The 144179-nt window shown below is 42.7% G+C and overlaps 1 protein-coding gene and 1 long non-coding RNA gene across 4 annotated transcripts in view; one reads left to right on the forward strand and one right to left on the reverse strand.

Annotated features, from left to right (window-relative positions):
• LOC121830966 (uncharacterized) overlaps positions 1-7829 on the reverse strand; it is a 10896-nt gene extending 3067 nt beyond the window's left edge. Inside the window, exons 1-3 of one of the 2 annotated variants that reach the window (XR_013052909.1) lie at positions 7526-7829; positions 4766-5063; positions 1-3830 (exon numbers count right to left, since the gene is read on the reverse strand). The exon at positions 1-3830 is cut by the window's left edge and continues 3067 nt beyond it. This is a non-coding gene — a long non-coding RNA (uncharacterized LOC121830966). Of the gene's footprint in view, positions 5064-7525 lie in introns of both variants that reach the window. The other variant, XR_013052908.1, reaches the window with a different exon arrangement.
• Positions 7830-14507: 6678 nt separating this feature from the next.
• On the forward strand, positions 14508-92553 carry Ryk (receptor like tyrosine kinase). Of its 2 annotated transcripts, none has more exons than XM_042281513.2 (15): positions 14508-14806; positions 39063-39184; positions 44897-44996; positions 47412-47546; positions 48923-48976; positions 53558-53702; positions 59372-59472; positions 64264-64398; positions 66710-66796; positions 69819-69888; positions 76419-76551; positions 77755-77864; positions 78020-78179; positions 89636-89772; positions 91472-92553. In XM_042281513.2, exons 1-15 carry the CDS (start codon positions 14623-14625, stop codon positions 91581-91583), a joined length of 1785 nt encoding a protein of 594 aa, XP_042137447.2. In that variant the 5' UTR covers positions 14508-14622; the 3' UTR covers positions 91584-92553. The 2 variants fall into 2 exon arrangements, with proteins under 2 accessions (XP_042137447.2, XP_042137446.2); XM_042281512.2 differs by having other exon boundaries at positions 64273-64398.
• Positions 92554-144179: the final 51626 nt, after the last annotated feature.

The following is a 144179-nucleotide window of genomic DNA, read 5'->3' on the forward strand; positions in this document are numbered from 1 at the left end:
GAAATCCACTTCAGCGGGGGCCCAGTTCCTGTGGGAAATCCTTCCGCTAATGTTTAGAGGAAACCGTGGAATGATTCTGACATGAGTGACAAGGACACTCCTGTGATCTCTGCTGTAGCGCAGGTGTCTGGAAAGTGTCATGGCTGGGCACAGGCGTGAGCGTGGTGAGGACCTGTTTGATGGCAACAGCAGTGAATGGCATAAATACAGCGGCCACAGGAAGGCTGGCTGTGGTGCTTGAAGCACGCCAACTTGATTAAGCTCTGGTGCCCAGTTGTTTGGTAAACACCAGTGTAAATAATGCCATGCAAATATATCTTAGACGGAATTAATGTTCAACTCCGTAGACTCTGAGATCGCTTTCCACCGGGTGGGTGGCCCATCTTGTTAGTTGTAGCCCTAACAGCAAAGACTGGTTTCTAGACAACAAAGGAACCTGGGCTGAGTTTCTAGTCCATAAGTTCTGGCCTCAAGGCTTGACCATTAACTCTTCCTTCTATGTCCAATGCCTTTGGCTGCTACAGATTTCAGCCTTGCCTGTCCCACCAGCAGGTGAACTAATTCCTTAAAATCCTTCTCTGTCTCAGTGTCTGTGGCTCTCTGTCTGTCTTTCTCCACACATGTGCATTCATACTATTTTGAGCATGACCATATTCACTAGAGATTAAGAATTAGGGGGATGCCTAGAATGATTGGGACCCCAGGTTTCATTCCTAACACTGCAAAAACAAACAAATTCATAAATACACAAATAAAAAGGAAATCGAACTTAAATGACCAGATGGGAGCAGAGAGCAGAGGAGGGGCATGCCTATCACCCCTCCCCAATCCCAAACCCCTTTCCTGAAGTTGGGGACAACATAGGAAAGAGAAGCGACCAGTGAGGCAGGGAAGCAGACTTACCACAGAGGCGGAAAACAGGAAAGTATCTAGTCAGTACCGTGCCATTTCTGGGTTCTGAGAATCAGAAAGCAAACTCGTGATGAAAGAAGAGCACTCACCTGGATCTGAAGGCCTAGAATGTTCCATTGGTCTGCAGGGAAGTTTCATTTTCAGCAGGTCCCTAATCATTTGCCCCAGGCAGTCATTCTCAGGTGGTGCCAGCCATGAGCAGCAAACTCAAGCATCCAAACTGTATTTTTGTTCTTCTTCTTGCCCTCTGTGCCACCCTGCTTTTTCTCTGGCTCCCATATAGAATCCATACATGAAAGAGGCTTCTCGGTTTTCTTTATGGCCATAAACGCAGGCGCACTCACACCGTGGCTTGTAACACACTGCACTGCAGACGGGCGGGTGCTTCCCAGTGACTTCTGTAATCACATGAAAACAGTGCAGTGGGTGACGGCGTTGGTGGGCATTTTTCAACTTGACACAAACTCAAGTCTTCTGGGAAGAGGAAACCTCAATTGAGGAACTGCCTCCACCAGGTTGGCCTGTGAGCAACTCTGGGGAAGGGGTGCATTTTCTAGATTGACGATTGAAGTTGGAGGGTCCAGCCCACTGTAGGCAGGGCTCCCCCTGGACAGGTGGCGGTCCTGGGTTGTCTAAGAAAACAAGTTGAGCAAGCCAGAGAAGGGCATTTCGTGGCCTCTCCTTTAGTTTCTGCCTCCAGGTTCCTGTTTGAGTTCTTACCCTGAGTCGCCTCAATGATGAACTGTGATGTGGAAGCATAAAATGGAATAAACCCATTCTCTCCCAAGTTGCGTTTGGTCCTGGTGTTTATCATAGCAATAAAAAGAACAAAAAGCTACCTAGGACAGTAGCCTCATTTGTGTGCCTAATGTGCAAACACATCTTCAGATTGAAGTACTAGAAGTGGAAGAGCTGAGCTGGAAAGAATATAGGCCTGTGAAATGGATAGATAATTGTCAAATTATCTGTACAGGAGCCTCCAGTGATTTTTCACTCCATCAATCATGTATGGAAGTACCTGTTTCACCACACTGTGATCAATACCATGCTGTCAAACTGTTAGAAGCTGGTCCACACTGTGACCAATACCATGCTGTTAAACTGCTAGAAAGTGGTCCAGTTTCTATTGGTCACAGTGGGTTTTTGTTTTTTGTTTTTGTTTGTTTGCTTTTTGTTTTTGTTTTTTTTTGGGGGGGTTGGTTTTTTGAGACAGGGTTTCTCTGTATAACAGCCCTAGTTGTCCTGGAACTAGCTCTGTAGACCAGGCTGGCCTTGAACTCACAGAGATCCGCCTGCCTCTACCTCCCCGAGTGCTGGGATTAAAGGCATGCACCACCACCGCCCAGCCCATGGCAACTCTTATTAAGGTAAACATTTAAATGGGGGCTTGCTTACAGTTTCAGAGGTTTAGTTCATTATCGTCATGGCAGGAAGCATGGCAGCATGCAGGCAGACATGGTGCTGGAGAAGGAGCTGAGAGTTCTACACTTCGATCTACAGGCAGCAGGAAAAGATCTGGCTTGAGTTTCTGAGACCTCAAAGCCCACCACCCTAGTGAGGCACTTCCTCCAACAAAGCCACACCTACTCCAACTAAGTCACAACTCCTAATAGTGTCACTCCCTATGAACCTATAGGGATCATTTTTATTCAAAGTACCACACCATTATTGATTAGGGAAGGTTAATTTTTCTTTTCACTATGGTTAAGGAGGCTGGAGAGACTGCTCAGCTTTAAAAATACTGACTGCTGTTCCAGAGGGCCAGGGTTTGATTCCCAGCATCCACATGGTGGCTCACAACCATCTGTAACTCCAGTTCCAGGGGATCTGACACTTCTTCTGTCATCTGTAGGGACTGCATGCAAGTAGTATACAGACAAACATGTGGGCAAAATAGCCATACATGTAAAATAAAAATAAATACATATTTTTAAAAGACCTTTAGAATTAAGCGTTTTAATACATTTCCAAATTATTTGCATTTTCTGTAGATTGTCTGTTTTTTTTTCTTTCCTATTTTTATTGTTGTTGAACTATAGATGTGTGTATGTGTGTACACCAATGTCTGTTTATGTCAGCTGGCAAAAGTTCCTCACATAACACAGTTCTTCGACTGCGGTGAAACTGCAAAGATTTCTGTCTTCTGTTTTTTGCCTTTGTTTATAGTTATTTTGTCATGCAGAAACATTTTATTTCTTATGAATGGATCCCCTCACAAAATTGAGAAATCATGTAAAAGAAAGCAGATGGTATCAAATTAGCAGCAAAACAAGATCAGAGAAAACCACGCCGTAAAACACACCCAGAGAAGGTCCCGCTTTGGAGGTGGGAGTGACTTTGGAACAGCTCCAAGTTCAGGGTCAAGGGACTCAAGGAAGGGGAAGGTGCCCCTGGGTAAACACCAGCGCGTTTAATTCAGAGCATCTGGTTGGAGGATCTTCATTCTGCTCCTCCTGTGCTGAGCAGGCATTAGCAGCAGCATTATCCCCTGGAGAGTGACTACTCCTGAGCTGAGGCCAGGGAGGTGGAGGGATGTCCTGGCAGCAAGTAACCCCAGGATCGAGAAAGCATGGGTAGGAAATGAACCCGTAGAGAGTCTATGTGCTCCCCAGAGCACACCACTAGAACTTGCACCTCCAAGATGCAGTGGCTGGAGGGATAGATGGTAGAGTGGTTAAGAGCACTCATTACTCTTCCAGAGGACCTGGGTTCGAATCCCAGCTACCCATGTGGTAGCTCACAGCTGTCTGTAATTCATTTTCCAGGCTCTTCTGGCTCCACGGCACCAGGCATGAAAATGATGCTCAGACACACATGTAGGCAAACCATCCATCCGGAGAATTTTTTTTTAAATTCACAATACACAAGACCAGGGTGACAAATAACCAGTGGTTAGGGGATCATGGAGGAAACCAACCCTGAAAGAGAGCAGAGAAGACAGACGCCTGGAAGAGTCAGAACGAAGAAAGAAGTTTAAAGTACAGTAACCTATTGCTTTAGAACAGCGAATGTGGACTCTGGAATCAAATGGCCTGCAATCAACGTTCAGCTGTACCGTTTTCTAGGTGTATGGAAAGTACTGGGACCATTTCCCAAATCATGCCTCATTTTTCTCATCTATAAAATGGGATCTAAATAATACCAATCACGTGTGATTATTTTGAAAATTAACTGAGATGATTAGATAAAAACACTTGGTTCAGTAATGAGTCAATAATAAATACTCAATAAACACAGATTTTATTTTTATTAAATCTATAGACAACTTTTGGGAGTTGGTGCTTCCCTGCCATGAGGGCTCCTCTTGTTCTTTCTGCTGCAGCACGTTATAGTAAACAGAGGTGTGCTGGCATTGTGGGGAAAGCTGGGGAAATTAGGCTAGCTGCTTGGCTTTAGAACATCCGATCACCCCTACTAGGAATGCACTCAGCTACAGGAGAGCACTGGGGTGGAGTTCATATCCCCAACTCTGCAGACACTGTCACAACTGAAAAGAACATTCCTTGGGTTTTCTCTCACTTTTTCCTTTTTCTTGTGCCCCCAAATTTCAAATCCATACCCCCCCAAAAAAAAAAAATTCTTAATTTTTCTTTTTGGTTTTTCAAGACAGGGTTTCTCTATGTAGTTTTGGTACCTGTCCTGGAACTCACTCTGTAGTCCAGGCTGGCCTCGAACTCACACAGATCCACCTGGCTCTGCCTCTCAAGTGCCGGGATTAAAGGTGTGCACCACCGCCGCCAGGCCTTTTTTTTTTTTTTTTCTCCGAAAAACTTTTAAACATCATCAAGTCACTGAAAGGACTCTAAAGCAAGCATCTAGTCAGTAGTCTAAAGTCATGTGTGGCTCTTCTTACCTCAGGAACAGTTGCTTGGAATGTGAATGAGCTCAAATCAAGTACAGACCTGCAGGTGGCTTTATTCAGAAGATTCTGTAGGCTTTCTCCCTAAATAAAGGCCTGTGTTCTGATAAACAAACACTTTGAAGAAAAAGCCATCAAAGCAGAGTTCCCAGTGACTCCAGTTTGACAGAAACTTCCTTCTCACATAAGTCTGCCCGGGCGTAAGTAAGTTGATGAGTAAGGAGTCACAGGCCGTTCCCACTGTCCTGCTCCACCTCTGTTCAGGCCCTGTGCCCTGTTGAGGCCGCCACACCTGCATGAAAAGGAGATCACAAGTCAAAGAATCCCCACCTATGAGAATTTAGGTAAAACCCAAGGGAGGCTGGCAGATTGGCATAGCCAAAACTGTCTGAGTGTTGACAAAGAGGAGAATGGATTCAGGGGACAACTTGTACCTGCCAAGCCCACGAATGTCTCTTCCCTTTGGCTCCAACCACATCCCTAACCCAAGGTCCAGATGGTCACCCACTTCCATCTTTTCTAAGATACTCATGATAGGTCATAAACATGGACTCCTTCTGCTGACAGGCCGCCAGGCTTTCAATCTTCTGGCAGACAGTGTTGCTAAAGTCATCTCTAATATTAACTCTTACACAAATACACAGATGTATGCAGAAGGTCAGCGCCTTGATGCTGAAGCGCTGGCTCAGGAGGCACCAGCTTTTGCAGCCACCGCGCATTGTCAAACTGCCCTCTGGAGGATTTGCCTCAGCTGAAACCCAAACCAGCAAGGTATTCAAGTGGCTGTTTCCCCACATCTGTGCCAATAGGATGTGTTAAACGTCTGCTGTACTGGTGAGAAATAATCCCTCACTGCAGTTTTAATATGGCTTCCAACCCAGCCAAGACTCTCTATTCCTTTTCCTATCACAAATAGGCATCTCCAGGCTTTAGCCTAAGGCACTGACTAGGAAGGATTCTCATGTTTTTTCTTTTTCTTGAAAAAAAAAAAAATGGGGCTGGAGAGATGCTCAGTAGTCAAGCGCACTTACTGTTTTTGCCGAGGATCTGGGTTTGATTCCCAGCCCCCACATGGCAGCTTACAACTGTCCATAACTCCAGTTTCAGGGGGATCTGATGCCTTCTTCTGACGTTAGGTACCAGACACCCACATAATTTGCAGACATATATGTGAGAAAATTACTCATACACATACAATAAAAGAAAGGTAAAAATAATTTTTAAAAATAATTTTATTTAACTTTATTTTATGTGCATTGGTGTGAAGGTGGACCTGGACCTGAAGTAACAGACAGTTGTGAGCCACCACGTGGGTGCTGGGATTTGAACCCGGGTCTTCTGGAAGAGCAGCCAGTGCTCTTTTTTTTTTTTTTTTTTCGAGACAGGGTTTCTCTGTGTAGTTTTGGTCCCTGTCCTAGATCTCGCCCTGTTGACCAGGCTGACCTCGAACTCACAGAGATCCACCTGGCTCTGCCTCCAGAGTGCTGGGATTAAAGGCATGCGCCAACACCACCCGGCACAGCCAGTGCTGTTAATCACTAAGCCATCTCTCCAGCCCCCCAAAATAAAATTTAGAATAAAAATTACGTATGTGCCTGTATTTGTGTGAATGTGTGCACACACATGCACCTGAGCACACACACAGGCAGAGGATAGAGGTTGATGCTTGGCATCTTCCCCAACTGCTCAACTGCTTATCTTTTTTTTGTTTTAATCTCTTATTTTATTTTATTTTTATTATTTTATTTTACAATACTATTCAGTTCTACATAACAGCCACAGATTCCCTTGTTCTCCCCCTTCCTGCCCCCTCCCCTTCCCCCCAGCCCACACCCCATTCCCACCTCCTCCAGATCAAGGCCTCCCCCGAGGACTGAGATCGACCTGATAGACTCAGTCCAGGCAGGTCCAGTCCCTTCCTCCCAGACTGAGCCAAGTGTCCCTGCATAAGTTCCAGGTTTCAAACAGCCAACTCATGCAATGAGCCCAGGACCTGGTACCACTGCCTAGATGCCTCCCAAACAGATCAAGCCAATCAACTGTCTCACCTATTCAGAGGGCCTGATCCAGTTGGGGGCCCCTCAGCCTTTGGTTCATAGTTCATGTGTTTCCATTCGTTTGGCTATTTGTCCCTGTGCTTTATGCAACCTTCATTTCAACAATTCTCGCTCATATAAACCTTCCTCTTTCTTGCTAATTAGACTCCTGGTGCTCTACCCGTGGCCTAGCCGTGCATGTCTGCATCCAGATTCCTCAGTCCTTGGATGGGGTTTCTGGCACAACTATTAGGGTGTTTGGCCATCCCATCACCAGAGTAGGTCAGTCCCGGCTGTCTCTCGGCCATTGCCAGCAGTCTTTTGTGGGGGTATCTTTGTGGATTTCTGTGGGCCTCTTTAGCACTTTGCTTCTTCCTTTTCTCGTGTGGTCTTCATTTACCATGGTCTCCTATTCCTTGTTCTCCCTCTCTGTTCTTGATCCAGCTGGGATCTCCCGCTCTCTTTCCCTACCACAAGAGCACTTGCTCAGCTATGTTCATATCAGCATTGTTTGTAATAGCCAAAACCTGGAAACAACCTAGATGCTCTTCAACTGAAGAATGGATAAATAAATTGTGGCACATATACACAATGGAATACTACTCAGCAGAGAAAAACAATGGCATCATGAGGTTTGCAGGCAAATGGATGGATCTAGAAAAAATCATCCTGAGTGAGGTAACCCAGACTCAGAAAGACAAATATGGTATGTACTCACTCATAGGAGGATATTAGATGTGGAACAAGGATGACTGGACTGCTACTCACATCACCAGTGAGGCTACCTGGAAAACAGGACCCCAAGAAAGACATGAGGATCGCCCAATGACAGAGAAATGGCTGAGATCTACGTAAACAACCTGGACGTGAGTGGGAGCAACTGCTTATCTTTTTGAGAGAGGGTCTCTTACTGAACCTGACCTCACTGATTTGGCTGGGATGGTTGGTCAGCAAGCCCCAGAGATCCTCCTGTCTCTAGTCTCCCCTGCTCTGGAACTAGAAGTGTGTACACTATATCTGGCTTTCTTTTCTTCTTTTTTCTTTCTTTTTTTTTTTTTTTTCTTTTTTTTTTGGTTTTTTGAGACAGAGTTTCTCTGTGTAGCTTTGTGCCTTTCCTGGAACTCACTCTGTAGCCCATGCGGGCCTCAAACTCACAGAGATCTGCCTGCCTCTGCCTCCTGAGGCATGCGCCACCATTGCCTGGCTATGACTGCTATGGCTGTTCTAATCACTGCCTGCTTCCGTTTCTGCTTTGTGTAACTCATGCAATCAGTGAGCTGTTTAAAGTGCCATGAAAAAAATGTAACCCATCAAAATGAACAATCTGGATGTTCAAGCTAGACCATCGCTCCCCAGCAGAAATACAGGTGAGCTAGCTGTGTGGCTTTCAAGAGGGTGAAAAAGAAACAAGGGAAATGAATTTTAACAATATAATTTGGCACAAACTATTTAAAATAGTATCACTTCGACACATGACCAGTGTAACCCAGATTAATGACACTTGTACATTCTTCAAGACCTGGTGTATATTTCCATTCGTAGTCTACTTCAGTTCCTACCAGCCACGTGTCAAGCACTCAACTGCCACACGTGCGTGGCTGACATGTTTGGTACCATGGGTGGAGTTCTGGAGAGCTCTATGTGGAGGGGTGGAAGCAGGTGAAAGTTCTTGTTTTGCTTAAAGTTCCAGAGAGCTACTGAGTGGGATATGCAATATTCGGTATACAATACACGATGTTGTCAACAAATGGTTCCCCATATGGAAAAAATAAAATTGTGTCATATGTTGCACATAAACATACTTTCCAGTTGGATGAAGAAACCAAATTTTTTAAAGAGAAAAGAACAAAAGCATTAAAAATACAAAAATTATTAATTGGAAGGTCCTTCTTAAGCAAGACATGAGATACAGAAACCATAATGGAAAAGATGGTCAGTTAACAAAAATAAAAACCCAGACTTTAAGCAAAAGAGTAAGCCAAGTGAAAGGACAAGGGATGTAGAGAAAGAACTGCAAATGAGCTAGACAACCAACCAAAAACCGTGCAAAGGTTACAAATACTTTATTACACTCAGCAGTTTATTTCGTGTGTGTGTGTGTGTGTGTGTGTGTGTGTGTGTGTGTGTGTGTGTGTGTGTGTGTATGTGTGTGTGTGTATGGGCATGCACACACCATGGTGCATGTGTGGAGTCATCCTTTTACCTGTAGATCAGCCCTAGGGATGGTCAGTTCCAGAATCCTAGTCATCAGGCTTGCTTGGCAGGCGCTTCTGCCGACAGAGCCATTTTCACAGCCCCCTGAATGGATACTTTAAAATGCAAATTAAAGTTTATAAAGTCTTCTTGCTATATATATATTGGCTGTGTAAAGGATGTAAGTGTAGATAATGCTCAAGCTAACTTCTGATTGAAGGCAATAAAGATCAAACAATAATGAACCACTTTTCTTTTTCCAGTTACTGTGATAAAACAATGACCAGAAACATCTTGGGGGAAGAAAGGGTTTATTTGGCTTACAGCTTACAGTCCTTCATTGAGGGATGCCAAGGCAGGAACTCAAAGTAAGAACCTAAAGTCAGGAACTAAAGCAGATACCATGGCGGAATGCTGCTTACTGGTTTGCTCAGCTTGCTTTCTTACATACAACCAGGACCACTTATAGGGGAATGGCACCACCCACAGTGGGTGAGGTCCTGCTATATCAACCACCAATCAAGAAAATGCCCTATAGACTTGACCAAAGGACAATCTGATGGAGGCAATTCTTCAAGTGAGGTTCTGTAGCAGGCTTTCTCAGACAACCAGCCCCCAAATCATAACATGGAGACTATTATTAGTTATGAATGCTTGGCCTTATCTTATGCTTGTCCCACTAGCTCTTATAACTTAATTTAACCTGTTTCTCTTCATCTACATTTTGCTTCAGGGCTTTTTACCTTTCTTTCATTCTGTATGTCCTACTTTCCTGTTTTCTCCCTGTCTGTCTATCTGGCAGGTTGCCTGGCTGGCTGGCCCCAGCGTCTCCCTCTCTTTTCCCCTGGTTCTTTCTCAAGCCTAGATTTCTTCTCCTACTTATTCTCTCTGCTCACCAGCCCTGCCTATCCCTCTCCTGCCTAGCTATTGACTGTTCAGCTTTTTATTAGACCAATCAAGTGCCTTAGGCAGGCAAGGTAAAACAAATGCAGCATAAACAAATGTAACACACCTTTACATAGTTAAAGTAATATTCCACAACAAGGTTCCTTCCTAGGTGACTCTAGTTTGTAGAGTTGACAACAACGAACACAATTACCTTTTAAGCTCTCTGGTAGAAATGTACATTGGTAAAGTCTTTTTAAGGACTTGAAGAATATCAAAATCAAAATGTAACTCCCTTTGCCTCAGTGATTTCACTTCATGGAATCCACCCTCTTGATTGTGCACCAGGATGTATATGCAAGAAAGTAAAATGTAGTGCTGGAGCAGGTAAGATCTCTCAGGGTCCAGCCGAATCAGGAGTACCCAGGGGTATCTCTGGGTGCTTTGTCATACAAGACTCCTCAAAATCTCAAGTAACTTTGATGAGTTAAAGAAGCAAACCATGGGGTTAGGAGTGGAGCCTGGTCAATAGAGTGATTGGGGAGCATGCATGAGGTCCAGAGCTTGTTCTCCAGCACACACATAAACCAGGCATGGTGGAATGTGTGTAATCCCAGCCCTCAAGAAGTGAAGGAAGGAGGATCAGAAGTTCAAGGACATCTTCAAGGACCTTGAGGTCAGCCTGGGTTAGCAGTCTTGTCTCAAAACAAAACAAAACAAATAACAACAACAAAACCCCAAAAAACAACCCACCAAAACCAAAAACCCCACCACAATCACGTAAATCATGATTTTATGTACGAAATGGAAATTTTAAAAACCCAGTTGTGGCTCTAATATATATGGCTGTGTTGATGCCTAGAGAAAGGCTGTGGGACAAGCACCAAGCTAGGTGGTAGGGAAGAACAGTGACGGGACATGAGAAGGGGAAGTTCACTTTTTCTGCCATGTACTTCTTTGCTGTCTCGCCTGTCTGCAACTGAGAGAAGTTTACAGCGTGGCATCCTCAGGTGACCCAGCAGATGAGGCTAGTGGAGATGTAAGCGAGTCAGGGACAGGGGTGCTGGCACCCCTGGCTCTGTGAGCTCTGGGCTGCCTGGATATCCATCTTTGTGGGTACTAGCCAGTGGAGACACTGAGGCTAGGCCAGAGCCATGCAAGGAACACCTGTCAACTCTATCTGCCAACCTCTGACCAGCCTGCAGTGTTTCCAAGCACCCATCCTGTGGCATCTCATGCCTAAAGCTGCCCTGCTCTTATAGTAGTGAATACTGAGTGCTCTGGTATTTTATGACTTTTCTTTATTTTGTCTTCTGGAGAAGAATAAGGTCAACCATGGTGACAGGCAAAACCAAGGAGGTTGGGGGTGGGTGTGTAGAGTGTGGTCATGGCTGTGGCTTTCATTTTCCCTGGGGGCGAAGAAGCCTCAGGCTGAGGTCGGAGCTTCCCAGCATCTAGATGTTGAGGCATATTGGGAAATGTCAAAAATTGCCACCCACACCTTGGCAAGGGAGAGAAGAGACTCAGAGGGCTACATAGTGTGGAGACCTTTTCGTGACATTAGGAAGAGTCTGTGATTAGATTCTGAGAGTTCCATAACAGTGTTGTTATTTTATTCTTATTCAGAGATTAGCATGTGAATATAGATGTGAAGGAGGTGAGAAATGAAGCAATATGGATGTCAGAGGGAAGAACATTGATTGTGTCTAAGGTTGGAAGAGGAGCCAGAAAGCCATTGTTGCCGCCATGGTAGATGAAGGAGACGAGGAGGTACCGTCAGAAGGGAAGGGAGAAAGGGCTTGAAAACTGCCTCCTTCACATCTTGCAAGAACTTTGCCCTTTTTTTTTTTTTTTTTTTTTGGTTTTCCTGGAACTCACTCTGTAGCCCAGGCTGGCCTCGAACTCACACAGATCCACCTGCCTCTGCCTCCCAAGTGCTGGGACTAAAGGTGTGTGCCACCATCGCCTGGAAAACTTGGCCTTTTATTTTAGATGAGCTAGGGAAACACAGGGAGACAGAAAGCCAGTGACACATCAGGCTGTTTCACAGGATGACTCTGGCTGGTGTGTTAGGAACACATTGTGAGTGGGGGAGAGAGTGGCAGGCAGGTGCCCTGGGGGTGGTAAGGAGTGTGGGGGTGGGGATGTGGGGGTGGGGAGGCACCTGCAGCAGATCAAAGGAGAGGCAAGAGCTGAGCCTTTCTTAACTGGGTGGCCAATACCAGAATCACCTTTAGGGCTCATGAAAACACAGGTTGATCCCCAATTCCAGTTGCTCCTCCTCTTAGTCTGGGGTGAGGCCCAGGAATTTGCATTTCTATAATTCCCTGGTGATGCAGCTGGTTTGGGAATCACACCCAGGGACCCTTTAAGTCGCCTTCACAGCACTGATGAAAACTTGCAATTAGTAATTGCTCATTGTAAATACTCAAGGAAGCTCTTTGTCATTCCAGTGTCCCTAGGGCCTCACATGAGGCCCAGGAGAAATGGGTGTTGGGCACGGGCTCTTGGCCATGCTTGGGATTATGGAAGGAACTTTTGAAAGATTCCTCATTTGATCTGTCTGATAGTGTTGGTGATGAAACTCACAGAAGTGGTCACTAGAGGGAAGGATTCATTACATCAACAGTAATAATAACAAGCATGGCACTTACCCAGTGTCTGCCTAGGTGCTTTATTTATAGCTTCTCCAACTAAGTCCTTGTAAAAGCCCTGCAATCAGGCCTTAGTGCATCTGTTTTACGAACGAAGAAACCAAGGCTCAGAGAGTTTAATTTTCCCAAGGCTGCACCATTAGTAAATACCAGAACCTAGCCTGGCCTGACTGACAGCTCTGGGCTGCATTATGTTATACTGTCTCAAGATGTCACTGGCCAAAGATGTGCAAGTATGAAAGGCCCGCTAGAAGTCTCAGTTTCCTTTCTTGGAGAGTATTAGCTTGTTGCAAAAATGTAGACACCATATCATCGCCTTAAAGGACACCCCGCCTCCTCCCTTTTGTTTTCTTGAGTAGAGAGCCCTGTTCACACAGCATGTTCCCAGCCTCAGGTCCTTCCTGGTACATCCCTGGCTCTGTACTCGGGAGCAGTGGCCACAGCTGACTTTTGTGTTTTTCATCCTTCACGGATGGCATGCTTTTCTTCAGTTCATGCCCACTTCCTAGTCTCTTCCTGCAGGGCTATGGGCACTGTATTCTGTGCTGGGAAACTGAAGCTTGACAAATTGAGGCCAGCTTGTCTCCAAATGGAATCCATCCCTCTCACTACAGGAGGAGGGGGCAGAAATCATGGTCCAACACTTCCCTCCCTCCTCAGTCTCTCTCCCTGCCCTGGCAGGGGATAAAAATAGCATCTCTCAGGACCTGAGTGTGGATGGGGCAACAGTGAGCTTGAAGCTGGGCAGGGCAGAGAGCAGCTGCTCTCCACAGGCAAGGAGGGAGGCATGTGGTCAGTGCACAGGCCACAAGGATGGGATGACCTGATCTGGAGGAACTGAGGAAGGAAGCCTGAGAGCCAACCTGAGTGATGGCTCTTGGAGTGATCTTGACTGTCATGGTCGAGGGCTCCCTAAAATTCTTTATCAGTGTCTTTGGCGTATATCAGAGATTCTTAACCTGTTTAGGGAGACAAGGGCTTCCTAGAGCAAGCAATGAAATGTAAAAACCACTTTTTTGTGTATGTGGAAGCAACCATGTATACAGACAGCAATTCACAGCCCACACTGTCACATACACTGCATATTTTGGGGGGGGGGGCTGGCATGGGCCACAGGTTAAAACCCCAGATGCATGTTGACTTACAGCGAAGCAGAACTAGAACAAGAAATACAAATAACACACATAAAAACAAGCTTGCTGGGCGTGGTGGCACAGGCCTTTAAACGGAGCACTTGGGAAGAAGAGGCAGGAAGATTCTGTGAGTTCGAGGCCTGCCTGATATACATAGCAAGTTCCAGGCCGGTGAGGGCTACATAGTGAGACCTTGTCTCAAAATAAACCCAAACTCAAGCCAAAACAAAAAGCAAAACCCAAAATACAAAATAAAAACAAGCTTACTAAAGTTTGCCAAGGTTTTTCTGGAAAGTGTGTGGCATACAGATCCCAAGGAACAGACTCATGAATGTAGAGGCTGACCTCTGATGATGGGATTAGGGAAGAGTTCTACTCAAAACAGTATGCTTCTCTTTAGAAAACGCATCCAAGACTTGGGGCTCACCTGGAGAAGAATGAAGGGACCGGAGGCTTCCCTGTAAAGTGGACCAATTAAGCCCAGGCCTCCACAACGTGGGCTGGGGACTGACTGTCTTTACAGAGGGTGCACCCAGACCCTTTCGCCTGGTCGGGTCAATTTTTTGATTAACTTGTTCCTCTTTATCTCATTTCTCTTCTTGGCGCATTTTCACACATGTAAACAACGTATGTTATTTATTTCAACCCCGACTCTCGGCTCCTAACCCAACTTCACGTCCCCGACGCCCCCGCGGGCACGCGCGCTCTAGACCCGGGCGCTCTCGGCCAGGCGGAGCGTGCGTGCGCGCCCTCGCGCGGCCGGGCACGCGCACGCGCGCGCCTCCGCCGGCAGCTCCCTCCCTCCCCCCGCCCTCCCGTTCCCGGGCGGCCGGTCTGAAGCGGCGGCGCAATGAGCTGGCCGGCCGCCCCCGGCTCGGGGCTGTGAGGCGCTCGGGGCCGGGGTGCGCGGCGGCGCGGCGGGCGGCGGACGCTCCTGCTCGGCGGCGGCCATGCGCGCGGGCCGGGGCGGCGTCCCGGGGACCGGCGGCCTGAGGGCCCCGCCGCCGCCGCTGCTGCTGCTGCTGCTGGCGCTGCTGCCCGCCGCCGCCCCGCGGTCCCCGGCCCTGGCCGCCGCTCCCGCGGGGCCCAGCGTGAGCCTCTACCTGAGCGAGGACGAGGTGCGCCGGCTGCTGGGTGAGTGGCGCCGCTCCCGGGGCCTCGTGAGCCCCGCGGTGCTGCCGCTGAGCCGCCCGCGCGCGCAGTCTCCGCAGCCTCCCTGCGCGTGTCACTCTAGGCCGCGGAGCTCCGGAGCCTCGGAGTCGGCGCTCGGGACCCGGGTGGCCACCCTTAGCTTGCTGTGGGTGGCTCACAGGCCACGCTGCTGCGCGCGTGCGTTCTGCTTAGCGCGTGGGGGGGCAAGGTGAGCCGGGCGCCCCGGGTGTGTGGCATCCTGCACACCTTCGGGCCGACCGGACCTGCAGCTCGGAGGTTTGGCTTGGTTGGGTTCGTTGAGTTTGACCTGGTGCTGCAACTCCAGGCCACTCGCCTGCTCTGCAGACCCTGAAGCGAGAGAAGTTGGCTTTGGGTCCCTGGGTGGTTGCGTTTACCTGTTGAGCTCCGTTGTTTGGGGAGTCTGTTTGGGAAAACGATTCTCCCCCTCCGCTTGGAACTTCGTGAATTCTGAAAGTCAGCCCTTCAAGGAAGGGCCTGGCCAGCCATCAAAAGGAAGTCTCTGGTCGCTGAGGATACCCAACTTTCACCTTCTTTTGTGCATTAATGCAGCCCCTTCACCCTCAGGGTGTGGTGTGTCTGAGTGGAGTTTTGGAACGGAAAAGTTCGCCTCCTAAACATCCATTATCTGTCACTTTTATTTTAGTGGGCGCGCATCTCTCTCTCTCTCTCTCTCTCTCTCTCTCTCTCTCTCTCTCTCTCTCTCTCTCGTGTGTTGTGTGTTAGAGGAGTTTCTTTTTTTCTTTTCTTTTCTTTTTTTTTTTTTGAGACAGGCACTCTATGTAGCCCGTGCTGTACTGGAACCCACTATGTAGACGAGGTTGGCCTGAAGCTCAGAGATCCACCCGCCTGTTAGTCTTTTAGTGGAGTTTATTAAGGTAGGTTGAGAGAGCTCAGCATCGGAATGAAATTGCTTTTAGCAGACTCTTTAGACATTGCTCTATGTGTGGGTTGGTACTCTTTAACCAAAGAGGAATTGTGTTTTTGTTATGTCCTGTCTTAACCTTCCTTAGAGTCTAGTTGAATTAACTGAATTTTGTCTAGCAGAATTGAAACTGCATCTCAGTTACTCCTGGAGCATGGAAGAAGGGCTTAGGAAAAATAAGGATTTGTAAAGCAACCCATAGGCATGCTTTTGTAAAGTGTTGTCTTTTCTTGTTGTTGTTGTTAAAAGAACTTACATAACTGTGACTTTGTTGACATGTACTTCCTCTCCTCGTGTCTCAGCCAGGGTGGAAGTAGGGGACAGAGACAGCTAGCTGCAGACATGGACGGAGTTCCACTGCACGTTAGAACTTTGCCACTTTATTTATTTGTTTGTTTGTTTGTGTATACCATGATATGTTGTGGGTTTTTTATTTTTGTGTGTGTGTTGGGTGAGTAGATTGTCCCCCTCCACAGTATGGGTCCCAGGGCTGGAGCTCAGATGATACAGCTTGACAACAAGCACCTTTACCTGTGAGCCATCTTGCTGGGGAGCGATATGGATTTATATATGTTAGTTCTTCTCAAGTTCTTGTTACCCAGTGGGGTAGGTGTCAGGGGAGATGAGAAAAGTGAGGCTTTAAGTAACCCACTTAAGGTAGCAGGGCTTATTTCATACATTACACATATAGTTTATACCCACACAAAACGGTGTTTGCTGGCTGCAGACTAAGTTTAAGGCATGAAGATATTGTGCATATAGAAGTTTGCTCATGGCATGCTGGAAAAGAGACCACTGCTCATTAGTACCCGAAAGGATTCTTTTGTAGCCAGGAACTGATTTTCTTAGGATTTGTAGCTGTATAAGCTGATGCCGAGTACTTGGCGAGTATGTCCAGAAGTGAGCAGTGTGTGGAGGTGAGGAGCTTGCCTCCTTGAACTCTCTCATTCACCCGTGGGTATTTTCTGCCGTGCCAACTGAGTTGACCTGTTACAGTGTGGCCTCTAGATCTTCATGTACCAGAGCTAGGGCCTCTTTCTGTCCCTTCGTGTCTCCCCCAGGTATGATGCCTTCGAAGGATTCTCTGACTGTCTGGGTAGGTGGCAAAAAGTAAGCAGTGGGGTGTATGCGGGGCCTCCTGCACGTGGTGGCTATTATGGTGTGCAAGGCTACTTGGGATAGTGCTTTCCTACCGTCTTCTCAAATGCTTAAAAGGTTGAGTGCCTTCCAGAAGTTTCGTGGACAGTGGATTCAGAATGCCAAGTACAAGCTTAGAAGTCAGTCGTGACAACTTTATATGTTGAGCTGGTTGTGCTTCATAGAAGAGGTTTTAAGGCAGTCACTGCAAGCACATAGCAAAAACCAATCCAATAGCAAAAAAGGGCTGGAACCAGAAACTGCCAGCAACCCGCCTTTGGTCTGTTTACCTGGGCCCCACTCTGAAGTGCTCATAGTTCCCTAAGCTGTTCTGTGTTTATTTTCCCTTGTTTTTCTTTTGAATTTCTAGACCAGTGCGGAATGAGCATTTGTCTTCTGGAATTATCCCTGTACCCTGTATTCTCCAGTGCACTTTTTTTTTTTTAAAACTTTAAATGACTTATTTTTATTTCATGTGCATTGGAGTTTTGCCTATATGAGAGTGTTGGATCCCCTGGAACTGGAGTTATAAACAGTTGTGAGCTGCCATGTGGGTGCTGGGAATTGAACCCAGGCCCTCTAGAAGAGCAGCCAGTGTTCTTAACCACCGAGCCATCTCTCCAGCCCCTCCAGTGCATTTTTAAACCAGCAGTCAGTATTGATATTACTGTGTACAAACACATTGCCCTTTTCTGAGTTAAATAGAAGCTGGTTGCCTCACCCCCACCCCGATTTTGTTTCCCCAGAGCAGATAGTTGGATTTTAAGCTTTTCTGATTAGTCTGCTTTGTGTCTCTGCATATATTCCCTCAGGTACATGCCTAGCGCTTTTGATTTCCCACCCCCACTCCAGGTAGCGTATCAAGACATCTGTTAGTTCCATTGGATTTTTCTTAACGATGCCTTGATTTAGTGTCATCCATACTCTTGCTTCAGACTAGACAGTAGCACTTTGTGTGCCTCTCTGTCCTCTCTCTTGGTCACTTGTCCTCTGTTTCCTTGATTTGCTTTCCTTTGCTGGCTGTGCGTGTGTGTCCTCAGTAGAGTCCTAAGAATGGGGTGCCTGGGAAAGAGCAATTATTTGAGGTCCTCCATGCCTGACAATTTTTCATTTTATCCTGATACTTGTAGATGGTCTGGCTGACTTTAGACTTTTAGATTGAATGTGATTTTTGGTTACAATTTGGGCGGAATCTTCTCTTATAAAAATTTCAGATAAAAGATCCAAAGCCATTTTTAAATACTCCCCCCTCCCCCCCCCCAGGTTTTAGACTTTCAGAGTGTTTTCCTCTGGCATTCTGAAGTTTTTTAAGTAAGCATGTGGAGTTATTTGTTAATCTGGATGCAAAGCCTTCAGATTTTGGGAGTGTCTGCTCACTTTTTAAATAATACCCCACACCTTATTTTTTCCTATACTTTTTCTGAGATGGCCGGCCGTCCTGTGTCTGTTGATTCTCCACGTTGAAGTTGTTTTTCTCATCTTACCTTTTACTTCATCGTATTGAAGCTAGTGGACAGAGAGTTCTCCCTCCCGGTTTTGTCTTTCCACCTTTCGTTTAAAAAAATGTTTGTAATTTTTAGAATCTTTGTTCTCTGCGTCTCATTGTGTCTTCTGAGTGTGTCATCTTCATTTTTCTCTGAGGCGCCTGTTACTTTTTTTTTTTTTTTTAATTTTGGCCTTTATGTTTCAGTTCCTCTGTTTATAGTCATAGATGGGTGATTCTTGGCTTTGTGTAGTGAAGAGTGGGATGCTGGGATTGACGGGAGAGATGTCGACGATTCCCCATGTCTGTTGGAGTGCAGGTGGACTTTGCATTGGAAGCCTGAACGAAACACCAGAATTTGTGTCTAATTAGGGTTCTGCTCAGTGTCGGTGAAGCCTCTAGGAACTTCCTGTCTCTGGAATGCTGGGTGATAAATTAGCTGTCAGGGTTTGGGTTACCTGGTTGGGGGAGGAATGGAAGTTCTCACCCTTCAGGCTGTAGACTTTGACTTCTGCTTATAATTTTCCTGCCCTTTGGCTCGATTTCCTTAGACCTTTGGTCTCCTGCTGAACTTGGGGACCTGCAGCTTGGAGTATTTGCACAGTGGCTCCTTCCTTGTGAGGCCTGAGCTTCTAGGCTGCCTTTGGTACCTCTTAGGTACTTCCAGGGCTGAGCCTCTTAGGGTTCATAGGCGTAGTGATCTCTCCGACCTGCTTTCCATCATGCAAAAGTTTGCTAAAATCTATGATGTTTTCCCCTTCCTGTCCTGGCTTTACTATCTAAGGCGTTGGTCATTCTTAGCTGAGTGATGGCAGCTAAGCCTGGGCCTTACTGAAGATGACATGTGGCGGTTGTTTTGTAAGGACAGTGGTGGTCAGTAGTGGTGGACAGAGTGCTGCTGATGTGTGGTGGGGGTTGCCCGTGTCAAATACGTAGTCCTTCACCCTGTACACAAGCCGGCTGCTGAAACAAAAGTCCGTAAGCGGAAGTGCTTAGAAGCAACAGAAGTGTACTTTTCACAGTTCTGGATGCTGGGAAAGCCAATGTCAACGTGCTGGTGGCTGGGTTTCTGGTGAGGGCTTTCTTTGTGCTTCATAGATATCCTTAGCTTGTTCTCACATAGTGGGGGTGTGAAATGAGCTCTGTGGTCTTCATGACAGGGGCACTAATCCCACTCACGTCCTCCTCCCCTCTCAAGGGCCCTGCTTGCTTATCTGTCTTCCAGTGGGGGTTAGAATTGTAACCTGAATTCTGGGGGATACAAAGGTTTTTTTTACCTTTGCCATGAGCAAACAGGCTTGTAGTGGGTCCTTGGTCTGTGCCCACTGCATGCAGTCCTGGTGGAAGTCTGCCTTCTCTGAAGACTTCCCAAATCTTTGGAGCGTTTAATCTCTGTGTAGTTTCCCCACGTCACTGGGCTCTGCCTCATGCCTCTTAATACTATCCTCCACAGACTGCAGTACTGGCTAGCTGTGTCCACATTTTAACGGTGGGGACCTTGATTCTGAGTGTTGTGGACATTGAGAAGGCCAGGCCTCGACTCAGTCGTGCCTGAACCCGAATCCCTGCTGCTTCTGTCAGCCCTGGAGCAGCTGCAGTGGAGCCAGAACTTAGGCGGTGCTGGTTTGTGGTCCTGGTTACGGTCAGAGCCCTGGGTCTGCCACCACAGCCCTGTGCTCCAGGATTGCTGGAGCAGTGCAGAGGTCTGGGACTAAGATGCCAGTGGGTGGGAAGTCATGGTGACAGCGATGGCTGTGATAGGGAGGTGTGGTCTCTGAGGATGAAGACAGCTTCTGCAAGAATGGACCAGTTAAACATTTCCTCTGGAGGGCTTGCTTCTCCTTTCAAACTAAATAGCTTCTGGGAGCGTCCTGCTTGTTCACACCTCATTTCAAGTCAGTTCACTCTAGTTTTAGACACTTGCTCTTCAGAGCAGTCTAGAGGAAGAAAATTGAAGTCAGTGTATTGTAGAGAAATGACTAAAAGTGATTAGGTTCCTCTCCTTGGGGAGCTGAGGATTTTGTGGGGGGATTTTTCCATGTAGGACTCTAGCTCTCAGATAAAGAGTTCCATTGTGGATTGATACGTTATTGGAGGAGTGATCACTTTTGACTGTGATTGATAGGGCTAAGTGATGGGCAGGGTTACTTTTCTCTGGTTGATGGAAGTTTTTAGTAGGAATAATTACTTTTGAGAGAGGGAAGAGAGGCTTGTAGAGTTTGGGGAAGGGAACCCAGGAAAGAAGTCATTTATGTCTCGTCTCAAGGTTGAGCTGGGCAGGCAGAAGAGAGAAGCACTGAAGGCCAGGGAGAGAGAGTGGCATGGAGTGTGGAGGCAGATGTGTGTGGAAACAGTACTCAGAAGTGGCCGGATGAGACCAGTGAGCACCGAAGAGGCAGAGAAGACAGCTGGGAGGTCAGCAGATGGTGGATTAGGGATTTGAACTGTTTCTTAGGGAAAGGAAAACTATTGGAGTGTTTGGGCAGTACTTCAGAGGTGGAGGCAGGAGGATCAGGACTTCCAGTCCAGCCTTGTATACGTGAGACTCTTTTTTTAAAATTTTATTTATTTTATGTATATGAGTGACCTGTCTTCATGCACACCAGAAGAGGGCATCAGATCTCATTGCAGATGGTTGTGAGCTACCATGTGGTTCCTGGGAATTGAACTCAGAACCTGTGGAAGAGCAGCCAGTGCTCTTAACCGCTGAGCCATCTCTCCAGACCATACGTGAGACTCTTGACTCGTGCCCCCCCTCTCCCCACCAAACAAAACCCATCCAACAAAACAAAACACCCCAAAACAAGTAAAGCAGAATTTAGGAAAGGAGAGTGTAGTCTGTACTGGGTTATAGAAAAGATAAGACACCTGTCAATGTATGTGGGTTGGGGGAGCAGGTGAAGAAGTGGGTGGATTTATTGCAAAGACTTGGGAGGCTTAATGGAAGGAGACCTCGGGGCTAAAGAGAAGGTGTTCTCCAGAGTCCGTGGTTTGGATTTGGGTGTCTGAGCCAAAGGACCCTGGCTTTATGGGAAAGGCAGTTGAGGAGAAGACAAATGTGATGAGCCAAGTATTCTTCTCGGCCAAGCTCCTCTCTTTCCTCCAGAATCTCAGGCCAGATACTTGATTGGGGAAGGATGGCGTCCTCTGTGCTGGTGGCACTGGCATAACCTGCCACAGGGCGGCTTTGGCAGGAGTGCGTTAGCATCCTGAAGTGAACCCTTAACCCGAGGCGTTACATTGGGGTTGGTGGTATTGGCACAGCTTAATCTGAGCCCATGTGTTCTTCATTGGGAGAGCGGGGCTGAGACATTGTGCAATTGTGGGTTTGGATTTCTTTCTCCCCTGCACATATGGAGGAAAATTCTATCCAATTATGGCTAAACTTGTCCCCTGTGAGTCACATCCTGAGTTAATGAGTGAATTCTGAAGGTGCTGCCTAAAATGCTGCTTGGGTTTTAAAGTTCACTTCCAGAGCAAATGGAAGGTGCCTGTCCGTCCGTGTCCCGTCCCATCCGTCCGTGTCCCCCTGCCCCCCCAGCACGTGGAATTGAGAAGTTCCCCAGCATCACTTTGGTTGCTTGCGGCGGTTATGTCACTGTCCTCACAGATCTTGCCAGCCTGAGAGATAAGAATATCCTGCACTTGAGACCAAACCATTCAGTTACTCTGAAATTACAGTGGAAACACGCTTTTTTGTGTTATCCTGGTTGATGTAAGTGTGTTCCGATCTGGTTGTTACCAAACAACGTTCCCTTGTGTAGGACTTGCTAAGATGTTCTTTGCCAAAACAATGTGTGTGTCGGGAAGGGTCAGATAGCTTACTGAACAGTTTATTTTGCTGTTCCCAGCAGTGAATGACAACGTTGAGTGACTGTTATTCTTACATACATTTTAAGCTGGAATACAATGCACACAGCTCTTAACTTGGGAGATACGTATAATCTAGAGAGAACAAGCATGTCTTACACATGCCAGATACTTCACATATGTTCTTCAGCAACGTCAGGTAGCATTGGTTACTATTTATTTATTTATTTGTCTTTCAAGACAGAGAGAGTTTCTCTGTTTAGTCCTTGCTGCCCTGGAACTCACTTTGTAGACCAGGCTGTTCTTAAATTCAGAGATTGCCCTGCCTCTGCCTCCTAAGCGCTGGGATCAAAGGCATGCCCCACCACCGCCTAGCTATTTATCTTTTTTTAAAAGATTTTATTTATTATGTATACAGTGTTCTGCCTGCATGTATGTCTGCACACCAGAAGAGGGCACTCATAGATGGTTGTGAGCCACCATGTAGTTGCTGGGAACTCAGGACCTTTGGAAAAGCAGCCAGTGTTCTTAACCTCTGAGCCATCTCTCCAGCCCCCATTGGTTACTTTTTAAACAGATACAACTGAGATTTTAGAAACACATGCTTTGCTGGCGGTCTCAGGTGGGTGCAGTTATGTAGCTCTGAAGTGCATTCTTTCTACCCTGCTGCTGGGAAGGTTAGCAGTCTGTTCAGGTCCTGCTGAAATCATCTGGGGAGCTGCAAGGACATGCGGATTCCTAGATGTAGGAACTGGTGTAGTGATCTAAATTGCTGATCCTCCTGATTCCCCCTTCCAAGCCCTGGCATTCCAGGTATCCACCACACCTGGTTCCTGTGGTGCTGGAGATCAAGCCAGGGCTTCATGAATGCCAGGTAGGTGCTGTATCAGCTGAGCCAGGTCCTCAGCCTCTGTAGTTGATCTGAGATGGAGCTCAGAAGAGTCAGCCTTATGACTTGAATGCTCTGCTTCATTGACTGTAAGAGGCACAGCTTGGAACACTTGCAGCTGTCTTATAGTTAGTGGGAGTCATCAGTTAACAGGCTGTTTTCCCGCTAGGGATAGACTTCAGATAAAGTGACATGGGCTGTTATCAAGAGGTGATACAGCTGGGGTCTAAACTCAGCTTCTTACTCTTGTGTAGCAAGCGTGTCACCAGCTGAGCATCTCCTCAGCCTGCCTACCTGCTTTTTTTTCTTTTCCTTCTTTTATGTTTTTGCTTTTGTTTGTTTTAGACAGGCAATTGTTCTATAATCCAGACTGACCTTGAACATACGGTCCTCCTGCTTCATTTTCCTAACTGCTGGAATTGTAGGTATGTGCCAGCATGCGTGGCTGCTGAACATTTATGAAGCCCTTTAAATATTCTTGGATTTTGTTCTGGGGTGCAGTTAAATACTTGGAGACAGTTTGAGTCTTCTGGGTGTTGCTAATAAGGCTTGTTGGATGGGTTAAAACCAGTACGAAGTAATCAGGCTCATTAGTCCCTGCCAGTGAGTCAAGACACTTCTGTACTTATCCTCAATGATCCGTGAAGCGTGAGGCCCTCCAGCCTGTCTTCTGGGAATAGATTCAAATTCTAAGTGCCGGGCACTGTTCACTTTTACCCTTTCTTTGCCCTTGAGTGGCTTCCTAATATGCATGCCCCATCAGGACTCATGAGCACTGGAGCTCAACCCTCCAGATCTTGGATTTCTTACTTTGCTTAGCTCTCCTTTCTAGTAATTTGTTCTGTGAGCCATTTCTCTAGAATCTTATCATTCTGGATTTTGATCTTTTAAACATTTTTATCTTTTGGGTTTTTGAGACAAGATCTCACTCTGTAGCGTAGGCTGGCTTCTCAAACTCACAACAGCACTCTTGCCTTAGCCTCTTGAGTACCGGGGTTACAGATGTTGTCACAAGCTTAATTTGCCTTTGTCACCTTCATTTCTTCCTCGTCCGTCCGTCTGTCCGTCCGTCCGTCCGTCCACCTATGCATCCATTTATCTGTGCACGCACATGCCACAGAGTTCGTGTGGACAGCTTTGAGGAGCCAGCTCTCTCTTTCCACTCTGTATGTGGGTTTTGGCCATCAGACTCTGGTGATGGTCACACCTGCTGAGCCATCTCACTTGCCCTCAGCACCCTCCCTTCTCTGTACTGTAACCTTGGAACTCATCTACTTGTGTTCTTTGTTTAGGGAGCACTGTTGCCTTGTGATGAGGGATTTAAATTAGTGAATCAGTTGTGTCCAGTCTTGATTATTTCAGATGAGAGGATCAATCTAGCTCCGATTACTCTAATTAAGTGCCTATTGTCTGTATCTCCCCTAAGGTGAATTCCTCAATGATTTATTAGAGGAAAGAAGTAGTCTGCTACAAGAAGTAAGGTGTAAGGTTTGGATCTGTTTGTGCATGCACACTTGTGAGCAGAGAGTGGGTAGCAAGTGTAGGAGAATTGGGTTGGGAATCCACATGTTTGAGTGTTAATCCCATCCCTTCCTTCACTCTCTATGGGTGGCCATGTGTGGAGGCTAATCTTGATGGTCAGCTTGACATACCTGGAAAGAGGGAACCTCAATTGAAGAATTGCTCCCACCAGAATGACCAGTGGACATACTTGTGGGGCATTTTCTTGATTAATGATGGATGTGGGGAAGCCTAGACCATTGTGGGTAGTGCCATCTCTGGGCAGTCGGTAGTGGCTCATGTCTTTAATCTCAGCACTCAGAAAGCAGAGTCAGGAGAATCTCTGAGGCCAGCCTGGTCTACAGAGTAAGTTCCAGGACAGCCAGAGCTACACAGAGAAATCCTGTCCTGAAAAAACAACAAAAACAAAACCAGAAAGCCATCTAGCATGAGCTAGCGAGTGAGCCAGTAAATGTAGGAGAGTTTCTGTTTCTCCATGGGTTCTGCTCCAGTTTCTGCCTGGACTTCCCCTGTTGATTGATTGTGAGCTGGAGGTGATAAGCTGAAATAAAACCCTCATTCCCCAGCTTGCTTTGATGTTTTATCACAGCAACAGAGAAGCAAACTGGAGCATCATGAAACCAGTGTTCTGAGTATCCCTCTCTGCATATGTAAGATGGGTTGCTCTGCACAGCTGCTATAATGCGTTTGAATAAGCTGCGTGAGCCTCAGAACAATTTATTTTAGTCTCTGGTGGGGATTTCTGTATCTTGGTATTAAAACAAATATCTGAACATTTCAGGCTGCTTTTCTGGTTGGGCCCCACCAAGGAGGGTTGGCTGGCACATCTGTTTGGTTATGAGAAGGACTTGGAATAAGCTGCAGGAGACAGAAAAGGAACCTGTTGATCATCCCAGGAAGGGCCAAAGAATTGCAGTTCCTGAGCTCCCTCCCTCATTTTCAACTGCAAGAGGAAATACTGTATGCAGCCTGTTGTCTTAGGCACAACCCATTGGAGTGGCTACTTTAAAGTTTGCCACTACTTTAACAGACCAAGCCTCAGGTTACTGGACCATTTAGATATTTGGTTGGTTGCCTTCAGTAGCAATATTCACTTACATGTGTAACATGACCTTATTTTAGGAGCGTGGGGTCTATTTTTGGTGGATAAAACAGACGAGGAGCCTGCCCTTGTGCAACTAACTTTTGGCAGAGAGCTATGTGATTTGCCTTTAAAATTTAAAAGTTTTGGAATTGAATTCCTGAGATAGTACTCTGCTGCATATTGCTGGCAGAGAGAAGTGATGCTTGTGAGTTCCCTGTGTTTTATGATAACAGCCTAGATGAACAGGCAAATCGGAGTCACTCCAGCTTCTGAGGTGTGCTCCTCTTAGGAGTGGCTGTGGAAGAAGTTGGACAATGCAAGTTGGACAACGCTCTTGTGAAGCATTGGGTACATCTCTCCATCTCTGTGTTGGTGGTACAAGTGTGAACTACTCAAATCACTTTCTTATTTTAGGTCAGGGAACAATGTAGGCAGACTTTTTTTTCCCACCCGCCAGTTCCCAAATAACTGACATGGAGATTTAATATTAATTATAAATGCTTGGCCAATAGCTCAGGCTTACTACTAACTAGCTCTTACAATTTAAATTAACCCATTTCTATTAATCTACATTCTGTCACGTGGCATTACATCTCTTTCATCTTGCATCTCCTGTTTCCTCCCTGGGACTCTGGCAACTCCTCTGACTCCGCCCTTCTTCTTCCCAGTGTCCTTAGTCTGGTTTTCCCTCCTAACTTTATCCTGTCTAGCCATTGGCCAGTCAGCTTCTTTATTAAACTAATCACAGCATAATTTACACAGTGTACAGAAGGATTATTTCACAAGAGAAAAACACCAAATTATTATGCAGAGTGTCTGTCTTACCAGATGCTGGGGATTCTGGCTTCATAGCAGGGAGATTGTGTTTTATGTTTTAGTGCTGGAGCATGTGGCTTACACTCTGTTGATGTCCTTGAAAAGGATTTGGGAAGTACCTTTCACACTCTTGGCTATTGTACAAATCACATTTAATCACATTTTTAAGGGAAATTGTCTTATGTATTTTTCTTTGATCTATATTTTCATTGGGAGTGAACACTTTTTTTAAATTTAAAATCTTAGTAATTGCTAATGGGGGAAGGTGGCAATGCGTCTATTTGAAATCAAGTGACCTTACTCTTCTTCCAAGTCCACCTAACTTCTTCCAGAGCACTAGCAGTGACAAACTAGAACACAGCTTTTGTGATGGATAGCTTTGAGTTTCTGTGATCAGGTGTCACAGAATTTCCATGGGTTCTGTGGAGACAGGTCTTGGTCTGGAGGAGGTAGCCTGAAATAAAAGGGCTGCAAAGTGAGGGCATAGTAATCTTTTATTGATCCTGGATGCCTTTTTTTTTTTCTTTTAAAGCACCTACCTATTCTTGCCTCGTATTCTCTGTATGCAACTATACATTGTTAGCTCAATTCTGCCAAGATATTTAAGGTTGAGAGAGAAATAAGTGAAGCAAATACTGGATGTGGTGGAGTGGTACATTAAAATTCTCAGTTTCCGTGATTTGTGCTTGAGTAGCGACAAGGCTTGAAGACTGTAATTTTTTAATTGTGAAAAAAAGAAATTCCTTTCCTGCCGTCAAATGTTGGGAGTTCTCTGCTGTGAGCTACCATGTGTGTGTTGGAAACTAAACTCAGAACCTTCTGGAAGAAAAGCCAGTGTGTTTAACCACTGAGCCATCTCTCTAGCCCTGACAATCTCTGCATGTAATTAAATAGTTCTCAATAGATTTTCTTGGCATAAATAGATTTACTAGATTTTGATGAACAAACTTATTTATTTTCCTTTTTTTCTGCTTTTTATTTTTCAACAGAGGGTTTGTGCAGCCTTGGCTGTCCTGGAACTAGCTCTGTAGACTAGGTCAGCTTTGAACTCAGAGATCTGCTTGCCTGTGCCTCCTGAATGCTAGGATTAAATTGTGTGCCACCACCCAGCAAACTTACTTATTTTCAGTTTATTAGTTTACACCACCCAGCATACTATTTTCAGTTTATTAGTTTATATAACTTAGAAACATTTGAAGTTAGAGCTCTTTATTTTTATTTTAAAGTTTTTATTGTTATGTAGGAATTATGGATGATATCATATAATATGTTTTGGCTGACATCTGGAAACTACTGGCGATGTCATAAAGTTAGAGAACTTTTCAGTGAAGGAGGGGACTAACATCATCTGGTCTACCTCTTGTCTTACAGTTGACTTCTAGAAGATGGCTCAGGAATTGAGTGCCAAAGGCCGTTCAGCCACTTAGTCTCAGAGGCAGGAAAGGAAGTCTGTACTGTAATGCTGCTTTAGTTCCTTGCTACAATGTTACTTCTGTTTTCTTATTTTGACTGATGACTGGCATTTAAAAAAAAAACAACAACTTTTCCTTAAAATCCATCTTTGGTGTAGTTTTTATCAATAGCCAGCTATTCATGTACCTGGTGTTGAATGCTGCAAGCACACTAGGTAGAGGAGGTTGCCTGCCATTCGAGCAGCTCTTAGAGTTGCTTTCTGTCAAGGGCTGTGAAGGTGGCACTCTCTGTAAAGGGAGAGTTCTTCACTGAGATGCACTTGCCAATAGAGTGACAACATTGGGGAACCTGTAGTTAACTGTCAGAATCATGTATTTGGAAAAGATTTAATTGGTGGATTATTAGATTTTGGACTAAGCTGGGCAGGTGACCCAGGAATTAAATTTGGGACTTAATACTGTATAGTGAAAAGCATATTTTTCTTGATGGGGCCATGAGAGTTTTGCAGGAATAACTTAAAATTTTCAGCATCAATATGGGTTATTTAAAAATCAAATTATGAACAAGTGTTATCCTTTCTTAGGAGAGAGCAACATTCCTACTTTCCTGTAATTGGCAGCAAGAAAATTGTCTGGTTCATGTAGTTGAACAGTTGAAGTGTTTATCCTAAGTTAGAATGGCAATATTCTGTGTGTTGTGATGACAAAATGCTACCTAGTCAGTTCATGGCTGGTGGCATTTGCCTTGTCTACCTCCACAGGGCCCTTTCTGTTCTGCCTGTTCTGCTTTCCCTGTTTTCTTCCCTCCTCTCTTGGCCTCCCCCCACCCCCTTATATGGTAGAATTTCAGCTCTTGAGTCTCCTCTGAGTCTTCATAGTTCTGCTTATTTTCAAAAATATATCTCTTGTCTGTCTATCTAGTTTGTGTGTGCATGAGTGTGCAGGAATTGGTTCTCTCCACTGTGTGTTTTTTTAGGATCAAACTCAGGTCATCATTGGTGGCAGGTACCTTGACCAGCTGAATGTCTCCACTGACCCCGTTCTATATATTTATATAAGTGGATTCACACACAATGTGATGTTTTATCTGGCTATTTTCATGTAGCATAATGTTATGGAGGATCACATATATCTTTTCATTCTGTTTTTAACACCACAATTAACTCTTCATCTGTTTGTAGACATTTGAGTTGTTTATACATTTTGGCTGTTATGAATAATGGTGCTGAGAACATGCAAGTACCCAGTTGGATACATGTTCAAGTTAGATATATACTTAGACTAGAATAATGAATCATCTGGTAACACTGTTTAACTTTTTGAGCACTGCTAGACTATTTCAGTGACTGTTTTACATTCCTACCAAGACTGCAGCGGTCCTGTTTCTCTACATCTTTGCCAACTCTTGCTGTTTTCTGCTTTTTTGGTTGTGGTTATTCTAAGGAGTATGAAGTACCTCATTTTCGTTTTAACTTCTGTTTCCCTAGTATTGAACAATGTGGAGCATCTTTTCATGTGGTCCTTTGTGTGGCTTCTCTGGAGAAATGGGTGTTCAAGTCCCTCGTCCATTTTTAGGTTGGACTGGTGTTCTGCTCTGTTGGTTTAAATGGCTGCCCTTATGCTAGAACTGTACTATTAATTATCTTTTAAAACTTTTTGGGGTTGTAATCACACCAGTAGTCTTTTGTTGAATTGTGAGGCTTGTTTATCTATCCAGAATTCTTGACCCTTACCAGGTGTGATTTGCAGGTATCATCTTCCATTCTATGTGTTGTCTTCTTTGTAGTAGTGGGTTGTTTGTTTTTGCATAAAACTCAACATTTTTATGAACTTTGGTACATCTTTTTTCTTCCAGTGCTTGTGCTTTGGTACCCTATCTTAAGCAATCCAAGGTTATGAAGATATGCCTCTATGTTTTTTTAAAGAGTTTTATGTCTTTTAATTCTTTCTAAGAGTCTCTATTGTAGCATAAATCTTAAAAGAGTCTTATTAATAAAAGCAAACCTGAAGCCAGGTATTGGGGTGAACGCTGGAAGATCAGAACAAGCCACATTTTCCTCACCACTCGCTAATTCCTCAGCTGATTCTGTTTGCTCAGACTGGAAGCCTCTGAGTCCTCATCCAAATGAATCTCGGCTGAACTGCTGCTAAAAGCCTAAAAGCTTAACCAGCTCTAGTTCCTGGTTCTCACACCTTATATACCTTTCTGCTTTCTGCCATCACTTCCTGGGATTAAAGGCGTGTGTCACCATGCCTGGCTGTTTCCAGTGTGGCTTTGAACTCACAGAGATCCAGATGGATCTCTGCCTCTGGAATGCTAGGATTAAAGGTGTGTGCTACCACTGCCTAGCATTATGGCTGTTCTGTTCTCTGACCCCCAGATAAGTTTATTGGGGTGCACAATATATCAACCACATTCTGTATTTTAATCTTATGTTTAGGTCATTGATCTATTTTGAATTAATTTTTGTATGTGGTATGAGGTAGGGTTCTAGTCTCATTCTTCTGACTGAATAGCCAGTTGTCACCATTATTAGTTGAAGGAAAGTGGTCTTTCTCTGGCGAATGATCTTGGTGCCCTTATCAAAACTTGAGTCTTCAGAATTTTATAACTTTATTTCTGGGCTCAATTCTGTTCTGGTGGTTTAAATGGCTGCCCTTATGCTATAACCATACTATTATTATTATTATTATTATAAAAAACTTAGTCTTATTTCTTTGGTTACATTGCTTCATAAGTGTTTTATCCTTTGGGATGTGGCTACAAATGGAATTGGTTTCTTAATTTTCTTTCGGAATCATTCTTTGAGGAACCAGCTCTTATCATGCATTCTATCTTTCCTTCTGTTGTTTTGCCCCAGGATGGTGACTCAGAATCCTCTTCTCTTTTGTTGTATGATCTTTACTTTATATGACCTTATACCCTTTAGTATTGGAGTCAAAAGACCTCTACGAAGTAATCCCCAAAGACTTTATTCTCTAAATCCAATTTTTCGTATTTACTTTCCTTTATTCCCCCCAAAATATCAGAACCTATTCTGATTTTCTTTCAGCTATTCCTCTTTGCATCATGATGGTCCCGGTTTCTAGGACTCTTTTCTAAAGGCACATGTTGGGGTAACTAACCTTTAGACTCATCCTCTTCTTGTTCTGACCCAGCACTGAGCCTTCCTTCCACTACCTTTCCTGCTTCCTGATCTTATAGCATTCCTGTACTCAGGGCTGGCAATGAAACTGGCTCACTGATGTACTGTGGAATGTATTATTTTCCTGTCTGCCTCAGTACTACTCCTCAGTGTCCATTTGAGCTGGTTGATGCATGCCCCGCCATTCTCCATAGTTATATCTGCCAGCCCGTAGCCCTGAGCTCAGTCTGCATTTAATTACTGTGGTTACAGTTAGAGCATTGATAATTGGTAGCAGTTGGAAAGGGGTATTTTGTATTATATTCATTTGCCTTTCTTCCCCTTTGAGTGTATGATGGGAAAAGAAAGAAAAAGGAGATTAAACCCAGAAATATAAAGTATGTTATTCCCTATAAATTTAATATTTGTCAGAAAATCAGGATAAAATGGTTTAAAATTCTTTTTATTTTTCCTAATTTTATTTCCTGGATGTCAGTGCAAAACATAGTCTTTATTGACCATTTGGAAAATATATGTTCATGAAGAAGAAGAAAATAATAAACATTCATTACCAGCTTTTGGTAAATAATCTTTCTAGCTTGTTTTCTACATCCTTGTTTTTCTTTATGTGGGTGAGCACTTATAAAGGTGAAGAATGCAGGTAGATTGTACTTTATAACCTATATGTGTTTTCTGTCTCTGTGCCTTCTTCTTACCCACTGCTGACCAAATTGTGGCTTGTACATTTTTCTGCCTTAAGAAGTTGATTGTTCATTTCCTTATAACTGATAAGTTTTAAAATTAGAAAAAATATTGCTGTTTCATAGCTATGGGAAAAGATGTGGCACCAGTGTGGAGGTCAGAGGACAGCTCTCTGCTCTCCTCTGTGGGATCTGGGTACTGAATTTAGATGACTAGACTTGTTCAGCAAGTGCCTTTACCCACTAGGCCATCTCATCAGCCCAACATTTTGTTGTTTTTGTTTTTATTTATAAACTCTGCCTTATATAGTCCAGACTAACTAAAAACCTGGTAAGTAGCTGAGATGCCTTGAACTCCTGCTGCCCCCACACCCCAATTGCTGGAATTACTAGTGTGTCACCAGCCTGGCTGCTGATAACTTTATATAACTGTCTTGTGGGTGATTTGAGAGGAGATGATTTTAAAAGTGTACCATCTTGACTTGTGCCTTAGTTATGGCTATACTAATTATAGATGTGCATGTCTTCTGTCCTCTGTATACTAATTTCATACCCCAGTTATACTTAACATTGGGTTCACTATATGTTTAGAAATGCTTTGTGTTAAAAAATATTTATTTATTTTCATTGATACATATGATTGTCCGCATGTATGTATATGCTCCATGTGGGTGCAGTGCCTATGGAGACCAGAAGAGGGCATCGGATCCCCTTAAACATCTGATCCACACCCACAAGGCCCACAGAGAGCTAACTGGAATGGTATAAGCTTTTAAAGCCTCAAAGCCCGCCTCCAGTGACACACCTCCTCTAACTAGGCCACACCTCCCAATCCTTACATTTCTACCAACTGTGGACCAAGCATTCAAATATATGAGACTATAGGGCCATTCTCATTCAAACCACCATAGAAAGTAATTGGATTTTGGTTTTAGAGACTTGCTAAATGCTACATACATATTTCTTAAAATGTTTTGAAACCATTTAATTTTTTTTCTAGTTTATAGTTCATAGAAAACATAAACTCTTTTAGATGAATCTCAGGATATTGTCCTGGCTGTCCTGGCGTGGAACTCATTATGTAGGGTCTACTTGCCTTTGCCTCCTAAATGCTGGAGTTAAAGGCATGCACAACTATGCCCAGCCTTCAAAGAAAAATTAAGGAGAAAGAAAATAATAAAGGGTACATAAAAGTCACTCGTAATCCACTATTTATAACCAGCTACTTAGTGTATTCTGATACTCACTTTCTTTAAAAAAAAGTGGAACATACATAATATGCATATTCATATATCATTCATATATATTTAATTTTGTGGACATTTATTGAACACTTTTAGATGTTAGGCATTTTTGAAAATTTGCTTAATATTGTTTGCATCTTGCCTGTTTTCCTTTAGGGTTAAATTCTGGACAAAACTCAGTTTATTACACTGTATTTGTAGGAGCCCTGCTCATCGTGTCAATCTTTTCAGAGTTTTTTAGTTTAGTCTTCCCTCCCTCCCTCCCTCCCTCCCTCCCTTCCTCCCTCCCTCCCTCCCTCCCTCCCTCTACCATCAGAGTTACTTTGTGTTGCTGGAACCAAAAACCTGATGGAAGCAGGTTGAGGAAGGGCAGGCTGATTTGGCTTTGCATTGCAGAGGGTCCAGTCTGTCCTGACAGGGAAGGCATGGAAGCAGGAGGTGGGCAGTGATTTGTCCACCGACAACAGACAGGAAGCAGAATAGGCAGGCTGGAAGCCAGTGGCCAGTACCTCTAGAGGCCTGCACTTAGTGACCTACTTCTGACAGGTAGGGCACCAGCCCTGAAGGCTCCCTCCACAGCTTTCAAAATAGAAGCATAAGCTGGGGACCTAGCATTTAAAGCATGAATTTGTGGTAACAGACCAGACACAGACCATAACAGGTGTCTAGTATATTGCATGGATGAACAGAGATGGATTATATTGAAAGGCCATAATCCCTGGGATACCACCTCAGATGGTCTTCTACAAAGAAAGACATGTTTAGAATCATTGTTTTCTTACAGATGTGACTGTGGTTTATTAATCATTGCTGTCTTGCTAGGAATTTATATTACTTATAAGTTTATAGTCACAAATTGCTGCCACACCCCGTCTAACATTCAGTGTTATATTTAAAGCACATAAGCATTTCTGTTATAATATCAAACCCACTCCTAAGAAAACTTTCAAGAGTGCTTATTCACTAAAAATAACGGGATTATGGTGAAAAGAAGGCTCAAGGCAGACCACTCAAAACTTCTGCTATTTCAGACCAGAGAGCACTAACAAAAGCATAATTGGTACCTTATGAGGTAAGGTGGGTCGCCCAGGCAAACCACTTATTGTGGCTGAGGCTGCCCGAGAGCAGAGTAAAGCTATTCAAGTGAGAGGATGGAAATTGCAGGCCTGTGGTGGTGAGCTGTGGGGCTGCCTGTCCTAGGAGTGGCAGGGAAGTGCAGCTTGCTCTGCCAGGACCCATGCACAGGCCAGTCTGTGCTCCTCTGGGGAGAGCCCTTGTGCATGTAGTCAGTCACCTTTAATAGCCTTGAAATGGAGCTGAAAGAGCCCTGGCTTGGCGGGAGCGGAGTTGGTTTGAGGGCTGTTGTCACTGAAATAGAGGATTCTCTTCCTGTCTCAGCCCCTTTGTTGTGTGACAGGAACAGAGTTCCTTATTTCCCTGGGAAGATATTTGATGTTGAAATTTGGAAATCGATTAGTTATAGCTGCTAATCTTTTTCCGGAAGTTATTTGCTGGTGCTATCCTATTTTGTGATTAACAGTTTTTTTGAGATTAAAATGAGGTAAAAATCTTTGTTGTCTTTCACTCCTCTCAGAAAATTTAAATAAATAAACTTTACATGAAATGAAACGCATGGGCTTTATATGTTCAGTGGATTGAGCTTTAAGAAATGCAGAGAATGGCCGGCGGCAGTGGGTGGTGCAGGCCTTTAATCCCAGTACTTGGGAGTCAGAGGAAGGTGGATCTCTGTGAGCTTGAGGCCAGCCTGGGCTACAGAGCAAGATCCAGGACAGGCACCAAACCAAAAGTATACAGAAAAGCTCCCCCCCCCCAAAAAAAAAAAAAACAAAAACAAAAAAAGAAAGAAAGAAAGAAGAAATGCAGAGAATGTAGCTCAGTGATAGAGTACCTGCTTATCCTGTGGAAGGCCTTGAGTCCAACCTGTAGCAGCAGCACAGAAACCAAACCACACACACCCAACCCCTACACACCCTGCCTCAGGACCGGAGAGGTGACTCAGTTGTTAAGAGCACTTACAATTCTTGCAGAGTACCCACGCCAGGAGGCTAACAACTGTCTATAACTCTAGATCCAGGAGACTCAACACCCTCTCCTGGATTCTGCAAGCACCTGCACTCGCATGTGCTCATACCCTCACCCCAGCCCCAAGTTAAAATTAAAGTAAATTATGTATATACAGCCTTGTGATCTAGACTCAAGTCAAGGTATTGAACATTGCCATTATCACAGGAAGTTCCCTATAATCTCCCTGTCTCCTATCCTTCTTTCTAGATGACCATGGTTGGGAGTTGTATCACTGTGAATTAGTGTTGTATGTTCTAGAAGTTTTATTTAACTAGACTCAAATAGTTGATCTTCTGTATTCTCATTTGTCAGGTTTCTTTCACTCTAATAAGTCCATCCTTGTTACAAAGTTTGATTTTTATTGTAGAGTAGTATTCAGTTGTTGAATGTTAACAATTGGTATCAAGTTCATTTACATTGTTTCCACTTCTGCTTATTAGGCATAAAGGGCCTATGAACATCTGTACACAAGTGTTTTGTGGATACAGTGTTTTCATTTCCTTTGCATAATTACCTCAATTGGAATTGATGGTCACAGAGCAGGTGTGTGTTTAATTTATAAGCAACCGTTAGCTTTTCAAAGCAGTTGAGCGATTTTTTTCATGCTTGCCAGCCAGCCTTGCCAGAATCAATTGTAGTTATTCTCTTGAGTGCTAATGGTTTTCATTGTACTTCTAACCTTTGTTTTTCTGAAGACTAATGGTGTGTTTTAGCACCTCTTCACATTTTCATGGCTCCGTGTCTCTTACTATGAAATGCACCAATCTCCTTTCTATTCGTATAGTGTGGTTGAGAGCAAAATTTATTTAGGGCTTGAGAAGAGGCTTGGGCCTCTTCAAGCTCATTCCTTGTGGTTTCTTTGCACAGCTCTATCTAAAACATAGAATATCTTGGAAGAAGGCTAACCAGCATTTAAAGGGGCAGCAGATCTTTTCCCATAAGTGGAGTTTTCTCCTAAAAGCACTTGTCTAGCACAAATTCTCCACTACTTGTTTTTCATAGTGTTTAGTAGATTTTCATCGTGTTCTATAACTATAATGACTATAATGTCCTGTCATTGGCAAGGACTCCTAGTATGAAATTGGCTAGGAGTGGGGACATCCTTACCTTGTAAATGATTTTAAGAATTTAAGAATTTACCATTGAGCATGCTAGCTATTATGCTTTGTAAATGCTCTTTACCAGACCAAGAAAATGTCTGTTCATTCATTATTTGTTGACTATTTTTTATTCTGAGATCTTTTAATCTTTTATCTTTTAATCTGAGATCCCGTCAATGTTTTATTTCAAAACAGGGTCTCATGTTGCCCAGGTTGGCCTCAAACTTGCTAAAAATAACCAAGGATAACCTTGAACTCCTGACCCACTTGCTTCTGCTTCCCAAGTGCTGGGATTACTGGTGTGAGCCACCACACCTGCTTTTATTATTTTTCCTTTTCTACTAATGTGGTGAATTCTGACTTTTTGGAAGTAATTTGGCTATGATATGCTTTCCCTTTCACATACTGTTGTATTACATTTGCTAATATTTTGTGGAGAATGTTTGAGTCTGCGTGAAGAACGTTGGTCTGTAGTTGTCTATTCTGTAATATTTTAATTAGTTCTTGGCTTTGTGCTAGCCTTGTGAGTAAGAAAATGATCTTTGCTCATATTTTCTGATAGTTATTTAAGATTGGTGTTTCTCTTCTGTAATGTTTTTAATTCACTGGTGACTAGAGCTTTCCCCTTGGATGGGTTCTTGATCATTTGGGCTTTTAATTTGTTTTGTCTTTTGGTAACTGATGTTACCAAGGATTTTCTGTTTGATCTGATTCATTGAATTTCTTGTCATAACGTTCTTAGCAGTTTTTATATTTTTAACATCTGTAAGATTTGTAATGATAATTCCTTTCTATTTCTAATATTGGTAATAGCATTTTATATTTTTAAAAATCTATCTTTTAAAGGCTATAACTATCTTCAAAGGGTCATTTTTGGCTTTATCTTTATAATTAATTTTTTTGTTATATTTGACTAGAGAAGGCAGGCTACATGATATTTTTTTTTTGTTGTTAAGAATCTTTTAAAATGTGTATGGTCTTAGTTTATGATTAATCTCCTTTTCATATTTCATAATTGTTCAAGTCATGAGTCCACTCTTTGGGTTCTAGGAGGCTGTTAGTCTGTGGCTATCGATTGTCTGTCTTGTCTGTTGGCTTTTGCTTTCTATATAGAAAGCTTTGTTGCTATACAGTATCCTTCGTAGTTTTTGTGTATAGAGATCCCAGTTGTGAGTTTTATTGACTGAGTGAGTTGTTTCATCTTGAGTTCTAATTGTGTGCTGTCACTTTGGCTTCATTTTGTTTGTTTTTTGTTGTGTTGTGTTTTTTTGTTTTGTTTTTTGTTTTTTGAGACAGAGTTTCTCTGTGTAACTCTGGCTGTCCTGGAACTTGCTCAAACTCACAGAAATCCACCTGCCTCTGCCGCCTGAGTACTGGGATTAAAGGTGTGTGCCACTACTGCCCAGCTTTTTTCTTTTTCTTTACTTGACACATATTTCTGAACTTTGTTTTAACAAATCTACCTAGACTAGCATATTCTCAAGCTTAAGTGAATTTTTGTAAACATTTTATTATTTTTATGTGTATAGGTGTTTTGTCTGCTTGTGTATCTATGCATTACATGTGTGTAATGCCCACAGAGGCCAGAAGAGGGCATCGAATGAAATGCCTGGGAATGAGGCAATGAACTGATGTGAGCTGCCATGTGGGTGCTGGCAATCAAACCCAGGTCCATTGAAAGAGCAGTCAGTACTCCAGCCTTTTAAATGAATTGAAACCATGTATTATTGTGATTATTGGTGTTTTCTTTGAATTCTTCTCCCCCCCTTTTTTTTTTGTTCAACCCTACATCCTCCTGCCTTCTTTCTGTCTTCCTCCACCAGCCCCCACCTTGTTCCTTAGCATTTCCTGTCCTGTCAGCAGGGAGAGACTTCTGTACAGCTTCCGGCTTTCTCCTGCTGTATCTGGCATCCCCATGCAGGATGCATAAAATAGTGCCACTCGGATCTCATTTTTGACTTAACGGTGTTTTCAGATCTGAGTCAGAAACGAAGAAGCAGCATTGACAGGTGAACTGTCAGTGGCAGAGTTGTTGCTCTTTCTCTGTGTGATCAGGAGGTCTGGGGTGTATCCAGTTTGACCTCTTTCACACCACCCTTGAGTTTCAGACCTGCAGTGCATGCTCAGTAAATGTGCAATTTAAATTTCAGTGTGCCTGAGTGCTAGGGACGTCCGGACTAAACTTTAACAGTAACTCAGTTTAAAGGATGCTACTCTGCCATTATCCTTTCAACTCTTTGGTTCTTTGCCTGTCTCTAGCACTTGCTCATACCTCCCTCTCCCTTTTGTCAACAGTGCCCAGGGCTCAAGTCCACTGCCTTAGCAGCACCAGTAATGAACTTAGTTAGTACCATTGTTCTATTTTCCTTCTGATTTCTTTCCTTTCCTTTTTTTTTTTTTTTAGCCATCTTGTATTTTTTCACAGGAAGTTGACTTTCCATTGAAGGTAGTGATTAAAAGCTTTCTTCAGGGCTGGAGAGATGGCTTAGTGGTTAAGAGCATAGCCTCTTAGCGGTGGTGGCTCACGGGCTTCTGTCACTCCAGTGCAGGCCATCCCCCTCCGTTTTGACTTTCTCAGTCTGGGCCAGTGTTGGTGAAGCAGGAGTGTTTCCTCTTTGGTGCTCCTCTGAGAGGCACCATATCCAGAAGGCCGGTGGCTGCAGGTGGTGCTGGCATGGCTGTCTCAGAAGGAGAGCTACTTCTTGGGTGCCAGTTTCTCTGTTTGTGAGCGGTGATGCTGCAGTGTCCTGCTTCCTGAGGCAGCTCCCATGTCAGCTGTCTGCAGCGTACACTTGTGCATCAGTGTTTTCTCGCTGCGCTGTACTGGTGTTTGTGATGCTCTGAAGACATTTGGATGGTTAACTCTTTTTCCATTTTTTTTTTTCTAGGTCTTGATGCAGAACTTTACTATGTGAGAAATGACCTTATTAGTCACTACGCGCTGTCCTTTAACCTGCTAGTGCCCAGTGAGACAAACTTCCTGCACTTCACTTGGCATGCAAAGTCCAAGGTAAGAGCTGCTGGCAGTCAGCATGACAGGGTCACCCAGTCTCCCTAGGCAAGGGCTGTCCCTGAGGATGGGCCTTCCTCTCCACCGAAGGGTCAGTGATGGTACACACGTAGCACTGGGTCTTTGCAGGTTTAGATCTTCCAGATGCAGTCTTGAACCTGTTCCGCTAAAACTTTAGATTTAGGTGGCTACCAGGTGGATGATCATCACATAGGACTGGGTCCTTTCAGGCCTTTCCAGTGGGGTCTGGATCCAGCTCAGGAAGAGGACAGTTGGCTCTGATGATGAGCCTGCGGTTACGGAGAAGCCATGTATGGTTGGAGAATGGGTGTGGGTATGTGGGGAGAAGTACTGCTGAGCTGGATCTTCCAGACACAATTGATGACTTGATTATAGTTTCCACATTCACAGTGAAAGCAAGGTGTAGCACTGGCAGCCTCCCGCATGTACCACACTGAGCTCCAGTAACCTTAGAGATTGAACACAGGGACTTAGCAACTTCTTGCCTGGTTTATTCATTGGTGATTTCCTCACATCTCTGACTGCCTCAGTTCCTCCATCCCAAGAAATCTTACGTCTTCATTTCCCAGATTTGCAAAATGAAATTGTTTGTACCGTTTGCTCCTGACTCCCTGCCCATGTCTGCCCTTGAACTGTTTGAAAGTGCATTGAAAGCATTGTGTTCCTTGCTCCTAAGTACCTTAGACTGCAGAACATTGGTGTTATTTACATAATCAGAGTACAGGTCCCAGAATCAGGAAGTTTAGTGTTCTAAGTCCCAGCATTCAGAGCCCATCAGTTATCGCCAGCATCTTTCTGACTAATGTCTCACTAGTTGATATTGCTTTAGTTTGTGTCAATCTGAAGTTTTGTTGCCCTGTCCATGTGTTTCAGCCTCAGAAATTATTGGTAGTGGGGAACCTGTCATGATGGAAGCTAGCTTGGAGGGATCTTCTATGAGAAAAAAAAATATATATATATACACACACACACACACACACACACACACACACACACACACACACACACACACATATATATATGCTTTCAGGGTAAACACTAGAGGGGCTCAGTATAACTCTAATGATTCTAATATCTTGTAGATTTCTTTTCTTTTTTTTGAGACAGGGTCTCACTCTATAGCTCTGGCTGTCCTGGAACTCCATTTGTAGACCAAATTGGCTTTGGACTCATAGAGATCTGCCTGCCTCTGCCTCACAAGTGCTGGGATTAAAGGTGTGTACCACTATACCTGACTAGAGCATGTTTTTAAACTATAGCTTTAGGCTTCTTCTTAGTGATATTGCAGTTCCTAATTCTAGTTCTTAGATCATAGTATGTGGTGATTTTTAGCATGGTTGACTAGTTGCAGTTTGTTTATTTAAAAAGTTAGGCAGTATATGGATATGGTACAAATTCCAGAGGCATGTAAGAGTATACAATGAAAGGAAGGTTTTCCACTGTCATAGTAGCATGCTGAGCAAGCCCATCCAAGATCTTGGTCTCACCGGGCATTATTGCCTGATTCTTGTCTCCTACAGAAAGGTAGTGTATGTGTGTGTAGTGTGCATATGTACACTTAAATGCTTCATGCTTTTGTGTAGTGCAGAGTTCTGAGCAATGTGTCCTGGTAAAGGTCCTCTGTTCCTTCGTATTGATTTGTGTGTTTTCCCCCTTCAAATAACTTTTATCATATTTTCTTGTATAGCTGTGCTTTGATTTATTGATCATTTCCTGCCAGAGGAAACTGGGAACCAAGTTTGTGAAGGACTTGCTCAAGTGAGTTTGGAGGCAGAAGAAGCAGGAACTAGAGGTGACCTGAAGTGGCAGAGTCACCCAAGAGGACAATGTGCTATGGTGATGGGGTCTCTTGATCATTTGGCTCTGAGATGCAGTCATAAACTTTCAGAAGGAAGGCTGTCACTCTCAATTTCTGATACTCTATCAGAAACTCTCCATTTGGACTTATTAAGATCTTGCCAGAAGATGAAATACTTGCTTCTGAGGATCCCCAGACTCCCAGAACAGTACAGATGCTTTAACATCAGTTGTCCACATCAAAGCTTTTGGTGGTAGTGTTTACTTGACTGGTCTTGCCAAAGATTTAGTTCCTCAGAGGCTGGAGCTGTGTGTGTCTTTTTCGTAACATCTGTGTCACGCGTGCCTTAGTGAGTGGTAGAGACTGTGTTAATTGTATTTTAAGATGGGAGTAGAGCTCTGGTATTAATTCTCTCACAAGAATAGACTACTAGGCAGTCTTAACAGATAATTAGTTTCTTGTATGTTCCAGAAAATTCCCCAGTGTTCAAGAAAAAACATGAACTGTGCCTGTTACGTGTCAGTAGATACGCTCGAGCGCCAGAAGGCAGAAACACATGAAGATGTGGCAGAAGACGCCACCACCCACTCTCCTTGGTCTCAGTCCAGGAGAGTGTGCAGGGAGCTTGTCAGAGCTCCAGCAGCAGCCTCTGGGGGCCGGCCTGCTGGGTCCCAGGAGAGTGAAGTAGCTGTGAGAAAGGCAGTTCTGGCAACTTGAGAGGAATTAAAAGGCTGTTGGACCGTAGGCAAGCACATTCACTTTAGATCTGTGTTCCAGAAGGAGACAGCTTTACTCATCATCTGCCTAGTCACATAGCCATGTGTTCCAAGTAAGGGAAAAATACCAAACATGTTTATTTTTTAGCTTACTCAAATATTTATAGTTTCTCTAGTAACTTTTCTGAAGTATTTTGGCTCATTTATTTTTCTGATAAACAACTGCTGTTCAGAGTATTTTGTTTGGTAGTCTGTGATATAGTTTCTAAATAGATCTGTTTCTTCAAAGGTGATTGACAAGTGATGTTCCTTACAGATTAGTGCTTGCCAAGGTAGAGAAAATTGGATTTCAATAATTGGCAGTCTTCTCTGACTCCAAAAACTACATTTAAAAATTAGGTGCCCTAAGGACCCCAGTGGGAGGAGAGAGCTGCCTTGTGATGCTCCCCGGGTTCATTCAGCCTGTCAGAAGTGGTAGACAAAGGGTCGGCTTCCATGCATCCTCCTGTGGTTCCTCTAAGCCACCGTTGATTGTCTTATTGCTCTCCTCAGCCTCTCACCTCTGCTCCTCCTTTCTTTTCTCTTTCTCCCTCTCCCTGTGGCTACACTGAGATGCCCCTTGCTCTCAGCTCTGCCACTAGGGCCCTTCGACTCCGTGGCTGTGCCCAGTCTTTGCTTTCCTAGGTGTTTTGGTCCCTGGGCAGCTATTCCTCTGCTTATAACTGAGACTTTTAATAAAGGAGACTGAAAGGTTTTTTTTGGGTTGTTCAAGATGGACACTGCAGGGGATTGCTGAGTTTCTAGAAAAGCTATTAATGTCATGGACAGACAGAGGCAACAGTCTGGTAGGGGCCTCAAGGAGAGTTCAGGCCCTAGTCCCAGAGACTGACAGCATGGCAGGGTCTCTGAAGAGAGGCATCAGAGCCCATGTGATAAAGGTGGGGTCTTGTTTTTATATCTGAGGACAGAGTGAGTTCCAGAGCATACACCTATAGTCAGCTTCTCTGATTCCCAGGCAGGAGGCAGCGAAGGGAGTGGGGAGCAGCTTGTGGCACCAGGTAATTAACTGCTCAAGTGAGAGATCCTGGCCCCAGAGTGTGTTTTAGCTAGGAACCCACAGTGTCTCAGGAAGGTGCCTGTCTGTATCTCTAAGAGGAGACTGCTACAGATAATGGCCTGAGGCTGGATTCCAGCATGGCGTTCTGTAGAAACTTTGTGAGTTTGGTAAAAGGGGAAGCGCAACTCTGGATTTTGGATTTGAGGCTGTAGGGTTGCAAGGTGGATATGCCCAGTAGACGGTTGGAGGAAAAGGAGAGTGAGAGACAAGTTGAGATCTCATTTGTGGCGAAATGGGTTGGAGCCTAGTGTATGGGAGAAGGGTTTATCCTCTGATGAGGAGGCTGGAGCTTTCCTTGGAACCAGAGTGCAGAGTTCTGACAGGTCTGCCTGATGCTGGAAAGGACAAAAAAAAAAAAGAGTCCTCTGTGCTGGCTGAAAGTGAAGAAGGAGAAGGTAGCATGTGGTACATCAGTAAGAGTGTCAGTGAGGTTGAAGAAGAGCAGCCATTGAGCAGGACTTGGGGGTGGGTTCTCGTCATGTGTAAACACAGTTCTCCAGGATATCCCCCAGCAAGCTGAGCCGAGGAACAAGGAGAGAACCAGCTGAAGGTGTTAAAATGACTGTGTCAGTGATGTCCGTGCTGGGGCACAGGCTGTGGGAACATGAAACCGAGTGGTCCTGGCTGTGCCGGGAAGGAAGGAAGTAGTTTAATTGACCACTGCCTTCCCCTTCTGCAAGCACAACCCATGGCTCATAAACATGCCTCATAAATGTTGTCTGACTTAAAGCAGTGAACACAAAGAACTGCTTTTGTAGGGACCAGAGGTGGGTGGTCAGAGGTAGTGCTGGGACCTTGGCTGGAATGGACAGTATTTTTGTATCTGTTTCGGACATGGAGAAATTGAGTGGTATGTCAGAAAGAAGACTGCATTTCAAAGTTAACAGAAAGGTGGCAGGGGACAGAGTGAGCTAGCAGTCAAAAGCTCTGTAGTCAGTCCTGTTAGCGTCACGCTAGTGTGTGGATGGCGTGGGTGGAAGTGAGCTTCAGAGTGTATGTGGGGGCGTGATTTCACAGCACATCTGGAGATGACCTTAGAGCCTTAAACGGCTCCTGACCCCACATGTAGACCCAGTGGTCAGGTGTAGAAAATGGACACCAGGAAGAAGAAGAGGATGCCTGAAGGGAAAGTGAAGGTGAGGGAGAACAGGAGGAAGATGGCTGTGAAGAGGTTGAGAGGCTGTGAGAACCCTGAGGTTTCTTACATGGGAACAAAAAGGCATGCTGCAGTGTTGACAGCACAGGAGGTCTGTGTGGGAGTCCCTGGGGTTGGCAGGAGGCTGGTGAGCTTCTGAGGCCTCCATGTCTACAGTTAGCAAGGGGCCCGGAGTCATTGTCATAGATGTGCCGTGTGGTCAACACATTTGCTCCTCGTGTTGAATGATCTTCATTTCCTAAATGCTGAAGCTTGGAAAAGTTGCTTATTTGTGTAGGTCACATGGCTTCAAGATCCTAGAGCCATGCTAATTTCCTTCATGTGCCTTCCCTGGCTTTATGGTCCTATTCCGAGATAACTCTGCCATAACTATACGGTCATCCTCTTGATGTTTTATTGTTGGCAAGCCTGAGGGTACCATAGAGATAGCTCTCTAGCACCCCTTGGTGGAAGTCAGGGTGTTGTGGTGAGTTGAAGAGAGTGAATGCTTCCTCTCCAGGGTAAATCATTGGCTATATCATTGTTGTCAGGAAGGCTGGCCGGTTTTAGTGAAAGGGTGGTCCTCTTCTATATCCTAAATAGCCTTTGGTTGAATTTTTTTCTGGTTGAAAATTCCTAGAATGATTTTAGTTTTATTATTTTTATTTATTTTCTTGAGAAAGGTTCTCACTTTGTAGTTCTGGCTGTCCTGGAACTCACTATAGGCCAAGTTGGCCTCAAACTCTCGGAGTCTGCCTTCCTCTGCCTGTGAGTGCTGGGATTAGCGTCTTGCTCTTTGGAAATTTTTGGTAGTGGGATTGTTTGCACCTGCGAATAGCTCATGTACTGCTTAATTAATGAGCTCATTAACGAAATCCTTTCTGTTGTCACAGGTCCAATGCTTTTATCTCTCTTCATTTTACAGGTTGAATATAAGCTGGGATTCCAAGTAGACAATTTTGTGGCTATGGGCATGCCCCAGGTCAATATTTCTGCTCAAGGGGAAGTCCCACGCACTTTATCAGGTGAGCCAGTGAAGACAGACTTAGCATGCTGCTTTCAGCTGTCTCCCTCATAGCCCTACAGGGACGGTTTACTGAGTGCCTGTCTTTGAAAAGTACTTTTAATGAGTCCTGTTAGGTCTTTGTAGAACTGTCTTTGCTTAGCTCCTCCTTGGCTCCTTTTCTGTGTTGCTGGCATCTCCTGCATGTCCCTGCCTTTGCTCTTAACTCCCTTTGGTTTAAGTCCTACCTGATACCATTGGCTTAGGGTGGCCACTGTACATTTGCATCTGACCACAGGGCATCAAGTCCTTCAGTGCCTCCTGCTCCAGTCAGCTGGCTCATTGCAGACTTCTCAGCTTTTCCTGTGTCCATTAATAACTGCCCCTGGCCACTGCCCATGTTCCAGCACCCCAGGAATCCAGTCTGTGTTCAGTTCTTATACCCAGGCCTTTGCACACGCCCCAGCATTGCAGCAGTTCCAGTTTGTGTATAATTTTCACACCCAGGCCTTTGTACATGCTGGTCTCAATTTGGAACTGTCTTTCCCTTATTTCTGCTTGGGATTCCCACCTATCCATTCTATAAGATGCAAAGTCTACACCATCCTTTTCCTGTTCCATTGCCAGTTGTTAACTCCTTTGTGCTTCCTGCCCATACCAACTTGCATGTGACTATTAATAAACTTATTACAATATCTGGTGATTCCTTGTACAGCAGTTGGTATGCAATAGGCGCTCAGTATGTGTCTGACTAAATGGACTGAATGTTTTATTTCCACCACTGTCACAACTTATAAGCAGACCCTTTGAAAGATGTCCTGGGTGGGTTTCGCGGTTGCTGTCATAAATACCACTTGGGGAGGAAAGGGTTGATTTCAGCTTTCTGGAGTCCATTCTTGAGGGAAGTCAAGGCAGGAACTCAAAGCAACAACCTGGAGGAGGAAATGAAGCAGAGATCATGGAGGAGTGTTGTTTGCTGGCTTGCTCTCCATGGCTTACTCAGTTTGCTTTCTAATACAACCCAAGGACCACCTGCCCATGGCTGGCACGTCTTGCAGTGCTAGGCCTTCTCATGTCAATCATTAATTAAGAAAATGCCCCACAGCTGAGCCTGGCCAGTCTGATGGAGGCAGTTCCTCAGTTGGAAGTTCCAGTCCCAGTTTGTATCAAGCTGATGAAAACTGAGCAACACAGGAAGGCTCTGGGACGTGGGAGATTTTAAGATGGATTATTGTTGTTGTTGTTATTACTTTAAAGGAAGCATAAGTAGAGCTTTTCCTGGCAGTTTTAGTCACTTACTGAATTCACTTATTCCCTCATTCTTAGTGGCACATGTTCATCTAGGCTTTAAGACAGTGCTGGAAGGTGGGTTAATTTTTGTTTGTCAGCAAGGATGTTCAGAAATGCCTAAATCTCTGATCCACTCATATAGATGGTGAAATAATATTTTCTCAAGTTGTAAGAAAGGAATCTTAAGCTGAAAGATAAAAAAGTTACTAAAATCTACTTTTTCATCCTTAATGTCACTAGAAATACTTTTTAAAGCTAATCCTATTTAGAAGGGCAGTGGTTTTAATTCATATCAAGAATTTGTCTGTTTCATTTATAGGTTTATTATAATTTATAGGTTTATTATAATTTCATATAAAGGTTTATTATAATTTACCCCAGTAGCAATGTCATTATTTCTTAGGAGTACTTACTGGATAAGACAATTTTTAAATATGATTACTAAGTACACATACCCATTTTCCACAGAGAGTACTTCCAAACATGCTCTTACAAAGTCATTGAGGTGTGCTAATGTATATATTTGCACATCTATATGTCATAGCTCTAAGTCCAATAGGAACTCTCAGGCCACCCAGTTCAGTGTAGCTTTGGTTTCCCCCCATTTTGTTAACCAGACAACAGGAAAGGGTGCCCCTGCTCTAGGAGTATGGTGATGACATGTTTTATTTGGGGCATCTCATGTCTGCCCTGCAGATAGCAATGCATCCTCCAAATGCTAGGAGCAGTATATAATTGCACTTGGTACTGCATAGTCTTCCCTTTTACTGTGTGATTCTGTTACTGTTGCTAGTGAGACTGATAAGGTCAGCAGGGTTTGCCCTGTGATTCGGTAGCATCAGTATATTGGAAAGCAGAACGTATAAGACAAACTAGCATGTTCAGAATCACAGGCAAGGCTTGAAAGTGATTGTCCCTTCATCTAAGCCTGCTTTCCTCCTCAGCCCTCTTCTGTGTCTACAGTGAAGGAAATAGAAATGTCCAGAGCTGTGGTGATTCAGTCTCGGAAAGCTTCTGTCTGGTCCACTTATGTAAATGTATTCGATTGTTTTATTTGAGAGCAGAAATAAAACGTTGGATGGTACTGTTGGGGCATTATCCTGATGTTTAGCACACTAAAATATTTTCTCTTACTTCTTTTGAACAGTGTTTCGGGTCGAGCTTTCCTGTACCGGCAAAGTAGACTCTGAAGTTATGATACTAATGCAGCTCAACCTGACAGTCAACTCTTCAAAAAATTTTACAGTTTTAAATTTTAAACGGAGGAAAATGTGCTACAAAAGTAAGGAATTTATTTAACAAAATGCGTGTCGCGTAAATAAGAGGTCCACAGAAGATTGTGTTGTTTGTTTACAGACTTAATTGTGGCCAGTCTTTATTACAGTTGTGAGACAAAGAAAGCACACTAGTAGATGAGATTCTGGGGTGGCCCCGGATAGTGTGTAGCCAGGATCTCCTTCAGCCCCACTCAGCCTGTGGTTCTCAGCTCTGTAGAACTGCTTGAGTGTTTCCATTAGGAGTGTGAGGTGGAGCCTGTGTGGCCAAGAAGTAGAGAAGGGAGCTAAACCCCACAAGGGCCAACCCATGACAGCTGGGAGCTAAGCATTTGCTCAGTGAAGGTGGCTTCTGCAGGAGCTTCACTTTGGGGGGTCACGTGGGCCTGGGTTGGCACCACATCTCTCCTCTTCTCAAGATGGGGCATAAGTTATTGCACCTCTGTGAGGCTCAGTCTCATCTGTAAAATGTGCATGGTGCTGTTTCAGAGAGGGTTTAAAGGATAATTAAATCTAGCCTAGAATTAGGATGTCACATGTGGGTACTTAATAATTATTAGCTGTTTGGGGTTTGGATTATACTGTCTGTTGCTCAGGATATCACCACAGATACTAGTGAGTTCTAGCACACCAAGGCTGAGTTTTGAAATTTTAAGAATTCTTAAAGGTTATCTAATCTCCGTATAGCACAGGATTAAGTTTCTGGATTTACAAATAGGTAGAACTGTTTACTGTTTAAGGTAGAAACAAAGCAAAGCATAAATTCTGTGGATGCTTTTCCATGGTCTGTAAGCTTTGCTTGCACTAAACCTTACATTAGCTCCAGGTGGTGTGTTTTCAGAACATCTGAGTAGCCTGGCCACCAAATTTGTCCACTTAATTGAGCTAGTTTTTTTTTTTTTTTCGCGACTCTTAACTTTAATATGTGATCCTATTGTATTTATCTGGTTTCCTGGCCTGTGGCACTTAAACATCTGCACTAGCAAGCACACCTGTGCTGTGTGGAATGCTAAGAGCTGTTACTCCTTATAAGTTTATCTTATTGGTGAGAATTAAGGGTCAGGAAGTTTTCATCCTCTAGAATTCTAGAGCTTGTCCACTGAGCTGGTTGTGCTGCGAGTTTCTATGATGACAGTATAAGTTTGTGGGTTTCTCCACACTCTTGACCACAGAAACCTGTTTCATTGGGAATCTATAAGTAACCGGCACAGGCTGTTTCTTTACTGGTGATTGCACTGATGAATATTGGAATGGCACAGTAGTTTTCATTATCTTATAAGCAAACACCTTGTGACTTAGTTCAATGCCCAGAAGATGTGTTAGTATATAAGGATTCTTACGGAAAACAATTTCTGAAGTATTTTTTATTTCCTTTTTAATCTAGAACTTGAAGAAGTAAAAACTTCAGCCTTGGACAGAAACACTAGCAGAACTATTTGTGAGTGTCACTCTGTTACCTTTCTCCATCCTGAGTGAAGCGGTGTCTGAGTGCCTGTGAGCATGGTGGCATGAAGCCTGAAGCCTGCCCGGTGCTGACGTTAGTTTGCTGTTTCTTTTGCTGGTGGTTTGTAGGTTGATACATAGATCAGATGAAGCTGTTAGGATATTGAAGATTGTGAGAGTTCAAACTCATACATCTTTTACAGCGCTTACTAACTAATGCATACCTTCTGGGAACAATAATTTATAGTGTGCTTTTTCCCAGGTAGGCCCAATAAAGGAAGGAATATTAAAAGTGTATATATATATAACCTCCATTAGCAGGGTGTTAGAGAATCTGACTCACACCCTGGGCCCAACCCTTAGCTACTTTCATCTAGGTGAAAGTGCAGATTTATGTTATTTATATTTTATTTTGAAAGAGAGAGAGAGAGAGAGAGAGAGAGAGAGAGAGAGAGAGAGAGAGAGAGAGAGGACTTAGTTGGTAAAGTGCTCGCTCTGCAAGCATGAAGACGACGCGTTCAGATTCCCAGCGCCCATGTAAAAGCCGTGTGCCACGATGTGCTCCTGAAACATCAGCGCTGTGTGGCGTGGGATGGTGAGAGGTGGTAGAGGGGCAGAGACAGGCACATCTTCAGAGCTTGCTAGGCAGCCAGCTTAGCCAGCCAGTGAGCTCCAGGCTCAATGAGAGACCCTGCCTCAAAAGGTAAGGGAAGAAAGATAGAGGAGGATGCTGTATGTCAAATTCTGGTCTCTATACATATGCACACACATATAAACACCTGCCTGTAACACACATACACACCAAGAGAAAGAGACACAGTGACTGAGACATAACATACACAATGGGAGGGACAGGACAGACATACAGACCAATACTTACTAGTTCAGGCTGGCCTGGAGCTTTGTATGTTGTTGAGGGTGACCTTGAGTTTCTGATTCTCATTTCTCTACTTCTGGAGTGCTGGTAATTAAACCCAGGGTTTCATACAGGCTAGGCAAGCACTCTACTGATCTACTCTCCCAGCCCAAGTTTATATTATTTAAGCACACAGAGAAAAAATTTTGCTAAGCCAAATTTGCTAAGTAAATTTGTTTGTTTACTCCTGCTATTGATAATACTTAGGCACTATTAACATGCTTCTTTTTTCTCTTATGACCACATTATTGAGTTCTTCTTTCCCTGTGATAGCATTAGCACCAGATGATCTTTACAGAAACAGACAAGATTTTCAGGGAAAGTTGCAAGTATGTGGAAGTTCAGAGTATGTGCTGGTGGACATTCACGTCTTAAGTAATGATCACATGTACCATGTTCTTCCATGCATCATTACTTCCAGTTTGATGGGTTGGGAGGAGTTAAAAAGTATTTTAAAGCACATCCCAAACATCACATTATTTACTCGTCAGTGTTTCACTATAATTAAAAACCCCTAGTTCCCCAACACACACTCATTTTGATTTATCACATTTAGCAAAATAGAAATTCCTTAGTAACTTCTCCTAATGTGTTCAAATTTACCTAAATGTGCCTAAACCATCTTTCTATAGTTTCCTTCTTCAGGATCTAAATGAAGCCTATACACAGTGGTCAATATATATTTTATGTTCACCAGCAACACCCCTTCTTTATTAATTGATCAAATTGTGTCTTTTTTTTTGTCCTATAGAATTTGTCACATATACATTCATCTTGTGTTATTTAGCCTGCTTTTAACTCTTCCTTATAACTGGTAGTTAAATTTTGAACTTGATTAGACTTAGGATTATCTTTTTTGGTGAGAATACTTCATGGGTGGTCCTCTGTGCTTCTTATTTATCATTTTAGCACCTCAGAGCACAAAGTATCTGTCCCAAAGTGGATCTTTTTTTAATATTATATACTTGCTAGACTATTTCCTTTAATTTATCTCCAAGAAGGAAGAAAAGAAAAAATATAAATGTCACTACTTCCCAAGTTTACTTAAGAAATTGTGCGGGTTTTTTTTTTTTGTTTGTTTTTTTAAATGCCCATAGGGTATTTCTCACTCAGAGCAGAGTAGAATGTTCTTGGCCTCTGTCTCTTCTTTGTTCTTTCCCTTCCAACTTTTACCCCTCTATCCAACATTTATTGAATCTACAGTGTACAAAGTGATCTGACTGAGGCGGAGGATTAAACTGAGCAAATAGCCCCAGCCTTTTGGTCCTTAGGGTGTTCTAGGGGAGATGGAGCAGGCTCGGGCAGGGACAGCAGCAGAATGTGGCAGGCTGAGAGATCTGGAGCACACAAGGGAGGGCCTGTAACCCCTCTGAAGGAGAGGCAGCAGCTGTCTGAGGAAAGTGCCAGGGACCCTCAGGGCAGCTGGGTTCTGACAGCTAACATCAGAGTGAGGAGCAGGAGCAGTTACACGTGCTGACAGCGCATGTGGACAGCCTGCCCAGCGGACCACACTACCCTGGCCACTGCTTGGGTCACATTGTCCGCGCAGGCCTGAGGTCTTTTCTGCCCCTCCCAAGACTTCACAACTCTCCTTGGCATGCAGAAGCTCTTGAGAGTCTTTGTCTTCACTTGGGCCACAGCTAGCCATCCCACTCGATTTATTTGGTTGTTGGTTTTTGAGCAGTCTTACTATGTAGCACAGGCTAGCCTCAAGCTCAGAATCCTGCCCAGCCTTCCTCCCAGTGCTAGGGTTACAAGCTTGTGTCATCATGTCCAGCCTGGAGGTTGAATTAATTAATTAATTAATTCATTAATTAATTAATTTCAAGACAGGGTTTCTCTGTATAACAGCCCTGACTGTCCTGGAATTTGCTTTGTAGCCCAGGCTGGCCTCGACTCACAGAGATCCACCTGGCTCTGCCTCCCGAGTGCTGGGATTAAAGGCGTGCGCCACCACTGCCTGGCGAGTTTGAATTTTTGACACAACCTTGTTTCTCCTTTTACTGTTTTGAAATACGATATTTTTAGTTATTTTTTAGGAATTTCACATATGTATACAATGTATATTGATCATATCCACCACCACCCCATTCCTACTGGGTTTCCCTTGCACACAAACCCCGGCCCCTCCTTTTAAGAACTGTAACTTTTAATTTTCTGTCCTGAGCTATCCTATGTTTCTGTATCTTTCTTTTTAAATGTGTGTGTACATGTGCATGCACGTAGCACACTTACAGCAGCAGAGAAGAATTTAGGGGTTTGGTTCTCTACCTTGTTTGAGTCAGGGTCTCTCTTGTTTCTGGCACACACTATACTCTAGCTGGCCCAGAAACTTCTGGGCGATTCTCGTGTCCCCACCTTCCACCTTGCTGTGCACACCGCCACACCTGGCCTTTTGTGTGGGTTCCAAGTTTAGACACCAGGCTTGTGCAGCAAGTTCTTAGCTCACTCAGCTGTCCCCATCACCCAGTGCTTGTCCGTGTTTTAATCTGACATCCCGACAGCATAATTTCAAAAAACAGCCAAGAATTCTCAACCTTCTCCAACCTGTTTCTTTTGTATCTCTGTCAAGATAGCACCAAGTGATTCCTTAAGCCAAAGCTTTGCTTCCTTTTCCTTTGAGCTTCCCATCTACTCCCTCCTCGCCTTCCCCGACTCCCCAGCAAAGCCGCTGCAGCCTCATTCTTGGACGGCCCTTTAGCGTCCTGACCGGTTCCAGCTTCTGCTCTTGCTCCCCCTGCAGCTGCTTCCGTCAGCAGGCCACCCCGTGTGTCTCTGCTGTGCTCACTGGGGATAAACTCCACATTTCTTGGGTACTTTTAAAACAGGACCATGATGTGACTACACGGTTGAAACATTTGCATTCTGTCTCATCAGTTTTGCTCACATTGTGTGTGTACTTCCGCCTCCATGAGCCCCTTACAGTTTGCCTTCTGCTGCCCTCTGATCAGCTGTGGAGGGAGGAGGGGGCAGGGGGAAGAGAGAGAGAGAGTGAGTTGTGTGTGTGGTGTAGTCTTTTGTGCATTGAATTAATTTCCCTATTCCTGAGGTGTTTTTTGTCTTAGAATAACATTAGCTGGGTATAATCATATTTAATCAATAGAACCTTTTTTAAAAAATTAAAGAAGAAAATAATATTTACTGATCAAAAGAACTGTGCTCTCTGGCCAGCAGGGTGACTGTTAGCTGTATGTGGCCTCGAAACTGTAAATTCATTAACATGATATAAAATAGGCTATGGCAGAGTTACTCTGGTTGTTTTTTATGCCACATAGCCAAGGTGGCAAGTGGCTCCAGTGATGGACACTATGTTCTATTTCTCTGTTTCTGTAAATGTGCCGCAGAACATTGCTTCACTGCAGAGCATTCTGTGGGACAGCTCTGCTGTATGTCTTATGGACTGGGGGGTTTCGTATATACCATTTGTGAGGACTATGGTTCTTATTAACCAGAACTTTTATTTAAAGTTTTTCATAAGACTATAACAAAAACACTAAAATTTGTGTGAACACCATGCTGCGGGTATCTGCTTATATCAAAGAATAAGTGTGATGAAATGCAGGTCTTTTTGTGAGGAACAGGGGCTACTCACTGTGTTAGGACAGAGCACACCATCAGCTTTGTTGAAAAAGCCTAATGTGCTTTTCATTTTTGTTTCAGATGATCCTGTACATGCAGCTCCAACCACTTCCACGCGTGTGTTTTATATCAGTGTAGGGGTTTGCTGTGCAGTAATATTTCTTGTAGCAATAATATTAGCCGTTTTGCACCTTCATAGTATGAAAAGGATTGAACTGGATGACAGGTATTGTACATGTTTTGGGAAAGGAAAAAAAATAAAGTCAGTTGCTTGCATATGCATGAGTGCCCCCACCCCCCATCCATGCACACTGATGCAGGGGAGGAGGGGGGAGGATGGCCCAGCCACAGCCAAAGAGGAGATAAGATGCCTTGGTTACTGTCTTTATGTTTGTCTTTTTATCTTTTAAATTTTGTGGAGTTATAACCTGGGGAGAAGTAGGGGCAAATGGTTTACATCTTCATTATCCTGACTTGCCTCCAGACTCCAATTGCCTTTTGAAACTGCTCTTTTCCTTCCTTCTAGATCCCCCCAACCCCCTCCCTCTGTCCCTCCCTCCCACCTGCCTTCCCTCCCCACCCCACCCCCACTTGAGTATCTGCTGTGCTTTAAAATTTTTTGGATGATCCTAATGTATAGCAAAGTAGAGATACCCTGAATAGATAATCACACTAAGTGTTGGGATTACAAAGATTAATGATACACTTCATGGTATCAAGGTTCTTTGATGTTAGCCCATAATTACAGTATAGAATTGATGATTGTGATATGTATAATGTAGTGTGGGAATGCAGAAGGTGCCTGCCTAACCTGGGTGAGTCAGCGATGACACTGTAGCAGAATGCAATGAGAGGTAAAGATGGAATGGTAGATGTGTGCTCACAACCCACAATCCTTAGTGACTCCTACGCACCAACTGAAGACATTCTCAGCATTGTATTTGACTTTGAACTTTGAACCCTTTCTACCTCTCTTACTGAATCCTTAGTTGTGCTTTGTTGGCTGATTCCTTATCCCTCATTCTGTGCCCTGCACCTTGCCCTTCAGAGCATTTGTTCATACTGGAGCCATGGGGATTTTCCACCAATCCAATCCCACAATTCATACTCCAGATCCATCACCATCCTTCCCACAAGAATGTAAGCTTTTTCCAGGCAGAGAGCAGTGTCTTCTCTCGCTAAATGCCCAGTCCTAACACTGTATGGTAGAGCTGTGTGGTAGACATTCCTCCAGAAAGGTCGGGGAGCAGGTGGGAGTCAGTACTCCTAAGCACTTTGTCTACATTGTGTTCCTTCCCTTCCTTGAGTAGGGGAAGAAGAGAAGTGATGGGAATGCAATGGGACGTGTGCAGGTGCTCTAGTTGGCTTTTCTGTTGCCATGGTAAAACACTGATCAAAACCAACTTAGAGGAGGAAAGGCTTTATTTCATTTTACACTTTGAGGTCACAGTCTGTCACTAAGGGAAATCAAGGCAGGAACCTGGGCCAGAAACTGGAGGATGGATGGTAACTGCCTTGCTTTCTTGCTCCTGTCCACTTAACTTCCTTATACACCCCAGGCCCACTTGCCTGGGGTGATGCTCACAGTAGGCTGGACCCTCTCACATCCGTCATTAGTTTCCTCATCTGCATAGCCACAGGCCCATCTGATTGGGCAGTTCTCAGTTGAGACTCCTTCATATGACTCCAGGCTACGTCAGGTTGACAGCTAGCTAACTGGATTATGGATGCTATGTTTCAGAGTGTTTGGTGTACACTGTGATAATTGAGTTCATTGATTTAACAGGATGAACTGTCATTTGGAAGCAGTTGAGGAGATAAAAGTGTTAAACATTTTGTAGACACTTTTGAGAGATGATATAAGTGACAGGAGTCACTGAAGAGCAGGATTGTCATAAGTCATATTTTAAGGGTGGGGTTGTGTGTTTGTGTGTGTGTGTGTGTGTATGTATGTGTATGTATGTATGTATGTATGTGTGTGTATGTGTGTGTGTATGTATGTATGTGTGTGTGTATGTGTGTGTGTGTATGTATGTATGTGTGTGTGTGTGTGTGTTTGTGTTTTAAGGCAGTGTCTCATAGAACACGGGCTGGTCTTGGTCTTGAACTGTTGATCTTCCTGCCTCCACTTCCTAACAGGCACAGATCTGTCCTGATGCCCATAGACTTGCATTCCTTGGCTGTGAGTATGTGTGTTAAGGCCACGAATTCACACAGGCCTGAGTTGTCTGTAACTTTTAGATTCCGTGAAACACACATGTCTTCCTGCTAAGTCATCACTACACGAGCAGGAGCTTCAAACTCTAGGTTTCTAGATCCGGTCTGAATAAAAGCAGTTTATATTATTACTTATTTTCAGGGCACAGCTTGGTAGTTAAGAGCCTCTCCTCTGGGGCCAGGCCATCTGTATCTGAAGTCCAGCTCTTCTGTTACTAGCCTCTCAGCCTCCTCCCCTGTAAAGCAGAGATTGTGGGGTTTGAAGAAGTGGCAGGAGAGGGTAGGAGGTCTCAGCCCTACATGCACAAGTGCCTCCGCGAGATTTCATTCTCAGGAAGGTGCAGTGTGCTAATCATGGCTTCTTTACGTACTCCTTCTCCCCTGCAGTTACACACACCAGGCGAGCTGACGGCGGTGACCAGGTTCCTACGCAGTGCTCTGACAGCACCGGAGAGACATCTGCTCTCCTCTCTGCATAGAGTCCTCCTGCTAATTGTGCAGTCTATTGCGACTTGTGGAGTTTCTGTTGCTGTGACAGAACACCGTGACCAGAAGAATTTGGGCAGGAAAGGGTTTATTTTAATTAGTAACTCTCAGATCACACTCAATCACAGAGGGAAGTCAGGGCAGGAACTGATGTAGAAACCATGCAGGAAAGAGAGCTGCTTACTGGCTTGCTCAGCCTAAAGTTCAGGGATGGCACCACCCACGGTGAGCTGGGCCCTCCCACGTGCTCGTTAATCAGGAAAATGCTTCACAGGCTTGCCACAGGCCAGACTGATGGGAGCATTTTCTCAACTGACTTCTCTCTTCTGAAACAACTCTAGCTTGACAAAAAACTATCCAGGACACTCAGCAGCTCTTTTGACTGAAGAAGGAATAGAAGAGGAAAAGTCAACTTACTACACCAAATAATCCCATTTTCACCATGTATTAGCAGCTCATGTCAGAAGCAAGCATTCTACCTGGCTTATGTCTTCCCACTCCATGAGTGTGGCTTCTCTTTCACCGGGTAGTTAACCGACAGTATTTTGGGTTCTCATAGGGGCCCATTTGGTCATACTGTGCTAGGCACTGGTGTAGGTGTTGGAGAGAGCAGGGTGAACAGGCACTTAGCTGTCCCCGTAGAGTTTGTAGTCTGCCTCGATGAGACATTCAGCAAGAAGTCCCAACTGTATGTAACATAGGGTGGGAAACCACATAGTGTTCACTGCTGTGTACTCAGCAGCCAGAGCAGCACCTGTCACCTGATAGACACTCGATAAATTGAATAAATGAATGACTCACTGAAAACAGAGTGAGAATTTAGTATTTTGAAGATCTTTGTCTACATTCTTAGCTTACTTGCTTATGAAAATCAAATTTATTTAGTCTAGTTAGTCTAGTCTTAAACTATTAAATGTTAGCAAATACACATTTCAATCTGTTTTCTACCACCCACGTGTGATGTTGCTATGAAGGTGTGGGCTTTAATGGGTGTCCAGGGCAGGTCTCTTACTGTACCTTGCTTTTCTCAGAATAGTAAGTTTTGGGATCCAAAGAAAGTTTCTTTCTCCACCGTTGCTTTGCTCATTTCTTTCTTGGGCATTTCTGACATAGAAAGCCCCAACCAAGGCTGCTTGACTGCTCACAGTCTTAAGCATTTTTAGGTGACCCAAGTGTGCCACCTACTGTTCAGTTGTTGAAGTTTATTCAGCCATCCGTACGGTTGCTTGCAGGGCATATTTGTTGAGCTTTCACATGCATCATAAGTTTGAGCCTCACAGAAATCTTGTGAGGTAGGCTTTCTTGCTCCATTTCTGTGGAAGAATTTCCTCATCTGCTTCCCCTTCGAGATGCAACCCTTCACTCCTGTACTGAATACTGAACCTCTAACAAATTTGACTTTTAGTGGGATTCTTGAGAAGTACCCAGCAAAAACATGTACCTTATAGGGTTTTATCATTGTAAGATTGGGGACGTGATGCATAATATTCCTCATGATAAAATAATAATAGTTTATTACTATCACTATTATTACTATTAGTGTGTCTGAGGGCTACACAGTGTCTTCAGAGCCGTACTTACCCATCTTCCATGGAACCCTTTTAGCAGTCTTGTTAGGAGTAGCTTTATGTTCCTTCCATCCCTAAAGAGTTTGAGGCTCCAGAAGGATTGAATAGTTTGCCTAAGCCGTGCAGCTGGTGGTGTTGGCAATTATGATTTAAAGGTTTATGTTCTCCATTTGCTTATGACCAACAACATATGTAAACTCACATAAATCACTACTTAATAGCTTCCAGAACTCTGACCACACAATGTCCTGACAAATCTTTGTTCTATTCGCTGAGTTGAAAGTCCTTTCAGCAAAGTTGCTTGGAAACAAAGCTGATTGCAGGCTCACAGGAAGATGGTAATCTGAAATACGAGCATCGCCAGGGAAGGCATGCTGAGGGCCTCCTGTTAGACACATAGGCATTTTCAGATGGAGGATGTGCTGAGCTAAATGGCTTGTGTACGCAGATGCTCTCCAAATATTTATTTGAGGACACCCCATCTCAGTACTTTAGCCGAAGTAGTGGGTAATTCTAAATTGTACTGTTAGCGCCAGAAGGCTGCGTAGAGCTTACAGTGCTCATTGTGTGCATGTTTTATGTCTATGTCCTTCACGTGTATGTTTGGGCTCTTGAAACTGATAAAATAAAATTTATGTGTGAGTGTTCTAGATTATATGGCATTGATCACCTGTTTCCTTGTGATCACTAGGTTTTGAAACTGCAGTGATAAGGTACAAAGAGCAGTCAGTCCAAAGTCTGTTCATACATTGGATATTTGGAGCCTCTGCTGGGCTCCACTGCCTCTGTAGTTACAGGAGTCCTATCTGGCTATCTGGGTTTACTCTCTATGCTGAATCTCTCTATTTTACTTCCCCACGGCTACAAACCTAAAAGAAATAAGGCAGTGAGCCCAGGATGTGACCTGGGACATGGTTGCTACCCACTGAAAAGATGGAAGAATGTTTGGGAACCATTGATTTATAGTAATTGCAAACACCTGATTAACAAGATCTTCGCCCACCACCTTTGGGTCTCCTCTTACTTAGGAGTATAGTGTGATGTAATGTTTCAAGTAGTAGAGATTTCTGAGTACTATGAATTCCAAGAAAGTGGGGTGAGGGGAGGTGACGAGAGGAAACGTGTATAATTAAATAATGAGCTGGATAGGCTACTGCTTCCCACACTCTGCACATGGCACACTGATTTAGATTGTGACTACTTCATCTGAAGTTTGTCTGATTTGGGCTGTTATTAAAGGAGCTTGTTTCTCCCCTTTTCTGAAAACCAGTTCAATTGAATGACATGGGCTCTTTTCAAGAGAGATGGGCCATAGTTCCCTGTTATACCCTGTGTGAGGTTCAGAATTGCTCTCTGAGGACTTCCACCTACATTTCTGAACAATTTCACTATGATGACATGCTCGGCCATTTTGGAAGTACAAATGAAAGACTAAGTTGAGTCCTACATTGTGAAGTAGCTTTGGAGTTCAGTATGGAATGCTGATAGGGATGGATGCATTTATTGTCATCTCTTTCAGAATTTTTAGGCAGGTTATAAAGCTATATGTATTTTATATGTGTGCAAAAGAAATTTCTCACTGAGGTTCACTTGTCAAATATTTCTCTCTTAAAATTATTTGCAGCATCAGCGCCAGCAGTAGTTCCCAAGGGCTGTCTCAGCCATCCACCCAGACGACTCAGTATCTGAGAGCTGACACACCCAACAATGCGACTCCCATCACCAGTAAGAGTTAATTTAATTCTACAGCTGTTTGCAAAGCTTTGTATGATAGGCTCTGTCGGTCGTCCTGATGTGCTTAGTGTATTTGTGGAATTAATGTACAAGCATCTAACTTGTGCAAAAGTTGGTCTGATTTTCAGTTTTTGTTTCCTATAGCATTGAATAAAACATTTTAAAATTGGAGTATTCTATGTAAAAATTAATTGTTAGAGCTAGCTTTGCTTTGGGGAGATTTCCATAATTAATTATATTAAAAGAGCTAATAAATCAATTCTATACAAATTCAAAATGAAGGTTTTCAGGTAGTTATATAGAATAAGCTGATATTTTCACAGGGCACATAAGGACTTGCAGTGATTAAACCTGGGGTCTCCAGCATGCCAACCATGTTCTGTGTCACAGAGTTGCCCACCAGTCCTTCACATGGATTTCTGATCTTAATACAAACTAGTTACTGTTGATATGTTTTGTGCATGGAATTTTAAATTTTTTCCCCCACCATGCTGGGATCAAACCCACGGGCCCTCATACATGCTACAGGTGCTTTACCACTGACTGACATCCCTAGCTTCTAATTTCCTTCTTTTTAATTTTTTAAAAGTGTGTGTGTGTGTGTGTGTGTGTGTGTGTGTGTGTGTGTGTGTTATGTATATGTGTGTGTGCATGCAGGCATGTGCACTTGAATGCCAGTGAAAACTACCTGATTTAGGTGATGGGAATTGAACTTGAGTCCTTTGGAAGAGCATTGAGAGCTCTAAGCTACTGAGCCATCTCTTGAACTTTAATTTCCTTCTTCTTTTTTTTTTAAATTTCCTTCTTATTAATAGAATTTTGATTAATGTTTTCACTTAACTGGTTTTTAGCTCATGCTAGCCTGGAACTCTAGCACTTAGCTTAGATTGGCCTTATGTGGGCCACCATTCTCGGTCCATTTTTATTTTCATGCACTTCATTGTTAGGTATTTTGGGGAAAGTAAATTTTTTTTATTTTAATTTTTTTAGGGGAGAGTTTCGAGATAAAGTTTCTCTGTGTAGCCCTGATTATCCTGGAACTCACTCTGTAGACCAGACTGGCTTCAAACTCAGAGATCTACTTACCTCTGCCTTCCAAGTGCTAGGATTAAAGACATGCACCACCACTGCCTAGCTGAAGTAATTCTTCTTAAAAAAATAATTACTTGACAAATTTATTATGTGTCATGTGAAATATGCATATAATAATGTAGTCTTTGTTGGAATATAATATAGATACAGTAGGGAATCAGTTAACATAAAAACAAAACAAACAAAAAACCAAAACAAGATAAAGAAAGTCCCAAAGAACCACAGATAAGGTCTTGACTTGGAAAGGTGGCTGATAAATTAGGATTTTGTAGGCAATTAACTGTCTTCCTTGGGCTGACATTTTCTTGTTAATGAAGTTAGATCAAGACTGTCTTCTTCCCTGTCTTACTCAGTGGACTGTTGCTGTGAAGAGACACCACCACCAAGGCAACTCTTATAAAGAAAACATTTAATTGGGGGCTTGCTTACAGCTTCAGACATTCTCATCATGGCAGCGAGCATGGTGCTTGGACAGCAGCCAAGAGCTCCATCCTGATCTACAGGCCGAGAACCTAGGCCTGGCATGGACTTTTGGAAGCTCAAAGCCCACCTCCAGTGACACACTTCTTCCAACAAGGCCACACCTCCTGATCCCTCTAATCCTTTCAAACAGTTCCATTCTTTGGTGACTAAGCATTCAAGTATATGAACCTATGGGGGCCATTCTTATTCAGACCACCACACTCTTATGGTCCTTCTAAACTTTCCCACCAAAAAGAATCAAATTTGTTAGAAAGAGATGATTCCAGGACTGGGTCAGGAAATGGACAGAGTAAATCTGAGATATGTTGCTGCAGATTGAAGCTCCTGCTGACCAAAGATGTAGCCATTGAGTATCCAAGAGAATAATGGCTGCAGTGGATTGGAACAAAAAATGTGTAGTAATCCATAAATGTATATTGCTTTGCATAATTGATAACTAGAGCTCCATTAATACCTTATTATTCTGACAGCTGGCTAAATGAATTGTATGGCAGGATAAAGAGCTAGTAGTACTGGTTGACTAGGACAAACATTTCTTTATAGAAGGCTCCCAGCTAATGAAAGTGAAAGGAATGACACAGTTAGATAATGACACTTATAGTCCTTAGCAAAATACTCTATTTAGAAAGATCATCATTGATGAAAACCCTAAGAACAAAGGGAAATAGAGGCTTTACTGCAGCTAGCCCAAATCCTCCCCTAAATCCACTGATAAAACAGCTGTACAAAAAGTGCAACAAACAGATACTTTGTACCTGTGGATGTGGTGGTCCAACCCAAAATAATTAGCCTGGATGTAATTAGGGCTGTAGGAATTGCAGCGTTCATGTAATAAAGGGAGAGAGGGAGAAGATAAATGAGAGCCAAGGAGCAGAGAGGCCATTTCTGCATAACTGGTCTGTTTCCTTCACTCAGACAGTGTGAGAAAGAAGGGCTGACAAGGAACTTGAGTCATTAGAGCACCTGCTGCCACTCTCAGGAGAGAAAGAAATAGCACGAGCCCTTCATGAAAATGCCACAGTAGATATGAAAGTCAGACCTGCTCAGAAAGGCGCACTGCACCATTGCTTTTGATATTTATATGCCAGGTTTTGCTTATTAGGGCCTGTGGATATGACCTTACAAAATAGATACTTCAGTGGCTATATGTGCTAAAAATTTTTTCTTTTAAGAAAGGCAATGAAAGTATGTTTACGTATTATTAAAAATTTGTCATTAATATTAAATTTACTTATTTTTGTTTTTAATTGTGGACATTACTATAAAGAAGCAGATAATTCATTTATTATTAGATGCTGAAAACAAAACACTTAAATTTTTTTAACCTTGATTTATTTTTTTAAGATTTATTTATTTATTATGTATATAGCATATGTGACTGCAGGCCAGAAGAGGGCACCAGATCTCATTACAGATGGTTGTGAGCCACCATGTGGTTGCTGGGAATTGTACTCAGGACCTCTGGAAGAGCAGTCAGTGCTCTTAACCACTGAGCCATCTCTCCAGCCCTTTAACCTTTATTTTTATTTCATATGTATGAGCGTTTTGCCTGCATGTATGTATGTGACCATGTGCATGAAACGCCTTCAGAGGTCAGAAGAGGGCATTGGTCCCCTAGGACCAGAGTTACAGAGAGCTGTGAGCTGTCATGTGGGTTCTGGGAATCTAAACTCTTACTCTGTAAGAGGAGCAAGTGCTCTTAAACACTGGTCTTTCTCTCCACCCCCCACAAAACACTGTTTAAAAAACTCAATACATTTGTTTTATGACTAAAGTAAGAAGGCCAGACATGGTAGTGCCGCACTTTGAAATCCTAGCACTCAGGAGGCAGAGGCAACTGGATCTTTGTGAATCTGAGGCTACCAGCTCTACATAGTGAGTTTCAGATCAGCCAGGGATACATAGTAAGACCCTGTCTAAAACAGAATAGTAACAGCAAAAAAAGGAGTGGGGTGTGTTGGTACATACCTATACCTGCAGTACTTGGGAAGCTGAGGCAGATCGTGAGTTCCAAGTCAGCATGGGCTGCCTAGTGAAAGAAAGAAAAGAAAAAAGAAAAGTAAAGGGGACAGAAAAAAAAAAAACAAACTCGAAAACTGAAGATATATTGGCCAAGAGTTTTCCAGGGTAACAGAATAGAACAGACCACAGATCCACGACACTCAGAGAACTTCAGGTAGAATTAAACTTACACAAATGACTTATCGCTGGGTTCAGGCATTGCCAGAATACATCCATTATGAAATTACAGAGCCTTCATGTAGTCGTCTGGCAGCCACTGGTGCTCATTGTTATGATCCATTACTTTTTAAGAATGAAGATGTAATTGTATCGTTCCCTCCTTTCCCTGCCTCTAACCCTGCCCACCCCCACCTTGCTTTCTTATTACCTGTCATTAAAAATGCCATTTCGGTTTCTATTGCCAGCACTGCTTCTTCCTTTTACCTTATTTTTTTCTTGTCACGAAAACTTTAATTTATGGCTATAAATTCTGCTTTTGTTGTCATTGTGTTGAATGGATGGAAATTGAGTGAACTTAAATTTGAACCTCAAAATGACATGAGCAGGCTAGGCTGTGGGAGTACAAACGAGTATTTTGTTAGAAATGATTTTTTTTTCAAATATCTCTTCATTTGAAAAGATCTTTTGTTATATGATTATATTGAAAATCATTTGGAAGGAAAAACTAAATAAGAGAGGGATTAAAGTCTGTAAATCAAAGTTTATTATCATTTGTCTCCAAGTCATCCAAAGTGATAGTAATCATATTTTTAGTATTTCTTATTTTAACTCTGTTTTTTTACATTTGGGGATAGTATTGTGGTGGATGGCAATGTTTTTCCTTAATATTTTTTTCAATTTATTTTTATTTTATGTACATTGATGCTTTGCCTGCATGTACATCTGTGTGAGGGTGTCAGATCCCTTGGACCTGGAGTTAAAAAGTTGTAAGCTGCCATGTGGGAATTGAACCTGGGTCTTCTGGAAGAGCCAACATTTCTCTTAACCACTGAGCTCTCTCTCTCTGTTCCCTTTTCTTAACATCTTATGTGTCCTTCATAAGTAGCTTCCCTGGTTTGTGTATACGGTCGTTTGCTTTTATATTGTTTCAGTATTCGTTGCGGTGCCTTAAGTCCTGGGTTGCAGATGACTGACTGACCTCAGTGCCGTAGTAGGGTATTTATATTGCTTGGTCTGGCTTTGTTGGCTCCTCAGGTTACCCTACCTTGCGGATAGAGAAGAACGACTTGCGGAGTGTCACTCTGTTGGAGGCCAAAGCCAAGGTGAAGGACATAGCGATCTCCAGGGAGAGGATAACACTGAAAGACGTTCTTCAAGAAGGTATTTATTTTCTCTGGATTTTCAGGTTTGTTGCCAAAAAGATTTCGTTTTGCTTTTCTTTAGACTTCATTCAGTGTCCAGTAGCAGCTTTGATGAACATCTTGATTTTGAAGTGTGATAAAACACAGACAAGTATTTGTTATCTATAAGTGTATTTTGCATTTATTCTTATTTAAATGATCAGTACCCAGCAGGCGTATTTGAAATATTCAGATTAATTTTTTTTCACTCATGGGTTGTGGGTAATCAAGTGGATGGATGCGTTTTGGGATTAGACACAGATTCCATCCCCAAGATTTGTCACCTGTGTGACCTTAGAGAAAGCCACAGCACCTTAGAGTTTCTGTGGAATTGACAACATAGTGGTCTTGATCACTCTTGGACTAGTTGAGAGGTGAGATGAAACTATGCACAAGGAAGAATTAACAGAATTTGTATTTGACGTATCCAGTACTCCTTCTGTCTCTTCTTGCAGGTCCTTGCTTTCTGTTTTGAGTTTTAGGGTCTTGATTAAGGAGATGGTGAAAGAGGACAGAAATTCACAATAAAATACTGCGCTGACCTTTTCACAGTGTTAGATAGCAGATACATGCTTCTTCCGCTGCAGTTCACTATGGAATGTTTTTGGTTGTATGAATCCATTCTGTTGGCTGGGACTCCTGGAAGCTAGAAGGAACTTCAAATGCTTGAAAAGCAAATGGTCCTTTATGGAAGCAGGGTTTTGTTTTTTGTTTTCGCTTTGTTTTGTTTTGTGTTTTTTTTTTTTTTTTTCTTCCTGGTCTGTTTTTCAGTGTCTCTTTTCTAAGAATAACTAGTTTTCAGATCTGTCTGCAGTCGAAGAGGGTAACCAGGCCAGACAACATTTCCTACAGAATTAATGGTTATGTTTACAGTTTTCTGCGTCTCCGAACAGGATGGAGCAAGTAACCTCACTTGCTTATAATTTGAGGAAATTTGGAACCAGGCGTTTTCCTTGATGTTTTTGGTACTTTCGCTTTCAGAAAAGAAAGCATGGCTGGCTAATATTTTATAAAGTGGTCAGGTTCACTGGAAATCTGATAAGTACAAATCAAACGATAGTTTACATGCCACTTTTCATCTGTCAGATTAGATAGAATTAAAGAGAGATATTCAGATATCCAGATATCCAGACAGAATATGAGTGAATTTGTACACTGTGACCTGTGGTAGGGTGATCTGTGTACACATGTGCTTCTAGTGTGGGGTTCGCCCAGTTAGTTTTGCCTTTAAAGTTTGTGTTTGGGGTATGTAAAATGGGACTAGGAATGGGGAAGAGGAGACAGCAGCAGGTCTGTCCCACTCCACCTCAGAGGAGCTCCTTTGTGCAGAGGCACGAAGGGGTGGGACAGCCCCAAGCAAAGGTTCTCTGGAGCCTTCCTGCCTGCAGCATCCATGTTACCCTGTCTCTGTGCCTCAGTGGGACCTTCCACCCGGGCACCAGTAACTTCAGCACATACAGTGACAGACTTTATAAAGCCCAAGGTGTATGTAGTGTCCACAGCAAAGCTTAACCATTTTAAGCATTTCTTACTCAATTATGGAAGGATGAAAGTAAAAAATAGTCTTGTGTGAAAGAATAACATGCCCTTAATCTTTTTTGAAGACTATCTCAGTAGAAAGCCTTTTTAATCCAGGACAGCCAAGGCTACACAGAGAAACCCTGACTCACAAAACCAAATGAAAAAGAGAAAGAAAAACGGAAAAAAAAAAATTAAAATATTTTACTAATAAATCTGTGTGGATTTTCATATCTCTGTTTTAACCACTGCTTTGCCCCCACAGAAATGTCATAATTTCTCTCTGCTGTAAGAGCTTTTTAGGAACACACTTGACCCATAATGACCTGAGAGTCCAGTCACCTGTCTGAGACTTGGTGGTCCAAGGCATGGAGTCCCTGAAGTCAGGATTTGAAGTCAGGATTTGCTTTCCTTGGCCCTTTCTTGACTAAAGTCTGCAGCAGCAGAAAGGAGAAGCCTTTCTCTCCCTTTGTGGTTGCTTTGAGGTGACAACCTGGGCTGTCGCCTGTCATTGCTGCAGCTCTCTGACCGGGTTACTAGTTTATTTAGGGAAATGAAGGAAAACATCCTCACACACTTAGTTTACATAGGGGATTTCTCAAAGCAGATTGTTCTGTAGTTACAAATGGCTTTTAACTGCTTTGGTCCAGTTTACTCTGGAGCTAGAACAATGGCCAGCCACCATACCTGTCATGTTTAGGTCACATTACCAGAAAGCTTTGTGATGGTGTGAAGATGAGCATGTGACCTCATTAACTTATTTTTCCTTTTAGGTACTTTTGGGCGTATTTTCCATGGGATTTTAGTAGATGAAAAAGATCCAAATAAAGAAAAGCAAATATTCGTAAAAACAGTCAAAGGTAGGGTTTTCTTGCATGCTGTTTTCATAATAGTTTTTGTGTAAATGACTCATGCTAGCAAAACTTTGTCTTCTGTCTCAGTGTGTGCCAGACCTTTGGAATCAGTTTATAGTAGTGTAACTCACAGGCTCACTTTTGAGAATTAAGTTTTTCTCACCAAGTATAGGAAATAGTTTTCTAACTTAATTAAACATTTATTAAATATGATTCCAACTGTAGTTAAATTACATTAAATTAACTCGTCTGTTGCTGTGTCTAATTTTGGGTTTTCCCTGTTAAAACTCTCTCATACCATCCTTTATCCCATCTAAGAAAATATCATCTTTAGTCTACTTTTCAACACAGACATTTATAAAGAAAACAATTAAATGTCCTCAGATCCCCAATACCTTAGATATGGGCTGTTTATCTTTCGTTCCCTCTCCATGTTGTCCTCTTACATGCTGTATAGTACCCTAGGAAATGCCTGCCTGACACAACACCCACCCCGTTACTACCCCCCCCCCCCCGTGGGTGAACAAGCGTGTATACGTGTATATATACACATATGTGCATGTGTGCATACATGCAGAGACCAGGGGTCAACCTTAGATTTCTTTAATCAAGTACTATCCACCTTTTTTTCTTTGTTTTTGTTTTTAAATTATTTTTATTTTATGTAATGAGTGTTTTGCCTGTGTGTGTGCATTTGTAACACTTGGGTGCCCCAGTCCCCGAGGAGTGTGTCAGATCCTCTGGAACAGATCGTTGTGAGCCACCTTTCAGATGCCGAGAATTAAACCTGGGTCCTGTGGAAAAGCAGCCAGTACTTTTAACAACTGAGCCCCCTCTCCAGCCCATTTCACCTTGTTTTTTTGGGACAGATCTCTCTGTCTGGGACCCAGGGCTCTCTAGTTAGGCTAGGCAGACTGGTTAGCGGGCTCCAGGGAGTGCGTCATGGGCCAAGCCTTCTCCCCAGCCCAGTGAGCACCGATTTCTGAAAAAGAAATTAAACACTTGCAGAGATTGAGGGGAGATTACTTTTGAGTAGAGGTGACAATTTTTTTTGAGATTTACAGAGTTAAATGATAATAAATGTTTCTAAATTTACTTAAAGGCATACAATGGGAAGGATGGAGGGCTTATGTATATTATTTCTAAAAATTTGTGTTTTACTAGTCTTAACTAAAACGTCTGGAATTTATTGCCTGTAATTTCGCAAAATTACGTGGTTAAGGCTATTGCAAATGCCTAAAACCCTCCACACTCCCCTTAGCTTTGCTAAACAAATGGTTTAACTTGCTGTTTTGTTTAGTTTTTGTTTACCAACTCCCCTCAGCTCCCCAAACATTGAATATTTTGTTAGATTGTAGTGGGTTTTCTGATTAGTTTTGAAGGATAGTTTACATGACTTTTTTATATTTTACTCTTTATAAATAGGAGATTTGAGCCACAAGTTTAGTAAAAGAAACTGCCTTTTGTTTTCTTACTTTTTTAATGGAAATATTTTATTTTAATGCTGATATGTTTTGGGTTTATACTCTGTGGATCATAATGAATTAACAAAATAGGTTTCCACACAGAATTGGTTTGATTTAGGGTTGAAAAGGAAATAATAGCGATAAGAAAACACAGTACGGATCCTGCAACTCTGTGATAAGCTTTCTCTTCTGTGCCAGAGTTGTGGTCACTGCTCGGCCTCCCTGTAACTGCTGTGCTCTCCCTGATTGGAGGGCAACAGGAGAAAGCACATGGGTCCTCAGCATCCAGTCATGGCTTGTGTGGGGCCGAGGGAATGTGCAACGGCACTTGTTTGCATAGAGTGCTGATTTTCAGTTAATGTTCCGTACTGCCAACAGACTTCCCCAAAAGGGTGTGTGCTTTATTTCTGGACAAATAGGAGTTCTATGAAGAATATATTTGGGGTTTTGTGTTTTGTTTTAGAGAACACATTTTTAATGGGGAAAAATTGGATTTTTTTTAAGTTTAATAATTTTATACAGAGAGCTAATAGATATCCGATGTCACTTTCCAAAGACTGAAGTCAGATATGTCACCTGGACCCAAACCCATGAATTTAGAGCTAGTAATCCAATGGAGTCAGACAGTACAATGTGACTATTGTCACAGCATCTAGGAGGCTGAAGCAGGAGGATCAAGAGTTGGAGGCCACCCTAGGCTACATAGTGAGACTTTGTAAGTTCAGAAAACTTAAACACTATAGGAAGGTGCAAAATATAAGTTATCCTGTCCCAAAGGAACCAGCATAAAAGTTTATGCTCTTTCTCCAAGTCAGGGAAAAACATGCTCATGGGTATTTTTTTTTTTTTCAAGTAATTTTGTTTTTAATGATCACACAGACCTTTGCACTCTGCTTCTGAAATTTAATGTGTATTTAATTTAATGACTTCCACTGTCAGTGCATGCAGACCTTTCTCTGTAGAGTACTCTAGGGAGCCCATGTGGCTCTTGATGGCTCTGCATTTGGTGATGATGCAGGCGCATATGTGTTCTCACTTCTGTTAATGCTGCTTCCCCCACCCACCTTCCCAAGAGTCTGCTGATGAGTCTGTCTCCATCCATTCTTCCAGACCGACGGACAACTGAATATTTGTCTGTATCAGTCTGATGGGAAATGGCCTCTCCTATTCACTCCTGGTATCTTCACTTAGTGGACCTGAAAGTCATTTTATAGTTTTGTTGGGCCCCATCGGTACTTCAGTATTTCCCTAGTAGTTTGTCTGGCGTCTTTAGGAAGAGGGAGTGAGCCTTCTGTATGTCTCATGTGTTTTCCTAACGGCTGCTGCCTTTTCTCCTTGGCTTATGGAACCTTACTCTATTCCTGTCGTCTGTGCAGGAGTTTCTGAGAAAGCTGACCTATTCAGGAAGGTTCTGTCTGCTGTCATGAAACTTTAGGCTGTATCTCTTTAGATTTACTTATAACTTACAATGAAAATTTACCTTGGAGTAAAAGATATTTACCAGTAAAATGTTAATGTCATAAATACAGTGTTATTCAAAGCAGTGTCTTCTCTTTATATAGATCAAGCTTCTGAAGTTCAGGTGACGATGATGCTCACTGAGAGCTGTAAGCTCCGAGGCCTCCATCACAGGTGAGAGCAAAGGGCGCATCTCAGCATCAAGCACAGCTCAACTCTGAGCTCTTGTTTATTTTTTAAGAATTGAAGACCTTTGCAGTAGCTTGTTTTTTGTTTTTTTCTTACTTTTTTCCCCTGAATATGAATAAGGTAAATGCATGGTCATTGAACACAATTTGAAAACAGTAAAGTACAAAGAACATAGAGAGCAGAGTATAAGCCACATAAATAATAAATGGACACAACCAGGCTTTCTAACATAGTCTATACATATTTATTCACCTGTCTCCCCTTAAAAAATGTGACAAAGTGATGCATACATTAAAGATAATTGCAATGAAAATTTCAAATGTATAGAACATCACTGACAAAAATAGTCAACTAGTATTGGATGCAGTGAAGTTGTTGGTCTGCCATGCTTGTTGAGAGTGTGCACTCATATGTGTGTGTGTGTGTGTGTGTGTGTGTGTGTGTGTGTCTGTGTCTGTCTATATATATGTCTATATAGGTCTGTGTATTCTGCATAATGGGCGTTCACAGCTTAGATGCAAGATTGTAAAACATCGGTAGCGAACTTCTGCCCTCTGGGGTTCCCCCATTGTGCTGTAAGCCTGTATTTAAGACCTCCTCCCTCCTTCAATGCTTTAATGCCAAAGCATTTGGCATTAAATAAAATAAATAAATTAATTAATTAAAAAAAAGAGGTCTAAGCCGGGCGTTGGTGGCGCACGCCTTTAATCCCAGCACTCGGGAGGCAGAGCCAGGCGGATCTCTGTGAGTTCGAGGCCAGCCTGGGCTACCAAGTGAGCTCCAGGAAAGGCGCAAAGCTACACAGAGAAACCCTGTCTCGAAAAACCAAAAAAAAAAAAAAAAAAAAAAAAAAGAGGTCTATATATTTAGAAATAGCATCTATGTATTTGTCTGTAGAGATATTTTATAATAAGTTAGATATTGCAACATGTTAGTGTGTTTCCAGTATACATTTAAAAAGGATAGTGTTATCTTTTAATAAAATTAATGCATTTCTTATTGTAAGGAAAGAACTGTTTCTAGGTTTTCCTGTTGGTAACTATAAATCCCTGTCCCTATTTTAAAAGGCTACTTAGTGGTTTACTGAATGGCTGTATACCACATTTTATTTAACTCATCTCTTAATATGCTCTTAGAATCATAGTATGATTTCACAACAGGTACTTGGGGGAAGAATTCTAGATCAGGAATCAACCAGGGACAGCAGCATCAGTATCATGGCAAAGTTTTTGAGGCAGGGTTTCTATACAACCCTTGCTGTTCTGGGACTCACTTTGTAGACCAAGCTGGAGTCAAACTTACCAAGACCTGCCTACCTCTGCCTCCCAAGTGCTGGTTTTAAAGGCATGTACCATAAAGCTCAGTTGGCAAAGTTTTTTTAAAGCACTGTGTAGAGATCTGAGAGGTGGTGTATGTCTATGACCTATGGGGACTATGGCAGTCCAACCCCTCAATAGTCCCTTCCCAGGGTCCGGGAAGAATCAACAACCAGCTGATAATTAATCTTTGATGAAAAGAAATGAATCTATGTACATGAAACTCCTTAGTTCATACACTTTATTATTCTGTGTCAGTTCTCTCTACAAGCTTCTATTCTGCTTTCATTTTTAGCTCCTTTCTTGCCTGATTTCTCTCTATATTTGTCTACTGCTCCCTCTAAGTTCTATCTTAATTCTCTCATCTTAATTCTGCCTCATCTAGGTCCTTTTCACCTCGTTCTTACCCAACTAGTACTTCCCCATCTGACTCTTCCTCATCTCCCATCATGTCCACATGTTCTCTCTGGTCAAAATCCTTCTTATCCCTTGCCGTTCTCAGTTTCTCCATTCTCTCCAAGTCTCTCAGGAGTCCAGTTATAAACCCAAGCAATAGCAATCCTCTGGCCAAGCAAGGTCACCAGGCTTGAATTCTACGGGGTCATAAAGGTAGGTAAGAATTTTCCTCAGGCAGTGACCACCAGGCTTTCTTTTACAATCCAAAATGGGAAACAGAGGAGGTCAACTGAGTGCTAATGACCGGTTAGTGTATGAAAAAGGGGGTCTATGTGCTCAGTCTACATTCTGAGAAGTAGTTAGATAACAAGTTAGGGCTCTATAAAGTTATTAAGGCTGTAAGAAAGGAGGATCTGAGCTAAATTTTGTAAAGCTATTACTTAAGGTCCACCTGACCTAGGCGGTGTCTCCTTGGGCAATTTACCTTAAATCAGGAGACTAGCATGTGGTGGTCTGGACTGTTATTTATGTTAGTCATTGAAAGTGGCTAAGGGAGATATCTGATTCCAGTGCTGAAAGGGGAGAAACGGATGGGCTGGGGGGAAGGAAGCCTTTCCTGGGGCTGTTCTCCAAATACCTGGAATGTGTATGTCCAGAGAGTGATCAGTCTACACTGTTAGCACTTCTTAGGGAAAAATCAATTGGGAAAACTATGAAAGCACACATGATTTTCATAATAGAAGACAGCTGGTAGATAACAAGCCAAATAACACCAAAAGCTCCTTGGAATTTGGCTTCCTCTGAAGGAATTCCTTGATCCCTTCAGGTAGTGACTTTGCCATAACTAGCTGAGTTCTTATATTTTCTTATATTTTACTGTGGCCCATAGCAGTTCTTATAACATTTTCCTGAGGCCTGTAGCAGTGACCCAGAGTTCTTGGGGTACAGACAAATAGATATTTGGAACTCAATGGCTAGCCTAGCCAAATCGGTGTGCTCCAGGTCAGTGAGAAACCAAGATGGAGAGCAATCAAGGAAAGCACATAATGTTGACCTCTGACCTCTATGCACATGCTTAAACATATGCATACATACATACACACACATATACATGCACCACATACAAGTACTGGGTATACTTACCTTAATTTGTATGACTAATGAGAATTTCACATGTTCAAAAAATGAACCAGGATCTACATGTTGGAAGGGTCTATGGACTTCTGGGAAAGGCAAGTGGTGTATGCAGAGAGCACCATGGATTTCCATTTCAGTAGACATGGGCAGTTGCTTCAGCTCTGATAAAAAATATGAATACATAGACTTTGTTCTTTTCATTTTGTTTTTACTTTGGCTTTTGAGGTCCTAAAAAGATGACAGGCACATAAAAATAAGACTGGTAACGAACATGAGACAGATTTTTGGCATTGTGTCAGTAGAAAAGAAAACAAGCCAAGAGTAGAAGACAACTGTTTGGGCTGGGATTAAACACAACATAATTCTTCGCTTCCGGTCAGCTGCGATGAAAGCAGCATTAAAGTCCAGTAAATCTCGGTAGCAAATGGAAAAGAAAAGAATGCTTTGTTTAGAGTGGGAGGTTAAAAAGGTATTTCACATCCCAAGACAGATGTCACATTAGGTTTGTTAGATAATGTAGATACTAACTAATATAAAAGTAAGTATTCATTTTTTAAAATTTCATTGAAAAAAAAAAACAGGCTTTAGAAAAAAAGTTGAATGCAATATTGAGAAAAAAGTGAGAGTATGCCTTGGAAGAATTGAATCATATGACTCAAGAATGTTGCCTTTCACTGGCCAGATTCAGCCCCAAGTGCAGGAGTCCTCACTTGTAGAGGAGTACATGGACAGTCCCTTCCTTTAGTCTATATTTACTTTTAAAAAAAGTTATATTTGTTAAACAAAATTAAAAAAAAAAACAACAACAAAGCACAAATATGTTTTGTTTCCTTAGGGCTTTTGGAGTATCCTTTTTGACAGCGCTGTGAGCGAGTGCTTGATGTTTCCAGCAGTGTTTCCCACTAGTCTCCCACGCTAGCTGAGGACTTACACTCCTAGACAGTTCTTCTCACCCAGGGATACCTGCACCCGTCAGCACAGAAGCATGGGCAGGGATAAGTGTGGACAAAGCCAGGTTTTCCCCAAGGAGCTGCTTTGGTCTGCTGTAGCCCTGCCGTAGCCCTGCCGAGCATTCCTTGGTTAGGCAACCCCAGGCGGCATCTGCAGCATTCTCTCCTGCAGCTGTAGACTGCATGGCTTCTCAGTATCCCACCGTGATGCGTGAGCCGTCCCACTACACCCCACAGAATGGAGCTGAGTGGTAGTGACTTGGAACATTTGACTCTGGATGAGAGGGGAGCCATGTAAAGTCGAGTTATATAGTTTGGTCAGAGTTGGTTGTCATCTGGTCTTGGAAGTGACATCAGGACTCCCAGTTGTAGGAATAAAATTGTTAGTGTGTGGCCTTCCCTGTAGCACTTCACCTCACCACACTTTCTTTTTAAACAAATATTCCTGGCTGTGTGTTTGTTCTCTTTGATTTAGTTCATTAACTGCCCATTTTGCACTCAGAACTCAGCTAGGTACAGAATAAAATGAAACAGTAATCTTAGATCAGTGTTATGGAATTTTTTGTGCAGACTGCACTCAGCAAGAACTGTCACCTGTTTACAGTTTTCACCCTTTGAACTGGTTGTGGTTTGCTCTCTGTTTTAACATCTGTGAGGAAGGGTAGAGAGGCAGTGATGCATTTTAAAGCATCTTTAAATTCTCTATTTTTTGTTTTTATTTTTCCACTGGAACTTGTAAGCATAAGCTTTTAACATAAGTAAATACTCATATAAATTAAAAATAATCCGATTTCATTACTTCATGTCAGAGCATCTTTAGGCCATTTCTTGTGGATTGAAGTCCCCGTTGGCCCAGGATGATGACACTTGTTAGTGCTGAATGACACACAGCTTTAAGGTTGCAAGAGTGCTCAGCATGGGAGGCAGTTGTTCCCAGCCCCACATCCCCACTTTGCCTCTGCCTTCTCACCACACCTGCTTTACACCCACCCATCCACTCTGAGCTATCTCAGGCTTTTCTCTTTGTCCTTTAAGATGGGCGAAGTGAAGGACAGTCGTGTGTTCTTGAAAACATTTTTATAAAGCTTATTGTTGCTTCCAGAGTTGGTTTCCCCTTTACTTTGTGTGCGTGGGTGTTCTGCATCCATGTATGTCTGTGCACCACTTGTGTGCAGGACCTGGGTGGGCAGGCAGAAGAGGGCACCAGATCCCCTGAGAATAGAGTTACAGACAGCTGTGAGCCCCGTATGGGTGCTGGGAATCAAACTTGGTCCCTCTGCAAGAGCAGCCAGTGCTCTGAACCACTGATCCCAGAGGATTTTTAATCCTGGGGTTATGGAATAAAAGTTTTGATTTCATTTATTGTATTTGTTGTGTCTGGACAAAATGCCATTAATTCTGCTAAACGATTTCAGTCTTGAGGGAAGGAACAGAGATAATCCTTTAGGGTTAAAGAATGAGCCAACTCACCTGCCCATTCTGAAGTCAGGGTTTGCCTGGGCTGCCCTTAAGTTGAGTCATGATCTGTTGTGTGCATGGGGGTTGGTGGAAAGGCGTGTGTGTGTGTGTGTGTGTGTGTGTGTGTGTGTGTGTGTGTGTGTGTGTGTAGGGTTCAGTGCCTCTTAGAGACCAATGCCTCTTACAGTTCTGCTCAAGGGGGACATTTTTAGGATATAAAGAAAGGCAAAGCAGACATTAACTGTAGTCTTACAAGTCAAAGACAACTCCTCTTGGTACGTTTCTGCAGTTTTCCCTGGCTTTGTGATTGTCCTGTGAATGTGTGATTTGTGTCTCAGTTTCTTTAAGCTCTTTTCATGTTTTCTTATGTTTCTTTTTGATCATTCATTGTTATGTGTGTTTCAAATATGTATTAAATATCGTAATGGCACAGGATATGACATATTGAATATGTAAATGGAGTCTTTGATTACTTCAGTCTTAGTAAAGAGGAGGTGATTACTTAAATAGTTACAGCATTGGGGAAAATTAGTTATTTCCATGTATCAGTAGGAGTGTTATTCCACAGGAGAATGGTGTGTGTGTGTGTGTGTGTGTGCCACAAAAGGTAAAGTAGACAAAGTTATTCACCATATACTTGGTTTATTTTGCATATAAAACTGTGGTTGGTGAAATCCACATGTTACAAGTTTGAAAACTAAGGCCAAGGCACTTGCTCTCTCTCTCTCCCTCTCTTCCCCCTCTCACCTAGATAGTGAATTTTACTTTTAAAAATTAGATTCCAAATTCTATGTGACTGCAAACATTTTACTTTTGTGACATTTTCAATCTGTTAAAGACCTCTTTGATGACCATATTTTTATTCACAGTCTAGAATGAGCCTTTTTATTTTTAAATGTGATGATGAAATTAGTGGGATAGCATCATGATGCACTCATAGCCAAGCTGTTTTCAGCTGTCTGCGATTATCCTTTGGGTTGGAGATTTAGCGTGGCTAAAGTGTCTTCAGAAAATCCAGTACAAAGGAATCCATTCTGTGTTAGTAATCTTTATCCTACAAAGAAAGCTCATCTATATGGAGACTGTTTACATATGGGTCAAAAAGTAGAACATTTGTAAATAAAAGTTGTAACGAATATCTTTTTAAATGTTTTGGGGATTTTATTTTGCTTTAGATTATCTTTATTACTTTTAATTGAAGATAAACCCATAAAGTTTTAGATTTCATTTGTGTTTTTCCCAACTTATTATTTTATAGAAACCTCCTTCCTATTACTCACGTGTGCATAGAAGAAGGAGAAAAGCCCATGGTGATACTGCCGTACATGAACTGGGGGAATCTTAAACTGTTTCTACGGCAGTGCAAATTAGTAGAAGCCAATAACCCACAGGTGAGAAAATTTCCCCAAATACCATGGTTTCTGGTGTCTTTTGAAGAAGATATTAATAACCACACACATGTCCTAAAAATCTTCAAAGAAACTTGGAATGAACCAGGCAATATTTATAAGCTGTAGATTTAGAGGAAAATAGGATGATGGTGTATGATTCCCCCTCGAGCACACTTGGCAGATGCTGTTTGGCTTTGTTGGCTGTGTGTTCATTCATCATCACCTCCGATGGATGCCCTGTGACAGCATCTCAGTCTTGAAGACATGTGTCCAGGAGTCATTCTAGGAATGGAAGCTATTACAGGTCTGTCTGACCTTATGGTGCCTACAGTGGTGCTGAGTAGAGGCCTGGATTGTGGGAGATAATTGGGGTATCCTTAATGTGCTTGGCTGTAAGATGCCCCCACTTAAGAGTTTCTCTCTTGTCACTGCCCATGTACTCTGCTGTGAGCATCTGATCAGATTCCAGACATGTTATGATACTGGTAAGAAAGTCTGCTGCGTGTTTTGCTCTTTGCTATATTTTTTGGTTTCGTTAAGTTGATTTTAAGATTTATAATAGCATACTTATTGTAGTTAATAAGAAAAAGACTCAGATCTGCATTGAGTAGTTGACTTAATGTATATGATACGTTGTTTAAGCTGAAAGGATAAAGTTGTAGTTGGAACCATGTTGTTGGAGGCTTTGGCCCATGAGCATCACTAGGGGGAGAACTTCCTTCCGCAGCCTGCAGTGCTGGTGTGCATCTAGAGGAGCATGTCAGCCGAGAGAGCTATGGACTTGTTTAGTGGAGCGACCCTCAGGGGAGAATCTGGTAAAACCTACTCCTGCAAAGGAGAAGAGCAAGTCATTGCTGCACGCACTTGAAATGATGCTTTAGAGGTTCCATGTTCATTGAGCAGGAATCACTGAGAAGCTGTTTTGTAATGATGATTTGAGAGAGATAAGTACAAAAGATGAGTTAAGTCACAAGATAAATTCATATAGATGGCAAATCCCATTACAGATCAGGGGCTATTGTAATCGGTGAGCTGTAGACAATGCCCCAGAGAGATCTTGGTTGAGAATAGGTTTTTAAAAACTCAGTAAGTAGGTGCAAGGAAGTGCTTTAGGGTGGGACTATGGGCTCAGGTAGCCAGGTCCAACTAGCTCTGTACTGTCAGCAAACTGTGGTTTTGTTTGTTTGTTTTCTATTATAACAGGCAATTTCCCAGCAAGATTTGGTACATATGGCTATTCAGATTGCCTGTGGGATGAGCTACCTGGCAAGAAGAGAAGTGATCCATAAAGACCTGGCTGCTAGGAACTGTGTGTAGGTGTCAAGGGCCTGCTGCTGTCACTAGATGGGTGGTGTTCCCTGGATTTGGGGTTCTGTTGGGAGTCGTTGTGGGACTCAGACTGTTTATGGGTAACCGTGGGTCTTCTGGACCCCCTGATGCCTGTCATGTTCGTGTTTTTACTTCTCAGCATCGACGACACACTTCAAGTGAAAATCACAGACAATGCCCTTTCCAGAGACTTGTTTCCCATGGACTACCACTGTCTAGGGGACAATGAGAACAGACCAGTGCGATGGATGGCGCTGGAGAGCCTGGTTAACAATGAATTCTCTAGTGCTAGTGATGTGGTGAGTGCTGGAACCCGGGTATCAACAGCGTGGAGAGGGAAGCTTGCTGTTTACAATGTTCTGCCATTTTGTCCTTTTAAAAATCTTGTTATTGTTCCTTGAAATTTTCATCCAGAGAGCATGTGTAGTTAGCTCCCTTTTGACCCCCTTAAAACAGAGAAACTGGCTCAAATCCTGGGCCGGTGCTGTGCTCTCCCTGTCCACAGAAGCTGACACCATGGCGGGCACTGGTGACCAAGTGTTAGAGTAGGCACTGAGGTTTTGGGAGCCGACAGCAGCTCATCAACTACCTGGACAAGTCTCAGATGACCAAGGGGCTGCTAAAGCACAGAGTGCTTTGCTTTCTGCAGATGGCTTCTTCTCAGTTGAACAGCACTCCATGAGTTCGAGGCTAGTCTGGTTACACAAAGAAACCCTGTCTCAAAAAACCAACCGATCAAACAAACAAACAAAAAGAATGAAAAACAAATGTTTTTTTTTTTTTTAATGATTTATTTATTTGCATTGGTGCATTTGTGTAAGGGTGTTGGATCCTCTGGAATTAGAATTACAAACAGTTGTGAGCTGCCATGTGGGTGCTGGGAATTGAACCTAGGTCCTCTGGAAGAACAGCCAGTGCACTTAACCGCTGGGCCATCTCTCTAGCCCCCAAATGTGTTTTTTTATCTCTTGTCTGCTACATATTGTAGCTGTGTATTTGGGAATTTGGTAAAAAGTTTTGCTGTTAAGGTTTTTAAATCATCACTAAATAATACTGTATTACTTGTAAAAATAATTGGGATTTGTTCTGATACTTCAACATGGAAGAACCGGGCATATTGTGTTTTGTATCCTGGTATATTTTATTTATCATTCAGAATTGCCTTTTTATTTCAGTTTCTGTGCTTTACACATTTCTCTTTTAATAGTGTATTGCTGACAGCAGTTTTACTAATCCATTATTTACATTGATTAGTGTACACTCATTGTCAGACACTCAATGTATTAGTTTTTGCTGGTTGCTATAACAAGTTACTACAATCTCAGTGTTTTAAAACAATAGATTTATTCTTTCACGGTCAGCTCTAGAGGCTGAAATAAAGGTGTTGGCAGGTCCATGCTTTTTCCAGAGACATATGGTTGCTGGTGGCCTTCCTTGGCTTGTGGCTCCATCTCTGTTACACGTTCATGTACGGGCTCTTTTGGATGCTTTTCAGAACTCTCTGCTCCTCTCTGACAAGGCTGCATTGATCCCTACACAGTCCAGAATAAGCTTCTCCTTTCAAGGTCCCTAGTCACACTTTTTTCCATAAAAGATAATGTTTATAGGTTTTAAGGGTTGGTAAATGGATCATTCAGTTCACTGTACTCAGTAATTGAAATTATCTAAGATTTCCTTATTGAAAAACAACTTCAATTTACAATCCTTGAAAACAGATTGATTTGATAAGGAGAGAAATCTCATTAATTATGACCTTTTTTTTTCTCATTCATAAACTGGGTGCTATTTGATGTATTTCTCTTTTTATGAACTAAGTATTGTGGTAAAATTTGTTCACTTGGTGTGAATGAACAATTTACTGAGTTCTTAAACTTTTCCTGTTAAAGTTTTATGTGTGTGTCTATTCAAAATCATTTTTTATTTATTTCAAAATTAACTATTCTTGGGAAAAAAAAATCCCCGACATTTGAAATGTACAGAGTAAAAGTGTGCATGGTTATAAGAATGGGTGTTACCTGACTCAAGGAGGGGCTTCAGGGGTGACACCAGAAAGAACCTGCTTCATGTTGCTCACAGAGAAACCCAGCGCATGCTGGGAAGAAAGTGGCAGGTGAGGAAGACGAATACAGAGTCTTAGATACTGAACCCTAGGGGTCCAACTTGGAGGATAGCAGAGAGCCGGGTCTGGGCTCTCTCCAGAGCTTCTTATCAGGAAACAGTTTCTCTAACATTAATGTTCAGAAGTAAAAGTTCCAATGAAATCAGTAGAGAATATACCTTGGCTGAAATCATAGTTTTGTGAACTCAAAACTATTTGATGGGCAGGAAAAAAGAGACATTTCTTAGATGATAATCTGTAGGTATGTTGTGTTATTTTAAGGTAAACTTCAAGAGACTGGGAAATTTTAAGTTTTTTTCTTGGTAAAAGGAATATTGATAGGTAATGTTTCAGAAGGGGGAGGAAGAATTTTAGGAGCCAGAGGGATCGAGGACACCCTGAGAACATGGCCACAGAATCAACTAAGCAGAGCTCACAGGGGCTGACAGTAACTGAAGCGACAAACACAGACCCTGCATGGGTCTGAGTCAAGTCTTCTGTGTATACCTTAAGGTCGTGTAGCTTGGTGTTCTTGTGGGATTCCTAACAGTGAGAGTAGGAGGTGTCTCTGACTCTTTTGCCTGCTCTTGGGATCCTTTTCCTCCTTCTGAGTTGTCACATCCAGCCATGACATGAAGTTGTGCCTAGTCTTATTGTATCTTGTTAGGCCATGTTCAGTGGATGTCCCTGGGAGACCTGTTGTTTTTTTTTTTTTTTTTTGAAGGAGTTGATCTGGGGCATGGGGAGGGACTAGGAGGAGTAGAGGGAGGGGAAACTGTGGTCAGGAGTAATGTATGAGAGAAGAATAAAAGTTAAGATATTTCAGAATGGTATGTAAGATGTCTAGTAGTGCTGTAATGTGAACTGCCTAATGTACTGTAGTGTTTCAATATGAATTGCTCAGTTGACTTGTTCGTTTCTGTGTAGGTATTCCATTATATAATTAATTAACAATGGGATTTTTTTAATATGCTCCTCTTTTATTTATAAGAAATATATATGGACAGAGAGAGAGGTATTATTATAAACATAAAAAAGGTCCGTGATGGTACACACCAAGCCGTTCACAGATCTTTCGATGGTCAGGGTCATGCACAGGAGTTGTCTGTATCTGATATGCTTTTAGCATTTACTCCAAGTATGTCTGCTCTGGACATGTTAACCAAGAAGGAAAGAGAAAGTACACCCTGCCGAAGGCCCTGGAGCTCACTGACATTCAGGTTAGAGGAAAGGGGTCCCGGGATGCTGAGGTTCTGCATATCCAAGCGCAGCACCCCCAGGCAGGGAGAGGAGGCTTTCAAGCCTGGATGGTCTCACTTCCCTCCCAGGTGTGGCTCAGAGCCAGGCCTGGGGGAGAAACTGTTTGTCCACTAAGTGAAAAGACTCACTTATGGTGAATTTAGGATTCAAAATACAAAGGGTACTTCCTGTCTCACCCCATGGCAACCTCCCTTCATCCAGCCTACCCCCTGTAGGGCTACAGACACTCAGCATCCAACTGCCTTGCTGTTCCAAGAGCCTCATGGCCTCACACATTGCTTTTTCTTAGTTGTGGAGACTGGTCCATAAGAACACAAGCACTTCCTTCATTTTGAGTCTCACAGTGCCTCACAGTGGAGTCCTTGTCATACGTACAGACCTTACTTTGCTGACCACCCCAAACAATGGCCAGTAAGATCGCTCTTGAGCCATTTCTTTTCCTGCACCACAATCTCTTACCAAAACCATTGCCATCACAGAAGATAGATGAAATACTTTTTTTTTAAAGGAAGAAAAGAAATTCCATGCATAGTCCATATATTATAAATAGAGTCAAGAGCGGTGTCTCCATATCAAAGACATTAATATCACCACCTAACTAAGCATAGTGATACACACCTGTGATCCCAGCACTTGGGAAGTTGAAGCAGGAGGATGGCACATTTGAGGCCAGCCTGGGCTACCTGGCAAAACCTTGTCTCAAAAATTTTGTCATTCCACTGAAAACATGTACAAGTGAAATTAATAAATATAAATAGCTTGCCTGTCGCTAGAGTTTTCCTGCCTTGCCCACAGTCAGGACAAATCTTTGTCACCCGCCAGTCCCACAGCCCCTTAGACCCAACCATGTAAACACAGAGACTTATTGCTTTATAAACTGTATGGCCGTGGCAGGCTTTTTGCTAACTGTTCTTATAGCTTAAATTAATCCATTTCCATAAATCTATACCTGCCACGTGGCTCATGGCTTACCGGTACTTTACATGCTGCTTGTCCTGGCGGGCAGCTGGCAGGCAGTGAGTGACAATGGGATTTTTATTTTATTATTTTATATGTGTAGGTATTTTGCCTACATGCATGTCTGGATCCCCTAGAACTGGAGTTAGAGACAATTGTGAGCTGCCATGTGGGTGCGGGGAATTGAACCTGGGTCTCCTAGAAGAGCAGCAAGTGTATTTAACTGCTGAGCCATCTCTCCAGCCCCAACAATGGGATTTTTAAATCACACTTACGATCACATACTTTCTAGGACTCCTAAAACAAAAATAAGATAAATGAATGGGATTCAAGTTAATGTCATGCATGTCTAAACGGAACAGATAAACTGAATGAATGGGACTCTAGTTAACATAATGCATGTCTAAACAGTACAGATGGTGTCTCTTCAGGCACTGTTTAGACATGCATTATATTAACTAGAATATAATTCATGAATGCTGAATTACTGAATGCACTGCTCTGTGCTGTGGAACATCATGCTTTAAAAAAATCTCAAAATCATGCTTACAGTCAGTTATCTTTAAAGTCATGGTATTTTATAAAACTTTTGAACATTCATATTTGTGCAAGAATTTATCTTAGAATGCCATTATACTAAATACTTTGTTTCTATTTTTTGACAGCTTTATTTTTTTTATTATTTAAAGTTTTTTTTTTCACTTTTTAAATTGAAAATAATTTTTTTTTTCATATACAGTATATTCTGAGTGAAGTTTCTCCTCTCTCATCTTCTCTCAGGTCCTCCCCACATCCTCACCCACCCAACTCCATGCCTTCTTTCTCTCTCTCTTTTAGAAAACAAGCAAATATAAACAAACAGACCAGAATTTTAACAAATAAAACAAAAACAAAGAAAAAGCATAAAAAACACATTCAGAGACACACACAAACAAAACAAAACCCATAAAAGCACAAAATCAGAAACCATACAAGCAAAAGACCTGTAAGATTAAAAAGTGAAAAAAAGCCTAAACAAAAACAACCTGAGATCAAAGATATCACTGAGTTTGTTTTGTGTTGGGTGCCTACTGCTGGACATGGGGCCTTCTCTTAACTGTTTACATGCCCAATGAGATCCATCGGAGACAACTGATTTTTCCTTTATAAGCAGTTATCAGTTGGAGATAGCTTCTGGGTTAGGGATTGTGTTCACCTTCCCCTCTCAGTCCCGGAACCCCATCTGACTTAGACCTGTGCAGGCCTGGTGTGTGCTGCCACAATCCTTGTGAGTTCATATGTACACCAGTCCTGTTGTGTCAGGAAGATACTGTTTCCTTGGTGTTGTCTGTCCCTTCTGACTCTCATGACCTTCCTGCCTCCTTTTCTGCCTAGTTCCTTGAGCTCTGAGGGAGGGTTTGGTGAAGACATCCCAATTAGAACTCAGAATTCCAAAGTCTCGATGTCTGCACATTGACTAGTGGTGGGTCTCTGTATTAGTTCCTGTCTACTGCAGGAGAAAACTTCTCTAATGATGACTGGGCAATATAGGCAGAGTGTTATTAGGAGTCACTTTATTGCCAAATTCCTTTAGCATAACAGTAGTATTTGGTTTTCTTCTAGGACTATGGTTTATCTAATCTCAGGTACTGGGCCACCCAACCAGTGTCAGGCTTGAGTTCTCTCTCATGGAGTGGGTCTTAAATCTAATCAGATAGTGGTTGGCTGCTCCCACATTTGTGCCTCTGTTGCACCAGCATAGTGTATCCTACAGGCAGGTCAACATTGTGGATTTCAGGGTTTCTAAATGGGTTGATGGCTACCCTTCTCCTCTAGTAGTATGTCGTGAAGACTCTAGTTAGGCACTGGTGCGGCTTCTCCATCTTCAGTGAGTTCCTGTAGGCTTACCTTCTTACAATAGGTCCTTACCATCAACTTGGGAAGAGCAACCAATAGCCTTGGCAGTAGCCTGAGTTGTTTGAGGGTGTCCATGGGGCCCCTTTTGGCAACAGCTCAACTAGATGTAAAGCATTCCCATCACTGAGGTTTCACTTGATGGTGAAAGACCTAGTTGGTGCATTCTCTCCCCATTTAGATTTCGCTCATATATGTGTATATTTTAAGAAACTTCTATTGTAGGTTTCCATATGTCTCCTCAAATGGCCTAGCTTTATTTTGTTTTAATTACTATGAGTTCAGTAATGGACATCTTAACAGAATTCTCTAAACTCACAATACCAACCTCTGTTTCAACAACATTTTCATGCTTAGAACCCAGGCTGGTCTTGAACATGAAATCTTGCTAAGTGCTAGGATTACAGGCATGTGCCACCATGGTTTAAGTATTACATTTTTTTTTTTGTCTTATTCAAAATTCTTTTGGGTTGTGCTTAACATGTCATTATAAGAATGTCTCTTGGTTACATTTAATATGGCTAACTTTTTTAAATGTTCAGATTTTTCTCTTTAAATGCTTACAGATTTATCTCATACACTCCTATAAGTGTCTTTTGCCTTGAATAATTGGGACTGAAAGGAATAATTATGTCTTTTTCTGTGACTATGATGGCCTATCTGCCCTTCAGTTTGGGCCATTGAATATTGTTTTAAATTCTTAAAGATTATTAAATGTTACATTCTAATATTGGGGTTGAAAATGCTAACAACTCCATGAACACAGTCAGGCTGAGTTCCTTTGCCTTCTGTGGATGGAGGTGCGGTTTCATTTATTTATTTATTTTTCTAAATAGGGTTTCTCTGTGTAGCCCTGGCTGTCCTGGAATTTGCTCTGTAGACCAGGCTGGCCTTGAACTCAGAAATCCACCTGCCTCTGCCTCCCAAGTGCTGGGATTAATGGCGTGTTCCATCCACCATGCCCAGCTTCGGAGGTGGGGTGTCTAAGTTGTACTCACTGTCATTTTTAGGGATGCCAAACAGTTTTCACCACCATGTACTAAGTAAACTGACCTCACCCCCACTGCAGCCTGCAGCTGCAAAATGCACACTTGTAGGTGTGTAAAATGCACACTCACAGGAGTAAGGACCCTTTTCTTTCCTTGAAAGAACCTTAACAATTCTGCATTTCTTTGTAGTTTAGAATTCTTCATGATTTGCTTAGAAACACATTTTTTGTTTGTTTTCTTTTGTATAAAAGTAGTACATTATGACTTCGGGCTTTGTTTTTGTAATTCTAATTGGAAAACCTCCAATATTTTGGTACATTAAGATTCTAATAGTGTTAACATCAGCTTAGGAAATGCACACAACCAGATTCTGCAAGTTATGAATGTCTCTATTATTCTTATGTGACCTCACATAGGTCCTCTGAAGACCGCCTGGGTATTGTTCTATATTTTCATCAAATGTAGGCACAACCACAGATTTCTATTGTGACATTCTTTTCCTTTATTTGAAAAAAATATTTTTTGATTGATGCCTCCTTTGAATTATTTCGATAATTATAGTAGCTAACATAGTTGAGCTGTCAAGACTCTGCCTCCGACTGAGGGGTGAATGCAATCAGGAAAACACAGTTGAGAGTTTCATGTTGGTTTTCTTGTCTTTATGGTACTACATTGTGTTTAAAAAGCATTTTCTTGGGAAAAACAAATCAAGGAAATGACTTCCATGCTAATCTTAACAGTGTGATTTATGGCCGTCAAGAGATCCTTTTTAAGGCACTTGAACAGTTTTTAGGCCACAGGGCAAATCAGATGTGCCCCATGTGCCTTGCTGTTTCTTTGTAGACATTAGTGGATATTTTCCTAGGAGAACAATCTGTAGTTCTCCAGAGCTTGCGTCTGCAGTGTTGCTTCATTTTACTCCTGTTTGCCGGTGTTCTAGAGGCCGTTGCCAGGTACTGAACACTCACTCGGGAGACCCTCAAGTTTACAACATTTTCACTGAGAGCAGTCTTTGGAACTCTGGTATCGAAGTGAAATCTGGAGTTACTGGAAGAGACTTACTATTTTTAAAAGTATAGAGTGCTTTCTGTTTTATATTTTGCATTACTAAGTTTAGAGTAGTGCTTAGAAGATTGTTTCCCTCATAGATGTAGATTCTATACACCAACAATCTTGAACCTACTAAGTATCAAATTTACATTAAGAGAATTAACATAAAGGCATAAAGAGCAATATAGAGATTAAAGGATGAGTCCAGACTTTTGTTTAGGAAATAGAGACCTAAGATTTAACATTTTCGATGTTAAGATACTGTTTAGTTGTATTATTCTAACTTTAGTTGTCCTGATATTTCCTAAGAATGAGGAGTATATGAATTACTTTAAGAACAGTTCTTGTGCCCCACAGTGGTGGCTCACACCTTTAATCCCAGCATTCAGCAGGGCAGAGGCAGGTAGATGTCTGAGTTCGAAGCCAGCCTGGTCTACAGAGGGAGTTCTTGGACGGTCAGGGCTATACAAAGAAACCCTTTCTGGGGTGGGAGTTGAGGGCAACAACCAGTTCTAAGAACAGTTGTATTTCCAGAGGTGAGCAATTGCCTCATTAGTGTCGTCTGTAGCTCTGCCTTTCAGGATCTCATGTGTCTCTGAACACTCCTTCTGGTTGCTTTGGAGACTTACTCGTACACTCTGCTTCACGAACTCCCTTAGAAGACCCTGATGTTCCAATGGAGCCATGTGCATCTGTGGAGAACGTGGCATGAACAGCCAGTTCTGGGATATTCCACTTGGGTGGGGGTTTGCAGGTGTAAGGACCAGTCATACTTGGAGCTACAGATTGCTGACTTGAGGTTAGATGGTGTCTGAGTAGATTAAGGCTGATACAACAGACGGAGTCGCTCAAGACCCAGGCTACATTCCTCATCTCTCTGAAGCCTGGGAAGTCGAGTTTGAGGGATGGATCAGAAGTGTCCTTCCTCCTGTGTCCTCACACAGCACAGGGAAGAGGGCTCTGCTGAGATCTTTGTAAGACACCAGATTCACTCCTGAGATTTCCACCCTCATGATGGGAACTCCCCCAAAGCCCACCTGCTAACTTCATCACACTGGGGTCAGGAGTTCAACATGTGTGTGCCTGAGGTGCACACACAGTAAGTCCATCATGTTCTGCTGCTGGGCCTCCTAAATACACCCTTCATATAGTAGATTGCCTTCATTTCTTCCTAAGAGCCCTAAAAGCCTTAGCTCATTGCCTAAAATCAGAGTTTCATCAGATGTGAGTGAGCCTCGAGGTAAGATTTATACTGAGGCAAATTTGTCTTCAGCTCTAAGTTTAGGAAACCAAGAAAGTTACTGACTTCCAAAATGCAGGGGTGGGGCAGGTTTAGGTTGGTGCATCTGTCTCCAAAAGGATAAGTCAGGAAAGGAAAAACAACAGCAATACAGTGTCTGGTAAAAAAGCCCAAACCCAGCAAACACAGTGATACCTCAGACTCATGTGATTCTCTTTAGCTGGGTAACTTGCCATCCAGGTCCCCTGGAAACTTCACCCACAGCGGCTCACGAAATTTCCTTGGTGGCCCTCTGCCAGGGTCCCAGCCAGGCAGGGCAGAGTATAAAAGTGTATTTCATTGCACTACTTTCCCACTGAATATTCATATTATTTACTCTCAGTCAACTGGCTAGGGGAGACTGCTATGTTAAACCCAGTCTGGCATTTTAAGTTCCCAGAGTAATCATTCACACAGAAGTTTCATTACCCAGTGGCTTCAGTCTCATACATCAGATGAAAACAATTATATACTTTATGACAAGCCATATATATGTTGTGAATGAAAAGAATAGTTTTATGTCTTTCATCTTAAATGGCAAGATCATAAGCTGTGTGATCATAAGCTCATGCCTGTAATCCCAGCACTTTAGGAAGCCGAAGAAGGAGAATTGCTGTAGTCTGAGGCCAGCCAGTGTGAGAGAAAGAGACCCACATATACCTCTCCCCAAATAGAGAATAGCATTCACATGTTACTTACATGTCCTTCTGCCAATGCAACCCCAAGATCAGATGGCTGTGGTGCTCACTGCACGAGGGGACAGCAGATTCTGAAAGGCTGGAGCATTTGGTTTTGATATTCAGGCAGGGCTGCTCCTTAAGAGTTTGTATACCATTGTATGGTGGATTGGATTATATCGCCTCCCCACCCCAATTCTCCAAAAGATATATTGGCAATCTTAATCACTATAACTAGGAATGTGAGGAGAGAGAGGGAGAGAGGGAGAGAGGGAGGGAGGGAGGGAGGGAGGGAGGGAGAGAGAGAGAGAGAGAGAGAGAGAGAGAGAGAGAGAGATTGAGATTGAGATTGTATTATGCGACTTAAATCTATATTTTTAATGATTTTATGCATGAAACAGAGTTTCATGGTGTGGAAATTTCTTCATTGTCATGTCAGCTCTGTAACTTGGATTTTGGAGCACTTTGGGTTAGGGATGTTATACCTGTGAAAGACTTTAAAAAAACAGTGTTTCCAGATTTTGTTCATACTGAAAAGCAATAACCTCAGGCTTATTGCACTGTGCTTGGATTTTACAGAAAGACTTTGTATTTGCCCGTGTGCTCCACCCCCCAGTCCTGCTTTTTTACTCACTGAGAAATGTGTGGTTGAGCAAGCCACGCTTTTCACCTGTTCCCTCGCCTTATAAACCTAAGCTACCAGTGCGAGCTTCTTGAGGTTTGTTGTGAAAACTGAATGTGATTGGAGGCTCATTGCAAAATACTGTGAGGACGCTTGAGCTCTTGGCACACAGGCATTATTCTTTCCCTGGCTTCGGTCATTGTGAGCGCAGCATTTGCAGGTGACAGCAGGCTGGAGATTGTCCCTACCCAAGCCCTTCCTGGCATAGCAGCAGCTTTGGGGACACATTCTCCAGGAGCTACTGTGCAGCCAGGCCTGAGCCGAGAAGGGAAAATCAGTCCTCCGGTGCTTCTGCTGCCTCTGCTTGGGTCTCCTCCTTACTGGTCATTCACCTGGGGTTTTAAGGAAATCTGATCTTTCACTCAACTGGAAGATATTTTCAGGGTGTTTCCGTCTCCTAACCAACAGTTGTAAATCTAGAGCTCGTGATGTACCCCAGTGGCAGAACAAGTGCTTTGTGTGCACAGTACCCAAGTTCCATCCCAAACCAGAAACCCACGACTTCTTCTATTTTATATAATCTACATATTTGACTTATTGAGGGTGTTCGGTCAATCTAGATTGTTTTCCATTTCCCAGTGTAATGAATTAATTTCAGGGCAGCATGAGTCATAGCCAGCAGTGAAAATGCTTTCATCCAACAGACCTAATTACTCAGAACAAATAATACTAATATTCATATTAAAGAATGAATTCATTAAAGTATTCTTTGCTATAATCCAGCTAGAGAAACTAACCAGCGTGATAGATTTCTTTTTATGAACAGTATTCTTTAAGAGTTTGTTCAGCTGCTGTTTTTGGCCTGTAGCTTGTTCTAGTCACCATACCCAGTTTTAAAATGTCCCCTCATTATGCTGTTTTTCCTCCTAGTGGGCCTTTGGAGTGACTCTGTGGGAGCTCATGACTCTGGGCCAGACGCCCTACGTGGACATCGATCCCTTTGAGATGGCCGCTTACCTGAAAGATGGTTACCGAATAGCCCAGCCAATCAACTGCCCTGATGAACTGTGAGTGTTTTGGATCTTGGACATGAGCTTTGATGCATTTACTTTATGATTATAAAAGTAGGAAAGTAAGTTCCTGTGTTCACATGGAGCCTTCCTTCCCCTTTGAGAATGATGAGTCTTCAGATGTGATTTAGATCTTGTGGAAAAACCACAAAGTCACTGTTTAATGCACTTAGCATCTTATATCAGTGGTGTATAATCTTAATTACTAAAAAATGGCCTGAGAATTTAACATAATAGTAAGGAAGCTGATAGGATATTATGTCAGTTTAAATACTCATGTTTAACAAGATATGGTCCTTAGAAAAGCTTTTCTTGGGGTCCAAATTTGGATGCCCAGCACCCACTAAAAAGACATGTATGGTAGTATGTGTCTGTGACCATACCACAGGGTGGGTGGAGACAAGCGGATCCCTGAAGCTCATTGGCTAGCCATCCTAGCTGCATCTGTGAACTCCAGGTTTAGTAAGATATCCTGTCTGAAAAGGGAAAACAATAGAGATGATACTCACTGTTGACCTCTGGCCGCCACACACATGCATACAACCACACAGACATGTACATATACTACATGAGCGATCAGAGACAGAGAGACAGACACCTTTCTCTTTATGATCTTGCCTTGCCAAGCATCCGTGATGCTTAAAGAAGATGTTCTGGGCTAGCAAGTGACAGGTGCTTCCGGCCTCCTGCCTCCCTCACGTAGCTGACCTTCTCCGCCATGGCGGTGGGGTGTAGCTAGAGTTTTCCTGCCTTGCCCACAGTCAGGACAAATCTCTGTCACCCGCCAGTCCCACAGCCGCTCAGACCCAACCAAGTAAACACAGAGACTTATATTGCTTACAAACTGTATGGCCGTGGCAGGCTTCTTGTTAACTGTTCTTATATCTTAAAGTAACGCATTTCTACAAATCTATACCTTGCCACGTGGCTCGTGGCTCACCAGCATCTTCACATGCTGCTTGTCCTGGCAGTGGCTGGCAGCGTCTCCTTCTGCCTTCCTGTTCTTTTATTTCTCCTCTGTTAGTCCCGCCTATACTTCCTGCCTAGCCACGACCAATCAGGTTTTATTTATTGACCAATCAGAGCAACTTGACATACAGACCATCCCCCAGTACAGCCAAGTGCAGACCATCTCAGACACCTGCACTCAGGCCCATGGTCCTAATCATCCTCTATGCAAACCTGCTGGGTAACGCCACAAGGAACCCAAGAAGGGCTCCCACAGGACATACATTAACATCCCACAGCAGTGGGGTGTACAGAGTCTGGTTGGGGAAGTGGGTTCAGAAATGAATGTTGTCTACAGAGGCCCCAGAAGGTTTCTCTGCCAGTTTTAGGCAGTGACTTTGCTATACATCCAGGAATCTTGATTTCAGATAACACTTCCTCTGAGTTCTTCTCCCACAGTGTCCAGGATGACACAGGCTGTTATTTTGACTGTGTTCTGTGTATTTACATGAAGCTCTGAACTTGCTAAGCTACGTATTTTATATTCTCATGAAGAACTGATATCCATGTGTGTAATCCAAATAAATCATCTTAGCTCTTTTCAGTGCTAAAACTGCCAACACATAGTCAAATGAAGTGATTGTTAATAGGCTGTCTTCTCCACAGCCACATTTGAACAGAAAGCTAACTGGTAGGAAACTGACTGAAGGCTGTTTGTTACTAGCCACGTTTCCATGTCACTCTGCAGGTTTGCTGTGATGGCCTGTTGCTGGGCCTTGGACCCAGAGGAGAGGCCCAAGTTCCAGCAGCTGGTCCAGTGCCTCACGGAGTTCCATGCCGCCCTGGGAGCCTACGTCTGACTTCACTCCCAGCCCCACAGCTCGGAAGAAAGTGCCTGATGCAGATGCTCTGCGTGCAGAGGGGCGCCTGCAGAAGCCCATGTGTCTCCCAGAACACCGTGCCTTAGAAATGCTTCCAAACTGAACTGAAAACACACTTCATGTGGAGTATTTTCTAGAAACCACTTTTATTAGGTTGAACTGAAAGGGGTTTTGTAAATTTTTTGGCCAAAAATTTTTTTAAAATATAGTTACTTTGGACTAGGGGGTGCATTCTTAAAAAAATAAATAAACAGTTTTAAAAATTGTTTAGACACAGATATTTGGAATAGCTGTCTTAGTGCCAACTTCTTTTATTTTTCTGTTTTACTTCATTGAGGTAATGTAGGTGACTCACCTTTAAAGCTATTTTAATATTTTTGTCACTACTTTTGGGAATGGTTTGTCTTCAAAATGTGTTGCTTTTCTTAGGAAGAACAGCATAAAAAGATGTCTGGTTTGCCCTATACAAGGAAAGATAGTATATTAATAGAAGGCAAATTGAAGAAAAGGTAAAGAGAAAAATATAAAAAGCAACAACAACAGTAACAAAAACCGTATTGCCCCTGCACGGAAAATTGCTTGTTTAGTGAACGTGTCTCTGCTTTCTTGTTTCGGGAAGCAGTGGCTGAGTTCATCACATCTCAGCTTTCCTGTGAGCTGAGAAGGCTGGGGGCAGATTCGTAGGAAGCAGTGGTGACCTTATTTATTTTTGCTCTCTGGGCAAGGAGATGGTACGGTTCCAGAAAGTGAACCCTCTCTATGCCTGCCGCTCCCTCTGTGTGCACCCGGGCTTGTGCTGGGCACAGCTGCTGCTTCGGTTGTGGGTTTGGGTAGTTTTTGTTTTTAGTTTCAATTGGTAATTTTTATGCTTATCTTCAAGGCTGGCTTAAGTATAAATTTGTTTTTTAAAACACTTGAAAAATTAAAGGACTCATTTTATATGACGGTATTCAAATACTGCTCATAATGTGTGGTTGGTGGTTGTGTCTCAAAAATCTTTGAACATGCAACTGCTGGATGGTCATGCTTTATCTCATGAGCATGTGCCTCAGGTTCCAAAACCCTAACGAGGGCAGCTGACTCTGCTTGGCCTCGGTGGCATGTGAAGTTGGAATTACTGTCACAAGGAAGTGTCACAGAGAGACATCTCTCCAGAGCCAGTAAATGGCATGTGTGTAGCCATGCACAGGTTTAGTTGACCTAAGAGAGCGTCAAGTAGGCCTGTGAACCGACTGGGCCTGCAGCTGCCTGCCTCTGTGCCCATCCTCTCAGGGATATAAGGAGAGCTTGGGTCTATTATATTAAAATAAGCCTTATGAATAAGCAGAATCTCTGAAAAGATAGCTCCCACAGTGCAAGCTCCCACAAGCAATCAGAACCTTGATGTCCTACATCCAGCGTCCCGCACAAGGCCCAATGTATTGGTGTTTTGTTCATGATGTGCTTCGTCCCCAGATGTCTGGGTTTTAAAATGCTTCTTTTGATGTGTTTATAACTTGGAGATGCTTTGTTAATAGCCTGCATCTTTGAAGGCATCCAGTCAACAAATACTAGGGTGTACAATACCTACATAGAGCAATTCAGCTTTCCCTCCTTTGCCAACATTCAACACATTCTTTTCATCTTCAAATGAGAACAATGTTAAGAAGTCACAGTTCAGTGTACAAGAATTGCCAAAAAAAAAAAAAAAAAAAAAAAAAAAAAAGTCAGTGTGCTGGGCCGGAGAGATGGCTCGTTGGTTAAGACTGCTCACAGCTCCTCCAGAGCACCTGAGTTTGGATACCACAGCAGGCAGCTCACAATCGCCTGGATGGAACTCTAGTGCCAGGGTTCCCTCTAGCTTCCACAAGAGCCAGACACACACACACACACACACACACACACACACACACACACACACACACGATACCATAAACTCACAAATGCACATACTCAATACACATACACACACACACACACACACACACACACACACACACACACAATTTGTTGTTTTTGTTTTCTTTGATTTTTTGAGACAGGGTTTCTCTGTGTAGCTTTGGAGCCTGTCCTGGAACTCGATCTGTAGACCAGGCTGGCCTAAACTCAGAGATCTGCCTGCCTCTGCCTCCTGAATGCTGGGATTAAAGGTGTGCACCACCGCCACCCGGCACAATTTGTTTTGAAGGTAAAGTGAAGATGCGCTTCCGTTTTCTTTGGGTTTTGTTGAGCTCTTTTACCTATGTCCATAGGCATGCTCTTTTGTTTAAGTAGATTTTTCTGCTGAACTGTTTGGAGAGAGCGACAGAGGGAAAAAAAAGAACAGTTTCAGGTTTTCCACGGCCGATTCCTCCAGTGGTGTGTGCACCTTGTGAACACTGCTGAGAATTATTTTGCCCAGAAAACGTAGGTTCAAAAGGAAGAAGCAGATTAGGGAGCACAAGATACAAGATGTGACACATGGTAGGCTGTCTCTGTCAACAGCACTTTTATAAGATGTTTGCTGTAGCATCTTGCTCCATAGCCTAGGCCAGGCTCAACACTTGCAGCCATCCTCCTGCCTCAGCTATTCAAGCACTAGGATTGCAAAATAAGCACCACCATGTCTGGCTAAAAGTAAAAACCATCTTGTAGTGATTGTTTCTAAAGTAGTAAGGACATCCCTGAAACTATTAAATATATATATATATATATAAAAGCACAGTTTGAAAGTTACCATCTTGGGGCCTGGAGATATGGCTCAGAAGTTAAGAGCACTGGCTGCTCTTCCAGTTCAATTCCCAGCAACCACATGGTGGCTCACAACCATCTACAGTGAGATCTGGTGCCCTCTGCTGGCCTGCAGTGCAGGCATCCATGCAGGCAGATCACTGATACATAATAGATAAATAAATCTTTTTTTAAAAAAGTTAGCATCTTTAAACAAAAACTTGAGATTAACACCAGGATGCTGAAAGTTCCATTTGGAGTCAGTGTTTCTGGTTATCTTTTTTACATTTTTGGCTTTCTGCTTTCTTGCCTCCAAGAATTAGTACAGGCTAATGCTAGGTAGAGGTGGCCTCATACTCAGAGGTCTCCTGCCTCTGCCCTGACTGCTGGGCTTGAAGACCACCATGCCCAGCTCCATCTTAGTTTTCTTAAGACTAAGCATCTCACCCAACCCAGAACTTGCCAGTTTGCTAGGCTGGCTGTCCAGCCAGCTCCAGGGAGCCGTCTGTTTGTGCGTCCGCAGTCCTGGAAGCACAGTCACACGCTGCCATTTCTTTTGGGCACTAGGGATAGAACTTAGGACCTCTGGCCTGGCGAGATGGCTCAGTTTGTAAAAGCGCTTGCCGTCAAACCTCATGACTGGAGCTCAGTCCCTAGGACCCTCGCGGTGGAAGGAGAAAACCGACTCTTGCAAGATGTTGTGTGTTGCGGCATGCATGTGTGTGAACACAAACAGGTAATTGTCATGAAGAAGATCGATAACAACTCAGATCCCTGTGCTTGACTGGCAGACACTTTTCCAACTGAGCCGTCTTCCCAACTGCACATGCTGTGATAGGAAAATGAGAATGCCAGTTAGCTGGGTCCTTGTGTGAGGACGCTACTAACATTCTTGTAGGATGTTTCTGACAACATCTTGCTGGATCTGCAGCACATGGGTATGCATGACTATTAGGCATTCTAGGGAAAAAATGTAAGAGTTATTTTTATTTTATGTGTATGAGTGTGTTTGCCTGCATGTACATATGTGCACCATGTGTGTGCCTGATACCCATGGAGGCCAGAAGAGGGTGTCAGATGCCCTGAAATTACAGATGGTTGTGAGCCGCTGCCATGTGTGTGTGCTGGGAATGGAACCTGGCTTCTCTGCTAGAACAGTGAGTGCTCTAACCACCGAGATACCTCTCCAGCCCAGGACTTACATTTTGTTGGGTTTTTTTGAAAGTGGCTTTACTAATTGATATCTTACCCATTTAAAGTAGATGAGTTTTGATATGTTCATTGTTGAATGGTCATCAACCACAGTCTAATTCAGTTTATTTTAGTTTTTTTTTTTTTTTAATTTTACTTACTTTGTTTTTTGTTTTGTTTTTTTGAGACAGGATCTCACAGTGGGGTCCTGGAGGTTCTCAGGCTGTGGCCCAGGCTGGCCGTGAATTCCTCCTACTTTACCCCCACAAATGCTGGAAGAAAGGGGGGACACCACTGTGCCTAGTTCTCCGCTTTAGACTTGTTGCCCCCAAGAGAATCCCAACCCTCATTTGCAGTCACTCGTATTCCTCCTCCACCCTTCGCTCCGGGCAGTTACTAATCTACTTACTCTAGTCTGAGTTTTCCATTATGTGGCTCGTATAGTGAGTGGTCTGTTGTGGTTGACATCTTTTACTCAGCACATGGCTTTCAGAGTTCTTCCACACTGCAGCAAGCCCAGCAAATACTTGGTTCTGCTGAAAACAAATATTCCTATGTAAGGATATGCAACGTGATCGGTTGACACATCCTTGAGGAAATTGAGTTTTTTGTTTAATCCCATCCTCACCTGGACAAAAGAGGCTCTCGGTGGGTCAGGATGGGGAATGGGACAGCCACTGTGGAGAGATGGACTCTTACCTGGCTTCCTTCAGTAATGTTTGCACATCAGGAGCTGTCAGATAGGAAGGGAAGCAGGGTGATTCTAAGGAGTGCTCAGTTTACTTGGATTCAAGTTAGCAAGGACCACCACTGTTTGAGGAGAAAAGCTGGTAAGAACACCTAAGTTTCAGCTTTTAGTTCTTGGTCCAGGAAGCCCTCCCAGTCCATCATGGCTCTTGTTTCTTTGACTTCTGGCCTTCCTCTTGTACCAATCTGTATTTGGGCTTGCAAAGTTGAGTATGTTTGCTGTACTTGGTATTGTCAAATCTACTTCAAGGTGTCTTTGCTCTAGCTTTGTGATATAGCTACCTAAGACCTTTGACCTGGAGGTAATCCAGAAATTTGGCCATATGCCTATGCAAAAATTCATTGTAAAAGAGCTTAAGCCTTCACCTAATGACACAACTCTTGGACTAGGTCTTATGCCTTTATATTTATATGTACAAGAGGTTTGTTAACATTTTCTTTTGGAGACCAAATCTCACTATATAGCCTGGAACTCTTGATCCCCTGGCCTCAGCAGTGAAATTATAGGTGTCAACCTAAACTAGCAGTACGTAGTCACAGAAGTAATGTATCTAAAGAGCACTTTAGGATTTGTCTTTAGAGATTGGCGGGCTCAAGGGGGCGGTGGTCACGGTTTCTGGCTTCAAAGAAACACCAGAGTTACTATTATGAGTAAAGATCCTTTGGCCCCAACTTGTCTGGAGCCAGAATGGCTTTGGCCTGACCAGGTCAGGAAGTGCGGTGCACGGTATGTGGGATTGAATTTTGTGTTGGAATCTCTAGGAGTGTCCCTCTGGCCCTTGCTCCTCTCTTTCCCTCAAGACTCACACATGCCTTAGCTGAAGGAGAGGGTGGTGTATTTGACCTGACAGCCATTTGGTCACCTAAACAGATCCTTGTTTTGTGGTAAGTGCTCCCATAGGATCCTCAGCTCTTCTGGGAAGGCAGGAAATGGAAGAGACAGCCTGGCCGTCCCTGCTGGGCTTGGTGGGAAGCTCCCCATTCCACCTTCCCTGACCCTTCAGGTCTCTGCACGCTTTAGACAACCTTTGTTGTTGGCCTCACCCTCTGGCTCATGCTCTGCATGTCCTTCTTGAAGGAACTCTGTTCTCTTTCCACAGGATGTGGCCCTTAGGTGCATTAAAACAACATAAGATCTGGAAGTAGATATAAATACTGGATTTTCCCATCACTGCCCCAGCATAGTGCTGTGTTTTAGATATGGGAAGCTGATAACCTAACTCCCTTATTTTATAAGTGAAGGAAATGGAACTCACTATTGCTTGCAAACATAAGATGTACAACAGGCTGTTTCTTGTGTTGGTGTATTAAAGGAGGTGAGTGTGCTTTTCCAGGAAGGGAAATTAATTTGATAGCACACTGACCTATACTCCATTAGTAGTTATTTTAATAAATGCTTGTCAGATGAGTCCAGATTCATGTATTTGATTTTTTGGACCCATGGACAGCATGCTATTATTTGTCAAAAAGGAGGATGCCATGGAGAGAAGGTTGGGAGATAAGTGGGCAGATGTGCCATGAGGGTCTAACATCAAGAAGTTCAGACTTTGGGCCAGAGGTAATAGAAACTCACAAAGGGCTCACATCAGAGCGTGTTACAGTCACTGTTTTATTGGTGTTAGTGACAGGCAGCTGGTGCCACTGTACATCAGGCCTGGGTTGAGCTCAGTTGCATGAGTAGTGCTGTGTTTTAATCCAGGGAGTCTGGCCAAAACATTATGTCCTTGAGATGAGAGGACAGATTTGCAAGGGTAGCAGGACATCTTAGGAGACCCTGCCTGCTGTTCTCAACATTTAAACCATAGGCTTATATTAATTCCAAACTGTAGGACCAATGGCTTAAGTTTCCTGCTAGCTAGCTCCATCATCTTAAATTAACCCATTTCTATTAATCTGTGTTTTGCCACATGGCTGTGGCAGTACCAGTTTGCTGGCATGTTGTTCCTTGGGCAGCGGCCGGCGCCTCTCCTAACCGCCTTTCTTCTTGTCTCTGTCTTGGATTTCCTGCCTGGCTATAACCTGACTTGCCATAGGCCAGAGCAGCTTCGTTATTAACCAGTCATAGCAACACATATTCACAGCATTCAGAAAGACCATCCCAGAGCATAAATGTTTGCTTCCTACATTGTAGTCCAAAGAGAAGAGTGTCTTAAGGACCCATCTCAGGCCCCTTCCATCCCATCCTTCCATATCACAGGGGGTTTTAATATGCCTGCATGGCCAGTGCTGGCTTGTGACCATATCACTTCAGCTCCCGGAAGAGGGTACACGCAGAAGTAAAAAGTAATTTTCTTATAAGTAATAGAAAAGCTACCTGCATCACTTCTGACATCCGTTGGGAAAGACTTGAGCACCAGCTGCAAGGGCATCATCTAGAAAGAGTCTCAACTAGGCAGCTGGCTGGGAGAAGATGGGTTTGGAGATAGTCTACCAAAGAAGAGAAGGTTTGATGGAAGAGTTAATGAAGAATTGGGGTTTTCTGAACAGCTATGAGGCTAGCAGCGCTCCAGAGTTTAGGCTGGTGGCTAAAAGGAATTGCCTGATCATGCTCTTGAGTTAAGCAAAGTATCTGGACCAAGACACTGAAGATCTGAGTACCGTGAGCCTAAGAGTTTCCAGAGTAAATATGGGAGTAAGGCAGAAAGTAGAGAGTTGGTGGTTTGTGGCTAAAGTAGAATCTGGGTTTGAGCCCAAAGTGTCTTAGTTCTGGAAGATAAGACCCCTGCAGCCATAGTTTGGGAGGTGGAGGGACTGGGATGGAACAGTCACAGCATGGTCGTGGTATCCTAGTACACAGCGCCCTCTACTATCTGTTAGCTTGCTCTCACACAATACCTGAGGTGACTGAGGGAAAGAGGAGAGCTTATGTTCACTTCCAGTTTGTGGAGGTTTCAGTTCACATCTTGCTTTTGAGCTTGTGGGAAGGCAGTATGGATGGCAGGTTGATAGCAAGGCAGTACAGCATGGCGGGTTAATGGCATGGCGGGTTGATGGCATGGCAGCTTGCATATGGTGGGCTAAATGGCTCCCTGACGGCAGTCAGAAACCAGAGAGAAAGAAAAGGCCAGGGTCCCAGTATTCATTTTAAAGACAACCCTTTTTGGCTGGAAGGCCTCCAAATAGGTCCCACCTCTTAAAGGCTCTACCACTTCACAATAATGCCTTGACTGGAGACCAAGCTTTAACATATGGACCTTTGTGAGGACAGTGGCCCAAACTGTAGCATCATTTGGTCCCTGACCCTTTACTTCACATGTGGTTTCTTTTCTGCTTGTCACATTGAATCAGTTCTTACACACACACACACACACACACACACACACACATACACACACACACACACACACACCCCTTGTACCTTCACATGTAATCTCATCTGTGTGGTGCTGTTCCATACCTACTGTAGTCTAGGCAAAGCTTTTGTTCTGTAAAACCTACCTCTCAAGATTCTTCTGGATCCTTAGCCCCTCAAAGTCTCTGTTTTCAGTCTGGCTACCATCAAGTTGCCCATGTTCCTACCCAACCCCGTTATTTATAGCTTATGACGTAAGTGCCACTTGAGGGACATTTCACATTTGGATTATGTGACAGACTGAGCCTGATGGTAACTGTGGGTGTGTTTGCTAAGCAGCCGGCCACACTCGAGGCCCTCTTGACCACACGGGCGCTGTCCAGTTGGCACCCCAGCCAGGTCACCGTCCTCCTCGTCTCTAGTGTCTTCCCCAGCTTCCCTTGAACTCGGCTCTAGTCAACAGCTCCTCTCTTGCCAGAGTGTTCCCAAGATACCTCCTGTATCAGAAGAGCTTCTTATTTGCCTCCTGTGTACTTCCTGGACGCCCCGCCCGCCCATCTTGTTCTCCGTGTGTGTTTTTCCTGCCAGTGACTTTCTCACCTTCTATCACCCTTTCCCGCGATCCTGTGGGTACATGTTGAGTTGCCACTTCTTGGTGACTCCCCTTCACTCCACTCATTGTCTTTACTTCCTGGAGTGGTGGCTCCCTCTGTAAGCCCCAGACTCCACAGGTGCCACATTCAGTGACACTGTCTCAGTGACATTTGTCAACACACCATTCTGCTTGAAATGCCTTCCTTCCACACTTAGCTGTTCTCAGGATTTCTGAATTCCTATGGTTCCTTGAGTTCAGTCTTGAGCACCTGCCTCTCAGCGGCCTTTTCTGTGCTCAGCACCTGAAGGACCACCTGACATCCTTCAACCTCAGCATCGAACTTAGTCCCTCCTACGCCCTCCACAGGACCACCAGGGAGCCACCCTTCCTGCTTTATAGTTCTTTCTGAGTCATCGTGGGTGGAACTTGTGGCCTTTTGAGCCTTCCCCAGACTCCATGGCCCCAGAAGCTTTCTCAAACCCTGCCCCCAGGTGCTGCAGTGGTTACAAGAGGTTTTGATTATCTGGGTTGATGATCACTTAGGCTCTAAAAACTTTGTTCCAGGAAATAGTTTTGTTCAACCAGTGATACATAGAGCCATATGAACGAAGTGTGTGTGTGTGTGTGTGTGTGTGTGTGTGTGTGTGTGTGTGTGTGATGAGAGAAAAGGAGGGGGACAATGTATGTGTGTGCTCTCTATTGTAAGCTCCTGAAACAAGGGCTACCCCACCCACTCCTCTGCAGTTTCCATTAGCTTAGAATTTATTAAATATTTCTTGGAGTTGGTCATTTTTACTGACTACGTAAAAGTAATCCTGCTCCTTCTCACTGAGAAAATACTCTTATAGAATTCATTATTCTAAGAGTTTTTATTGGCAAGGAAAAAAATACTAAATATATTCAAAAGGCTTAGAGGAAGGTATCCAGAGACAAGGGTAGCAACACCCCCCCCCCAAAAAAAAAACAAAAAACAAAAAACAAAAAAAAAAACGGAGAGATGAGCTTAACCTCAATGTTGACCTCCAGTGGGAGCCATGTCTAGAGGTGGTTTTTTTTTTTTTGTTGTTTGTTTGTTTATTTGTTTTTTTAATGAAAACCCTACAGGTAGGGGGCTTTTCCCACAGCCTGACATTATGGTCCTGCTTGTACTGTGGCCCATAATTACTCAGCCTTCACTACAGCTAGTTCCAACAGTTGCTCTTCTAGTAGAAGTAGAAACTTCAATACGATGACCCTGACCTCTGCATCCAGGCCTGAGACCACAGGGGTTGGGCTGCAACCTACGGCTGTGAGCCACTGAGGAAATGGCCTGTGACCTGCCATCAGCCACGTCTTCGTGCTTCATCAGTTTACTCACAGGAACAGGAGCTAGAAAGCTGCTCCTGGAGCTGACACTGTTGGCCGCTCTGCCCTAGGGGAAGGCACCGCCCCTACAGGATGACTTTGCAACAAGTAGCCTGTCTCCTCCCGGCCTGGGAAGTTGGGTTTCTTGAGACAATCTTCTGTAGTGCAATCAGTGCACAGTACCTGTTACAAAGTTGCAAATGCACTTCCTTACCAGGTACAGGTTACTAGAGAGCGGCTTTGAAATTGTTTTCTCAAGTTCTACTGACGTGTAGATTTTTGGAGCCTTGTATACTTGCTACAGTGAGCATTTGATCCCCTTCCTGTTGGAGAGAAAATGTCAAATGCAGAACATAAGCTCTGAATTTATGGCTGGGTCAATAGTCTTAACAATAAGAAGAAAAGGCTAGTTTTGAAGGCTTCTATGGCTCCTTATTCCAGCAACCCTGTCTTTTGGGGATATTTTAAAATACTGCTCCTTCTATTAATTCTGCTCGCAGAGTAACAACGTAAGTCTTTGTCTGCTTTAGCTCTGTCTTTATCCACTTCAACATATTGCACTTAGGTGCTTTTTGTTTCTGTTTTTCAAAACAGGGTTTCTCTGTGTAGCCCTGGCTGTCCTGGAATTCACTCTGTAGACCAGGCTGGCCTTGAACTCAGAGATCCACCTACCTCTGCCTCCCTAGTGCTGGGATTAAAGTGCGCCAATATGTGTAGCATTTCTTTTTTTTTTTTTTTTTTTTTTTTTTTGGTTTTTCGAGACAGGGTTTCTCTGTGTAGCTTTGCGCCTTTCCTGGAACTCACTTGGTAGCCCAGGCTGGCCTCGAACTCACAGAAATCCGCCTGCCTCTGCCTCCCGAGTGCTGGGATTAAAGGCGTGCGCCACCACCGCCCGGCTTTTTTTTATTTTTTTTATTTTTTATTTTTTATTTTTTTTTTTTTGGTGCATTTCTTAAAATTCTTAAAAATTTCTTTTTTACTTGTCATTATTTGAATGTTTGTTTTTTGAGAACAGATTGTACACTACTACCCCCGGCTTTCTATTATTGTTTCTTTTCTTTTTTCTTAAAAAAAAAAAAAAAAACTATGTTATTACCATTTTTGAAGTTCTTGGAAGCTGTGTATGCTTTTACTGTCTATTCATGGCGGCTTCCTTCCTCGTGTGGCTTCTCTGACCCTGTTCCTTGTCTGTCAAAATCCATCAAGCACATGTCTTGTTTGCTGTGTTGACTCCTCCTTGTGATTTATCTCACTGGCTGCTTCTAATACTAACTGGTCAACCAATAGCTCATCTAGACCATGGCTGTGTGATTTCTGCAGTTGAACCCCATGCGGTTACCAGCCTGGGATCATTCATTCCTCAAGGCGCTTTTTCTTGCCCACCCAGAGCCCAGGATGAAGATGAAGTGTTTTACCTTTCGCTCCTTTGCCTGGTGGTGAGCCAGCTTCTGATGACCCTGGCTCTCCTAAGTCCTGCTGTCAGTGTACATTTCCAGCTCTGAAACTTCTAGAAGCTGGGGCTTCAGGTCAGAGGCTTTAGAATAAACTACCAGTTGTGTATGGTCCTAAGTGAACTCTTCTGTAAGTCTTGGAAGTAGGGAATGACAGTGAGGACCCTTTATCGTTCTAACTTCCCCAGGTCACCCAATGTCCTTTTTGTTCCTAAAGGGGTGGAATCAGTGTAGAGAATGCCCTGTGGTGGCCGTGCCTCTTATACAGGATGATGGGTGGCTTCTGCTGCTTAGAGGTGTGACAGTTACTGTTGATTATTAATGTCACCTGGGAGGAAGCCCTCTGGGTATGCCTGTGGGAGATTATCTTGATTGTGTTCATTAAGATGGAAAGATTTGCCCAATGGAGATGACACCATTCCTCGGATGGGATCCTGAATTGCACATAAATGGAGGAAAGGAGCGTAGCAGCAACATGCATTCATCCTTCTCTGCTTCCAGGCCATCCTTTTCACCATGAGCTAGAATAAACCCTTTCCCCTTCAAGTTGCTTTACATTTCCTCACAGTTTTATTTGTTTTATTTTATATGTGGTGGGGTGTGCATCCATGCCAAGGCACAGCACGTGTGTGGAGGTCAGGAGGTAACTTTTGGGAATCGGGTCTCCCCTTCTACCACGTGGGACCAGCTGATGGAGCTCGCGTCATCAGACTTGATCCTTCTGGTAGCCCCACAAGCTGCTTTTGTCAAGTGTTAGGACAGCAGCAAAAGAAACTAAGACACCAGCCCCCTCCATCAGTCCTGCCCTGCCTGTAATTTAGATCGACAAAGGCTGTTTTCATGTGTTTAATCGATTCCACCAATCAGATCCCTTCCTGGTCCTGCCAGGTCAGATTCTTCAGGTCATTTTAGGCCACATGCTTGGTGTCTGCATCTCCCCTGGAAAGCCAGGCACACTTACACATTTCTGGACTCCCACAACTGTGCTACATGGAAATTTCTTGTCTCACCCAAACAAAGGAAACACAAAAGTGGGGAAAATGGAAGTTCAAGGGGAAAGAGCAAACCACTCGGAATATTTCTGGGAATTATAGAACTCAGCTGTGAGTTTGTCTTTCGAATGAAGACCTCACACTTCACATGGCCCCCAGCATCCTTGCACAGGTTTACTACTGCTGTGGTTAGGATGTGGAATGTCTCCCCCGAAAGTTCTCCTGCTATGGTTAGGATGTGGAATGTCTCCCCCAAAAGTTCTGCTATCGTTAGGATGTGGAATGTCTCCCCCAAAAGTTCTGCTGCTATGGTTAGGATGTGGAATGTCTTCCCCAAAAGTTCTGCTATCGTTAGGATGTGGAATGTCTCCCCCAAAAGTTCTGCTATCGTTAGGATGTGAAATGTCTCCCCCAAAAGTTCTGCTGCTATGGTTAGGGTGTGGAATGTCTTCCCCAAAAGTTCTGCTATCGTTAGGATGTGGAATGTCTTCCCCCAAAGGTTCGAGTATTGAAGGTTTTTTCCCCAGCTGGTGATGCTACTTGGGAAGGTTCAGGAACTTCAGGAAGTGGTTGGTGTCTAACTGGAAGAGGTAGATCACCGCAAATGTCCTTGGGGACTGTATCTTGTCCCTAATGCCCCCTTCCCATCTGCCATGAAATGAGCTGCTTTTCTCTTCAGGATGCTCCCTGACAGGATGTTTAGCTGTGCCCCAGGATCACAGCAAAGGAACTAGCCCAGCATGGGCTGAAATTTCAGAAACTGTGAGCTAAATGAAGTTATTCTTCTGTTGCGTGCTTTGTCAGAGATGAAAAGTCAGTTATATTTTATGTCTTTTCATAAACTCACAGCCACCCCCTTCTCCCTCTGTTTTTTCTTTCCTTTTTCTTCTTTTTTTCTCTACTCACTGAGCCATCTTTCTACCCTACCAGTAACAATTCTAATAAAGTTTTTAGTTCAGATACAGAATTTGATCAACTGGAAAGTTTAATTAATACACTCAAACATATCAAATATGTACAAAATGACAAATTACTGACTTTTGAGATTTGGTAAGGTAGTGCTTAGAGGAAAATGTGTAGTGTTGAATGCATATGTTAAAAAATCTAAAACTAAAAACCTAAGCCCATCCATTTGAAAACTATAGAAAACAGTAGCTTAGCCTGAGGAAAGTGGAAGAAAAGAAGAGTAAGATTTGGGTGGAAACCAGCAAAAACAGAGTAGGCGCATGATAGGTAAGAACAGTGCAACCCAAATCTGACTGTCCGGGAACATGAACACAATCAAATGAGAAGAGTTATGTTGGTCAACACAAGAGCATTTATTGGTTAATGCCATGTTTTCAGATTAATGGAAAAAATAACGTTGCCTCGGTAAACCCTAAAGACAGCATTGGATAACTCAGTACCTCTTCACAGAAGAGTTCCTAAAGGACTCAAACCAGAAAACACTTAACTTCTGCAACATCACCTGCAGTAGTTGGAGAGGTGGCGCCATGGGTAAGAGCACTTCTATAAGCGTGGAGACCTGAGTTCAGATCCCAGCACCCATGTAATAGCTGAGCATGGCCACGCACCTGCCTACAACCTCAGTGCCATGGAGGGCAAAGATGGGAAGATCACTGGGGGTTCTCTGGCCACTAGCCGAACTCCGGTACAGTGAGAAACCCTGTCTTAAGAGAATAGGTGGAGAGTGAGAGAGAACATTCGAGCTCCTCCTGCCCCCACGTGCATGCTCACGCACATGGACACACCACATACAGAGCTGGGCAGGAGGCATTCAACATATGTGGTTGTAGCATCAGGATATGGCATGGATGCAGGGCCCCATTTCTGCTGCTCACTGGCTTAGGCTTTCGATTATTGCTGTGATAAAACATGACCAAAAGCAACTGAGTCAAGAAAAGGTTTATTCTCACAACTCTCCAGTCGCACTCCATCACTAGGGGACGTCACAGCAGGAACTCAAGCAGGAACCTGGAGGCAGGAACTGAAGCAGAGGCTGTGGGGGGGTGCTGCTCACTGGCTTGCTACTTAAGGTGTGTTCAGCCTGATTTATTATAGCTTTTCCCAGGAATGTCACCGCCTGTAATGAGTTGGTCCCTCCCACATCAATCATCTGTCAGGAAGATGCCCCACAGGCTTGCTCATAGGCTAGTCTGGTGGGGGCGTTTTCTCAGTTTCCTTTTCCCAAATGACTCTAGCTTATGTCAAGTTGACATAAAACTAGCCAGCACATTCATCCTGACAGTGAGACATGGACAAGAAATAATGGGAGTGGGTGTGATTTGCAGGAAAGTGGAAGACAGCCAACCACCTATTAGAATAAATTTAAACTACTAAACCAAGAGACCTGGCAAAGAGAACTTACCTAAGTGTCTTACTTTCCAATAGCTAGTAATAAACAGAGTAACCATTTTTAGAAGAATTGAGTAAAAATAGCCTTTAAAACAACGGATACAAATAAGGAATAAACAGATCAACAAATGCGTGACACATGCATGGAAACAGCAAACTGAAAACAGCTCTGATTACACGGTGATGTTGACTGTGTTTCTGATGCCGAGATCCAAGATCATAAACACGTCACTCCTTCCTAAGTTTGCTATCGCAGGCTGTGCAGTTACAGCCCGGACTTGGCATGGGAGATCTAACATTCATGTGGAAGAAGAACTGGCAAGATAAACAGCGCGCATGGCAGGTTTCCTTTCTGTTTTGCTGATTGGGAAACTGAGGCACAGAGATGACATGACACGACATGACAACCCTTGAGGGAGAAGCTGATGGTGGGGTGGGGTGGGGTGGGGCACCGAGAGAGAAGATGCCACTGCTCACAGAGTGTAGAGTTCTGGGGATTGCACTGGGTTGGTTGTCTCTATTATAAAACTCTTAAAACTGGAAGTGATTGGAGAAGTGGATAATGATTATTATTCAAGAATGATCAGCCGGGCGGTGGTGGCGTACACCTTTAATCCCAGCACTCAGGAGATAGAGTCAGGTGGATCTTTGTGAGTTCAAGGCCAGCCTGGTCTACCGAGCCAGATCCAGGAAAGGCGCAAAGCTCCACAGAGAAAACCTGTCTCGAAAAACAAAAAACAAAACAAAACAAAAATGATCAGGAAGCCAGAGAGCTTGCTGGAGATTGCATCTGGGAACCAGAATAAGGCTATTTGCAGTTTACACTCTGTACTGTCACTTGTTCATGGTACGGGGCAAATTGATTACAAGTAATAAACATCACTGAGAGAAGTACACAGTGCTCTGGGGTTGAAAAATGAGTCAACTGACCCATGTCAGCGTCAGAACGTCTGGGCAGCATTGTGGGTAGAGGGCGCCCAGAGATCTGTTGTGCTGGTTTGCAGAGAGCACTCTGTTCTTTGGAGTCCACAGACTTACAAAAATAGCCAAGCATTCTAAAGGAGCTTGATTCCCACTTTACATAACAGTGTGAAAAGATTCGTTGTCACTAATCGTTTTTATTTGGGATAGTTTGGGACACTTTATGGAAGTGGAGCGCTTAATGCCTCCTAGCTATGGCCCAGCCATAGCCTGATGATTGCAAATGTCTTGCCTTGTGAGCTGGCCAGCTCCCATTCTGGCTCAGGCCTCAGTCATGGCTGGGAGTGATGACAGCCGACTTTGCTGGAGGCCAGCCTAAGGCCTGAGAGGAGAGGCCGTGGGATCATGACTTCTCTTCCTCTCCCTGGGACTCTGAGATCTTGGTCAAGCCCGTGACCATGAAAAGTGTCTTTATTGGAAGGGTGGCGGCACTAATCATCTGGGTTCTTTCTTGGATTCAGTGTGATGGTATGGCAGACAGTACTCTCAAACTTTTCCCTGAGAGTAGCTGGAGAGTCTAGTGGGGTGGACTCTGAGAGTGGGGATGTAGAGCTCACTTGTTCTTACTGTTGATTCAATCTGTGCTGAACATACAAAATGTTACATTTATCAATGTAGCCTCCATCCCAAACCTTTAGACAAAGGCTAATACCAAATAAAAAGTCCTCTAGGCAGAACTGGGGCTGATCCCTGGTGTACGAGCAGCCCAGCGCAGGAAGTTGGGTGGTGGGAGGGCCTTGAGTACAGCATCGTGCATTCATGACTGGCTGGCTTCCTGTTACAGTCCAAATGACAGAACTGGCTGTGTATGTCTCAGCCTAAGAGGTAGATGGTCCTCGGGCAGGTCAGTGAGGCTTCTTGAGGTAGTGTGGCCTGGCCTTGAAGGATGCGGCAGAGTTCCTCTCAGGAACTCCAGCCCTTTGCAGGGTAGTCTCCTGAGGCAAGGCCTGCAAGGGCAGTGAGGAGAAGGTTGTCACATACCCCAGCCCTCAGCCCTGGAATGAAAGCCATACTGTTCCTTTCAGCTGCATCCTGTGGGTAAGATAGCCTGGCTCCAAGGGACTCAGGAGGGCTGAGCTTGGTTCATAGGAATTGTCTTAGTTAAGGTTTCTGTTGCTGTGAAGAGACACCATGACCATAGCAACTCTTATAAAGGAAAGCATTTAATTGGGGTGGCGGCTTAGAGGTCAGAGGTTCAGTCCATTATTATGGCAGGGAGCATGGCAGCATGCAGGCAGACATGGTGGCTGGCTACATCTTGATCCAAAGGCAACAGGAAGTGGACTGTGTATCACACTGAATGAAGCTTGAGCATATATGAGACCTCAAAGCCCACCTCCACAGTGACACACTTCCTCCAATAAAGCCATACCTACCCGAACAAGCCACACCTCCCATAGTGCCACTTCCTTGGGGAGCCATTTGCTTTCAAACCACCACAGGAAACATATGGTCCAATGGAAAGATTTCCCAGAAAGGCATTGAGCTTCTGAGAGGTTTCTCTCCTTCTGTGGACACTCCCCACAGGTCTAGCAGTCTCAGATTGGCTTTCTGTAAGATAGTGAGGGCTGTTGAAGTCTGTGACTGGGACAACTAAGAGGAGCCGGATATGCTTGCCTATTCCTGAGGCAAGTGCCTAAGGAGCCAGCACAGAGTGTCTTCTTCCCTCATCAGATCTTCCCGTAATCCTCTTGGCTGAGACAGTTGGGTTTCTTGACTGTGGGGAACTACAGACTGAAGAGCTATGAACTATGCAGGGAGAGGCACCTTATGGGAACAGGCGCCAATATTAGCAACAACTGGCGCCAAGCCGCCACAGCCAGAAGGAAATGGCTCAGGATGCCATGAATTGGGAGTATCCACAGAAGGAGGGAAGGCGGATGCTGGAAACGTCTTCACAAATCCACTATTGCTGGTGGGTTTTCACAACAATCTTAAATGTACCGTGCATAAAATTCTACTTTCTGCGTTCTTCTGAGACCTTAGCAGTATCGTTAACTATGTGGTACATTCTTTCCTCATCTGTTTGGAAGCCTGGGCCTAGTTCCCTGGCTCTAGAAAAGTGGTGTGGGTCTCTCTGAGTTTCTGTGGCCCATTTTTTGTGGCTTTGACAGTCACAGTCACAGTCACAGCCACAGCCACAGCCACATTCTTTCCCTCATCATCACCATTGCTACCAGCAACACCACCATCACCACCAACAGATCCACAACAGGGCCTGACAGGAAGCCAGTTGGAGATTATGAAACTGATTGGGCCTTCCCCACAGGCCAGTATTCCTCTAGGCATCTTCGTGTTGAACCTGATGGTCCATCGACCTAATCACTTATCATGGGCCCTAGACAGCCAGGTTATTTTTTAAGGCTGTTTACCTCATTGGTCCTAGCATTGACGTCATCTATCTTATCATCATCCAGCTTGTTGACTGAAATGAGATAATGGTATACTATCACCATTAACCATCTACCACTGTCATTTCTACCAAATGTTGGTCCTGATACACTCTCTCAAACCCACAAATCCAGTGACCAAGAACATGTTACCTCATAAAATGGCATCTGGTTACAAGATGAAAAACCTGTACCTCATCTCCTTGTTCTCCTCCTAGCCAATTGGAGACAGCCACCCCAATAATGGGGGAGTGACACCCTTTTCCTCCTTTTCCACTCTTGAGCCCTTAAAAACAGCCGTGTGCCAGTCACCATTGCTGTCTCTGCTCAATCTAGAGGCAGTCCCCACTTGTCCCTCCAAATAATAAAATCTCCTGTGTGCTGAGAATCTGGTGTCCAAGTGTGTCCTGTACTGTATCTGGGATCACTCTTTCCTCCCTCCAGACTCCCCACTTAAATTCACCAGCACCAGTGTCCACCAACACACCTATTTAAATATCCCTTCCCCTTCTGACCCCAGCTGTGGCTTCCACTCCTGGGCCTCTCCTAGCGAGCTATAGGCCTCTAAATCCACTGCTCTGTCTCCCTGCTTTTCAGTGCAGCTTGTGTTAATCCTTTGATTCACCAGAGAAAAACCAGTTCCACCATGTTGAGCCAAATTTGAAGCAAGTTTTATTTAATATTAAATACTAACCAAGATGGACTTTGGTCAGGACCATTCCCTGGAATCTCCCAGCTGAGTGGTTCTGAAGCACGTGTTACAGAGATATTTAAGGAAAACTCATATGGCCACTGTACTTTCCCATGTGGCTTTGTTGTTATTTTCCAAGAACTACAACTCCCAGCATCTCTGAAAGTCACCTGGTCTTTGGACAAGTGAGGCTTAAAGGTTAACTTAGGGTCTTACTTAGGGTTCCCCCCCTAGAATTGTATCCTGGATCAAATCTTTAACTCTATCATGGGTACTTGTTTATATTTGGATCTAATAACCATTAGCTTATATACCCAGATAGGAATTATCATTTAGTTATTTTACCAGTGATGTAAGAGCAAACAATAATTAGCAGAAGCAGGAAGGCCAAAGGTCCTGTGATGGATAATGTCTCCTTGTTCTGAATAAAGTAGGCCAAGTGTCCTATCATATTGTAGAACTGTTTTAGTTAATGAATCTACCTGTTGATAAATCTGAGCCCTGTAACCAGAGGCGGAACCTTTCTGTCCTGATTGCCCAGTCCCAAACAAACACACGGAAGCTTATATTAATTATAAATGTTTGGTGATGGCTCAGGCTTACATTAGCTAGCTCTTACATTTAAATTAACCCATGTTTCTTATCTATGCTTTGCTGTGTGGTTTGTGGTTTGTTGCTTGTTACCTTATTATTTTTTTTTACATGTTTTGCTTCCTTGGCAATTGGCTGGCATCTGCCACAACTCCACCCATCTCCTATATCTCTCCATTTGACTTTCCTGCCCAGCCTTATTCTGCCTGACTATAGGCCAGATCAACCTTTATTATCAACCAATAAGAAGAACACATATTCACAGTATACAGCATCCCACAGCATTTCCCCCTTTCTGTCTAATCAAAAAGGAAGGTTTTTAACTTTAACATAGTAAAATTATATACAACAAAAAACAAGTATCAAGTAAGAATCAGTTACAATATCCAGTCTATTTATATTTGGCAAAATTAAAGAAAATGCTCCATCATCTATCCTATCTTTGTGAGTCTAAAGTTTATATCTAATTTATCTTTTATTATAACTAAGGAAAATTATAATTATAACTATCTAGTCTTCAGCTCCATCTAAGATCCCAGAAGGATATAATATTACCTGAGTAAACAGGAAGTACATTTCAAGCAACTTCCAAAACTCCATAAATGACAGAGACATCTGGCTGCCTGGACAGTCACCCAAAGTACTTCTGTAATGTTGGGGCATCCATCTTCAGCCTACAGGCCTAGAGTATCTGGAAGGCTTTTCAGTGAAACAGGAAGTTTGAAGTACTGTCCAGCCTATATTGGAGGAGTTCATCAGTCACTTTCTTCTGTGTTCTGCAGAATGTCTGGCAATTTCTTCTGTGAAGCAGGAGCCTGAAGGACCATCCTGTCTTGTTTTGGCAAAATTTAGTGGTCATTCTCCTGTGGGTCCTGCATGTCCAGTTTATACAGCATACTATCAAGCAGTCCAGGCAAGAGCAGTTTCTTGCCCAAATGGCTAGCATTTGCTATAAAGAAAACAAACTCCATATGGAGCTTCTTTGATGTCCATCATCCTCTTTGAAGTAATTGGTGCTGCCAGGAGCAGACGTGTCTCACTCTTGAAAAAAGTCTCTAAGTTCTTAAAACGTTTTAAATGCCATATTCTACAGGTCTCTGAAGTATTTGAAGATTGCCTATCTATCTGAAATATATCTCTGTATGACTTTGAAAATATACTTAACATGACTATAAGTTTGATTATTATAGATGACTATTAATCTGTATTTTTAAATTATACATTGCATTTTTAAATGAGCTGTATAAACACAATACCTTAAACAAGAGTAGAAATATACATACAGTATAACAAAATTGACTTTAAATTTGTATCAATAAACTAAAATCTATTCCAATGTAAATATTTTGAGATTAACAGTTTTTTTAGATTAAATCAATTCAATAATCTACCCTTTTTTCATAATAATCTACTCTCTTCTCCATCATTTCTATACCATACCCCCTTTCTTATTTAGAAAGAGATTGATTATGACCATTAACAATTTATAACCAACTCCTTTAAGTGAAATAAAACATTCATAAACAATATTTTGGAGATTTGGGTGTAGTTCTCTAGATTACTTCCTGCTGATTGGGTCACTGGTAATCTTATGGGAACCCTGAGAAAATTTAGAATTATAGTCAAGTCCCTGACTGAGGTATTTCGTGTGGCTGGTCCATCTCAGCCAGCAGCCTTGAAGCTGTTTTGAATGCAGAACTGTTGAGGAAACTCAACAGGAGTGTATTGAAACCTGATGTTAGATCATCTGGGCCATCCATTTTTATTGATGTCTGGTCCCCTTGTTCTGAAAAGATATAAACTTTTAAAGGTAACATATATATCTGTATTAATATAAATATAAACTGTGTATTGTACACAAGCCAGCGAAAGATGAGTTTTTGTTTTGTATTTGAGCAGGTAAAATATATGTCACTTGTCTTGTAGTTACTTTAGGTTTCTTTTCCCATGTCTGTAGTCAGGATTTTCAAGGGGTCTTCCTCAATCTATCGTGATTTTTACTAACCCAGAATAAATCCACAGACTCTCACCTTCTGTGGAAACAAAAGTAGAACCTCCTTCCCAAAGCAACACATACCCAGACTCAAAATTTGAAGGCAAGATATTTTAAAAATATATAGGTTGGTTTAATCTAGCAGTACCCACAATCAAATGTCTCTCAGCAGTTAGCTCATTAACAGTAAAAAAAAGTCCGAAGAAAACACAACAGCATACATAATCCAGACTCTCTGTGTATTTTCCATCTTTATGTGGCTTATTATATTTTTATTACTCTATAAGGACTTCTTCTACCCTTTTTCCTTTCCCTCCCAAGCTTATGTATATTTTTAAACACAGTGTGACCCATTTCCATCTGAATCTGTCTTTACTGTATATCTGTAACCTTTTCTGTCTGCATGAGCAAAAAAAAATGCTGTGAAACTTAGATCATGGTGTGCTGGTGCTGGCTCTTCCCCCTTGGTTCCCTAAGAGGCTAGTCTTATGGCAGAGGCATGCTTGCCACCAACTCTGGGAGCCATGTTTATGTCTCCAACTCTGGGAAGTTTCTGGGTCCATGTCACTACCAAGTAGTGTGCCACCAGCTACTCATAAACACCATGTAAGGGTTTGGTAGTAGGTCCTCTTGAAAGAGCCACCTGTTTTTGCCACTAACACCGAGCCAGGAAGCTGTCTTTTAAAGGAGCCATGCCTCTGCTCACCAGCAGCAAACAGAGCCCACCAGAGAAAATGTAGCTACCAAGAAGCTGTGATTGACTCCATTCTTTTATGTGTAGAATCCTTTATTAGCTTTGTCAGATTTTATGTGGAAATTTTGGCCACATGTTGGGATGCCATATGTAAATGGAAGCAGAGCTTTCTGTCCTGTAAGTCTGATTATACCCAGAAGTCACTTCCCAAATTACCACTCAGATGCTTATATTAATTATAAATGTTTGGCTGATGGCTCAGGCTTATTACTAGTTAGCTCTTATATTTAAATTAATCCATTTTTTATATATGTTTTGTCATGTGACTCATGGCTTGTTACTTCATTTTTTAAATATCTTGCTTCCTCAGTGGCTGGCTGGCATCTGCCCTGACTCTGCCCTTCCTCATCTCCAGTTTGATTGTACTGCCTAAACTTATTCTGCCTGGCTATTGGCCAAACAGTTTTTTTTAAGCAGCCAATGAGAGCAACACATATTCATAGCACAGAGATAGACCATCCCATAGAGCCCACTTTTCCTGGTATGCTAATTGGCATTATAGGTAACCATTTCATCACCTATGTCCAGGTTTTCTTCTGACTTAGTATTTCAGCCTGTTAAGTGGGTCAAGGGATGATGTACTCTCTTCTGTAAATACTTTCAGCTGAAACTGGGGTGTCAGTTGTCAGGACCCAGGAAGACTAAAAGGCTGGTCAAAGATTGGGCAATGAGGCACTTATCAGAAGCATCTGGTTAGCTAATCCAGCTGAATAGACAGGGAACAAGCACATCATCTTTCAGAAAGTCCAGAGCTCAGCAGTTTGCAGTCTGCAGGTGATCCCTGAATGGTGTCTGTCAGCCAAGTGGAAATCTGCTGAGACAAAGACTAGGGACAGAAGTTAAAATTTAGGAACTTAAAAGGGAGTCTTACATTTGGAACTTTCAGTTCTAAATACAGTCCTAGTTATTGAGGGACAGAAGGAATTCTAAGAGCAGTGGAGAGATTCCATTTTCAGGAATAGACAGGTAAAGAAATTTAGGCTGTACTTATCTGGAATCCATTTGACCTGTGACAGGTGGATCCAAGCCTTATGACCTTTTTGACTCCCTGAATCTTACATGAATTTTTAATTTACAAAAGACATTTTTAGTTTACAGAAGACATTTTTAGTTTACAAAGGTTCTAGAGATATTAGCATTACCACTGTACTGGCATCCATAGTGTAGAAAAAGTAGCTAATGGGTGTGTGTAAAACAGCCAGAACAGATTTCTACCTTGGAATAATAGCAAAAGATATGGCTTTGGAGCCAGGTGGTGGTAGCGCATGCCTTTAATCCCAGCACTTGGGAGGCAGAGCCAGGTGGATCTCTGTGAGTTCAAGGCCAGCCTGGGCTACCAAGTGAGTTCTAGGAAAGGTGCAAAGCTATACAGAGAAACCCTGTCTTGAAAAACCAAAAAAAAAAAAAAAAAAAAAAAAAAAAAAAAAAAAAAGATATAGCTTTAGGTTTAAAGCATAACGATTTTTTCCCTTGTCCAAGAGCCAGGTATATAGATTGGACAGAGATGATTTTAGCTTGATGAAAAGCACCTTTAAGTCTATACTTAGAAGACAACAAAAAGAAATTTAAAATCTTGAGCTTGTGACTAAGTAGTAAGCAGTCAATGGTCTACCAGTTTATCAGAACTCCATTTATCAATGTTAAAACTTTGAACCCTTGAAATCTCAGTGTAGCAATATATATTTATAGCTTGTATTTACATATCTTAAAATGATATATTTATATATCATTTTCTGAGATACTTAGAACTTATTTAAGATTTTACCTCCTCAGACCTTACATGGACTTTGAATCTCTCTCTCTCTCTCTCTCTCTTAATCTAATCATTTTCCAGAGACATGAGTAGTTCTTATTGAGAACAATCATTGTAAAGCATATTTCTTTAGTAGAAAGTTATACCTAAAACCTATTATTCCTTAATATGAAGCTGGTGAGCAAGGTAAACCTGTGTGCCTTTTCTTAACAAAAGACTTAGTAGCTTCAACTAATTAATGAACTGAATAATGAACTAACAAGGTGGCTGCAGCCTTGGTGAAAGGAACTGTTGTCTGCTGTTGCCTAGCTGACAAAGCTACAATTAGCCTAGCCATCAATGTCAGAGTTCTGAGAAGGATAAACTAAAGCAGGAATAGAGTCAAATGGCCTACGTATCAATTAAAATGACAGAGACTTGCTGTGGGATGTCTTTCTGTATGCTGTGAATATATGTTGCTCTGATTGGTTGATAAATAAAGTCATTTGGCCTATGGCAAGGCAGCTTAGAGGCAGGTGGAAAATCCAAACAGATAGACTGGAAGAGAAAGCAGTGGCAGAGCAGATGCAAGCTGCCACCAAAGGAACATCATGCCAGGAGACCAGTAAGCCATGGCCACATGGCAACTTATAGATTAATAGAAATGGGTTAATTTAAGATAGAAGAGCTAGCTAGCAAGAAGCCTGCCATGGCCACAGTTTAAAAATAATATAAGCCTGTGTGTGTTTATTTGGGTCCAAGAAGCTGCAGGACCGGTAGGTGAGAGAGATTTGTCCTGACCATGGGCCAGGCAGGACACAGAAAAGCAGTCAGCAACAGAGACTAGTCCATAGTCTGTTACCCAGTCATCCCAGGCTCCCGAGGTCTCCACTGACTTGGGCAGAGGTATCAAGACAGCATCAGTCTTTAGCTTCCAGGCCCAGAAGGTGAGAGACATTTCTGAGAAACATGGGAGGGACTGACATTACTTTGTCTAGGCAAAGTGGGGCAAACAGCTCTCCAGTGTCCTGCTTGTCCACAGTTTGGGCTGGACCTTGCCTGGAGGTGAGGCATTGGGGCAGTCTTACCGGTGGTTAGCATTACCACAATCCAGGTGCAGTTGTTGTCCTGCCGATTATCTTCTTGGAGACCTTGGACCTCACTGCTAGGATCTGGGAGTCTGTCTGTCATAGTAAGTTTAAACATCTTTAATGCAATATTCAGCAGGTCTCTGACAGTTTGAAGACCATTATCTATTAAGTATACTTGAGCTAAACAACCCTTGTTTGTTTTTAGTTACACATACAGGAGGCTAAATAAAGTTTTTCCTGCACTTAATTATGTTAATACTTAGTATGACTTTAAGTATAGTTCTGAACATCTCAAGGCTTAATCATCGTTAGCAGTTTATAATGAAAGTAACAATTTTTTAATTGAAGCTCTTTTCATGCATATAGGCCATAGGGAGGCTGGCAACTTTATTTTCTTGGTCCTTACATAGTATATCATTATTGAACACAACAGTTCCTGTATGACTCAGTTTACCAAAATAACCTATAGCTTAACAATGCTGGCAAAAACAAGGAGGTTAGACAAACATTTTTAAGTCAGTGTCTGTTAGCCCAAATAGACCTTGGGTAAGGAGAGATATTTGCTAAGCCAGTGGTTCTCAGTGTTTATAGTGTTGTGACCCTCTAACACAGATTTTTATGTTGTGGTGACCTCCAAGCATCATTCTCATTATTTTTTAACTGCATTTTTGCCATTGTTATGAATGGCAATGCAAACATCTGACATATAGGTGACCCTAGGCTACCCCTGTAAAAAGGTCCTTTGACCCCAAAGGGTTGAGAAACTGCTCCAAGTTCTTTGCATTGTAAAATAGGAATACCTCAGTCTCTGGTGTTTAGCTGGGGCCCCAATTTTTAACCTTTTATTTACCTATTTATCAAGATCACATATTGATAAAGACATTATAGTAAAATATCTTATAAACTTTAAAATGTCCCATAACCTTATAAATTTAAATATTTTTAAAAGCTGTTCCTTAAAAATATCCAGTTTTTAAAAAATCTTTTTGTAAAACTCTAAGAATTTTTAAAAAGAAGTTTAAAATTTCTTAACTGTGTTTTTGCAACATCAAAATAAAATAAGTTTTTTTTTTTCAAGAGTGAAGATACAGAGCACAACTATAATCTTGTAGAAGGCAAAGTCAAGTGTAAAGATTTTCTTTGTTCCAGAAAAAAAAATTGTACCCATGCCAAAGATAAAGCCAGGGCTAAATTTTCTGAGTGAACGACTAAAGGTTGCTTCACTTTTTCAAAAGTGGGAACTTTTTAACAACAAAGAAAGAGAGGGAAGGAAGGAGGGAAGAGAAGGATGGATTTATCTAAAAACTCATGGCATATCAACAATTAACCAAGGAAGGGGGGATTCACTCTCTTCTCTCTACTGTGCACTATTGGCTGCACAAAGATTCTGGGAGACTGGGCATCACTGTCTTCAGTTATATTCTCTGCTGAGTCCTCCTGATACCGATCGATAGCTCCATATCCATGGTCACACAGAGACCCCAGTTAACCTTTGTGGGTCACAAAATAAAATGAATAGATGTGGATGAATGAGAGATTTGTGGGAAGGAGGAAGGGAAGACAGGGGATATGGGGAGGTGGGAAGTGAGATTGGTCAATGTGTAAAGCATATATATGTCAAATAGCTGAAAAATTAAAAAGCCATGTCATTTAAAAAAAACATTAGTTAAAGTGGTAAAGACAGTGTTTAAATAACTGCACACTACTGCTTTAACTGAGAGTCCACTGTGAACTCCACTTCCATTTTAATTTGTAACAGAGGTGACTGGGCATGTTAAAGAAAGTATGAGAGAATGGGAAGCAGACACTCGGTACAATTCAGTAGAGTTTGCTCTGTGTAAAACTTCTGTGTAGAAGTTAGATTCCTGGTCACCTATGGAGCTGAGGGGCAGGGCCCCATTCTCAACCACTGGCTGGAATAGTCAGGAGATCCTTCAGCAGGCCCTCTAAGGGGGCTTCAGGTATCTTAGGGATGCACCTTAAAGTATATTTATATTTAGGATGCTTGAGTATCTATATTTAGGATGATGTTGAGGCCCAACTGAGACAAGACTTCAGAGAAGCTTGGCTACTGTTTGTTCATGGGACAAATCTCTGTCCCTCATTAGGAGCAAACCATTCCCCCTTTTCCTGCAGGAAGCCACTAGTTGACTTTTTGTCTCAGTAAACAGACCTGAGTTGACTTTTTGTCTCAGTAAACAGACCTGCCTATTCTGCATATTTTACATACATGGGATCACATAATACTTAACTGGCTTATTCATTTGGCATAATGCTTTTAAGGCTTACCTGTGTTATAGTGGGTATTAGCATTCCCCTTGGAATGCTGAGTAGCATTCCTTCGAATGGACATACCACACTTTGTTCATCCATTCATCATCTGATGGCCACTTGGGCTGTTTCTACTTTCTGTTATGACTAGTGCTGTTTAAGTAGTTAGACACAAGTTTTTCTGTGAACATATGTCTTTATATTTCTTGGGTAGATTCCTAGGAATAGAATTGCTGGTTTGTGGTCACTTTTTGTTTAGTTTTGGAGGAATTTCCATATCATTTTCTAAAGTCACTGAACCATTTCACACTCCCATCAGTAAGGGATGGGGTTTTCAATTTCTTTACATCCTTGCCAATGTTTGTTGAGCATAGTCACGCAAGTGGGTACAAAGTGGTATCTCATTGTGGTTTTGATTTACATTGAGCATCTTTTCCATGTGCTGTGGTGGTTTGAATAAGAGATGTCCCCCATAGGCTTGGGTGTTTGGACACATGGTTACCAGTTGGGGGTGCTGTCTGGGGAGGTTTGGGAGGTGCAGCTTTCACTGGGGGCAGGCTTTGAGATGAAAAGTCTTGTGGTGCTTCCAGTTTGTGCCCTGCGTTGTGCCTGTGGTTTGAAGATGTGATCTCTTGGGCTTTCTGCTCCTGTGCAGTGTCTGCCGCTTGCTGCCATGATTCTCCACCGTGATGGACATTTACGATTCAGGAATCAGAAGCCAAAACAAGTTTTTCTGATAGTTGCTTTGGTGATGATGTTTTATCACAGCGACAGAAAAGTAACTAACATGTGTGCTTATTATCTATTTGTATATTTCTGTTCAAGAAATGCCTTCAAATTCTTTGCCTGTTTTAAAATCAGTGTCTTCCTTTTTACCCCTGCTGCTGTGATGAAACACTCTAATGAAAGCAATTCAAAGAGTAAGAGTTTAGTTTGGATCCCAGAAGGGTACAGTCCATCTCAGCAGGGAAGTCCAGCAGCAGGGGCTTGAAGCTGCTGAGCACAATGAATCCATAATCAGGAAGCAATGAATGCACAGTACTGCTCAGCTCCCTTATGCAGTCCAGAATCCTAGCTAGGGAATAGCACCACCCACAGTAGGAAGATCTCCCACATCGCTTAATGCAATCAAGACAGTCAGTGCCCAGAGGCAAATCTCCAAGGTGATCTAGATTCTGTCAAGTTCACAACACCAGCCACCACAGTTAACTCTGTTTATTTCAGAGTTTGAGGTTTTTCATTTTGTTTTGTTTTGTTCTTTTGAGACAAGGTCTCTCTATGTAGCTCTGGCTATCTTGGAACTCACTATGTAGACCAGGCTGACCTCAAACTCACAGAGATCTGCTATCCTCTACTTCCCAAGTGATAGGATTAGAGTGTGACAGCACACCCAGCTGAGTTCTTTATATATGTTAAAATATTAAACTTTTGTCAGGTGGATAATTTGTAAATGTTTTTCTCAGTCTGTGGTTGCCTTTTTGCTTATTTGATCATGTTATTTGAGTACAAAGTCTTTTAATTTTTAATGAACTCCAAATTATTGATCTGTTTAATTACTTATATTTATGTGATGTAGGAAACTGTTTCCTGACTTATGATGCTGATTTATTCTGGTGCTCCCTCATAAACGGAGGTGGAGTTTTTCTGTCCTGACCACTGGGTCCCAAATAAACACACAAAAGCTTATATTAATTACAAAATGCTCAGTCAATAGCTCAGGCTTATTATTAACTAGCTCTTTTAAATTAACTCATTTCCATTAATCTATGTATTGCCACATGGCCAGTGGCTTTACTGGCCCTTTGGCATCTTGTTTCTTGGAGGGCTGGCTTGAATCTCTCCCAACTTCTCCATTCTTCATCCTAGTCCTCCGTTTGATTGTCCCACCTAACTTTATCCTGCCTTGCTATAGGCCTAAAAGCTTATTATTAACCAATGAGAGTAATACATATTCACAGCGTACAAAGGGATCATCCCACAGCACTCCTTTCTAAGAATTTGTTTCAGTTCTTAATATTTCCAACTCCAATCCACTTTAAGTTACTTCTTACATATGATCTGAGGTGAAAAGTCAAGTTCATGTGCATATCCAGTTGTTTCCAACCCATTTTTTAAAAAAAGAATTCTATTTTCCTTATTTGATTATCTTAACTAAAAAATCAATTGTATCTTTTTCTAGACTCTTGTTGATATGTATGTTTATCCTTTTGCTAACACCGTTATTATCCTATTAGCATAGAAATGTTTGAATGTGTGGGAGTGCACATGTCTGTGAGGCCAGAGGCCAACCTCCACATTGTTGTTCAGGAACCATCACTCTTGCTTTTTGAGACAGGGTCTGCCCCTGGAATCTGGGCCTCCGTAATTAGGCTAAGATGAAACTATTGTGATGGCTACTGTTAATCATCAACCTGACGGAATCTAGAATCTGCCCTTCTAGTACTGGGATAACAAGCCTGAGCCATGATGCTCAAATCTTATTTGGGTCTTGGGGATTGAACTCAGCCCCTCATGATTGCCAGGCTAACACTTTACCAATGACCCATCTCGCCAGCCCATGTGGTAAGTTCTGAAATCTGAAAGTATGAGCCTCCTAACTCTTTTTCAAGATTGTTTTAGATTTTCTAGGGCCCTTTCATTCCTATATGCATTTCAGGATCAATTTGTCAGTTACTGGGGGTGGGGGGGGGGTGGGGGAGAAGCCCAACTGGGGATCTTTGCTTGTGATCACGCTGACTCTCTAGGTCAATTTGATATTACCATCACAACAGAATTAAGCCTTCCAATCCATGAACATAGGACATCATCCTGTTTAAAGATCTTAAAATTTCTTTGTATTTCTCAGTGAAATAGCTTGAACTTCTTTTGTTAGGTTTATTTTTAAATGTTTTTATATTTGGAAATATAAAATTCCACTGGACAGTGGTAACACACACCTTTAATCCCAGCACTCAGGAGGCAGAGGCAGGCAGATCTCTGAGTTTGAGGCCAGCCTGGTCTACAGAGTGAGTTCCTGATACTACTATAATTTGAACTGATTCCCATAGTTGCTAATTGGTGGATATGTGCAAGCACTGGCTAGAGAAAGAAACACTTCTGTGGCCTAGTCTTAGGGAGATCCCTACACTTTATGAGCTTTAGCTCCAGAAAGCCTCTCCAGCCAGGTTCTCGAGGTGATAATCAAAGTAAAAGCTTCACGTGCTTCAGGCAAGGAGAGGGAGGCAAATAACCGCCTTGAAATACCACCCAGAGCCTCCTGTGCTCACCAATGGAGACCTCCTCTCAAAGCCAACACTTTAGAAAAGTCTAAACTGACATACAGTAACTGAAATTCTCAGGTCTAGCCCCCTGTAACTCTTCAAGATCACTTAAGAATGTATGTAGAGAGGGTGGGGAGGGGGATAAGAAGCACCAGCTCATTAATGATTGAAATGTGACATAGGAGTATTGACAGCTTCCTCTCCCCTCACCTTACACCACATTAACAGAACTCCTGCATAGTCATGTGGAGATGAATTTTAAAAGGTCTTATTAATAAAAACAAACCCGGAGCCAGGTATTGGGGTGAATATTGGAAGATCAGAGAAACAGAACAAGCCACAGCCACCTTACTTCATCAACTTCTCAGCCAATCCTGTTTTCTCAGACTGGAAGCTTCTGTGTCCTCACCCAAATGGATCTCAGCTGAACTGCTGCTCAAAAGCCTGAAAGCTTAACCTGGCTAGTTCCTGGTCGTCACACCTTATATACCTTTCTGCTTCTTGCCATCACTTCCTGGGATTAAAGGCATATGTCACCATGCCTGGCTGTTTCCAGTGTGGCTTTGAACTCACAGAGATCCAGACGAATCTCTGCCTCTGAAATGCTAGGATTAGAGCTGTGTGTGCCACCATTTTCTGGCCTCTATATGTAGTGGCTGTTCTGTTCTCTGACCCCAGATAAGTTTATTAGGATGCACAATATTTTGGGGAACACAATATCACCACATGGGGTTACATGGGGTTACAGCTGGGAAGAGCCACAAGCCTCAGTCTATTTAGGAAGGGGTATGTAGAAAAACTCAAAAACAAAAGGGATCAAACATGTATTCCGGAGGGCTGGAGAGATGGCTCAGTGGTTAAGAGCAACTGATGCTCTTCCAGAGGACCAAAGTTTGGGTCCCAGAACCTATGTCAGGTGGCTTACAACTGCCTGCAGATCCCAGCACCCTCTCTCGGACTCCATGGACAACTAAAAGGGAAAAATCAGTAGCCATCTTGAGAGATGCTTCCCTCTCCCCTCCTCCAAAGGTATTTGCTGACCAGCAGTTTTAGAAGTGACCAGAAGTTGAACTTATAAGGATGGGACAATAAATCTATGTATCCTGGACTTGGCAAAACAAGATATGGGGAGTAATGGGCCTAACTGACCAGAAATTGAACTTATGAAAGAATAGGACTAAAACAATAAATCTGAATGTATATATCCTGGGTTCAACAAAAGCAGGACATATGGAGTAAAAATTTATGTCTCTGTAGATATCCTGAATCCTGTTAGCCATCAGTAACCTCATGCTTATAGTTCAGCCAGTAACTTCAAAGAACTACCTCCAATCCCAAGCTGCATGTAAACCTTTCCTATACAAACCCCTTCAAGGGCCATTCTCCTCCACCCGCTGTGTTGAATGTTGGACACAGACCAAGCTTGCTTGTTTTATTATTAAAAATCTCTGTGTGCTTGCATCGGATATTGGCTCTGTGGTGGTCTTGCTTGGGGGTCTTGTGACCTGGCACAACACAACCACACACAAGTGGCATACAATCAACACAGGCATACACACACAGACACACAGACACAGACACACACAGAGAGACACACACACACATCCTTAAAAATGTGTTTATAGAATCACAGTTCTTAGACTAATTACTACTCAAGAAAACAACAAAAAATAAATGTTGACAAGAATTTGGGAAAATCACAACTTTTACCCACTTGTGGTGGGAATGTGAAATGATAGTTGCTATGGAAAACAATGCGATGATTCTATTAAGCAAAGAAGAATAGAATTTCCATCCCGTGCACCATTTGCATTTGTGAGTGTGTAAACAAGAGAATGAAAGAAAGCATGGTCTAGATGAGGTATTTGTACAACCTCGTTCACTGTGGGAGCAACTGAGTATCATATAATTTATTTATGTATTTATGGAATAGATCAAACAAAATTCAATATTTGTAAATAATATTATTTACTTAGAAAAATCCCAAATAATACAAAGAAAAAGTAGTAGAGTTATTACAAGTTTATCAAATTTTCTGGTTACAAGTTCAATATAAAAGAAAGCAATCCCATTTTTAGCCAGGAGCTTGTAACAAGGTTAACATATAAAAATTAATTAAAATTTATATAACAGAAATAAACAATCTGTTTATTTAGATATTTAGACAGGGTTTCTCTACATAGCCCTAGCTGTCCTGGGACTTGCTCTGTAGACCAGACTGGCCTCAGACTCACAGAGATCCTCCTGCCTCTGCCTGGGATTAAAGGTGTGCACCACCACTCTTTAGCTAAACAAACTGAAAACATGAAACAATTCAATTTATAGTAGCTCTTCCTGGCCTCTTCCTTTGTCATGTTCTCTCTGCTCCCTGGCCAGCACGAGGAGCAGCTCTTTCTACGACACTGTTTCTGCCAGGCTGCTGTGGTTCCCCACAGGCGCACAGCCATGGGACCGACCAACCATGGGTGAAGCCTCTGAAACTGTAAACCTCTCCTCTCCCTAAGTTGGTTTTTTCAGGTACTCTGTGTCACTGTGATGGAAAAACTGACCAATGGGAGGAGTATACCTTGAACTATTCTGCACACACCTATTGATAGTGTCATATGGTTTTTCTTTTAGCCTTTTAGATGGTAAATTAATTTACTGACTGGTTTTCTGGTAACATAGTAACAATCTTATATTCTGTGAGTAAATGCAACTTTGTCGTGATGTATTATTTTTATATATTGCTGAATCTGATGCAGTAGCCATTTTGAAAGGACCTTTTTGGTTTATGTTTGTGATGGCGCCCCCTAGTTTTCTCTCCTACTTTCTTCGTTAGGTTATGGCATCAGGGTTTTGGTATCAGTTCCCAGAAGGAAAAGTATTCCTTCTTTTGAATATTGGAAGTATTCCTTGTTTCTCTTTCTCTAGAAGAAGCCATATTAATGTTGAAATTGTTTATTTCTAGATTAATTGGTAACAGATCTAGAGTTTTCTCTGTGGTAAACCCTGTGATTACTGATTAATTTCTCAGAGGATGTAGGACTATTATAGCATTCTATTTCTTCTAGCTAGCTTTTTGTTTCTCTAAGAATTTCAAAGTCATGTTGTTTTAATATTTATTACATTTTAATGTCCATGGCAAGTAATTATTTCATCATTTTTCTTCATTTTATTGTATTTCTTTTAATCTTCTATTCTTCACTAAAGGGTTTTGGCAAGTTGATTAGTTTTTAAAATCCTACGAAATAATAAACTAGTTTTTTTGTCGCCCCCCCCAGTGCAACTTTTTTATTTGTTTCTTTGAATTTCATTGAATTAATTTGACATCTCTTCCTTATCTAAAATACTTGCATTTAGTGTTTTTTCTTTTATAATATATTTATTGCCCGTCTTTTCTGTCACATGTTGCTTCAGTTGAATCCCATGACTTTGCGGTTGGTTCATCACTGTCATTTCTATTCAAAATAATGTCTGATTTCTAATATTATTATTTAACCTATTGATTATAAGTGAATTCATTAATAACCAAATAAACAAAAAATTCTAACTATAGTCAGTAAAATTTCCAGAGCAACTACATAATGGCTGCAGAGTGTTTTCTCTCTTTTTCTATTCACATAAAATTTGTTGTTATTTTATGGTTGATGGTAAATTTCTGTAACTATTCTAAGTGTGCTTGGAAAGAATGTGTGTCTGTGGCTGTTAGGTGCAACAAATGTGCCTGTTACTACACATCTGCTAATGGCATTGCTCAAGTCAGCTCAGAATACTGACGATGTTTCCATACTGGTGCAGTTAGATGAAGAGATAAATTCAAAACTGACTAAGCCAGCTTGCTTTCTTTTTTAAAAGATTCTCTCTCTCTCTCTCTCTCTCTCTCTCTCTCTCTCTCTCTCTCTCTCTCTCTCTCTCTGTGTGTGTGTGTGTCTGTGTGTCTGTGTGTCTGTGTCTGTGTCTCTGTGTGTCTCTGTGTGTCTGTGTGTGTCTGGGTAAGTGTATGCTACATATGTGTAGGTGCCCATGGAAGCCAGAAGAGGGTGTCAGATCCGCTAGAGCTGGAGTTCTAGATAGTTGTGAGTCACCTTTTGAGGGTGCTGAGAATCAAATTCTGGTCCTCTGGAAGAGCAACAAGTGTTCTTAATCACTGAACTATCCCTCCAGCCTCAGCCAGCTTTCTTGTCATTGATATTTTCTTGATTTGGTCACTTTCTATACGTGTGCTTCCATGTGATCTGTCACTTATAAGAAGCATCACTTGAGAGGAGAGTCTTGTTTGTTACAGTGTAACAAGTAACTCAACCTGTTTCTCTACAGCTCACATCTGCACACTAACTAGTCTCCGAGTCCCATTTCTATTTCCTTGCTTTTGGCTGAGCATGTTTTAATAGTTTCATTTCCCTCGCCTGTTAGTCGTACTTCAATTATACACATTTGTGTTGTTAGCTGTTCTTCAGACAATCATAATCATCTTTGCTTTTCCAAATATGAATGTTAATCAGTGTCTTCACCCACTCCCTGAGCAATGGAATTGCAATCCTTTCCGTTCCATTTGTTCCGTTCCCACGGTTGTCAGGTGCAGTCTGTTCCATTGTGATACATTTCCTTCATAGCAATTAACTCATATGTGATTGATAAATGATGATGTCAGAATAATTCATAAGTTCTACTAGTCTGGGCATGATTTTCCCCCAGTGCATTGGTGTTTTGAAGCTGTAAAAGGCAAGCTTTCTTATTATTAAAGATTGACTCTTAGTAATATGTGAATAGGGAGCCTTTAGAGAAAAGGTTGACTAGCTTGTAGATGTATCCATCTTCTTCAAAAGCTTCTGGAAGGTTTGGTAATCTACCTGGGGAGATCATAGTGTAAGTGAGGACATTGCAAAGATACTTCCTTCTATGTTAGAATGATGTTTGATGGGGAAGTCTACTCTTTTTGCTGTTTTTGTTTGGTTTTTTGAGACAGGGTTTCTCTGTGTAGCCCTGACTGTCCAGAAACTCACTCTGTAGACCAGGCTGGCCTGGAACTCAGAGATCCACCTGCCTCTTCCTCCCAAGGAGACATGTACTCTTGAGTTTATTTTTATAACTTATTTACCTTGTTTAACATGAGAATTTTACTTTTTTTTCCTGTGTATCATCCTATGAATTTCAACACAGCCAGAAGTTCAGAAACATCTGTGCACCATCAGGACGCATCATGTTCAAAATGTCATTCCATTTCCTCCTGTTGCTTTGGTTTTTTTAAAAGAAATCAGTTGTTTGATCCTCTGTTTTTGTTTTTGTTTTTGTTTTTGTGTTTACAAGATTTTTTCCACTTGTCTTTAGCTTGAGGCAATTTGATGAGATGATTTGTTGGCACACACTTTCTCAGTTTACTAAGCTGTTTGGAGAGAGTTCAACTTCTCTCTCTCTCTCTCTCTCTCTCTCTCTCTCTCTCTCTCTCTCTCTCTCTCTCTCTCTCTGTTTCTATTCCATGTCTGCCTGTCCTTCTGCAACTTTGATGACACAAATTATCCCACAGCTTCACTGGCTCCTGGCTCTATTCTTTTTTTTAATGTTATTTTAATTTTTCTCTCCTTTCTTCAAATTGGATAATTTCTACTGATCTATTTTCAAGGTCTCTTTGTTTTCTCTGTCATCTCCTTTGCCTCCTAGTCCACCCTGGAAGGTTTTATTTTGCTTGTTGTGTTATTTAGGTTTGAAATTCCCAGCGCCTTTAATCCCAGCACTTGGGAGGCAGAGTCACATGGATCACTGAGATTTTGAGGCCATCCTGGTCTACAAAGGGAGTTCCAGGACATCTAGGACTGTTACACAGAGAAACCCTGTCTCATAAAAAAAAGCTGTTATATCTGAAATTCTTATGTGTTTTTTCTTTAAATTTTCAATTTCACCCATTTGAAGAAGGCACACTCTCCCTTTAGAGCAATTTTATGACAGCTGTTCAAGTCTTTTGTCAGGTAATCTCAATATCGATGTCATATTGATGCTAGCACTCACTGCTGTCTCTCCCCATGGGATTTGAGAGTTTCCTGCTTTTTGTGTGCCAGGTCATTTTGAGTTGTGTTCTGGTCATCTTAAATATATCAGATCCAAGTATGCTTTAATTTCTCCAGAGACCATTGGATAGGCTTTTGGCTTTTAGAGCTTATCAACTCGATTGTGATCTGCCTGTAAATTCTAACCTGGCTTCTGGAGTTTATGTTTTTGAAATGAGCTCCATTTTCAAAACCTTTGCATTTGCTCTATTCTGGGGCATCTAGCCTTACTTTTTCTGTGGTTGTTGGACATTTGGAAGTGTTTCCAGGGTTATATCTATGGGGGGGGGCATCCCTCACCCCTGCATTTCCCCAGAGTACTCTTGAGTAGAAGCAGCAGGAAATATTAGTTAGAAGGACAGAGGGGAGATGATATAGATATGATAGGATGAAAGGGTAGATTAATAAACGTACTTTTAGAGAACAACTTGTTTAGAAATGTTTTACATTGCTATAGATTTTAGTTTATTGATACAAATTTAAAGTTAATTTTGTTATACTGTATATATATATTTCTACTCTCATTTGAAGTGTTATGTTTATGTATCTCATTTAGATTGTGATGGATAATTAAGAAATACAGATTAACAATTAGTTTTCTATGATAGTCAAACTTATATTCATGTTAAGTTTTCTAGGTATATAGATATATTTCAGATAGGTAGTCTTCAAACACTTCAAAGAACTACAGAATATGGCATTTAAAATGTTTTTAAAATTTAGACTTTCTGGACAGTGAAGCATATCTGCTCCTAGCAGCACCAGATTTACTTCAGAGAGGAGGATGGGCATCAAAGACACTCTATATGGAGTTTATCTTTACCTTGGCAAAAATAACCATTTGGGCAAGAAACTGTTCTTGCCTGGACTGCTTGAAAAAAATATATTGACTGGACATGGAGGACCCATAAAAAGGTGACCACTGAACTTTGCTTGGCAAAATGGTCCTTCAGCTTCCTGCTTCACAGAGGAAACTGCCAGACATTCTACAGGACACTGAAAAAAGTGACCGAGAGACTCTAAGCCTGTGGGCTGAAGACAGATGCCCCAACTTTACAAAGGAACATTAGGTGACTGTCTAAGCTGCCAGCTGTCTCTGTCTACCCTGCAAGACTCCTAAAAGTTGTTTGCATCCTTCTCCCATTTCTCAGGTAATAGTATATCCTTCTGGGGTCTTTGATGTAGTTGAGGACTAGTTATAATTTTCCTTAGTTATGATAAAAGATAAGTTAGATATAAAACCTTAGACTCAGAAATATAAGATAGATAGGGTATCTTTTTTAATTTTGCCAAATATAAATAGACTAGTTATTATGAATAGACTAGATATTGTAACTATAATTCTTGCTTAATAATTGTTTTTGTTATCTGTAATTTTTTTTTTTTTTTTGTGGTTTTTGGAGACAGGGTTTCTCTCTGTAGCTTTGCGCCTTTCCTGGAACTCACTTGGTAGCCCAGGCTGGCCTCGAACTCACGGAGATCCGCCTGGCTCTGCCTCCCGAGTGCTGGGATTAAAGGCGTGCGCCACCACCCGACTTTGTTATCTGTAATTTTACTATGTGAAATTTAAAACCTTCCTTTTTGAAAAAAAGAAAAAGAAAAGTGCTCTGGGATGTTCTGTATGTCAAATGTGTTGCTCTAATTGGTTAATAAACAAAACACTGATTGGCCAGTAGCCAGGCAGGAAGTATAGGTGGGACAAGGAGAAAAGAAAATGCTGGGAAGTAAAAGGCTGAGGGGAGAGACACTGCCAGCCGCCGCCATGACAAGTGAGATATAAGGTACTGGTAAGTCACAAGCCACGTGGCAACTTATAGACTAATAAAAATTGGTTAATTTAAGATAAAAGAACTAGATAACAAAAAGCCCACCACGGCCATACAGTTTATAAGCAATACAAGTCTCTGTGTGTTTACTTGGTTGTTGGGTCTGAGCAGCTGCGAGACTGGTAAGAGAGATTTGTCCTAACTGTGGGCCAGGCAGAAAAACTCTAGCTACAGGGAGAGAAAAAGATAGCAAATACAGGATAGCCTGGAGCGGGCCTGGATACTAATCTATTGGTCCTCAACTGTCTCTGACTTAGGGTATTTAAAGGAATGCCAAGTGGTGGAGCAAAAGACCTCTCCCCCAGCACAGCCAAGTGCAGACAATCCCAGACATCTGCCCTCAGGCCCGTGGTCCAATCATTTCCTTTATGCAGAACTGCTGGGTAAAGCTGCTAGAAACCTAAAAAGGGCTCCAACAGGTCCCCCCTTTTAAATATGTAAAAAACAACTCCCCATTAAGAGCTAACAGCAATCTCCATAGCTGTCATACCTCCCAGTATAGGAGTAGAGGATGATAAAGATGGCATTTCTTTTTTGGAATGGGTCTAAGGTGACTACAGCAGTCTTAGCTGCATCAAGCCCTTTAAATAAAAAGAAAAACTCTTGATACAACTGCATCATGCTTAAAAACTCTCTTAGCTTCATCATTAACATTAACAGGTTATAACTGTCATCATACAGCTTTCGTCCAGTAACTGATGGAAGCAGATGCAGAGATCCATGACCAGGCACCAGGCCAAGCTCCAGGAGTTCAATCAGTGAGAGAGAGGAGGGATTATATGAGCAAGGGGCATCAAGATCATGATGGGAAAATGTACAGAGGTGGCCAGCCAAACTAGTAGAAACTCATGAACTATGGACCAATAGCTGTGGAGCCCCCATGGGACTGGACTAGGCCCTCTGGATAGGTGAGACAGTTGTTTAGCTTGAACTTATTAGGGGGACCCCAGGCAGTGGGATTGGAATTTGTCCCTGGTGCATGAGCTGGCTTTTTGGAACCCAGTGCCTATGGTGGGACATCTTGCACAGCCTTGGTGCTGGGGGAAGGGGCTTGGACCTGCCTCAGCTGAATGTATCAGGCTCTGCTGACTCCCCATGGGAGACCTTGCCTTGGAGGAGGTGGGAATGGGGGTGGGTGGGTTTGGGGGCAGGAGGAAGGAGGAGGGAGGAGGGAAGAGAGAGGGATCTGTGATTGGCATGTAAAATGAAAAGAAAATTTCTTAATAATAAAAAAATAAATAAAAACATTAACAGGTTAACAAAATTCTAACATAAATATTGCTATACATAGTTACAATTCTCTCAATCTTACAACTTAAAGCAAACTCTTAATAGTACCATCTGAATTTCTTGCTAACAAAACATAGGATAAACTTCTGATGTATTCACCTCAAACTTAAATACTTCCTTAAGTTCACCAAACCATGGTGCATTAATATCAATAGGTTAACATAATAATTCTAACATGGACATTACTATACACCATTATAATTCCTACAAACATACATTCAAAGGCAATATTCTCAATATAACCATTAATACTTTCTTACCAACCTACATACAAAAACAATTTCTTAATAGAACTACACAAAACATAACATTAATTCATTCAAGTAATGCTAAAATATTTTTTAAATTAAATAGACTGAGGAATATTAACACTTCCCCTTTTCTTTATGGTTTTTTAGAAAACCCCCCAAACTTCTCTGTTTAAACAGTTCCATTTTTATATAAACAGTTCCATAAATCATCAATGTTGATAGAGTCTATATACATAGGTACCATTGCAATGAAATCACTACTGTTCATTTCATTTCTTAGGTTCAAAAAGAGTTCTGGTACCAGACTTCCATTTCCAAATATGAAGAAACGTTTCTCATAACCAAAAACTCTTTGCAGCTAACAATTTTAGTTCAAACAAGCATTTCTGCAACTTTAGTTCTCAGGAACCTCTGTCCCTTTCAGTTACAGCAGTATTTTATGACATTTTTTTTTCCAGGAAAACTTAGCCTCAGGGTGAAGTAACTGCCATAGAAACCGAGTTGGTTTGAGCTCTTCCAAAAAGCTCTCTGTGCAGCCAGCAAACAGATACTGCAAAATTTTTGCTGCTAGCTCTGTTTCAGGTTTTTGTGGCTTTCACAGTCCCAGTCTATATGTGCCTTCCATAAGTGAGCCGTTCCCAGATCAGGCTAGAGATCTTTCAATCCTCCTTCAGCTGCTATGAGCTGAACTGTGGCCCTCCCACAGCAATCCTGGCCTTGGAAGGGTCCCATTACCTGCTTCACTGATGGTCCAAGTGCTCAGCAAACTGGGTCCCAGAGCATTCAGCGGTTTCTGCAGATCTCTGGTCTGGCTGTTCGGCCTGGAGCACTCTTTCACCTCCAGAGCTTCTTGGGCTCCCCCTTGTCTCAGCTGTTTGTCCAGCACTGACACCCCTCTGCTCTTGGCCTCCAGAAACAGTCTGGTCTCTGCAGTCTCTGTTGCTCATTGCTGCTCACTGTTCACCTTTCCTGAGATGATACAAGCTTCTGGACTCTCCATGCCACTGTCTGCCATTCGACTTTCTCATGGTGTAGCATCTTGGCTGGGCTTTCCAAGCTGCTGCCTGCCCTAAGCCTTTCTCATAGTTTAGCGTGTCCACTTCTCACTGTGGCTTCCTTTTGGTAGAAAGTTTGTAGATCCATGCACATGCACATGCACTGCATTGATGCCTTGAGGGTCTCAGCTTCCAAGACTCTCTGGCTGCACTGCTTGCACTGGCTCTTGGCATATGCTGTTTGAGAAGCTATGATGCCCCACAGATCTAAGCTGCACATGTTCTGCTGTTGTTTTCTGAAGCTAGCAGACTCTGAACCTGCTTCTTGTTATTATTGTTGGCTTTTGGAACAGCTAAGTTTGCAATCTGCTATGGACACTGTTTTCTGCATCCCAGGTTGGGAAAAACCTACTCCAATTTCTCTATTAAACCTTCACCATGTCCCTAGACCTAAAGCCTATATTCTACCTTATTAAGACTACACAATATCTTTATGCCTAAAGCTTATTCTAAACCTTTACATTTCTCTGACTTACTTTATTTACACTTCTTATTTGAACTTACATTATAACTAGCATGGCCATTTACTATATGTATTTACATTAAGCATTTAGACTCACATTCAACATTTACACTTTTCATAAACTAACATTCAACATATACTTACTTATACTTCTTACAAGCTTATATTCTTTTTCATTTGTTCGTTTGTTTTTTTCAAGACAGATTTTCTCTGTGTAGTTTTGGTGTCTGTCCTGGATCTTGCTCTGTAGACCAGGCTGGCCTTGGACTCAGAGATCCACCTGGCTCTGCCTCCCGAGTGCTGGGATTAAAGATGTGCACCACCACTGCCTGGCACAACCTTATATTCTTAAAGAAACTCTATAGGACTACCTTAACAAATATTATGGCTAAGTTTATCTAACCTCAGGGGATTCTGAGTGCTGTTTTAGAACATTAAAGGCATAGTTTCTCTGTCTTGTAGCTTATGTCCCTGACTTGGCAGCACAGCTGCATCTGCAGCTAGGCTTCATTGCCTCCTCCTCAGCAGTAGCCCCTCCCTTCAAGGGAGGCAGTTCCCTTGGCTCTTTACAGCTCTCAGCTTGCACTCTCCTCCCACCAGCAGCCCCTCCCCCATCTCTTCACCTTTTGGGGAATCTGTCCCTGCTTTGACTTTCTACCTGCACTTTTGACTGCTGCTTTTCCTGGCTTGAAAGAAAGACAGAACTTAGCAGAGAGGTTTTGCCCTGTTCTAAGAGGCTTGCTGTTTCTTTTTAGAGTGAACCACAGGTGATTTTCCCATAGAGATCCAGGTGAATCTAATTTTGCCCTCACAGAAAAACTGAGAATGAAAGTTCTGAAAGGCTTCTCAGTTTTTTAGAGAGAGATTAAGTTTTTTCTGTTCATAGAAATTAAGAGAGAGACAGAAAAAGAGAAATCTTTATAGAGAAGATTCTATGCTGCAGTCTTATATTTGGAATCCTTCCAGTCCATTTTTTCTTTTTCTCCTGAGGGTAAAACCCCCTTCCCCATTTAACTTTTTTCACTACAAAACTGGACCAGTTCAACTGCTATAATTGGCAGGGCCTAATTCCTACTTTTTCACCAAGTACTCTGGATACACACACACACACACACACACACACACACACACACACATACACACACACACACACACACACACACACACACACACACACACGTTGTTTTGTTTGTTTTAGTCCCTGTTTAATGGCGCCATCTGTGGTGGAATGCCAAGGGGTAGAGCAAAAGACCTCCCCCCAGCACAGCCAAGTGCAGACCATCCCAGACACCTGTACTCAGGTCTGTGATCCAATCATTCTTTTTATGCAGACCTGCTGGGTAAAGCCACTAGGAACCTAAAAATGGGCTCCAACACAGATCCATGCATTCATAGTTAGAGGTGAACCTGGGATTCCATAGACAGTATCTGCACCCAGCTCCTTTTTCTTTGCACCCTCCTCTAACTTCCTGTTTCCCAGGGCCTCTCATTTTGGTTTTCTGGCTGTGACTAAAGCCCAGCTTTTAGTTTGCTACTTCCCATAACTGTAGTCCTGCTTTAGGCCCAAAAGCAGAAAGACAGAATGATAGGGAGTTTTCTCATTCCCTTGGGACAGTTTTGAATACTAATGAAAGAACAAGATTTCTGGGGCTGCAGAGATAGCTCAGTGGTTAAGAGCACTGATGGCTCTTAACAGAGCAATTGCAGAGGACATGAGATGTGATCCCCAGCACCCACACAGTAGTTCACAACTGTCTGTAACTCCATTTCCAGGGGATCTGACTCCTTCTTCTGACCTCCACAAGTACCGGGCACACACATGGTGCACAGATGTGTGCAGGCAAATCAGACATAAATAAAAAAAAAGAAGCCTAATTAAAGAAAAAGAATAAGATCCACCTTCTCCTGAGAATTGCCTGTTTGTCACATTTGTTTATTTTCCCTTTGAGTGGCAGCTCTTTTGTGTCTTCTTTTCACTTGAATTTATGATATACTTTGGCTGTTACTTATCATCTGATCTATATGATGAAGATGAAAATATTTTCCCTAGTCTGTCATATTTTTTAAATTACATTTTGTTTGCTTGTGTTTTTAGTTAGTTAATTAGCTAGTTAGTTAGTTTGTTTGTTTTTGAGACAGGGTATGTGCATGGGGAGGGCCCTGGCTGTCCTGGAACTCACTATATAGAGTAGGCTGGCTTTGAACTTGCAGAGATCTGCCTGTCTCTGCCTCCCAAGTGCAGGTATTAAAGGCACGCATGCACCACCATACTAGGCTGAAAATTGCATTTTGGTGTGGTCAAATTTATCAATTTTTTCCCCTCTCTTAATTTTTGTACTGGGAATTCTCTCCATTCATTCTTATTTTTTGAGAATTATTTTATGTATATGGATGTTTTGTCTGCATGTATGTCTGGGCACCACTTGAGTGCCTACTATCCATGGAGGTCAGAAGAAGGCGTAGGATCACCTGGAACTGGAGTTACAGATGGTTGTAAGCTACCATGTGGGTGCTAGAAATGAAACCTGGGTCCTCTGGAACAGCAGACAGTCCTCCTACCCACTGAGCTGTCTCTCCAGTGCCCCCTCCCTGCCTCCCTCTCTCCCTTTCAGTTGACTGAGTCAGTATGGCAGTCTGAGTTCAGATGCCCAGCACCCACATAAAATGATGGTCATGCTGGCACACATCTGTAGTCCTGGCACTGGGGGTGCAGAGACAAGCAGATCCCTGGAGCCTGGCTAAATCAATGAAAGGTTCACTGAAGGACCTGTTCAGTAAAATAGGGCATGCCTGAGGCAGGGGACACATCCAGCCCTGACTTCTGGCTTCCATATGCACTCACACACAGTGTTTTATATAGCAAAGGCTGGCCTCATTCACTTCCATGGCTGAGAATGACCTTAAACCTTGGGTCAAGGAGCCTCTACCTCCCAAGTTTCCAGACTAGAGGCATGCAACACCATGCCTAGTTTATGTGATGCTATGGATTGCACCCAGGGCTTTGTGCATGCTGGGCAAGTGTTCTGCCAATAGAACTAGATTCCCAGCCTCCAAGAACTCTTTTTTAATCTTCTAACTATATATACATTACACCAAATTTTCTCTGGTGCCTTTATAGATTTTTTTTGGTTTTGTTTTACATTTAGTTCTTAGTTTCTCCCAGAGTTTGTATTTATAAAGGGATAAGGTGAGTTTATTCTGTCCTTCCTTCTACAATAACAGACAGCTGTCCACAAATCACTGGTCAAATATTCCATCCTTTGAAAACTCATTTGCATCAGGTATGATGACAGATACCTGTAATACCAACACTTGGGAGACTGAGGCAGAAAGATCTTGAGTCTGGCCTACATAGTGAGTTCTAGGCCAACTTAGATTCCATAGCAGTACCCTACCTCACAAAACAAGATGAAAAACTCATCTGCAATGCCACCTTTAATAAACTCACTTCTCTTTGAACCGATTTAATTGTGTTTTATGGTCACTTTAACAAGGAACTTGTTTATACCCAAGTGAATATTAAAGTTATTTTTATAACTTGTGATGTCTGTACCTACTGCCTGAAACCATGTTGGTGTCTGTGGCCCCTGTTGCTCCAGAGACAATGTTGAGGTTCGTGGCATATGCTGCCACCAAGGGCTACGGCAGTGTCTGTGGCCTAAGCTGTGGTAGAGGGCTGTGTTGATGTCTGTGGTCTGTACTGCCACTGTATACAGCTGAGGGTCATATTGATGTTCGTGGTTCATGTTGCCACCAACGGCCATGGGGATGTCCATGGTCCATGCCACTGCCTGAAGCCATGTTGACGTCCATGGGCCGTGGTGCTGCTGGGGGCCAGGCAGATGTGAGAGGCCTTGTTGATATCCATGGGCCAGGTTGCTACTGGGGACCATGTTGGTGTCTGTGGCCTATACTGCCACTGGAGACCATGCTGAACTATGAACATGTGCTGATGTGGGAGGCCAGGTGGATGTCCATGGTCTGTGCTGTCACTGGATACCATGTGAAAGTCCCTGGTGCCTATTCCTGCTGACTATGGAGGACTTCATCTGTGGTGTTGTCAATGACTGCAGACTCATGGCTGAGATGGGGAGACATGGAGGGCTTCGGTGACCCCCCCCCCCAAAGTAACAACCTAGATGAGAAGCTATTGAAGAGAATTCTAAAAATTGTTGTAGGAATGCTGAAGTGTATCTCTCCACAATAGAGGGCTACTGGGGGTAGGGAGCAGGGAAGGGCCACTTTTCTTTAAGGGGCTGGCCATGGGAGTTTGACCATGCTCCAGTGACTATGTGGATAACACAAATTGGACTTTTCTTTATCTTTTTTGGGGGTGGTATAAGGGTGGGAGCCAGGCCTGGGAGGACTGGGAAGGAAGGGTGATTGGGATGCACTATGTGAAATTCTGAAATATTCAAAAAAGTTTGTTTAAAAAAAAAAAAGAAAGCAGGTATACTGAATATGGACAGACTTTCCTCTTGCCATTATCCCCTAAACACAGTATTGCAACTGCTTACGTAGCATTTGCTTTGTATTGGCATAATAAGTAATCTAGAGGTGGCTTAAATAACATGGGAGGGGTTGTGTGAACTCTGTACAAATACCTATCCATTCTATAGAAAGGGTTTTGAGCTTCCAGGGTAGAGGGGAGAATCCTGGAGCCAAGACTCGGAGGATTCTGAAGGAACATTGCAAGGACATTTTAGAGAATCCACATGGTGACACATAGGGCCATCCTCTTCAGTGCCAGTGCATGTCCATTGTGACGAATTACTTTTTATATATGTCAAATAATTGTTGTCATTGTTATCTTTATTATTGTGTGTGTCTCACACACACGTGCAATGTTATCTCGTGTGCATGGTCAAAGGACAACTTGCAGGAGCAGCTCCCTCCCACTGTGGGTTCTGGAGCTCAGACTCATGTTGCCAGGGTTACATGGCAAGGGCTTTTTACCCACCAGGCCATATTGCCAGCCCATGCCCTTCAAAAATGTACAGTCTATATATAAAGGGCTTAAAAATGTACAATCTCTACATAAAGGGCTTCAGCAATTCTAAATATTATTTTATAATAATACTTTTTGAAGCCTGAAATTAGAAGTTTTAGGGAATTCTTAAAAAATGGAATAGTGATTTTTTCCCATTTATAATTCCCAAATCATAGTGTGTCAGGTTGCCCTACCTCTTGTTCTGACAACTTATTAATTGGTTTTATGGGGCTTTCCACTGTACATGATTTTATTGCTAACAATAACAGATAACTCTGTTATGTAGTCTAGACAGACATACTGCTTCTTCATCCTTTTTGAAGATTGTCTGGGACAGTCCTCAAACGTCAGCAGAAACAACTTCTGACAACCTTCGCTCTTCTCAGCATAGGGCTTGACTGGACCTCGTCTCTGTTTCTTTGTGCGCTGTGTACTTTATATTATTTATTTATTTTGCTAATATTTGGGAATTAAGAAAAAAAAAAAAAGCCCCTTCTAGTACCTTGAGTCGATTGGCCCAGCTTAGAGGTTTTAGGACCTCGCAGATCTTCCTTATCTCTTGCTGTCCTTGTTGTCGGTCTGAAAAAACTGCATGTGACACTCACCTCTACTCAGTGACTCCCAAACTCTGGCTCTAGCTTGTTGGTTCTTTTAACCAGACCTTTAGGCAAGCTCAGATAATCCATGACATTGAGTGTAAGGTCCATCCTTTTGCTTTCCTTTTCCAGGAGGAGCCCCACCTTGGTGGGTGGGGAGTGTCTGCCTGGGTAATCTGAGCTGTGTAGAGGGAAGGGCATGGTCCTATCCATCTATCTCTGAAAATGTCCCTACTGTTTTCATTGGAATGTGGTTTTAGTTTTCTAACAGCCTGTGTGCTGTAGCCGCTCATTGGCCACTGGTGTTCTCCCAGAGGCGTGCTGATCCGTGTCCTGGTAGGAGCTGTGGCTGTGGCCATGGCCCTCTCAGTTCAACATCTTGCTGGTGCCACTCACCTTAAATAGTTTTCAAATGGTTCAAATAATTTCAAAATAATTTTAAACATGACTTTGGTGGAGTTTTTTCTTTTCTTTTCTTTTTTTTTTTTTGGTTTTTCGAGACAGGGTTTCTCTGCGTAGCTTTGCGCCTTTCCTGGAGCTCACTTGGTAGCCCAGGCTGGCCTCGAACTCACAGAGATCCGCCTGGCTCTGCCTCCCGAGTGCTGGGATTAAAGGCGTGCGCCACCACCGCCCGGCTCTTTTCTTTTTTTTTTTTTGGTAGCCTAAAATTAACTTAGAAAAAGGAAGACTATTTTTTCTATATGCCTGTGCCTTGCTATCATTTTATTACTAATTTGTAATTATGCTTAACTATGGTTCATGATTATGGACAGGACTTTGGAGATTTGTTTTGTAGGCTATTATAGGGCTTCTTAAACTTTCTCTATTTATGTCTCTTTTCATCATTTCACCCGAGGTGTATGGGTACAGATATATAACTCAAGTCTTTACCAATAATAAATCACAAGGAAGATTATCTTAAAACAATTCTTTGGCATACACATAATTTTACATCTAAAGATAAAATCATATTAACGAGGTGAATGTGTTTATTTGTCTAACACAATCCATTCTGAAGATATAATAAACTAGTTAGATATACACCAAGGACTGACTGTGGGAAAATTAGTCTTTTTTTTTTTTTTTTTTTTTTTTTTTTTTTTTTTTTTACATAATCAAATTGATGTGTTTCTCAAAGAGCAAAAATCACAGTGGTGTCAAGCATGAGCCAGGGGTCTCTGTTGTTATGTGTGGCATGCACAATGCAAAGTGCTTGTGTTGCATGTTAGAACCAAGCTGCAGGGAGGTTGCTCTGTGCAACATGGCTGAGCGTGGCTGGAAGCAGCTCGGATTCACGTCTTTGGTTTTGGATTCATTTTTAGTCCTTGTACATTCAGAAACCTCTAACCTCTGCCAGATTTTTCACAACTCCCACAGTTTGTTGTGTGACCCCAGGTGGGATCATGACTTATTTTTAAAAGCTTTGCTAAAATGATAAGTTCTGTGATTACCCCAGGTTTTTAAAATTTTTGTTTGTTCATTTTGTTTTTAGTAAAATGTCCCAACTTTATTTCAGTGACCCTCCTTAACTTCGCTTTTTAATTTTTTCTGAACCATCACTTCTTATAGTAAACTACACAGTCTTCTAGTCCCCTGGAGAAATCTGAGGGAAACTGATGAGTGTTCATTGAAGTCCTGTTTCTCCATTAATAGGTATGCAATTTTGATGCATATCTGCAATCTTAATTTCACATAGTGTGAAACATGTTCAGGTGTAAAGACTTATAATTGCCATGCTCTTTTGTTAATGAGGAGTATAATCCTTTTCGTATGCATCTTATTTATCATCTTATTGTGCTTCCTATTAGACATCCTTCTATGTCCACTTGGTGGTTTGTAATTTCCTATGTTGACTTTTTTTTTTAAGTGGTGTACCTGTTGTTTTCTTTTTATTTATTTCTAAGTTTTCATTCATTATTTCAAGCACATTTTTAATTATTTTTAATTATGTGTATGCATGTATGCCCATGCATGGGTATGTGCATGAGAATGCAGATGCTTGCAGAGGCCAGAGGTCACACACACACACATACACACATGTACACACACATGCACATATACACATACTCAAACACACACACACATATATATGTATACACACACACACATATATATATATACATATGCACACATACACATATATGCACACATATGCGTCAGAACACCATCCAAGAATGGAGTAGTGTGAGGAGAATTCTGAGTGCTTGTGAGAAAACTCCAAGAAAACAAGAGTCTTGTGACCTCAGTTTCTGCCAAATGCGAAATTGTTCTTGGAATGTGTTTTCACGTGCCTCCCAGGTATAGTTGATGGGTGTGAGTTTACTTCAGATTGCTCATTATTGCTTGCTGCTGTTATTCAATTAAATGTATAACTATCCTTTATATGATTCAATGGAAAAACATGTTTTTGCCATGTGTGGCTTGTCCCTGTGTGTGTATACAGCTTGAACTCATAAGAACCTTTACTCAGGTGACCTTTCTTTTTATTATTTATTTGTTGTTGTTTTTCAGGTTACTTTTATCTCTTTTTCCCCAGTTTAACTTTTCATTGACTCTTTGTGCATTTCACATCATGCGTCTCAATCTCACTCATCTCCCCATCCCTTCCCATCCACCCTTTACCCTTCCAATCTCCCCTCCCAGGATGAAACAAAATAAAATTCAAGAGAAAAGAAAAGAAGAAGAATCTCATTATGGAAGCTGTAGTGTGACACAGTGAGTCACACAGTTTACCCTTTAGTCCGTGTATCTTTACTTGTAAGTGTTCATTGCAATGAATCATTGGTCTGGTTCGAGGTCTGGTTTCTGCTACACCCTTGATACTGGGCCCAACCTGGGGCTCCTCTGGGATAGCCTGTGTTTGTCCTGGAGATCCTGCAACTTTGGGTCTGCAGGACCAGTCCCTTCATGTGTTCCAGCAGATCCTAGATGGGGTGGATGCTGGGATAGGCCAACTCATAGCCCTGGTTCTGGGTCTGGGTAGTTGTTGGGTTGGCCAGCCCACCAGCTTTCCCTCTTCCTCAACACCGGGGTGAGCGCTCCAGCACTGCCCTGGGTAGCTCACTGGATGTAGTAAGCAGTGAGGGGCGGGGCTAGTTCTCCTGCTCTGATGTGCTCAGGGCCAGCTCTGCTGTGCTGATGTGCTCAGGGCCAGCTCTGCTGTGCTGATGTGCTCAGGGCCAGCTCTACTGTGCTGCCCGGGTGAGGTGCAGGGGCCACTCTGCTGACTGCTGCAACCAATGAGAAGCAGCACCAACTCTTCCACTCCCATGACCCAGGGGCCAGCTCCCCTACCTGCCACAGGCAGCGAGGGGTAAGGGAAGACACCTCTCCCCCACCCATGCATGACAGACACGTAGTGGGGCCAGCTCTCCCATGCTCATGCCCTCAGGGCAGGCTCACCCATGCCCCCACCTGCAGGGCTAGCTCTATTGTGGTGCCCAGACATGGTACAGGACCTGCTCTCCCCAAAGCCGCAGCTGGCGAGGTTTCAGGCCAGTTCACCGGTTCTCCTGACCTCAGGGCCAGCTCTCCTACCTGCTACCTGTGGTAAGGAGTGGGTGGGGGTGGGGAGGGCATCTCTCCCTCACTCTCAGCACTATATGGCAGGTGAGGGGTGGGGCCAGATCTCTCACTCTCTTGTCCTCAGTGGTGGTCCCCCGCCCCCACACCTCTTTAGCAGGGTCAGCTCTACTGTGTTGCCCAGGCAGGATACAGGACCTGCTCTCCAAAGTGCTGCAGCCTGTGAGGGGCAGGGGCAGTGCTCTCATCTACCACAGGGAAAGTGGGGGAGGGTATCTTTCCCTCCCTCTCACCACCACATGGTGGATGAGGGCTGTGGAGACAGCTCGCCCACTCCCATGACCTCAGCAGGTTATCTTTCTTAACTCTCAGAGCGTAAATTGTCTAGGGCCCTGAATAAAGTTGGCTATTGCATGAGACAGTCTACCTCATTTATAGGTTTCATTTTCCCAGGTCTCCGCCCCTCTAGAGTGCTGGCACACACACACATACAGATACATATAATACACTTGGATCGTATTCACTTGCTTGCTTTTTGTTAGCATTGAGTGCTGTATCTTTACCTATCCTTTAAATGTAAAACTTTTCATATTGTTTAATATATTATATTCTTGAAAAAACAGTGTAATTTTCACTTTTTCCAATACAATTTGATAGCCTTTTAAAAATAGGCAATTTAGCTGGGTGATGGTGGCACATGCCTTTAATCCCAGCACTCGGGAGGCAGAGGTAGGTGAATCTCTGAGTTCAAGGCCAGCCTGGTCTACAGAGTGAGCTCCAGGACAGCCAGGGCTACACAGAGAAACCCTGTCTCAAAACACCAGGTGAATCATCCCAGATGCACTGTAACAATCAATGACATCTCAGTTATTGGTGACTTCACCAGCCAAAGAGCACTAGGGACACACTTGGGTGAAGTTTGGTTTGTCGTTACTGCAATGAGGGCAGGGACAGCACCCTAGAGTTCCCCCATGGGGTGTGGTTTCCCTTCTCTTGTTGCAACAAAGACTTGTTCAACTAGAGCTGAGTCTGGGGTACCCTGACTTATGAGCACCAACACAGTAAAGTGCTGGCTCCCTGCTTCCCTCTCAAAGATGACTCCTCACTGTGTACTAGTTTGTGACGACTCTGCATGTGTTAGCGTGTGATAGCTCTGTGTGTGTTAGCTTGTGATTGCTCTGTGTTAGCTTGTGATGACTTTGTCTGTGTTAGCTTGTGATGACTCTGTCTGTGTTAGCTTGTGATGGCTCTGTGTTAGCTTGTGATGACTCTGTCTGTGTTAGCTTGTGATGACTCTGTCTGTATTAGCTTGTGATGACTCTGTCTGTGTTAGCTTGTGATGACTCTGTCTGTGTTAGCTTGTGATGACTCTGTCTGTGTTAGCTTGTGATGACTCTGTCTGTGTTAGCTTGTGATGGCTCTGTGTTAGCTTGTGATGACTCTGTATGTGTTAGCGTGTGATGGCTTTGTGTTCTAACTTGTGATGACTGTGGACTAACTTGTGATGACTGTGGACTAGCTAGCATCCCTACTTTCATTTCTTTGTCTCTTGCTTCCACAACTCTCAGTTTCTGTCTCCATGTCTCCCCATCTCTGTTACCCCTATTGTTACCCCCACAGTTTAGCTTGACTCACATTTAATCAAGCCAGACATTCTGGTTAGAACAATGGCTACTGCACAGTGAGTTTGGAAATGGGAGGATGGGAGAGAGAATGATGGCTAGAAGTTTGGCTGAGCAAAACTCTCAGGGATTTTCCTAACATGGCAATGAAGAACAATGACAACAAACACTGTCTCCCATCTCAGTTTTCTTCAGATTTGATGATCCTGTGGCAGCATGGGCCTCGTCACTCTCAGTGCTTTGGTTTGATTTGTGTGTATAATCAGAACCAAGGCAATACAGCGTGTACTTTCCTTTCTAGTTCCACTTCCTTTTATAGCTCGAGGCCTCATGTGCAGCTGACCTAGTGTCTTTACTTATGATCTTTGGCATGGCAATTGCATGGGGAGGGGGGTCATCAGAAAGTCAAACTGTCAAGGAACGGAGACTTGGGAGAGATACACTGAAGTCTTAGACCAGAAAACAATGTGGATGTGGGGATCATTAAACAGTCGAGCCAGATATACTGTCAGAACCAGGACTACTACA

This window comes from Peromyscus maniculatus, chromosome 7 (assembly GCF_049852395.1).
Source record: "Peromyscus maniculatus bairdii isolate BWxNUB_F1_BW_parent chromosome 7, HU_Pman_BW_mat_3.1, whole genome shotgun sequence".
In the NCBI taxonomy this organism is placed as follows: Eukaryota; Metazoa; Chordata; class Mammalia; order Rodentia; family Cricetidae; genus Peromyscus; species Peromyscus maniculatus.

Excerpts from the sequence above, each read along its gene's own strand:
- Ryk (XM_042281513.2), top strand. The coding sequence starts at position 14,623 with ATGCGCGCGGGCCGGGGCGGCGTCCCGGGGACCGGCGGCCTGAGGGCC. Across the intron at positions 47,547-48,922 it reads GAGGAAAATGTGCTACAAAA|AACTTGAAGAAGTAAAAACT; the intron begins GTAAGGAATTTA and ends TTTTTAATCTAG. Across the intron at positions 59,473-64,263 it reads CAATGCGACTCCCATCACCA|GCTCCTCAGGTTACCCTACC; the intron begins GTAAGAGTTAAT and ends CTGGCTTTGTTG.